Here is a 142,530-nt window from a genome sequence, read left to right on the forward strand (position 1 = left end):
ACATGACGTGACCTGACTCTTGTTTAAAGAGGATCACACTCTGGTTGCCGAGTGTGGGGGGAGCAGGCACTGGGACTAGTTAGGAGGCTACTGTAGTAACACAGTGGTGATCATGGCTTAGACCAGGTTGAGAGTACTGGAAATGGCAAGAAGTGGTTGGATTTGGATGCTTTTCTTAGTAGAGCTGACAGGATTTGCTGAGGGTTTAGATGTGGAATATGAAGAAACTGAGGAGTCGATGATGACTAAAGGATTTTGGACTTAGCAACTGAAAGAAAAGAATTACTCATTACTAAGCTGAAAAACACTGATGAACAAGCAGGTTTTGAGAGAGAAAGGATCAGTCAGGGTGTTCGTACATGTTATCATATACTGCTTAGACATCCAACTGGAGATGCTGAGCTGGCAATTGGATCTATAACTCTGCTCAGGAGAGCAGAATGGACTATAAACACATGTTCAGAAATTCCCAGCATTAATAGAGCATTTAAACCAATGCACTGGATGAAAATACTGAAGAAATGAGTATAGGTTGAGAAGGGGAAAGTCCTATAGATTGAAACCCTGGGGCACTCCAAAATTTAGAAATTAGAAAGGTAAGGTCAGCAAAGGAAACTGAGAAAGAGTAAATAGAAAGGGAAAGGGATACCAAGAAAGAGGAGTGCCCTTTGAGCCAAGTGGAGAATATGTTTCAAAGGAGAGCGAGTGCTCAGCTGGGTCAACTATTGTCTTTAGGTCATGCAAGAGGGGATGAGAACTGACCACAGACTTGGGAACATGGGAGTTATGGTGGCCTTGATGAGGGCTGTTTTAGAGGATCAGGAGAAGGAAAGGAGAGCAAGTGGAGAAGGTGGAAACTGAGGCTCCTGGGACAAATTGACATCTTTTAACAATTCGTTCACTAAACCACCTGCAACAAGCTCCAGTGGTTCTTATGAAACACATAGATTTGGGGTCCCCACTCCAGAATCTCAGTGGATGGCCCCCTCGGATCTTCACTTTTAGCAAGTCCCGCCGGTGATTCTGAGGCACATTGAAATTTGAGAACCCATGTCCTGTTCTGTGAACTTTTTCCTACATCTGATTAAGTTGCTATCAGATCTAAGATACTGTAAGTATATTCCATTTGTATAACCCAAATGGTTGTTTGTCCTGGAGGCATTCCTATGGATGGTCATTTGTCCAGGAGGCTTTCCTATATTTCCCTTTAGTGTTTTTATTTTTCTGAAGTTTTTTTTTTTTTTTTTTAAAGAAAACCTAGGCACAGAAATTCTATAACCCCAAAGAATAGCAGTAGATAAATAAATCTCCCTTCCATGTTGGTTCCTAGGAAACTCATGAATTTTGAAATCCTCCAAATCAACATGTTAGTTTCCCAAGGACTTTAGAAATAGAAAGACAAAATTCATGCAGATTCAGGAAGATTCAATATTTTGTGGATCACTGAAGTGCTTAATTTACTGAGCCTCTCCACTGAGAAGGATGGAAGAACTGTTGTAGTCAGGTCTTTGGGGAGGGCTGGGGGCCTCTGGGCTGCCTTATCACTAGAGCAAAGGCTGCACTGTTCAGCAGTATCTGGAGGTTGTTCTTTTCTGCCCTGACGACACTTTGGTCCTAGGATCAGATATGTTTCAAAAAGAACCATGCAGTGTAAGAAGAAAAGAGGCAGTGCCAATTTAAACTGAAGTTTTCTCCCTGTGTGCTACACAGAAGAAGGGGCTCAAAGAATTTAGATTTGGGGAAGAGCATATTCTAAATTGTCGGTCCTTCTCTCTTCAATCCCTCTTTTTCTTACAACCCCCTTCCAAGGCCTACAGACTTGTGCCCATGTCCCTTCCCTCTGGAATCTCCACTCTTCTCATAAGAGACGTTATTACCCTTTGGTTCTTTCTCATAACTTGTAAACCCAAGATACTTGATGCCAATTGAGTTGGCATTTTGGCTCCAGAGGGAATGGAATGTGGTGAAATCTAATCCTGTTGATGGCTCCAATTCCATCTCCCCTTTTGTGAGAGCCGCTACTGATCTCCTACCTAGTTTACTTAAGCAAGAGACAGTTGACAACATTTTTCTTAGAGGTAGACCAACATAGCTAGTAGAGGTATATAGAAATTATATTCCAGTTACTTCTCTGTGTATTTATGTGGCCAAGGCAGTTTAAAATATGGCAGAGACTAGGAGGTGGGTCATGGAGGATCCTGCTGTGATTTATGTCGGAGAGTGTTTTGCCTATGTTTTCCTCTAGGAGTTTTATTGTTTCTGGTCTTACGTTTAGATCTTTAATCCATTTTGAGTTTATTTTTGTGTATGGTGTTAGGAAGTGTTCTAGTTTCATTCTTTTACAAGTGGTTGACCAGTTTTCCCAGCACCACTTGTTAAAGAGGTTGTCTTTTCTCCATTGTATATTCTTGCCTCCTTTGTCGAAGATAAGGTGTCCATATGTGCGTGGGTTTATCTCTGGGCTTTCTATTTTGTTCCATTGATCTATATTTCTATCTTTGTGCCAGTACCATACTGTCTTGATGACTGTGGCTTTGTAGTAGAGTCTGAAGTCAGGCAGGTTGATTCCTCCAGTTCCATTCTTCTTCCTCAAGATTGCTTTGGCTATTCGAGGTTTCTTATATTTCCATACAAATTGTGAGATGATTTGTTCTAGTTCTGTGAAAAATACCATTGGTAGCTTGATAGGGATTGCATTGAATCTGTAGATTGCTTTGGGTAGAATACTCATTTTCACTATATTAATTCTTCCAATCCATGAACACGGTATATTTCTCCATCTGTTTGTGTCCTCTTTGATTTCTTTCATCAGTGTTTTATAGTTTTCTATATATAAGTCTTTTGTTTCTTTAGGTAGATATATTCCTAAGTATTTTATTCTTTTTGATGCAATGGTGAATGGTATTGTTTCCTTAATTTCTCTTTCTGTTTTCTCATTATTGGAGTATAGGAATGCAAGGGATTTCTGTGTGTTAATTTTATATCCTGCAACTTTACTATATTCATTGATCAACTCTAGTAATTTTCTAGTAGAGTCTTTAGGGTTTTCTATGTAGAGGATCATGTCATCTGCAAACAGTGAGAGTTTTACTTCTTCTTTTCCTATCTGTATTCCTTTTATTTCTTTTTCAGCTCTGATTGCTGTGGCCAAAACTTCCAAAACTATGTTGAATAGTAGTGGTGAAAGTGGGCATCCTTGCCTTGTTCCTGACTTTAGGGGAAATGCTTTCAATTAAAAGCTTTTGCACAACAAAGGAAACTATAAACAAGGTGAAAAGACAGCCTTCAGAATGGGAGAAAATAATAGCAAATGAAGCAACAGACAAACAATTAATCTCAAAAATATACAAGCAACTTCTGCAGCTGAATTCCCGAAAAATAAATGACCCAATCAAAAAATGGGCCAAAGAACTAAACAGACATTTCTCCAAAGAAGACATACAGATGGCTAACAAACACATGAAAAGATGCTCAACATCACTCATTATTAGAGAAATGCAAATCAAAACCACAATGAGGTATCATTTCACACCAGTCAGAATGGCTGCTATCCAAAAGTCTACAAGCAATAAATGCTGGAGAGGGTGTGGAGAAAAGGGAACCCTCTTACACTGTTGGTGGGAATGCAAACTAGTACAGCCACTATGGAGAACAGTGTGGAGATTCCTTAAAAAACTGGGAATAGAACTGCCATATGACCCAGCAATCCCACTGCTAGGCATATACACCGAGGAAACCAGAATTGAAAGAGACGCGTGTACCCCAATGTTCATCGCAGCACTGTTTACAATAGCCAGGACATGGAAGCAACCTAGATGTCCATCAGCAGATGAATGGATAAGGAAGCTGTGGTACATATACACAATGGAATATTACTCAGCCATTAAAAAAAATACATTTGAACCGGTTCTACTGAGATGGATGAAACTGGAGCCCATTATACAGAGTGAAGTAAGCCAGAAAGAAAAACAACAATACAGTATACTAATGCATATATATGGAATCTGAAAGATGGTAACGATAACCCTATATGCGGGACAGAATGAGAGACACAGATGCATAGAACAATTTTATGGACTCTGAGGGAGAAGGTGAGGGTGGGACGTTCTGGGAGAATGGCATTGAGACATGTGTATTGTCATATGTGAAACAGAGCACCATTCCATGTTCGATGCATGTGACAAGGGCTCGGGGCCGGGGCAGTGGGATGATCCAGAGGGATGGGAGGGGGAGGGAGGTGGGTGGGGGGTTCGGGAAGGGGAACACATGTAAACCCATGGCTGATTCTTGTCAATGTATGGCAAAAACTATTACAATATTGTAAAGTAATTAGCCCCCAAGTAAAATAAATAAATTTATAAAAAAAAAAAAATAAATAAAATAAAATATGGCAGAGACTAAAGAAAAACATCTTGAAAGTGGTGCTCATAACTCTAGTCATGGGTCTGTATTTAAATATAAGTTCCCCAAATGACTGAAATGGATCAAAGCCATGATGTAAACAGACAAAAAACAAACATGTAAATAAACATAACACAGAAGATCCCAACAAAACTGTGTTAACCCAGCAGCTCCTAGGCAAACAATAATAGTTTCCCAGCAAGCTAAAATATTATCTGTGAAAAAAGTGGAGGGAGAGGAAGGCTAGAGAGGATTGCAGGTGAGCTTGAAAATGCTCCATGAAGACAAAAGGACAAGCACCATCAAAATTCCAAGACTAGAAGATATAAGAATATGGACAAAAACTGGGCTCCCAAGGATGTCTCCACAAAAAAAGAAAGCTGCCAGTTGAGCAGAACACCTAATTTCAGCCCAATGTATAGAAAAACTGGTGGCCCCGGCATGCAGGCAATGAACAGTAGCTTCTAGAGTGGTAGTTACAAGTGAACAAGTGTGCATCACTCATCAGAAGGAGTACACAGATATATTTGGTGTCAACGTTCCTCAATTTGGGGACAGTTCTTTTTTACATAACACTTGTGGTTCTCCTGTTGAGGCAACATCTCCAGGAAGACCTGTGATCTTTGAGATCCATCTTATTAACGTATGATGCCACAGTGGATAATGCTAGTGGGTAGTGTGCAATATTAACTGCATTTTTCCTTTACATATTTGTACCACGTGCTTTTTTAACTCAAAATGCAAAACAGTGCACAAGTTAATATCATTTGGGTACTTAAAACTATTAGACAGAACTAGAGCATTGGTTGTAGTCAATGGAAAACTTTGATGTTTAGGCTGATTTCTTTGCTCAGTAGTCACTCACTGTGTTTTTATCAAATGGGGTCAAGTTAGTTTCTCTTAATAATATATGTAGCTAAAAAATATACAGAATTCTAACCTTTTCTTTCTTTGGTGAGTAGATTTGTTAAGTATTTCCCAAATGTACTTCTTTTTCTTAAAAGATGCAGCAGTGACACTAAATAGACAGTAATTGTCGCATAATTAATATGTAGCAGGTGGACCCAGCAATTTCAGTTTGGAGTCTCTGCTCCTTCATCCTTAACTGCCTTGCCCTGTCATACTCCCACCACTTCTCCCATCATGCCCCCAGACCTCCCCCAATGTTTGTAAATAGCACAGTGGACACAATTTAATTTGCCTTTGAGGGCAGCTCTTAAATTAACTGCAAAGGGGTGAAGACAGGCACTGTCAGCTAAATATATATGTGTGCACATGTGCAAGCACACACATTTGTTTTCCTCAAGCCTCATTCCTGAGGCTCTTTATTACTTGTTCAGTTCAATACATTGTCTCTAATGCCCTGCATCCCCATCTAACACCTGCTTGTTAATTTCATTCAATTTTCAGCTAGTCTTTTAGCAAGTGAAGGCAATCCACTCAAGAATTATAAAAGGGCTTTTTTTTTTCTTTGATCCTTTTACTAACACTAATCCCATACCTACCATATGCTTTCCAAGATACTGGTTCCCACCCTTTTGTTGACCGGGAGCAGACTGTGGCTCAGATCATGAACTGCTTATTGCCAAATTCAGACTTAAATTGAAGAAAGTAGGGAAAACCACTAGACCATTCAGGTATGACCTAGATCAAATCCCTTATGAGAATACAGTGGAAGTGACAAATAGATTTAAGGGACTAGACCTGATAGACAGAGTGCCTGATGAACTATGGACAGAGGTTCGTGACATTGTACAGGAGACAGGGATCAAGAAAATCCCCATGGAAAAGAAATGCAGAAAAGCAAAATGGCTGTCTGAGAGGGCCTTACAGATAGCTGGGAAGAGAAGAGAAGTGAAAAGCAAAGGAGAAAAGGAAAGATATTCCCATCTGAATGCAGAGTTCCAAAGAATAGCAAGGAGAGATAAGAAAGCCTTCCTCAGCGATCAGTGCAAAGAAATAGAGGAAAACAACAGATTGGGAAAGACTAGAGATCTCTTCAAGAAAATTAGATATACCAAAGGAACATTTCATGCAAAGATAGGCTCGATAAAGGACAGAAATGGTATGGACCTAACAGAGGCAGAAGATATTAAGAAGAGGTGGCAAGAATACACAGAAGAACTGTACAAAAAAGATCTTCACGACCCAGATAATCACGATGGTGTGATCACTCACCTAGAGCCAGACATCCTGGAATGTGAAGTCAAGTGGGCCTTAGAAAGCCTAACTACGAACAAAGCTAGTGGAAGTGATGGAATTCCAGTTGAGCTATTTCAAATTCTCAAAGGTGATGCTGTGAAAGTGCTGCACTCGATATGCCAGCAAATTTGGAAAACTCAGCAGTGGCCACAGGACTGGAAAAGGTCAATTTTCATTCCAATCCCAAAGAAAGGCAATGCCAAAGTATGCTCAAACTACTGCACAATTGCACTCATCTCACATGCTAGTAAAGTAATGCTCAAAATTCTCCAAGCCAGGCTTCAGCAATACGTGAACCGTGAACTTCCAGATGTTCAAGCTGGTTTTAGAAAAGGCAGAGGAACCAGAGATCAAATTGCCAATATCCGCTGGATCATCGAAAAAGCAAGAGTTCCAGAAAAACATCTATTTCTGCTTTATTGACTATGCCAAAGCCTTTGACTGTGTGGATCCCAATAAACTGTGGAAAATTCTGAAAGAGATGGGAATACCAGACCGTCTGACCTGTCTCTTGAGAAACCTGTATGCAGGTCAGGAAGCAGCAGTTAGAACTGGACATGGAACAACAGACTGGTTCCAAATAGAAAAAGGAGTACGTCAAGGCTGTATATTGTCCCCCTGCTTATTTAACTTATATGCACAGTACATCATGAGAAATGCTGGGCTGGAAGAAACACAAGCTGGAATCAAGATTGCCAGGAGAAATATCAATAACCTCAGATATGCAGATGACACCACCCTTATGGCAGAGAGTGAAGAACTAAAGAGCCTCTTGATGAAAGTGAAGGAGGAGAGTGAAAAAGTTGGCTTAAAGCTCAACGTTCAGAAAACTAAGATCATGGCATCTGGTCCCATCACTCCATGGGAAATAGATGGGGAAACAGTGGAAACGGTGTCAGACTTTACTTTTTTGGGCTCCAGAATCACTGCTGATGGTGACTGCAGCCATGAAATTAAAAGACGCTTACTCCTTGGAAGGAAGGTTATGGCCAACCTAGGTAGCATATTTAAAAGCAGAGACATTACTTTGCCAATAAAAATCCGTCTAGTCAAGGCTATGGTTTTTCCAGTGGTCATGTGTGGATGTGAGAGTTGGACGGTGAAGAAAGCTGAGCGCCGAAGAATTGGTTCTTTTGAACTGTGGTGTTGGAGAAGACTCTTGGGAGTCCCTTGGACTGCAAGGAGATCCAATCAATCCATCCTAAAAGAGATCAATGCTGGGTGTTCATTGGAAGGTCTGATGTTGAAACTGAAACTCCTATACTTTGGCCACCTCATGTGAAGGGTTGACTCATTGGAAAAGACCCTAATGCTGGGTGGGATTGGGGGCGGGAGGAGAAGGGGACGACAGAGGATGAGATGGTTGGATGGCATCACCGACTCGATGGACATGGGTTTGGGTAGACTCCGGGAGTTGGATGGACAGGGAGGCCTGGTGTGCTGCAATTCATGGGGTCTCAAAGAGTCGGACACGACTGAGCGACTGAACTGAACTGAACTGGTGTATCAACCAAGGTCGAGTTTCCTTTGTTCAGTACAGACTATACCATCAACAAGGGTGGGCTGATATGGGATGAATATCTGAAAGCAGTACTTCCTGTTGGCCAGGAAGCATCACCTCACCTGTGCATGCTGACAGTGGGGAGAGGCTTGGCCAGAGCATCATCAGTGGTCAAGGTTTTCTCAGGTATGGCAGGTCTTTTCCTGTGCCTTACGTTCTGGATTGAAGGGCTACATGAAGCTGTCACAATTTCACTCCTTAAGTTTTCTTCTTTTCTACCTCCTTCTAACAGCTTTGAAAAATTTTAAATTGCAAATTAAAGATCTGACTTTGCTCTCCTGGTAACTAGCTATAAACCCTTATGCAACATATGTGACTGCTCTGACCCTTAATTTTCTCATCTGTTGAATCCCTTGGACTGTAAGGAGATCCAACTAGTCAGTCCTAAAGGAAATCAACCCTGAATATTCATTGGAAGGACTGATGATGAAGCTGAAGCTCCAATACTTTGGCTACCTGATACGAAGTGCTGACTCATTGGAAAAGACCCTGATGTTGGGGAAAGATAGAAGACAGGAGAAGGGGATGAAAGAGGATGAGATGGTTGGAAGGCATCACCGACTCAATGGACATGAGTTTGAGCAAGCTCCAGGAGATGGTGAAGGACAGGGAAGCCTGGTGTGCTGCAGTCCGTGGGGTTGCAAAGAGACATGACTGAACAGTAACAACATTCTAATGTGCCTTTCAGCACTAATATTCTGAGCCAGAATATATGCCCAGTGCATATAAAAGTTATATTTATGCCATCTTGTAGTCTATTAAGTATAAGGAGGTAAAATGGCTTAGGGGAAAGATCTGGGCTGCCTCAGAGCTTGTCATCATTCAGCAGGATAAGAGGAACAGCTGCTCAAACAGCTCCCACTTATTGAGAACCTACTGTATGTTGGGCAATCAGATTCTTACACACACACTTTTTCATAGAATTCCCAGAGCAACTCCAAGAGGCAGACATTGTTATTACCATTACTGCACCTGTTTTATAGGAAAGGTTAGTAGCTCTTTCAAGATCATAAGATGTTTGGCATAGCTGGGGTCTGGCCACCAAGCACATGTTTTTAACCATTCTGCTACCCCACTGCCCAATTCACTTACTATTTGACATTGCCAGTTCATTTCTAAAAGCCAGTTCACAGCTTCGATCTTGGAATCAGGAGTTCTGAGATCCATTCTTGACTCCATTGTTTACTGAGTCTTCAGGCAAACTGTGTAACTTCTTCGAGCCTCAGATTCCTCAACTGTAAAAGAAGAAAACAAGATGTGTCTGCGGTTGCCTGCTTCCCTGTCTGGCTTCTTTCTACAAAGGCCATCATTTAACTACTACTAGCCCAGGCTCTGGGACCAACCCTTCCTCTACAGGAAGGGCTTTAAAGATTTCTTGTTCAATGCTGAAGGGGATTCAATACCAACCATGGTTCCTACGGTCCTGGTTAATCAGTTGTAGGAAGTGGGCCTCTACCCTAACTGCAACATGGTAGCGTTGTCAGGATAGGTCCTGGGACCATATTGCTTGTGTTTTAATTTCAGCTCTGCCCTTACTAATGATCTTGGTCAAGTCTCCTCATCTTTTTGTGACTCAATTTTCTATCTGTAAAATGGGGAGGATAATAGTAGTGATTTCAGAGGTTGTGAAGATTTAGTAAATTAAAAACTGTAAAGTACATATAGCAGTACCTGACAATTAGTGTTTGCTATTGTCATTATTATTAGAGCTTATGTGATTTATAGTTCATACTATTATACTATTATACATAAATGATATCAATTCTATATTTTTATTATCATTAACTTATTATTATTTATTAACTAAATCCCTGCTGGGTTGCCTCAAGTCCTTCCTGGATAACTTGCCCAGTCTCTCCAGGGCTGCAGCCCTCATCACAATCATGTGCTGGAGCAAGATTCTGCCACTGGACCCCTTCTCTGATGTGGGGTGTTGCAATCTGCTGAGGATCTCCTTAATGTTGGTTGTTCTCTCACATCTCTGAATACCACTTGCTCTAGTGTTACCCAAGATAGTGCCCTGGTGGCATGTGTGGTCCCTTGGTGACACAGACCACTTGCCAAGACCAGTTGTTGCCCCCTCCCTTGTTCCCTGGAGCCCATGTTCTGCCCTGTGCCACACCTTTCCACATTGCTGGTGCTGTGGGCATTTTGACTAGGCCCTGAGCCAGTACAAATATGTGTGTTCAGAAGTTACCACCTCAGCTTGATGCAGCCTCATAACATAACTGTAAAGCATGGTGTATGTAAAATGGGCATGAAATCAGACTTCTATACTTTTTTTTGGTAACAGCTTTATTGAGATATAACTCATATGCCATGTAATTCACCCTTTTTAAGTATAAAATTCAATTCTTGGGTATAGGCACAGAATTGTACATCTATCATCCCAATCAATTTTATGACATTTTCATCACACCTCTCCTCTCCCAAAAAAAAAAAAAAAAAAAATCACCTATTCTTCAGTATTTGGGTTTCATAGATGGCGCTAGTGGTAAAGAACTCGCCTGCCAATGCAGGAGACGTAAGAGACTCTGGTTCGATTGCTGGGTCAGAAAGATCCCCTGGAGGACTGTATGGCAACTCACTCCAGTTTTCTTGCCTGGAGAATCCCATGGACAGAGGAGCCTGGTGAGCTCTGGTTCATAGGGTTGCAAAGAGTTGGACATAACTGAAGCGACTTGCACGCACACACTCTTCAGTATTTACCCCTTAGTTCCCCAGCCTCAGGTAACCACTAACCAACTTTCTGTCTGTAGAGTTGCCTATTCTGGACCTTTCATATAAGTGAGATCATAAAATATGTGACCTTTTGTGACTGACTTCATTTAGCATAATGTTTTAAGGTTCATCCTTATTGTAGCATGTGTCACTGTGTTGTTCCTTTTTATTACCAAATAATATTCATACTTCTCTACTTTTAATTCAGTAGTTAACTTTGACCCTCTCCCCACAATCTGAAGGGCTAGTGAGGAATTCAACTCCTTGTTCCTGGGGTTTCCATTGGAGGCTGTGTCAAGGTTCCAAGCTCTCAAGCAGAGATGACACATCCTAGGGCCCAGAAAGGCATCGGCCATCTGGCCACACAGGTTCCTGGCAAGATGCCACTGTCTCTCCCTTTGCAGCCTTTAAGGGCCTCCCTTCTGCAATCTTTGTGCCATCTTTAGTGCATGGAGGCCATCGTTGTGGTTGGAGAAGCCTGGGCCAGTGGTCTGCCTCTTGGTACACTGATGTCTCTCTGAGGTCCTGCTGGGTCCTTGGGGCATTGGCAGGAAGTAAGGCAGGACACAGACGACCCGAGACTTTGACTCCCCCACCAAGCCAGAGAGACTCTCATTTTAGACAGATCCTCCCCAGATTTAACTATATTCTCCTTAATGCCTCTTAAAACCAAATTTAGATATTGCAACCTCAAACTTTCCCTGAGGCAAGGGAACAGAGAACCTGTACTCAGATGAATGAGGGCCTCAAAGTGGAAAAACAGAAGGGAAAACACAAATCTAAAAAAGTAATCTTGTATCAGAGTACATTTCTCATTGTTCAGATCTCCTCACTAGAAAGGCCCATAAAGCAATGGAGCATTTTATCCCATCATACCTTTTTTTATTCCCCAATCCAGTCATTGCTGCCTCTTCCTGTGCCACTAGCCCATCTGCCACTGCATACTAACAGCTTTTTAACCTCTCAAGCCACTGGTTACTGTGAGGACAAGGTGGGTGGTAACCTTGATTCTGCTGTGTGAATTTTTACTTTAACTGTATAAAAAAACTACCTCTTTTTTGCAGTAGAATGAAAATGATCTATGCTATTATAAATGTAGGATTTCTGCTATATATTTCTATTAAACATTTTTCTATTTCTATAACATAGTTCTATTATATATTACTAGCATAAATTTCTATTTTAACTACCTAATATAAGGAGTTTTGGCCTCAGGATTCCTTTATATTCTTAAAAATTGAGGATTCCAAAGAGTTTTTGTTTTTTGGGATTATAGCTATGAATATTAACTATACTAGAAATCAAAACTAAGATGTTAAAAAACACATATTATTAATTCATTTGAAAACAACAAACCCATTATAGGTAAATTAACATATTTTTATATGTACGTATTTATTTTCCAAAACAAAAAATCAGTGAGTAGCACAGCATTGTTTTATATTTTTTGCAAATATTTTTGATGTTTGACTTGATAGAACACAAACTGGATTTTTATACTGGCATCTGCATTCAATCTGGTAGATGTTTCTATTGAAGTATATGAAGAAAATCTGGTGTCATGGAGGTATGCATTTGGAAAAGGGAGGAATATTTTAGTAGCTTTTTTTGGATAGTTATAGATACGACCCCAAATCTCAGCAAGAGGTGGTTTCTTAAATGTTACTTGTCAACAAATATTGCCAGGTGTTTTCTTTGAAATAACAGGCTCATTTTGTTCATTTTCGAGAAAATGTCTGCCGAATTCCTAAATCTGAATAAGTTGCTTTTTCAAGTAAAAATGATGTTTCATGAAAAAAATGGTTAGTTCAGCTTGTAACTCTAACAATAACACAGGCATTTATCTGGCAATACCCATTCCACCTCAGAGCAGATGTGCCTCTGTGTCTGTCCCAGTTTGTCAGAGTATTACTAAGACCCATCCTGAAGTTTTGAGGTTTAATGAAATTAGTGACTTTTAATGTTTCATCAAGGACATTCTTAAGTAAAACTAGCTTTCTTTCCTTTCAATTTGTGAGTTTGTGCTGGTGAAGAAAATGGTGTCTTTTGGGTATAGTTTGGTGCTCCTGCTGCAACATGTATTAAGGGACTGTCAGTTTGAGCCAATATTACTTTTGCATCATCAATATAAATGTCCACATAGTGTAAAAGTCAAATTATTCTTCAAACATCATTATGAAAGTAGTTTTGATCTCTTGGATTCCCCAGCAGAGTTCCCCAGGACTTCATGGATCACACTTTGAGATGCAAAGGAAATGAAAGAAGCCAAGGGAAGAGAGTGTTCTTGCTTTGTGAGTGTTCCTTATTGCCACCTAGGACCTGGTGTTCTGTATGTGCCCTGACCTGTCCCAGCACCTGCTTCCCTCCTCTTCTGCTCTGGGTTGTCCATGACATAGCATGACAACACCTTTGGGAGCTCCAGGCATTGAGCCTTTTAACTTGTTCTGTTACCAGCCTCTGTAGTGGTGCCAGGAAGGGTGGTGGTATAAAACTCTTTCATTTTCCCTTTTCTTCCAACACTAACAATCTACTAATGAAAATACTGGAAAAATCCCCCCAAACTTCAAAATTATTGAAAAAAAAATCTAGAAATAAAACTGATCAGAAATGTATATCCTACTCCTCGTGGTTTTGAAAGCATTTGTCCCTTATAGAGGCCATATTGATTAACCTTGAACATTTTCCCTACGTGCTTTATTTTCACTGGATTGAAATCGAAGAGTTTGGGGAAAAAATCCCTGGCTTTCTATGCTGTCCATAGGAATAGTCAGAAGGACAGCCTTTCCCTCGTGCTACCACATGTAAATGGATCTGGAAGCTTTGAACTGTGAGTCTGTTGGGCCCCTTCCAAACTCCTAAGGGCTTGTTTTATGTAAAAACCTGACACTTGGCAACTTGTATGAGGGATCTAATCCCATATTATGTTACTACAACTAGGTTCAAGATTATATGTGGTAAGCAAAAATATTTAAACATGATAAAGGATAGTTAATAAGATTAAGTACATTCAGTTATTTCTAACTCATATGCTAGAGTGAACTTTTATTTAAATACAAAATTCTCTTCTGCTATTCAAGTGTTTAAACAAGAAAATTCATATGTTTCTAAACCATAAAATGTGGCAGTTTTCTAAGAGTCCAAGACTGTATGTTGGTTTTTTAAAAAATTCATCCATTTATTAAAAACAGTATTTATCAAGTGCCTACTGTGTGCCAAATATTGTTCTAGCTGTGGGGATGAAGCAGAGAATAAGAGACACAGTTTCTGCACTCATGAAGACTATAATCTAGAAGGAGACAAAAAATGACAAACAACTAAATAAGCAAGATAACTTCAGAAAATGATGAGCATGTGAAGGAAATAACACAGGGTGTATGGATAATGATCACAGGGTGGTCAGAGAAGGCCTCCGTAGGGAGGTGACATTTGAGCTGAGACCTGAATGATGAGAAGCCAATCATGGGAAGAGCCAGGTCAAAAAGTATTTGAAGCAGAGGGAACATCAGGTACAGAGGCCCTAAGATGGGAATGCATTTGATCCTTTTGAGGAATAAAGTGAAGGTGGTATAACTTGAGTATAGTAAGAAGGGCATGGGTACAAGATGAGGTCAGGTCATGGAGAGCCCTGTAAGCCATGGGCAGGCATATGGATATTATAAGAAAAACAGGAAGCAATTGGAAGGTTTTAAAATAGGGAGTGATGTAACCTATGTGTTTTCAAAAGACCACCCTGGGTGTGGTGTGGAAGATGGATTGTAGCAGGAAGTGCAGTGGGGAGCTATGGCAATGGGTTGGCTGTATGGCAGAAATGGAGAGAAGATGAGTTTGAAGAAATAATTTAGAGGTAGAATCAGAAGGAGGCATCAAGGATACCTAGATTTTTTTTACTTGGCTTGAGTTACTAGATGGATGGTGACATTAGAAATTGAGATGTGTATGACAGGGAAAGGTCTGAAAGCCCTTCTTTATCATATCTTTCATTTCCACTGATGTAACAGGTGTGCTGCAGCTCCAAGCATAGTGTAAGTACTCTGGATGGGAGAAGGAGGAAGCTGAAAGTAGGAAGAGGATGGTGTCCATGTCAGGAAAGAAAAAAATCTTGCAGAGATCCTCAGTAGACCCCTACTTTTTATCTCATTGATCAAAGTTATGTCAGGTGACCACCTCTAGCTGCAAGGGAGGCTGAGCTCTTTAGCTGGACACATTGTTTCTCTAAGTTCAAACAGGGTATTTTAATAAGGAGTAAGGGGTGAATGGATGTTATGGAAGCAGACAACTAGCAGTGTCACCAGGGATAAATTATGTTTAAGGTCCTTGTTGAATGTTCAGATGGGAAAGTCAAATAAGACTGGAAAGTAAAGTCTGATTTTCAAGGGAGGGCAGAGCTGATAACAGTTTGGGAGTCATTAGCATGTAGACCATATTGAAAGTTCACAAGGTAGATGAGATCAACTAGGGAGAGAGTCGAGTTGGAAGTTTGTTATCTTGTATTTGTTACTGTGACCTGCTCTAATTAATTTATTCAACAAAATTTTAATGTACATTTTCTGTGTGTCCACAACTGTTTCAGACTCTCAGGGCACAAAGGTGAAGCTTTCACAGAGCTTAGGGTTAGAACAGGAAGAAAATAAATCAGTTTTAATAAATGATACATGACAACATACACGAAAAATAAATTCATTTATATAGGTTGGTAACACCAATCTGAATTATGACAGTAGTTCTACGGCAGATCCATGTTTTAAGTGAGAATTTAATTCATCTTGAGTGATTTGAGATTCATCTGTCTGTATATGTCCATCTGCATATTTTAATTTAGAAATGCATTAAGAAAACCCTGAATTATTTAATATGACCAAATGCTAATCTTAGTAAATTATGCTAAGTAAATATGCTGATGTTAAAATTAATATAATGCATTATGGAATCTGAAATTAATTTTGAAGTTTAGGCTAGGATGATCAGGGAATTATTTGTCAGATGACCCTGATTTAGACTGGGGCTAAACAATAGTTTGTTGACTTAATTGCTACCTGTAATTTAATTTGGAAAGGTCATGGGTGTTTCAAGCTTATCATGTCCCAAACTGAGTTCTTTATCTTACCTACCTCTCATTCCTTCCTCTGTGTCATGTTTTTCTATAGTTCTTTTGAAGCAAGTGGCACTACTATTCTTTTGGCTTGAGCCAGAACTCTAGGTATCATTCTAAATAGCCATTTCCCTCACTCTACTCTATCAGTAAAACTTCTGATAGTTTTAACTTTAAATATATCTTGAATCTTTACATCTCCTCCACCTTGGATCATCATCATCTCACTCACACTCTGTAGTCATACTCCTTGGAAATCCATCTCTGTAGCTAGAGTGATTTTACTTAGCTATAGTGTCTAATTCACTATTCTGATTAAAACCCAGAAAAAGCTCAGTATCCTGTTAAAATGATGACTTGCAGTAAAATCAATTAAAAATAGCAGGCTAACCTGAGATAATGAGGCCCTTTTATTGCAGGACTTTTCAGAGCCTTCAGTATGCTGATATATATGTAAGCCTTCATATATGCATTATGAATCACTCAGCAGAGATAACCTTGAGGATATTTCCAGAAACAAGTTTCAGTAAAGCTATTATTTTGAGGAACATCTCGTGAAATAATTTTGTGAACACCAGTACTTTATATAACTTGGCTTAGGAAATTTTGTCTACAGAAAGAAATCTAGTTGTCTTAAGGTGGTGTGTAAGACTTCCCATAATTTGGTTCTCACCTTCCTTATGAAGCTCATTTTTGACCACTCCACATCTTGAACTTCCTGTCTAATAATAGAAAACCACATCCAGTTCTTGTGCACAATATGCTCCTTGTGACTTTGCTCAAGCTCTTCCCTCTGGAACACCTTTCTCCTTCATCTGGCTAACTCTAGTCATCTTTCAGCTCTCGGCTCAGAGACATTCCTCAAAGTACCGGTCCTCTAAGATCAGCACAACACAAAAAGAAAACTGTTTATGTGTCTTTTCCCCCAATTGGGGAAATAAAGATTAAGAGATCATGCTGTGATAACGATGATGGTGGTGATGATAGCAAAGTTCATTTCACTCACTAGATACCAGGCTCTGCATATGACTTATCTTATTTAATACTCAACTAGAGCCAGACATCTTGGAACGTAAAGTCAAGGAAGCATCACTACGAACAAAGCTAGTGGAGGTGATGGAATTCCAGTTGAGCTATTTCAAATCCTGAAAGATGACGCTGTGAAAGTGCTGCACTCAATATGCCAGCAAATATGGAAAGCTCAGCAGTGGCCACAGGACTGGAAAACGTCAGTTTTCTTTCCAATCCCAAAGAATGCTCTAACTACCACACAATTGCACTCATCTCACATGCTAGTAAAGTAATGCTCAAAATTCTCCAAGCCAGGCTTCAGCAATACGTGAACCGTGAACTTCCAGATGTTCAAGCTGGTGTTAGAAAAGGCAGAGGAACCAGAGATCAAATTGCCAACATCCGCTGGATCATCAAGAAAGCAAGAGAGTACCAGAAAAACATCTATTTCTGCTTTATTGACTATGCCGAAGACTTTGACTGTGTGGATCACAATAAACTGTGGAAAATCCTGAAAGAGATGGGCATACCAGACCACCTGACCTGCCTCTTGAGAAACCTGTATGCAGGTCAGGAAGCAACAGTTGGAACTTGTCATGGAACAACAGACTGGTTCCAAATAAGAAAAGGAGCACATCAAGGCTGTATATTGTCACCCTGCTTATTTAACTTATATGCAGAGTACATCATGAGAAACGCTGGGCTGGAAGAAGCACAAGCTGGAATCAAGATTGCCAGGAGAAATATCAATAACCTCAGATATGCAGATGACACCACCCTTATGGCAGAAAGTGAAGAAGAACTAAAGAGCCTCTTGATGAAAGTGAAAGAGGAGAGTGAAAAAGTTGACTTAAAACTCAACATTCAGAAAACTAAGATCATGGCATCCGGTCCCATCACTTCATGGCAGATAGATGGGGAAATAGTGGAAACAGTGGCTGACTTTATTTTTCTGGGCTCCAAAATCACTGCAGATAGTGACTGCAGCCATGAAATTCAAAGACACTTACTCCTTGGAAGGAAAGTTATGACCAGCCTAGATAACATATTAAAAAGCAGAGACATTACTTTGCCAACAAATGTCTGTCTAGTCAAGGCTATGGTTTTTCCAGTGGTAATGTATGGATGTGAGAGTTGGACTATAAAGAAAGCTGAGCACTGAAGAATTGATGCTTTTGAACTGTGATGTTGGAGAAGACTCTTGACAATCCCTTGAACTGCAAGGAGATCCAACCAGTCCATCTAAAGGAGATCAGTCCTGGGTGTTCATTGGAAGGACTGGTGTTGAAGCTGAAACTCCAGTACTTTGGCCACCTGATACGAAGAGCTGACTCACTGGAAAAGACCCTGATGCTGGGAAAGATTGAGCGCAGGAGGAGAAGGGGACGACAGAGGATGAGATGGCTGGATGGCATCATTGACTTGATGGACATGGGTTTGGGTGGACTCCGGGAGTTGGTGATGGACAGGGAGGCCTGGTGTGCTGCAGTTCATGGGGTCTCAAAGAGTCAGACACGACTGAGCGACTGAACTGAACTGAACTGAACTGACTATCCACAAAACTCCCATGAAGTAGGTATTATTAGTATTCTCATTTTTCAGATAAATAAGTTAAGGCTTAGAAAGACTGAGGAACTCGCCAGAGGATATATAGTTAGCAAATGATGACCTCAAGTGAGAATTAAGACAGCCAGAGGCTGCCACTTTTGGCATTGTGTCTACAATACCAGCTTGGCAACTGGCAGTAGATACTTGATAAATGCTTGTTGATCTAAACTAGTGTGTGTGTGTCCCACACATAAGGATGTTGGACACAATGTAGAAAACAGAAGCATTTGCTGTTAACTTTCATTTCTGGCAAAAGTGGCAGTGGAAAAGGAGGCATGGAACAAACAACAGCTCATGTATCAAATTATCATAAACTTGCTTATTGTCTTATCATCAGATGTACATTTCAGGAGTGGCCAATGCCTATTTTACATCTGTGTTAGTTTTTGCAGGGTAAAAAGCAAATTAATGCTTAATGGGGACTAATATTGTTGTCACCTAATTGAGTAATATCTAAGAGATCTTTTCAATCAAAACCCAGTGGGTATTTCTAGTTAGAAATGAGTGTGGGAAATATTTTATCTCAAAATATTTTCATACATGAAAAATATGTATGAGTTTGTGAGAGATGTTGACTAATTTTGAGAGTATGAGTCACTTATCCTGAGCCTGGAACTTGACAGTTGCTTTGGAGAGTTACAGGTTTATGATAGTTTCTGCACTTCAGAATTTTGCTATGTGCTTGGGAGTATCAGAAGTATCTTACAGTCTGTCTTTAAACTTTTTTTTATAATAAGAAAAAATTCAAATTATTATTTTGTTGTACTCTATGAGGATCAAGAGTCATCATAATGTGATTGTAATTTGAAATATGAGTAATAAATATATGGAATAGTGAGTGCTATAAGCTGATTCTTTGCTTCTTAACTAAATTTTGCAGATGATAAAAACATGGAAAACAAAGTAATAGCTTATAAATTATAAAAAGGATTGGTTATATGATTTTGTTTGAGGTATGTATTTTGTGTTAGATCAAGTTGGTCACTGTTTAGAATAAAGACCTGCATGACTTTCTATTCCAAATTAAACTATAAATGGAAATGCTTGTAAATGCTTGGGCTTTTTTTCCATTTCATATGTGGCATGTCACTTTGGAGAAATTATTTAATTTCTTTATGTCAGAATTCTTTCATTATGAAGGGCAAGGTTTCTTATTCCCCATTCCTTTTTTTTTTTTTTTTTTAGGATTAACCACTCACTATTCCCCTAAACTCACTGGGAGTTAATGCCAGGGGTTACTGGCATTCTCAGTGTGGGCATGTTCTTTCTTCATGTTCAGCTCTTGCCCTTACATACATGCATTTTTATGAATGTCTGCTAGTTTACCTGAAAAAGACCTCTCGACACCATCAGAGTCAGTAAATCTGGTTGTCTCATTCTTCAGTCTTAGCTATTATTGGGGTCATGTGTTAATGTTTGTATGTATCAGGAAAATATCTGTGTAGTGCGATTTCCTTATTCTTGTGTGAGACCATAGCACATAGCTCAAGACAATAGACTTAGGGAGCTCTTTGCTTGTGAAGAGGAAAGAGAGGGGTTTTAATTTTTTTTCTTTAGTTAAATGTTATAGAATCTTTAAAGCTTAAATTCAAATAATTGTTGGGTTAAATGAAATCCATCAACTCACAGTATTCTTCCTGTTTTTATTCACTAGTGGCAACAGAAGCCTAAAAAAAGAAGCTCCATAAAGTAAGATATAAGATTTGGGTTGGGGTTATCAGGTAATTGTTGCTTTTTGCCCTGCTCCCAAATTATTTTTAGCCCTGGGCCTCTGAACCCAAGGTAATCTGTGAGCAGCTTTATCATTTTGTCAGAAGTTAGTAGTCTTCCCTCTTCTTTGTCCTCCCTATCTTGTTGGCAAATATTTCTGTGATGACCCAATTCTGCTTCCTGTTAAACTGTACAAATGATTCATTTAATTCAACATTTAGCTTTTGATCCTGTTTGGAAATATATAGTTGAAAGCGATTCCATTCATTAGCTGATGCATTTTCCCTCTGCTAACCATTTTCAAGTCATTTCCCTGTTAATTTTGGCTGAGGGAAGAGAAACAGCTCTTTGAAACTCCTCCTAGTCATGATTTTATGGGTCTGATATGGAGGGCAAAAGCATGGCTTGGCTGATTTTCAGATCTCTCCACCCTTGCCTACCTCTACAATAGAGAATGGAGAAGCTGAATAGTCACTGTTCTTACCTCCCCTGAAGCAAGGGGTGGCCTTCGAACAGAGTTCCAGCCAGTGCAGCGTAAGTGGAATTCTGCTGAGGAGGGTTTTGGGAAGGGTCTTTTATTTCCTGAAAAAAGGAGCTAGAAGCTGATTTTTTTTTTTTTTAATTCTTCCACTTTATTTTTTGGTCTTAAACATCGTTATGATGTTTGGATCTCTAACAGTCATCTTGTGACTTTGAGACAATGAAGCAATGTACTGAAAACGGTAAAGCAGAATTACAGGAGAAAAACTTGATTTTTATTACGTCATGGAGCCCCACACTATACAGAAATGCTTCCCTTTAGACATTATATAGGGAAAACAAATCCTTTCATGGTGATTTTAAGACGCAGCTACAAATTCCTTGACACTCCTCCTATCAAAGATGTAGCCTAATTCGTCTTCTCTTGAATATAGGGCAGCCCTAATGACTTGCTTCCAATAAATAGAATGCAGTAGGAGTGATAATGATTGACTCCACAAGTCATAAAAGGTGATACAGTTTCTGCTTTGTTATCAGTCCCTCTCTCTCTTGTGCAATTGAGAACCTCCGGTTGACATGTCAGAAGTCAGTCTAGGGACTTCCCTGGTGGTCCTGTGGCTAAGACTTCACACTTCCAATGCAGGGGGCCTAAGTTCAACTCCTGGTCATGGAACTAGATCCTACACAGCACAACTAAAACCTGGTACAACCGGAAAAAAAAGAAGTAGTCTACACTGAAGCTGCCATGCTGGAGAAACCATTTCAGAAGACCACACAGAGATTGAGATACCCAAGGAGCTCCAACTGTCCCAGCCTGAGCTCTCTTTCCATCAAGAACTGACAAACACATGAGTGAATCAGCCGTCAAAGGATTCTAGCCCCTAGTCTTCAAGCTTCCTTAGCTGATGCCAAGGAGAGCAAACAAGCCCCCCCACCCCGAACCCCCACCCAACCAAAGTTCTTCTCAAATTGAAGATTCATGAGCAAATAGATGTTAAGCCACTAAATTTGGGGCAGGGTCAAACAACTGGAACACTCTATCTTTTTATACCATTGTTATTTGGATGTTCTGTTACCTGCAGCCAAAAGCATACATATTTGAAACAGTGGTATAGAAGATGAAAAGAAACAGCTAAAATGACCCTTTTAAATGACTAGATATTCCGATTATCCATTCTAGTTCTCTCTTAGCCTGGCCATGGGTATCAAATTAATTATAGTACCGATGTCAATAGCTTTCCATCGAAATAGATGCTAATTTAGTTATATAAAGGTTTTATTTGCAATAGGATTGGGGTAGTAGAAATGTAGAAAAGGAAAAATTTCAATTCAGGTTAGCATATTGCTGTTTTATGCTCTTCTGGTATTTTGCTAACAACAAAAAAAATATGAATAGCTGTCTCACTGGCAGATAAAGCTTGTCTGAGTCCCCAACTTCATCAAAATCCCATCCGTGTTTCTTAATGAAACACTCCTAGCATTTGACAGCTTTGTTCTTTCATTGACATTTGCAGCTTTTAAAATAGATGAATATTTAATGTCATGTTTAATAGACCAGATTCTTTGAAGCAAAATCCCATTAGTTAGTGCTCACTCTTTAGAGTGGATGGTCACTAATTATTATTAGAATTTATTTAAAAGTTTTAATATATGATTTTTATCAAACTCATGTATAAATCCACCATATAGAAACCAGTAGGATTGTTCTAGATTAATATTCATACATGGAAGCTGCAGTATAAATTAAAAAGTCTTTTATTCCAAAATAACATAATGCTATTTCTAATGATGGAAATTCCTAATCAGCTTTGCAATATAGTTTGAGCAATTTCTTATCCATTGCACTGAAATTTTAAACCTAAAGGAACAAAATGTAACTCTTGAAAGCTGGTTGCACAAAAGCCAATTTCACTGTTGTGTGTTTATTTACTCAATGTCCACATCCTTAGCCTGTTGGCAAATTCACAGTGGGGTGGAGCAGCACATGTATCGTTGTGCTGATGCTATGGGGTGGGATGGGTGTGGAAGCTGGGTTGGGGAAGCAGAGGAGTCCTTGCAAAAAGAAGTTACATAAGTGATATCATATGCAGAAGCAGCCTCTGGGGTTTAAAAATAACTGGGCAGGGAGTGTCGGCCTTTCTTGGATCTGACTCCCTGACTTACTATCCTTAAGGGTCAGACCTATATTCCTGGGTGGGCTGAGAATCTGTTTAAGTGTGCTCAGTTCCTAATAGCAACCCTACATAATACCTTAAAGAGCCTGGGAATGTTTTTGTCTCATGACAGCAAGGTGCTGCCTGCAAAAACCAAACCAATGTCTCAATGAAAAGCCAAAACAGTTTGGACAGATGTTTCATGCTGTGCTTCAAATGTGGTTGTTTCCAGCATGTTTCATTCAATGAATGGAAACATAGAAAAACAGGAAAGATGACTGCTTTTGCACGGCAGGTCTAAAGCAGATTTTAAAAAGCTCTAATTTCCTATCCTAACCTTCTTCTCCCTATCCATCTTTTTTTGGAAACTGAATTATTGATGTATGAGATGATGCCTTGTATTCACACTATCTGATATTTTTAGTTTTGTGACTTGTGAAAAATAAGTTGCTCCTGCATATATACCCTGGTGTCAGAGATTCTGTGGGGGCCAGTGTCATAATTTAATTGGCATTGAGCCCCCATCTAGCAGCTGAGAAAATAATTATATAGGGGACAGTTGTGAAAGACACCGGGAGCGGTGGAATAGGGGTGAAATTTTTGAAAGTTCAGAAAATAACCTAAATACATATTAGATATGCCATTTGCCTTTCATAACTCAGCCCTGAGCATCCTCATCTGTCAATCACTTGAGATCCTCAAGTCATGTGTGTGTGTGTGCTCAGTTGCTCAGTCATGTCTGACTCTTTGCAACCCCATGGTCTGTAGTCCACCAGGCTCCTCTGTCCACAGAATTTCCCAGGCAAGAACCTTGGAGTGGGTTGCCATTCCTCCTTCAGGGGATCTTCCCTACTCAGGGATCAAACCTAGGTATCTTGCGTCTCCTGCATTGGCAGGTGGATTCTTAACCACTGCACCACCTGGGAAGCCCCATGTCATAGGGAGAGGCAGGTACTTCTGCTCTATGGCATTGTGTGCTCTGAATCTCACTTGGTGGTGTCCTCTGCATCAGAACCCTTAGCTTTAGTCCCTGAGCTCCTTCAAGGCCTTCTCCTAGATAATGCCTTTCCTAGAGTTTCCCAGGTGCCTGCAACTTACCCCCATTTCTCCTGCTTCTTGGTTTAGCAGAGAGAGCCCATCAATTCCTCTCTAATGCTCTTGCCTCTTCCTGATGTCCTGTATACCATCAGAAACTAGGAAACAACCTCTCATATAAATGATCACTTTCAGAAGCATGACCTATTCAAGCTGACTCCTTCCAGAGGCCTGAGTTCTTTCATTCACTGAAGCAGTAGTTCTCAAAGTATTAGTCATCTTTTAAAATCAGATTCCCACTGAATGAAGCTCTTTCTGGTGGGGTAGGGAGCCTGCATGTGTAACAAGCTCCTTACTTAGGCAGCCAGTTCCATCTCAAGATAAAGGTGCAGAGTATATTTCATCCCTATACACATCAAGATTATAATTTCTTCTTAAGGATGAGAATGCCTTTTCACCCTCACAGGTTGGAAACCTCAGGAAAAGTCTGCCAATTTCAACAACCAGGACACACCCAACCCTTCAACTTGCAGCAGTCTCAAAACAACTGCACTTGTGCTCCATGGGGAAACTTGAAGCTGAGAACTCCACCTGACCTTTCATCCTTGGCCTTGGCCAGCCTTCCCATGCACCTTTGAGGAGCTCCCTCCTCACAGCGGCTGTGTCCTGTACTCTGGTCTTCTCACTGCTCTGTGCCTCCTCTCCCTAACCACCGCTGTCTTACCACACCACACACTCAGCCCAATTCCCCCTCCCTCTGGACTTCTACTCAACGGTAAATCCTCTTCCAGCAGTTCCTGCAGCCTCTGGCCTCAACTGAACTCTGGTTCTCCCTAAGGATGCTCTTTCCTCTCTGGTCTTCCTGAATGCTGGCTGCCCTCTTTCCTATTCCCATTATGAGCTGGTGGCAGTGAATGTGGGATAGAGTAGGGAAGAGATTGGCAAACTTCATCCGTAAAGGACCAGATAGCAAATATTTTTGTGGCCCATACAGTCTGTTATAACTACTCAAGTTTATCAGCCATTGTAGCACCAAAGCAATCACAGGCAGTAAGTAACAGGAAAAAAAATTTTTTTCAATTAAGTTTTATTTATGGACATTGAAATGTGAATTTCACGTAATTTTCACATCATAAAGTAGTATTATTACTTTGAAAAATTTTTCAACCATTTAAAAATGTAAAAGCCATTCTTAGCTCATGGGCTGTACAGAAACAGGGGATGGGCTGGGTTTGGCCCATGGATTTTTGTCTGTTGACTCCTGATCTAAACCAGTGCTTCTCAAACTTTAATACATATACGTCTCACTAGAAAGTCCGACTCTTTGCAACCCTGTGGACTATACAGTCCATGGAATTCTGTAGGCCAGAATACTGGAGTGGGTAGCCTTTCCCTTCTCCAGGGGATCTTCCCAACCCAGCAATCAAACTCAGGTCTCCTGCATTGCAAGCGGATTCTTTACCAACCGAGCAATCAGGGAACCCCAGATACACCTCACTAGGGGGTCATGTTAAATACAGACTCTGATTCAGTAGACCTGGGGTGTAAACTGAAATATGCATTTCTAACAAGTGACAAGGTGAGCACACCACCCTTTGAGTAGCAAGGTACTACAACCATGTGTAGAAACCTGTCCTTTATAAAGACATTAAATATAGTTTAAAGATATAGGAAAATGCTCATACTGTAATTCGTATTGGAAGGGCTGTGTGGAAAGTGTGGTAGCTGAGAAAGCAGGCTTTCAAACTAAACAGACTCCCACTTACCAGCTATGTGAATTTGGACACACTTAATCTTTCTCAGTTTCTGTTTCTATAAAACAAGGTAATGACAATCTCTACTTCAGATGGTTGCTTTGAATTTTAACATGTGCTAGCAAGTGCTTGATAAATATTAGCCATTATTATTTTTAACTTTAAAAAGCAAGACATGATTTAGATAACAAAATAATAAGAACTTTAATTTTAGTGCTTTGGGGGATTTCCTTGCTTTCTGTTTTTGGAAAACATTTGCAAGGGTCATGTCCATTCTTTCATTCAAGAAACGTTTGCTGAGGGGCTCCTTCTCCTGCCAGGCATTGTGCTTTGCTAGATCTGCTAAAGATGAGTGAAATGTAAGCTCATATAAGTGGCGGAGATGGAAACAGAAAGCAATTTCAGCCTAAAATAAGTGCTGTAGGAGAATGGATACAGAGGGCTTGGCGAACGGAGAGGAAAGAATGTTCTCCCTGCTATAAGGAGAGGTCAGAGGGATTCCACAGAGGAGGTGACCCTTCAGCTGGACTTCGAGGGATGAATATGGGTCTGCCTGAGGGAAGAGGATAAACAAAGGCAATGGAGCATTCAGAGGGAGTTTAGGGAAACTGGCCCCTAGGGATGTGTGGAGAAGGCCAGGGAGAGAGCCCTGACCAACCAGAACAGATGTAGGCCTTTATGTCATAGACGCTTGGACTGGCTGGGTTATCAGTTCTGGGTGGGTCATTATCCCTTTGTGGAAAACATCCAAATGATACCGTAATACATGACAGCAGGGACTTGGAGAAAAGACAGTGTCAGAAAATCCTTGACCACTTTGCTGGAGTCACAGAAAGACTGAGGAGGCCTCATGCTGAGTCAAGGAATCACAGCCTCCATGGCTTGTCCCTGAGGACTACAATAGACTGGGTAAAAATTCCCTACTACTTGGGTCCTACCATTTTAGGGCCAAGGAAAATGGCCTTTGTAAGTAGTCCCCTGGGAATGTACTTGGCTAATTATCTGCTGTCTGTTACAGAAGGGACTTTGTGTGGTGCTGTGAGGGCTACTGCTATAAAGTTTGGCATCTGTCACAGAGAGTTTAGGCCCTAGTGCTAGACTGTCATAGAAGTCAGTTTGGGAAATAAAAGCATAGAAGTCACTGCACCACAGGGCAAAGGGAGCAAACAGCCTTGTAGAACTTTATAGGAAGAAGAAAGTTTATAAGAAATTTGGATATGGAGTGGGAGCTCCAGGTGTGCTTCGTGGAGGAAGCAGCATTTGAATTGGCTTTGAGACTAATGTTTCTGTCTCTGGGAGTTTCCTTCAGAATCTCTGGCTTGTTGCAGGTAGGGAGGGGACTGAGGTCTATCTGTGTAAATAGCTAACTTCAGACAGTGGCATCAGAACTGATGGTGGTAGGGCCCCAAAGCTGCCATCTGAAAGGACACTGAACCTCTACAAAGTAAAGCTTGCAGTCAAAGAAAATTGGAGAAGGAAATGGCACCCTACTCCAGTACTCTTGCCTGGAAAATCCCATGGATGGAGGAGCCTGGTAGGCTGCAGTCCAAGGGGTCGCGAAGAGTCGGACACAACTGAGAGACTTCACTTTCATTTTTCACTTTCATGCATTGGAGAAGGAAATGGCAACCCATTCCAGTGTTCTTGCCTAGAGAATCCCAGGGACAGAGGAGCTTGATGGGCTGCCATCTATGGGGTCACACAGGGTCTGACACGACTGAAGCGCCTTAGCAGCAGCAGCAGCAAAGAAAATTTGGGTGATGGCCCAGAATTAAAATTTAGAGATGGTTCTTGGCAATATCTCTTCTGTCTTCACTTCCTGATTCCCTGAGACCTTCTGTTCTCCATAGCAGGGCTTCTAAACTAGAAGGTCATGTGTGAGAAGTAGCAGGCCCAGTGGCAAGGCAGGTAGGAAGGAGGGAGGGTATTTCCCCTGGGCTGGCCATTTGCATCCTGCTGCTCATTGTCCTAAGGGGCAGACTACTGATCCCAGCCCACTCTCCTCTCTGTTTATCCCTTCTTTCTCAGTGGTTCAGGATGGACTTTCTACCCTAATACTCTCCTAAACCATGTTGATCTTTTTGAATGGATTTTTCTCCATCTTACCTGTCTTGAATTGAGATTTAGCCACATCTGGGCCTACTTGGTGACCTTGAATGGCCCCAGCTGAGTTGCTTGGCCCAAGTGGGGATTTGTGCATGGTGCTTGGAGCTGACAAGAGGGCATTGAGGAGGCCACCACGGGGCTTCCCAGACCAGCCTGTGGACTAGGTTTATGCTCAGTGGAGAGGGGTCTACAAGCAGAAGATAAAGGTGTTTTTTTTTGTTGTTTTTTTTTTTTACAAGGAGCTCTTTGAGACAAATGGCGATCAACAATCTCACCTTCCAGGACCAGGTGAGAAAATGCTCCTCAGAGTGCACCCAGACATTGTTAATCACTTCCTGAGCTTCAGCTTCCAGAGTCCTGAACACTTAACATGGGCTCAGGTTGGGTCTTTTCATAGTGTGAAGGGAAAGGGACACTGTTCCTATTTTTCCTCTTCTGAAGAGAATTTTTCCACCTCAACAGTTGCTATTTGGGGATCTCTGAAAACTGCTCCTTGGGCAGGGAAGCAAAATTCTTATGGAGGGCTGCAATGAGATACTGCTGCAAGTGGATTTTTGTGTAGCATACAGCCCTGATGAGGCTGGGGTACAAGAATATAAAAAGCCTGCTTGTGAACACACACGAGGTGCCCTTGGATGCCCCCAAATAGAAGCTTGGAAGAAAAGACCACCGAAATCCCTCCTTAGTGGTCAGGAGAGCACATTATTAAAATGTGAGTTGCTACTGTAACTTCATTTGTGTCCACTGTCTGGGAAGACTGGAGGAATGAGTTACATCTGTAAATGTACATACATATATATGAAATTGATACTGAAAGCTCTGTTACTCAACTCAATTACAAAAAAACTGCAGCAGCATAGGTCTCTGCGAACAGGTGCCCCATTGGCATGGGTGTGAATCAGCAAACCTGCAGTTATTTCTGTTTCCTAAACCATTCTCACCAATAAGTATCAGGAGGGCACAAGGTTTATCACATAGGGAACACAGTTAGTCGGATTTGTATTTGCAGATGATCTGTCTTGCCTGCTAGAATGTATTATAACCAGGACTTTGTAATTTTGTTCAGTGCTTCAAACCATGCCTGACACCTTGTAGGTGCATTTGTGAATGAATGAACACTTGGGTTTTATGTATGAAATGCAAGCCATTGCTCTCTTTTCTATGTTGCTATAACTTCTGCCCAAAATACCTTGAGTCCCTGGAAGATGGACTATTTCACCCTCTCTGTGTAGAGATACTGGGTTGTTCCCAGGGCACTGGGTCAGCATGTGGGTGTGGATTCTTGTATGGACACAGGCTCTGGGCTTAGCAGATAGTCCCAAAGGCTCGGAGGAACTTTCAGGGAGAATACCATAAAGTTCATCTTCCTTTAAACATCTTATTTTTCCCATTAATGAAAATAACACATACTTGTTAAATACAGTTTGAAAATGGCAGAAAAATACAAAAGTGGAAAAATTATCCATAATCCCTCTACCTCAGTACAAAACCTTCCTTCTTTTTCTCCTAGATTAGGGAAATAGCTTTGAAACCTGCCCCTTTCCTTCCAGCTTTCCTCCAATCTAGTCATAGGGCCAGGGAGAAATCGTTCTAAAACACAGACCTTAAAACACTTCAAAGGCTTCCTGTTGCCCTCAGTGTCCAAACTCCTCTGCAGCATTGGCTCTGCTTGTCTCTTCAGCTTCCTATCCTCTGAGCCCTATCATGTTATACTAGTGCCAAATGGAATTTCCTTTAATTCTTTAAATAAGCCACATCTTCTCTTGCTGCCTCTGGTCTTTTTCACAAGCTGTTCACTCTGCTTGGGATCCTCTCCACCTTTCTTGGTCCTTTTCCTCTGTTTACTTGCCTGTATTTATCTTTCTCATCTTTTCTCTCTCTTGTGCAGAATTTAGATACTACCATCCCCCTAAACTATATAAAATGTAAAAATACTTCTGCTATATAAAACTACATAAAGTATAAAAATACTTCTGCTGTATACAAAACTATATAAAGTATAAAAAATACTTCTGCTTCATTGACTATGCTAAAGCCTTTGACTGTGTGGATCACAACAAACTGTGGAAAATTCTTAAAGAGCTGGGAATACAGACCACCTGACCTGCCTCCTGAGAAACCTGTATGCAGGCCAAGAAGCAACAGTTAGAACCAGACAAGGAACAATGGACTGGTTCCAAATTGGGAAAGGAGTACGTCAAGGTTGTATATTGTCACCCTGCTTATTTAACTTATATGCAGAGCACACCATGCAAAATGCTGGACTGGATGAAGCACAAGCCGGAATCAAGATTGCAGGAAGAAATATCAATAAACTCAGACACGCAGATGACACCACCCTTATGGCAGAAAGCGAAGAGGAACTAAAGAGCCTCTTGATGAAGACGAAAAAGGAGAGTGAAAAAGCTGGCTTAAAACTCAACATTCAGAAAACTAAGATCATGGCACCTGGTCCCATCACTTCATGGAAAATACATGGGGAAACAGTGGAAACAGTGACAGGCTTTATTTTTTTGGGCTCCAAAATCACTGCAGATGGTGACTGCAGCCATGAAATTCAAACACGCTTACTCCTTGGAAGAAAAGCTATGACAAACCTAGACAGCATATCAAAAAGCAGAGACATTATTTTGCCAACAAAGGTCCATCTACTCAAAGCTATGGTTTTTCCAGTGGTCATGTATGGATGTGAGAGTTGGACCATAAAGAAAGCTGAGTGCCAAAGAATTGATACTTTTAAACTGTGGTGTTGGAGAAGACTCTTGAGAGTCCCTTGGACTGCAAGGAGATCCAACCAGTCAATCCTAAAGGAAATCAGTCCTGAATATTCATTGGAAAGACTGATGCTGAAGCTGAAGCTCCAATACTTTGGCCACGTGATGTGAAGTACTGACTCATTAGAAAAGACCCTGACGCTGGGAAAGATTGAAGGCAGGAGGAGAAGGGGATGACAGAGGACAATATGGTTAGATGGCATCACTGACTCAGTGGACATGAGTTTGAGCAAGCTCCGGGAGATGGTGATGGACAGGGAAGCCTGGCGTGCTGCAGTCCATGGGTTGCAAAGAGTTGGACAGGACTGAGTGACTGAGCAACAACAAATATCCTGAAACACCCTCCCCTGTTTCCCTACTAAATCTGACTTTGGGGGTCCTCCCTAGAATCTTTCCCATTCTGAGGCTCCACACAATATTTAGCCTTTCTCTGTGAGGGCATCTCTTTATTCTCAAGCACAGACCAGAACTTTGTTCATGTCACACAGCTCAAGAAATATTTGTTGAAATAAATTTAAATTGAACCATTGTTTACTTTCTTAGAAACATTTCCCCTTAACCTTTGCTTTAATTACATTGCGCTTTCCATTTTCCATAATCATGTAAATTTTATGTTAGAGGCCACATCATATAAAGATTCTAATCTTACTTTTTAACATTTTATGAATTATATTCAGTTTTACTCAGGCTTCATAAACTTTATTTTTAATGACCACATACTATTTCATCAGGTGTATGTACTTTGATTAATTTCTGTTCTATTTTTGGACATTTGAGATTGTTTTTCCTGCTACAATTTGTTAATAATTTTGCTAAAGTATCTTTGTTTATCTTTGGGCTTAAAGCCTTTTTGTATTTTGAATTATTTCCTTAAAACATCCAATGTAAAATGTTAAGGTCAATAGGCATTTAAAGTTCTTAATTCATGTTACTTAACTGCTTTCCAAAATGTTGTTTTTCACTTCATATTCCTACCAGCAATTTATGTGAGCAGTCATTTCATTCATCCTCACCAAAGTCACTTCCTTTTCAATCATTAAAAGCTTTCAAAGAACGTGTACCTCCCAAAGGCAACCCTAAGGACACAGGGACAACATTTGTCCCTCTTTCACTCTCTTCCCTGGGCAGTGTCTCAGTTCAATTTTTGGAATACAGACTTGCCTAATTCTTACCCCACTAGGCTCTATAATCACTCTGAGCATCTGTTTACTCCTCTCAGGGAAGTGAGAGAGTTTTAAATTTTCTGTTTATTCTATTACAAATCCTTTAGACGGACTCAAGGCAACCTCTACCCTCATTTCCCACACTTCTACCAACACACACTCTCTGTCACACACACGCTCACTCATGAATAACCTATGGTCCACCTGAGGTCAATATCCACTGAGACCCCCTTCTACTCTGTTTGTCTTTTTCCTGGCTCTCTGATTCCTTTGCTTGTTCCTCTAGTTCCTACTTTTAACCTCATTTCCTCCTTTCCTCCCCTTTCCTTTCTTTCTTTACCCAGTTATTCAACAAATTTATCAAGCACCTACTACACCAACTATAAGTACTGGGATACATAGAAAATAAGGCAGTAGTAGTTCTTGCCTTCACAGAATTGTATTCTGTTGGGGAAGAGATTAAAAACAACAAGCAAAGATATACATTGAAAGTTACACAGCATGGTGGGCATTGTAAACAAAACAGACAAAGAACAAGTCAGAGAATATTGGGAAAAAAAATCTCTAGGTAGAGTAATCACCTTCCTTCTTACTTAGCCTTTATCTGTGCTTTCTTTTCTTCAGTTTCTGGTTTATTTACTTACTATCGGTCTCAAATGTAAGCTCCAGGAGGGCAAGGATTTTGCAGTTCACTGCTGAGCCTGGCCCACTGCAGATTGTCAATAAGTATTTACTGGACAACTTCTTAGCATATGTTAAACTGGGGCCTGAGGATGCGAAAGAGCCCTTGGTGAAGGCAGGTGGTGTCAGAGGCTCCAGGTGGAGGAAACAGCAGGTGCAGAGGGCTCTGAGGCAGGGAAAAGGGACAGAGAGCAGCCTAGAGGGGCTGGGTCAGGGTGAGCAAAGGGGCCAGTGACACCAAACAATGACATTTGGCTGGCAGGCAGGGCCCCTATCATGCCAGGCCTTGTAGGCTGTGGTCAGGAGTTTGGATATCATTCCAAGGGCAATGGGAAGCCACTAAAAGCTTTGCTTTGACATGATACTGGGATATGCCTCCCTGCATTAGCACAGTACAACTAAAATATTTGTGTGTGGTGGGGAGAGTGGGATGGGGATAATTCATGTGGTGAGTTGTTGTACAGATCTTTCCTCACTCTGTGACCCATATTCTCCCTGTTGGGTGTGGAGGACTAGACTCCTTCCAAGCCTATTGTTTTGGGACCCAGTCATTACCAGGCAACAAACATAAGACTACACTCCCCTCATTAACATATGTCCTTATGTTTTGATGTCCATATTTCCTCTAGTGAGAGGGGAAACCTCACTCCTGAAGTGGAGTCCAGAGCCGGCTGCCATTTTTAAGATGACAGTAGATCCCATACAGATTTGGTGACCTGAGGGAACATCCTTTATATTTCTGTGGTCTTAACATGAACGTGGAATCATGGCTTTCCCTTGAACTCTGCCATTTGGTCTGATGGAATGGAATTTTGCCCAGCTTGGTTCATTTCTACTAGACTTGTTTGAGGTCTAGTTTAGTCTTGCTATGAGGAGTCAGGCCCTGTAAGTGCAGGAGAGGCTCCCCACAAGGAGAGCTTCTGAGAGCTCTGCTAATGGAAAGGCCTGCTGCCTCCCAGCCCTTGTCATCGAATGACCTTCTTTGGGGGCACTTTCCTTCTGGCCTCTGAATCCTGTGACTTTGGTGCTCTCTCCCTTTAGCAATCCCTACACCTGACACAGCTTTTGGCTTCTTCCATTGGCAACTCTGCCTGTCACTGATCATTTCAGGGCAAACTACCTCCTCACCCACTTACTTGCTTGGATCCCGTTTGCCTTGCCCTTCCCATTAGGGAAGGCCCGCCATTCCCATGCAGCATTTGTCAGTTCCCCTCACAAAAGCCACGTTGTCAGCTGTCCCTGAGAGACCTATTTCCCTTTGCCCAAACCTGGGAATCCATGGAATCGACAGAGCTAGAAGGTACGTAAGTAGCACAGAATAAAACAAATGATGCAAGTGGACATTGGGCAACTGGCAGACTCAGGAGACTGTAACACAAGGCACATTAGAGATGCCATTTCCCTCACTTCCTGGAGCGGGCATGGAGATGGAGGGGATCCTTTTTCTCTTTTGATTGTGAGCAAAGGGCCCTGCATAAATCTGATTATTGTAATTGAGTTAAATTTGCAACAGACTCAGGCTGGCACATATTTAATAGGATACCTAATTGTTACTGGGTTGTATGGCACTTAGGCACACCCTACAAGCAGTTTGCTGCTGTATTATTTCTTTTATTTGGCTAGACCCCCTTTGTTTTTCTCATCTCATTTTACTTCTCTAGCATCTATAATTGGCATTGATGGTATTCCACCACGGTGCTATGTTAATTTCACATGAGCACATCACACTTTATAGCCTTTATTATCCTGCAGAGGAAATTAGACACAGAGTCCATACACATAATTAACAAGTGGAAGGGGCCAGTACGGTGTTCTGATCCTGGTGTTCTGACTTCAGCCCACGCTCTTTCAACATTATTGTGTGCTGTTGCATAATCACTCTCTCTCAGCGTACCTGAAAGTCTTAGGATCTCATCTGCCAGCAGCAGGAGGAGTGATCCAGGAAAAGTAAGGACATTCTTGCCCTTAATTGAAACAGAGCTTTGGATTCCAGGAGCTGGTGATGTTAGGGTAGGAGGGTGGGAGGGGTGAAGTAAGGTTTAATGGATATGGGATTGATAACACAACCCCAGTGTTCTATATTTTCCCTACTCTCACTCTATCCCTGCACCTAAAAATTGTAGAACAGGTCTTACCAGGGTCATTCTTGTGATATATCAGGAAGAAGAAATTCTCTGACCAGAGAATGGCTCCCCCCACTACTTGCTTATTGCTCAGTGAGATAGCATTTTCTTCCAAAACAAGAGTAAAAAGGTAGAGAGATGGGTACATAAACCTCTGGGTATGTGATTGTACGGGAATGCCTTAGGAGGGTGGTGGGCAGGTGGAGCAGCCCGTGGGAGGTGTGTGGTGGGGAGGGAGAATGAAAAGAAGGTGAATTTACCCATTCACCGATGTTGTAACATGGTCCTTAACATTACAGAAAGATTAATCTCCTTAATAGTCTTCTCTATTTTCAAGTGTCATGCCTAGTCCTTTGGGAATAGGAGTTTTCTCCACTTATTTCCTACCATGGAACTTCTTCCATTAATTGGCTTGCCAAGGACAGGGGTCACACTATCTCTGATGGCAATCAGAATTGCTTCACAGCCAGCGGAATAAGCTGCTTACTTCCGATGGATGGAACAGCAGTGGGAATTTGTACTCTAATTTGTGGCTGTCACGTGAATGCTTTATTTTTCTTGGTCACTGAACCTGTGTACAACTGCAGAGAAGGTGACAAGGAAGTGTGAAAAGATACTAAAGCCAGTTGAGCAATCTGTTTTTTGCAGGCTTGGGAGTCCTGAATAAAAAGCTAGTACTTCAGAATAGGTCAAATGGATAGCTGGCCAGTCATGGTTGCTATGGTAACCAACAAACATATCTGGCTTCCAGAGGCCCTGACCCTGAACAGGATGATGGCTTTTGTTATGATATTTGTGAACTCCACTTCATCTGTTTATCCACTATTTATTTTCAAAGTTGTTAGTAGTAACGAATTACTCATTACCTGCAGTTCATCTTTGCTTGGGTTTGGTGCTAACCCAGGCCCCCACCTCCTCCACTGCTGCGGTCAGTGTCTGGTGTGTGGTTCTGACCTCTCTCATAGCCTGCAGAGGTTTATGGAAACCATGGACAAGCATGAGGAGACCAGAGTTCTGCTGTGTGACTTTAAACCCTGGGGCCCCTCAGTTCTATTTATAAAGGAAATAAAAATACCTGCCCTACTGACCTTATGGGGTTCTTTGAAAATATATAAAGCTTTAGACGTAAAGATAATTTGAAAATGTTTAGCACATTATATTCACTTAAAAGGAGCGTAATATTTTAACATTTCAATCTTCACATGGAATGCTAATTATGGATGACTAATGTTTGCTCTGAAGTGTCAGTCCTAACTGAGTGATAGAGGGGCTGCCTCTGTGTTGAGGATTTCAAGGCTGCAGCTAAGCTCAGCTGGCAATAGTGGCAATCATTTACTGACGTCTGCTATGCGTGCAGGAGGGAGATTTGGTATCACAAGTGCTGTGTACTTGCTACCTTGGTTTAGGACATTCCTCCATTGCTCCTTGGGCTGCATCTGGAAGCTGAACATTCATTACTGCTCTGCAGCTTGTTTGGTGCTGGTCTGCCGGACTGATTCATAGGAGAGAAATACTAGTATTTCAGGCTGAAATCTATAATGATTTTGGTTTTCCAAAACAACAATTTGATTTATTGCTGGTAAAAGTGAAATGTGTTTATCATTGGAAAATTGACAAATAACAGAGTAGCAGACAGGTACAATAAGAACAGCTCATAATCTCATCATTCCTGGGCAACTTAATGTTTTGGTTATGGATTTCTTGCCTTTGATCCGATTTATAAATATTTTTAAATAACCATTGGGTGCTGTATGGAAAATGGATTGTAGGCAGACAGTGTGGATGCAGAGAGACCAGTTGGGAGCCTCTTACAAAAGTCTAGGGAATACATGCTGGTGTCCTGGGCTAAGAGCTGAGCATGGAGATAGTGAAAGGTTATTGGACTGAGCACATATGTTTTGAACATAGAGGCAAGGGAACTTGCTGATAGATTGGATGTAAGGAAGGAAGGCATGAAAAGGATGATGCTCAGATTTCTAGTCCCATTTCTGGTGCAATGATGATCCAGGTACAGAGGTGGAGAACAATAGAAGAGAAGTGTGTGTGGGGGAGGTGTGGTGGTGGAAATCAGGAGTTAAATTTTGGATATAAGAAGCCTGAATGGAAATTTCATACCCCAGTGGAGATTTCAAGTAGGCAATTGGATATATGGTGAGAGCTCTGGGAGAGAGGATGGGATTGGAGACTTTAACTTAAGGATCATCAGCCTAGAGAGGATGGAGAAGAGATGACTGGTCTGCTAAGTCGCTTCAGTCGTGTCCGACTCTGTGCGACCCCATAGACGGCAGCCCACCAGGCTCCGCCGTCCCTGGGATTCTCCAGGCAAGAATACTGGAGTGGGTTGCCATTTCCTTCTCCAGTGCATGAAAGGGAAAAGTGAAAGTGAAGTCGCTCAGTCGTGTCCGACTCTTAGCGACCCCATGGACTGTAGCCTACCAGGCTCCTCCGTCCAAGGGATTTTCCAGACAAGAGTACTGGAGTGGGGTGCCATTGCCTTCTCCGGATTGGTCTAGGGAAGTTAAATTGAGATGGAGAGGAAGACTGAGCACGGAGACCTGAGGGTGTCCAAAATGTATCTATTGGAAAGTAGGGGAGGATGCAGCATAGGAAATCAGCCAGTGACTAGTAGGAAGTCTAGGAGAGGGTGCAGTGGGTGGTACCAAGGATAGAAGGCAGTTCAAGAGAAAGAAAGTGCTCCCTCTCTCTTTGCGCATACAACACTTACATCCATATGTTACACGTATGTACATATGCATAGTTTTCACAGACTGTATCTTTTTACATAAATATAGGTTTTTTCCATTTATCATGAGCATTTCTTCATTCCTTTAAAAAATGCTCTAAAATATTACTTAAAGTATTCTATCCCTATGGTTGTAACTTTAAAAAGAAAAAAATCCTGTGTGTACATCTTGCGTTCCTTTAGATTCAATTCCCTGAAGTGGAATTACTGGTGGATATAAACATCTGTAAGGCTTTTCATCCATGCTGTCAAATTACCTTTCAGAAAGGTTGTACCAAGGCTGTACATTCCAACCACAAATAACTGAAACCAAGTAATTGGCAACAACTGTTACCATCAGTAAAAAAAGAAAAAATATACAATGCTATCTAGTTGTTTTTTCCCATACGTGTGACTTGATTAATGGAGGTTGAGCATACTTCAAGGTAAGGCTTCTTGTGTGCAGTCTGAGTGGTGAGCAAGTTGATCCTGTACCCAAACCTTGTTAAATGTGAAGAAAATGAATGTAAACCTCACCCAAGTCAGCCATTCAGGGCAGGAGGACTGGGGAGGAGGGGGAAAGCTGGTTCCGGGCCAGTTTCTCTGTTGAGGGGTGGAGATCTTGTTCAGCAGCACGGAGACTGTGTGGTTCCCACCGCTCACTTGCAGGGCCTCCTCCCCTCCCTGCCTGACTTCCTGTGGCCCAGTCTGGGAAAGGGCGTGGTCACCAACAGGCAGAAGTTACTCTCAGAAGCCCAGCAGTGAGAGCCCAGCTGTGGTAGGTGGTGGAGTCCCTGTTGCCCCGTGAACAACTGCCCAAATTGCCCAACTAAACAACAAACAGAGGGATGCAAGGCGGACTGCCCCACATGCAGTATCCCTTGCTGACTGGGTGGAGCCATTTCGGTTCTGACAGGCCTGGCCTCTGTGTAGAGATCTTACGTATCCTCCACCCAGCCTTTCTGGGCGTCTGTCCAGCTGAAGTGGAAAGACCCTCTGTGTTTTGAAACTGCAGCAGGGCTCGGCATCTTTCTGTTGGTCTGCTGCCTTGCAAAGGACAATTGCACCACACTGTTATGCTCTCGGTGTGGAAACTACAGATACTGAGGTGACAGGAATCTGAAGAATGTGTGGGACACAAAGATAGGTCGAAAATGGGAATATCGGCAATCCTGTGTGTACTATCTCACATTTCATAACCATGCCAATAAAAACAGGAAATATTAAAAAGAAAATGCAACCCTAAAGATAAAAAGAAAGCGTCACTGTCCTTTGCTTTCTGGATGGCACCGACACATGTAATGTCTTCTATAGTAGCCAGGAAAGAATTCCTGAGACAGAACTACCGTGGAAGTTAGCACACACTCCAAGTCCAAAGGAAACATTCTTTGAGAAGTTAAAAATGAAAATAGAAAGTTTTCAATGGAAATAAGGCTGATACTCAAGTTTCTTTGGATGTTTTCCTTTTGAAATTATAAAACACTACTACTGCTAACTCGCTTTAGTCGTGTCTGACTCTGTGCGACCCCATAGACGGCAGCCCACCAGGGTCCACCGTCCCTGGGATTCTCCAGGCAAGAACACTGGAGTGGGTTGCCATTTCCTTCTCCAATGCATGAAAGTGAAAAGTGAGTGAAGTCGCTCAGTCGTGTCTGACTCTTAGCGACCCCATGGACTGCAGCCTACCAGGCCCCTCTGTCCATGGGATTTTCCAGGCAAAAGTACTGGAGTGGGGTGCCACTGCCTTCTCTTTATAAAACACATCTCATTATAAACCAACTCAAGGAGAAATGTACAATGTGAAGCTTGTCTTCCCTTGCTCCCTCAGATGTCATTTCTAGTCTCCAATAGTTTGGTGTACATTTCTCAGAGGTTTGTTCATGCAATTGCAAACATTTGTATAAAAGTATATTATATGGTTGATGTAGATAGGATATGTTTATCAAACTGCCAACGTATAGTGCTCCATAATATATACCCAAACATATAATTTTGAAAATGAGATTATTCTATACAAATTCTGCAACTTGTTTAAAATTTGAACCCCACTTTCTCTCTGCCTCTTCACAGGTTGTTTACTTTGATCCATGCCTTATAAAAACAAAACCTTTGTGTGCCAAAGACTACCAGATTCACTCATTCAACTACTTGTTGCCTGCCAACTATGTCTCAGGCACTATCAAACTGATAACTTATTCCAGTGAATTCTTAGAGTGTTTGTTTTCTTTGGCGAGGTATTCTACACACTGGGAAGAGCAAAGTTTTGGATTCAGAAGAGCAGAGCTCTGAAATCACATTTACTGAAGTTTTAATGCAGGTGCTGCCTTTATCTATCTGGGTGATTTTAGGCAACTTTCTTCATCTCTAAGTCTGTAAGATGAAGTTAAAAGCAAGGCAGGATGATTAGGTGAAAAGCATATGTGAAGCATTGAGCACAATGTATAGGCATTTGATAAATGTTAGCTCCCCTTCCCCCATCACCTCCTAATTTGTCACTTTTAACATTCTGCCTTTTACAATTCCACCTTTTGAATTGTTAAATGTTCTATCTCTTGAATTAGACAATAAATTCTTATAGGTTAGAAGCCACAACTTATATTGCTTGACAAACCCAAAAGCATCCATCACGGTGCCCTGAACGTGGGAGATGATGAATAAATGTTTGCTGATAGATTGATTGACGGTTTCTTGACAAGGTTAAAGCTGAAGGACATACTGCTCTCTGGAGTCAGGCACATAGCAATGAGCTTCAAAGAAGAAAATGAGCCTCAGTTCTTGGAGGAAGGTCATTGCCTAGCGCCTTGGGGAGACATGGTGCTGATGGAGGAGCAGGACTCTGGACCAGCTCTGCTGTATGGGTTGCAGATCCTGTTGGCCATTACAGAACAGTTATGCAGTCTTACGAGGAATTCCTGATCACCCCATCATGACCAAATTCATTTAGCCAGGCATTTCAACAGGCTGTCACTGTGGCACGTGGATTGACGGATTGCACAGCTGTTATTGTATGCTTACAAGGGAAATTAGAAGTAATTAATGGGCTGGGGATCAGTAGAAGTACTATCTTGCAGGGAACGATTTAATTTTCTTTCTGCGTTAAGAGGGAAGTGCAAAGATTTCACATAGTTAGAATAGATGGATCCGAGTCATAGATATGAGCTGCTGAATTTCTTGGCTTATATAAAAGTTCAAACTTTTAGCTTCTATTTACTTTTTGAAAGGGTAATGAACACAGGCACATAGTGGTTGTTGTTCGGTTGCCCAGTGTGTCTTGATTCTTTGCGACCCGATGGACTGCAGCACACCAGGCCTCCCTGTCCCTCAGCATCTCCTAAAATTTGCCCAAGTTCATGTCCATTGCTTCAGTGATGCCATCCAGCCATCTCATCCTCTGATGCCCTCTTCTCCATCTGCTGTCAATCTTTCCCAGCATCAGGGGCTTTTCCAATGAGTCAGCTGTTCGCATCAGATTACCAAAATACTGGAGTTTCAGCTTCAGCGTCAGTCCTTCCAATGAGATTCAGAGTTGATTTCCCTTAAGATTTACTGGTTTGATCTCCTTACTGTCCAAGGATCTCTAAGATGTCTTCTCCAGCACCACAGTTCAAAGGCATCAATTCTTTGACGCTCCATCTTCTTTATGGTCCAGCTCTCACAACCGTACATGACCACTGAGAAGACCAAAGCACATGGCGTGTCAGTACAAAATGGTACAGAATGGTTGCTCCCTAGAAGCAACCACTATTGCTAGTATCTTGGGTGTTCTTCCAGAAAGGATGCCCTCTGTGTGTGTGTGTTTGTGTGCATGTCTGTCTGTGTGTGTATGTATGTATGTGTGTCCATATGTCTTAGCTAGAAAGAGTTTCAGGAACCCAAGAACTTCCTGGAGGTCTGCTATGTCTTTTTAGTTCATCTCTGTATCTCTGGTGGCTAACACAGAGGTCAGCTGGCATTGTCCAAAATTCATTGTCAATAATTGTCTGTTCATTGACTGACTAGATCTATTTTAATCTATGATTCATGAGATCTATTTTAATCAATGACTGACTAGGTCTATTTTAGCAGTTTTTAAAGTGATTTGCATTAGCTTGGTACACCTTTATTGTGAATTAACAAAAGTCATACAATTTGACATGTCTGGAGAATAGCGAGTGAGTAAAAATCACTCAGTCATGTCTGACTCTTTGCGACCCCATGGACTATACAGTCCATGGAATTCTCCAGCTCAGAATACTGGAGTGGGTAGCCTTTCCCTTATCCAGGAGATCTTCCCAACCCAGGGACTGAACCCAGGTCTCCTGCATTGTAGGCAGATTCTTTACCAGCTGAGCCACAAGGGAGGCCCTGGAGAATAGAGTATCTTAATTAATTTTAATATATTAGTACAACAGTTTAAAACCACTGATGCAGAAACTGCCTGTTTGAATGTTCTCTAATGACTGGGGGAGCTCTTTGGAAAATATGTACCACTTGAGTTTAAATAAGGATTGGCTAATAAGCAAAAAAGAACATTAAAAATATGTCAGAATACACATGCAAATTAGTGTGCTCTTACTCCTTGGAAGGAAAGTTATGACCAACCTAGACAGCATATCAAAGAGCAGAGACATTACTTTGTCAACAAAGGTCCGTGTAGTCAAGGCTATGGTTTTTCCAGTAGTCATGTGTGGATGTGAGAGTTGATCTATAAAGAAAGCTGAGCGCCAAAGAATTGATGCTTTTGAACTGTGGTGTTGGAGAAGACTCTTGAGAGTCCCTTGGACTGCAAGGGGATCCAACCAGTCCATCCTAAAGGAGATCAGTCCTGGGTGTTCATTGGAAGGACTGATGTTGAAGCTGAAACTCTAATACTTTGGCCACCTGATGCGAAGAACTGACTCATTTGAAAAGACCCTGATGCTGGGAAAGATTGAAGGCGGGAGGAGAAGGGGACGACAGGGGATGAGATGGCTGGATGGCATCACTGATTTGATGGACATGAGTTTGGGTAAGCTCCGGGAGTTGGTGATGGACAGGGAGGTCTGGTGTGCTTCGATTCATGGGGTTGCAAAGAGTTGGACACGACTGAACTGAACTCTGGGAGACTGTATACTTTAATTGTCTCTGGGTTCATAAACCACCTATTATTATGGCTGCTGCTACATTTATTATTACTATTGCCACTACTACCAATATTACTGTTTATTTAGTAAATAGTATGTATCAGCACCATGGAAATATTTTATGCACATTATCTCATCTCATAGCAACATTATCAAGTAGGTATCATCACCATCTGCTTTTATAGATGAGGAAACTGAGACACAAAATAATTTCATAACTTGCTTGTACTCACAAAGCTCATGCAATAGTGGAATGGGGGAGCAGGGGACTGGGGCCCAGCTTGATTTCAGAGCACATACATCTGATCAATAGTTCAGAGTCACATCTCATTTTTGACTAGAAATGGAGCATTCTTACTGATTAACCTCCTCTTTGCCAGATTTAGTTCCAAATGATGTTTGATTCTATCAACAAATGAAATCCATCTTCAAAAAGAATGATGCTTTGTTAGCACTGTGGCTTTTCAAAAGATATTGTGTCAGTTGCTAAAGTCAATTCAAAGAAAGGAACTCCCCAAATGGCTTGCATCATTAAAATGAGTGATCAGCTTCCTAAGTTTTCTATTTTGAAATGGGTAATACCCATTTATGTGTGTATACATGCATTTTTTTAATCCATCCTTACATTTATTGTCATGTCTCATGTATTCACTTAAATAACAGGGAATTTGGGGAGTTTCCTGTTAGAGTTTTATAATCAGAAAACACCAAATTGCTTGTATTTCTTCACATTTCATCACTGGGGCTTTATAATCCAGATAGTCCTAGGCAAATCTGCGAATTATGCAAAATGTATCTTGCCACATCCCTTTCTTTCAACACTTCCTTTTAATTATTTCTCCATCTACTCTCTCCTCTCCTCACTCAAAAACGTTCAGTGAGCATCAGCAATCACATGCAGAGCAAGTTCAAGGTCCCACTCTGTCCTGTCCTTTCTGCGTGCTCCTTTCATGTGCTGCAAAGTTATCCTTCGTTTTAGCTATTGGACCAAAATTCTATTCTTACAGGATCACTAATAGTAATTTTAAAAGAAAAGACAGCAGAGAAAAACTAATCCACAGCAAGGTGTGAATGACTGATAGCTAAATATAGAGGTCCTAGCAGTAGTACTGACATTCACAAAGAGAAATTTATTAGGCCAAAAGGAGTATATTCATTTTGGGCTGAATACCATTCTTGTCCTTCCTCAACTATAACAGATCGTACATGGGGACCTTTCTTGTCCTACCTCAACTAAAGCTTATCTTACATTTTTTGTTGGACATTAGTCTAGCCTAAGACGACCCTAGATACCTGCTTCCACTTTTGGAGTATTGTGGAGACACTTACTTTGGTTGGCAAAGGACAGGGATGGAGGGATGAAGGGAGGCAAGTCTTCCAAGGAGACCTGCAGATGAGCCCATGAGAAACACACTGACTTTATTATTCTGGACAAGACTGTTTGTTGCGGTGGTCGGGATTACTTGTTTTGGTTTTTAACAGGGAGAAACTGACAACCTTAAATTGTCTTTACTAAGTTGCCTCTAACAAGGCTTTTGACTTACTGGATGTCTGTGGTTCCCTGACACACCAACTTCTCTGCCAGTTTCAAAGTGAAATAGTATTTGGGGCATGCCACCTAGTGGTGATAGCTTTTGGTTTATTGCTCATTGGAAGAAAGGAAACCAAACCTTAGTCAGTCAGTCTCCTGGGCCTAAAGCCACATAGAGGCCATCTAGGTCATCCTTTAGCTTTTATGTAAGCAAGCAAGTACATCACCTTTTCTATGGACCTGAGACAGAAAAGATAGGCAGATCAAAGCTGCCGGGGCTCAGAAACCCACCGACTCCCAATTCCCTGGTGAAATTTAAACTTTGGCAGCCCGCCTGCCTGGGGACACAAATTTATATCCTCACAGGTTTTTTGGCAGTCCCAGAAACAAATGCTAGGGAGAAGACAAGGCTTTTTCTGAGTCTTAACCTCAACTTACTTCCTGTCCTCTCTCTGACCTCTTTTCCTTCCTCCCTCCCCTTACCCACCTTGGTTTGCTCCACATTCCCTTCTCTGTTTACTGCTTTACTTCTATGGACATGCTTTATGTCCCTAAGAATCACCATATAATACTTTTAAAAACTTGCCATAATTTCCTTTTTAAATTGCATGTTTACTTTTTCTCTCTTTATTACATATCTGTTATGTTCTGTGTTCCTGCATAAGGCAGTTTTCATATTCATTATCACATTTAACCTTGATGGGGTCCCTATGACCACCTATGAAGCACTGTGATGTTATTTTGCAGAAGAGGAAATCGAAGTCTGAGAAATTAAGCAGCTTGACCAAGGATTGACTTAAATTGAAGAAAGTAGGGAAAACCACTAGACCATTCAGGTATGACCCAGATCAAATCCCTTATGAGTATACAGTGGAAGTGACAAATAGATTTAAGGGACTAGACCTGATAGACAGAATGCCTGATGAACTATGGACAGAGGTTCGTGACATTGTACAGGAGACAGGGATCAAGAAAATCCCCATGGAAAAGAAATGCAAAAAAGCAAAATGGCTGTCTGAGGAGGCCTTACAGATAGCTGGGAAGAGAAGAGAAGCGAAAAGCAAAGGAGAAAAGGAAAGATATTCTCATCTGAATGCAGAGTTCCAAAGAATAGCAAGGAGAGATAAGAAAGCCTTCCTCAGCGATCAGTGCAAACAAATAGAGGAAAACAACAGATTGGGAAAGACTAGAGACCTCTCAAGAAAATTAGAGATACCAAGGGAACATTTCACGCAAAGATAGGCTCGATAAAGGACAGAAATGGTATGGATCTAACAGAAGCAGAAGATATTAAGAAGAGGTGGCAAGAATACACAGAAGAACTGTACAAAAAAGATCTTCACGACACAGATAATCATGATGGTGTGATCACTCACCTAGAGCCAGACATCCTGGAATGTGAAGTCAAGTGGGCCTTAGAAAGCATCACTACGAACAAAGCTAGTGGAGGTGATGGAATTCCAGTTGAGCTATTTCAAATCCTCAAAGGTGATGCTGTGAAAGTGCTGCACTCGATATGCCAGCAGATTTGGAAAACTCAGCAGTGGCCACAGGACTGGAAGAGGTCAGTCTTCGTTCCAATCCCAAAGAAAGGCATGCCAAAGAATGCTCAAACTACTGCACAATTGCACTCATCTCACATGCTAGTAAAGTAATGCTCAAAATTCTCCAAGCCAGGCTTCAGCAATATGTGAACCGTGAACTTCCAGATGTTCAAGCTGGTTTTAGAAAAGGCAGAGGAACCAGAGATCAAATTGCCAATATCCGCTGGATCATCGAAAAAGCAAGAGAGTTCCAGAAAAACATCTATTTCTGCTTTATTGACTATGCCAAAGCCTTTGACTGTGTGGATCCCAATAAACTGTGGAAAATTCTGAAAGAGATGGGCATACCAGATCATCTGACCTGTCTCTTGAGAAACCTGTATGCAGATCAGGAAGCAACAGTTAGAACTGGACATGGAACAACAGACTGGTTCCAAATAGGAAAAGGAGTACGTCAAGGCTATATATTGTCCCCCTGCTTATTTAACTTATATGCAGAGTACATCATGAGAAACGCTGGGCTGGAAGAAACACAAGCTGGAATCAAGATTGCCGGGAGAAATATCAATAACCTCAGATATGCGGATGACACCACCCTTATGGCAGAAAGTGAAGAAGAACTAAAGAGCCTCTTGATGAAAGTGAAGGAGGAGAGTGAAAAAGTTGGCTTAAAGCTCAACGTTCAGAAAACTAAGATCATGGCATCTGGTCCCATCACTCCATGGGAAATAGATGGGGAAACAGTGGAAACAGTGTCAGACTTTACTTTTTTGGGCTCCAGAATCACTGCTGATGGTGACTGCAGCCATGAAATTAAAAGACGCTTACTCCTTGGAAGGAAGGTTATGGCCAACCTAGATAGCATGTTTAAAAGCAGAGACATTAATTTGCCAACAAAAGTCCATCTAGTCAAGACTATGGTTTTTCCAGTGGTCATGTATGGATGTGAGAGTTGGACGGTGAAGAAAGCTGAGCGCCGCAGAATTGATGCTTTTGAACTGTGGTGTTGGAGAAGACTCTTGAGAGTTTCTTGGACTGCAAGGAGATCCAATCAATCCATCCTAAAAGAGATCAATCCTGGGTGTTCATTGGAAGGTCTGATGTTGAAGCTGAATCCAATACTTTGGCCACCTCATGTGAAAGGTTGACTCATTGGAAAAGACCCTAATGCTGGGTGGGATTGGGGGCGGGAGGAGAAGGGGACGACAGAGGATGAGATGGTTGGATGGCATCACCGACTCGATGAACATGGGTTTGGGTAAACTCCGGGAGTTGGTGATGGACAGAGAGGCCTGGCGTGCTGCAATTCATGGGGTCGCAGAGAGTCGGACACGACTGAGCGACTGAACTGAACTGACCAAGGATACACAATCTGTAAGGGGGGACACAGAGAAAGAAAACTTTGATCCTTGGATCTATAGCCTTGTGGCCACGTCCTGATGTCTTCATAGATCCCAAGCATGAACATAGCTTCTCTGAGCATTTTTCTTTGTCTTCAAGATATGAATAGAGAGAACCCTCCACAAGGAGGCTAGTATAAGCCTGAGAGCCAAGGTGAGGAATTTGAAATAGCGTATAAGAAAGTGGAAGGAGAACTAGCTAGAGAGGGGCTCTTGGATTTTCATAGCCCCAAGAATAATAATTGCTAACTGCTCTGTATGTGAAAGTGAAAGTCACTCAGTTGTGTCAAACTCTTTGAAACCCCATAGATTGTAGCCCTCTAGGCTCCTCTGTCCATGGAATTCTCCAGGCAAGTATACTCGGGGATCTTCCCGACCCAGGGGTTGGACCCAGGTCTCCTGCATTGCAGGCAGATTCTTTACCATCTGAGCTTGTATACATTCTCCATTTTATTCTCGTAAAATTCTGTGAAGTATATACTAATATCATCTTATTTTAAGGCCAGAGCAGTAGTTGGTCCAAGGTCATCCAGCTGGTAGATGGCTGGGGAAGAATTAGAATCCAGTTTGTCTGACTCCACAGTCTTCTCAACTGCTGTACAAACTTCCTTTCCATGTCAACTAGATCTAAGAATTTGATAGCGATACGGTCACAGGTCTTACCCCTGGTTTTGAAGGTATGTCTGCAGGGAGCCATGGGACAGATGAATGAAGAGGGAGAGAATGGGACAGAATAGAAGACTAAAGTGAAACAAAGCCCGGGGTGGGGGGTGGGGGTGGGGAAGCCTGAAAAAAATGCCAGTTGCAATGAAAGTAACCTCTGGGGAAGATGGACTGATACTCTTCAATGCAAAAAATTTTGAAGAAAATGTTGATCCATTGAAAAGATTAAAATTCGGAGTTTTCTTGTGTTGTTAGCAAAGGATAAATATATGACTTGCTGTTAGAAATGGCTTTTCCTCCATACAATGCTGGTACATTTTCCAAACATGATTAACTCAAAATACTCATATTACTTATCATAAAACCAATGGAATAGTCTTTCACACTAATTATTTCACAAGTTTATGCTGTAGAGTAAAAGATGAGTAGAAATATTAATTTTCAGGGACTGTGTCCATTTAGACTGCTCCTGTCTTGGTTTCTTAATCACTGAAATAAAATAGATAATACTCTCTACTTCACAGGCATTGTGAAAATTAATGAATAAATACTAAGAACTTGGGGAGGAATTAAAGGAGTATGTCAGTATATGCTATTATTATATCCTCATTCCTTTTCTGAAGTCATAATGCTCTGACGGTGACACCGATAGTCATCACCATGGAAACCAATGATATATGCTATCTTTTGCTCTGGGGCCTCTTTCCATCCTCCAGGCAGTTGCAGAGACTGCTGCAAAAATAAGATTAACTCCCTCTTCTTACTGTTTTTAAGTTCTTTCACTGGTTTACAAATGCCATCTCTACTAAACTTTTCCTTCAATGCTTCCCTATACCTCCACCACCATCTTTCTATTTTAGATTAGCCCCCACTCATTTCCGTGAGGGTGATTCTGGGCAGCACGCTTTTCTATTCTTTTGTTCTCTTCTATCTTAGTCTTCCTTTCCTCCTTGTAGGTGGGAACAACTTTAATGATTCACCAAGTTGTCCTTTATCCCTATTAATGTTTACATGGAGAAGCCAAGCCAACTTAAAGTTATGAACTTTGTTATTGTGGCCAGCTACTGAGATTTCAATGTCTGTGTGGTGTTTTGCTTCAGTTATTAACAAACTACCATAAATAAATGGTTCAAACTGTAATTCTTGAAGATGAGTGCAATCAAATTAATACTAGTTACTCCACCTATAGGGATATCCACCTAGATGGATATTAGGTTTTCTCCAGTAGTCCTGTATGGATGTGAGAGTCGAACTGTGAAGAAAGCTGAGTGCCAAAGAATTGATGCTTTTGAACTGTGGTGTCGGAGAAGACTCTTGAGAGTCCCTTGGACTGCAAGAAGATCCAACCAGTCCATCCTAAAGGAGATCAGTCCTGGGTGTTCATTGGAAGGACTGATGTTGAAGCTGAAACTCCAATACTTTGTCCACTTCATGTGAAGAGTTGACTCATTTGAAAAGACCCTGATGCTGGGAAGGATTGGGGACAGGAGGAGAAGGGGATGACAGAGGATGAGATGGCTGGATAGCATCATCAACTCAATGGACATGAGTTTGGGTAGACTCCGGGAGCTGGTTATGGACAGGGAGGCCTGGTGTGCTGCGATTCATGGGGTCACAAAGAGTCGGACATGACTGAGCGACTGAACTGAACTGAACTGATTAACATTTTGTAAATGAGTTTAATTAGATTTTTGAAAATCTGATATTCTTTGTTTTGAGAGATTATTTGGCACATTAAAGTATTCTTATTACAACATTTAATCTGGAGCAATGAAACGTGTGAATTCCCTAGTGAATATTTCCACGTATTTTTCAGTTATCAAACTGATACGGTGAGACCTGACCCTACAGTAACAGAAAATGGTATCTTGCTTTGAAGAGAACATCCTGAACCACTTCTATTGAAACTTGCTGCCAGTAGTCATTTTTTCAGTGTTAAATTGCACCCCCTCCTTTTCCCTTCCCTCCTTTTGAGTCACTTAAGATGAAAAACAGGAAAAGAAGGTACACTGATTTAGTAGTTTTCCCATCCTTCAAATAATCCCCTTTAAACCATTCTCTTTCACTTTAGTTTCTCCTTCCCAGCAGGAGGCTAGCATCTAAGCGGCTGATATCTTGCTATGGAGTAGCTGTGAGGATGTGAAAAGCACTACAAAACTGTAGGAGCCTCTAGGCCTCTTTGACAGGAAGGAAGGACTGGGCACTGGGCTGTGAAGTGTGTGCCCTGAGAACAAGTTTCCCTGTCTTTAAACTCTCTGTACCTGGTGTGGTTCTAACTCAAGCAGGCCCTGGTAAAGAGCAGGCCTGTATATTTCATGAAGTTCCAGGCAGCCCCCGGTTCAGGGAGCCAGTGGGGGTTGTCAGGCAGGATTTGAGGTGCCATCCTTCCCTTAGCTTGCCAATCTGGGACTGGAAGTGAAAGCCTTGAGTTGATGGTTATGTCTGGCTTAACCCCCTGTGCCCATAAGTACTTCCTCTCTCTCTCTGCCAGGTGACCTCCCTCTACTGCTGGTTCTCATGTCAAATGCTAAGCTGAAGGTAGAATAGGTCACTGCTTTGCTCTGCCATATCCCAGGATTTTCAGGGGGCAGGTGACCAGAGGCCAGGCTGGCTGAAGCCTCATTTAGTTCTTCTGGTTTTTGTGGGCACAAAGGAACTAGAATGAGTTGAACCTAAAGTTAAATTAAACCAGACTACAGAAAGACATTTGCTTGGTGGCCTCTATGGTAACCTGCTCTTTTAGAACAAGGAACAAGTGAGTGGAAGTAGGTCTCCTGGCTCACAGTGGCCCCAAGTTCTTCAGCATTTCCTGTGTTTCCCTTCCGTCTCCCTTACTGGAATGAACCCTGTGACACTCTGTGTCAGGCACTGTATTAAGTGCTTTACATACATTTCAATGGCATACCTACAATAATTACTGTCATCACTACTTTTAATAAGCACTATTATTATGTTGTAATTATTTCATTTTTACAGATGAAACTGAGCTTTACTAACCATTTTGTAGCTCAGAGCTTGATACATATTGAGGGCTCCAGGATGTTTATTTAACTGAAATTTGACCAATTCTAAGGAGTTAGTCCCATCATGGTGGAAATCCTTGACTGGGATGAAGGCAAGTGTTTTTTTAAGAGTGTGGAGGTAATGGCAATTCCCTGGCTTGGTGGTCCAGTGGTTAGGACTTGGCATTTTCACTGCAGGGGCCTAGCGGGGAACTAAGCTCCCACATGCTGTGCAGTGTGACAAAATTTTAAAAAAAATATTTAAAAAAAGAGTATGGAGCTATTGACTCATCACTAGTCTCTAGGAGTTTTGGTGAGGGGGTAGGGGGTACTTTTCCTTGATCCTTTTAGAGTCCTTGGCTAGGTCTGAAAATTAAACTGACAAAGACAGATGAACATACCAAAAAAAAAACCGTTACAAATTTATTGAATGTAAGTTTTGTGTGACATGGGAGCCTGTGATAACAAAAAAAAGATCTGAAGAAACAGACCTATGTAGTTTTATGCTGGGTTTTTGATGAAGCGTGGTCAATGTAGAAATATGATAGGTTAGGGAGTATGAAGAAGCATGTATAGTAAACTGGAGCAGACTTAGCAAGGTCTGTTTGTTGGGATACTTTAAGGGTCCATTTGTCGGGATTCTTTAAGGGTCCATTTGTCTTCAGAGATAATCATGCTTCTTTCCCCCAGGTATAAGGAAGGTACTTCTCACATAAGGGTTTTATGACTTTTCCAGGGAGAAGGCTATGGAAGGAGAATGTCAGAGTGACCTTCCTGTTTCTGTTTTCTCAAACTCCCTTCAGCTGAAAATGTTCAATATACCAAGGTGCCATATTTTGGGTTAGCAAGTCCTGAACCCCATCAGGGTCAGTCAGCCATTTTTGCTGCTACCTGATTATAGAGTATCTGGAAAAACCCCTTCCAATTACTTTATAATGCTCAGATTTGTTAGGTTCTATTTCAGCACATCCCAACGTGTTCATAGGTGCAGCTTGTAAAGATGTTTGTGTGGCCCAATACATTGGCTTCAATCAGGAAAGATGGTTTCTTCACTGCGGGGCGTCCTCCTACCTTTAATATGCTAACATGCATTGAAAATCTCCTAAAAGGGCACGTAAATATTTCATCGATTCTAAGCAGCACTTTCCTCTCACATTTTATCATCTCCAAAGCTAGGATGCTTCTCACGGACAGAGTCATCTTCCAGTGGCTGTTGGTCAAGCAGCAGTTATGTGGTGGTGGTCACTGCGTGGGCACGTGTGAACTTGTCACAGCTGTTGTTGTCGTACGTCAGTTGAGTTAGGAACATTCTTAGAACAACATATGTATGTTTAATTGCTCTTTAAAATGTCTTTATAAAGATCACATCATGATTTGGCACTGGAATGAAATGTTACTGTATATGCCAGGAGGTTTGAAAACAGAGCAGTGGGGGTGTATGTACGATGTTACAGCAGCCAAAATTCATCATGCAGGGTTAAGAGCAAAGCCATATTTTCTTGCAAAACAATAATCAAGTGCTTGATAGAACTTAAAGGAAAATACCAAGTGGCGGAGGATATATTTTGTTACTGTGTTGTCCTTGCTGTTGAGTCACTAAGTTGTGTCGGACTCTTTTGTAATCCCTTGGACTGTAGCCCACCAGGCTCTTCTGTCTATGGATTTTCCAGGAAGGAATACTGGAGTGGGTTGCCATTTCCTTCTCCAGGGGATCTTCCTGACCCAGGGATTGAACTCGTGTCTCCTGCATCACAGGCAGATTCTTTACCATTTAGCCACCAGGGACTGAGGTGTAGGGGTAAAAGGATTGCCCACCACATGCCAGAGAGCAATGCAACAAAATTCAGGAGAACTGCCAAATCCCTGGAAGAGCAGAATGGCTTGGTTTAATTAGCACTGCTTTTTCTTTTTTAGTGGTACATAAGCAATCCTTTATAGGTTTGATGAAATATGTTAATGTGAAACATTTCCAATCTTATTTGACCACAGATTCTTGTTTCCCCAGGAACATCTCTTGGAACTTGTGTTCTGTGAACTATAATTCTAATAATATCTACCACTTATGATTGGCCAGTCACTATTTAAATACTTCACCTACGTTAACAAAATGAATCCTCACTACCATCTCATGAGGCAGGCACTATTATCTCTATGTTGCAAATAGAGGAAAGCAAGGCATGGGGATACTGATAAACTTGCCTTAAATTACACAGCCAGTGTAGCAGAGCCAGGATTCAAACACAGGTAGGTGCCCAGTGTGTGAGTATTTGACTGCCACAGCATATAGTAGGGGAAACTGTCCTAGCCACAGACTGGAGGAGAAGAGTGCTGCCAGTCTCACCCATGGTTAAAAAATGAGTAAGTACCACGACTCCTACTGACTCTTAAAGTATTTATCAGGAATCTACAAGGGGAAAAAAAAGATTTCCTTGCTCTTTGTTGATACTGTGAATATATTATTTCCTTTTGTATATACCTAGACAATCTGCACTGCCCTCAGGTTATTAAGATTAAGAAAGAAAGTCACTCTCGGTGGAAGATGGAAGCATTACAAATTTAACCTGAATAAAACACCAGGAACAAGACATATAAATATCAGCCCCAATTCAGGTCATATATGAATGCTCTGAAAGGGTCCATTACCTTACAGGTTGCTGCTCCAATGAAGGGTAAGCTAGCGCTTCTTTTTAACAAAGTTGGATGGTAGGGCAGGACTTACAGAAATTAGACTATTTTGTGCCACTCTTCCCATCTTTTGACTAGCTACAATTGGTGAGATAAATTTCAGTGAACCAGATGGGCTTGCTGATAGGTGTTAACAATCTCCTATTAGCTTAGCCCCTAGGAAAGAGGCAGGTGACAGAAGGATTTACGCAGTGAAATGAAACTGAGAACAAAAGGTGGTGTCACTGCTTGGAGCAGCGATGCTCTTCAGGTCCAATCAGCTTAAGTTTCCCAGGCAGGTGACTGTGAGGATGATTCTGCATAATCCATCTCCTAAGAGATTTTGAACTCTGCAATGGGTTTTCTCCACATGTGTGTTGCTTCCTGAGATTAGTTTGGCCTTCCTGAGATCAGTCTGGCCTTTTAAAAGCAGCAAGTGAATATAGCAACTGCTACCTTATGGTAATTTAAGGAAATTATACTCTTCAGGAGATAAAATGCTATTCAGTTGCTATTTATCTGTGCCAGCTGGGTAAGAAAGGAAGATGATTCATAGCCAATCCAGTGGGACCAGTGAAAGGCTTGATTACACCTTGGTTCCAGGCTGTCTTGTGGAGCAAATGCTTTGGCATATGTGGGTTCCAGAAAGACCGGAATGATTACACACAGTCCAAGATTTAATGTGGGATTGAGTTTTCTGAGACAGAACACACAGGTGTTAGGCTAGTTGTAGACAGATCTTTTCTGTTCATCAACCAAGGAGATGAAAGATGGATTCTACTTTAATATGTGAATTGCAGCTCCAAAAGAAATCATATGGAGATGGCTATCTTTATGGCAGCTGGCTAAATGGCAGCTACCTAAATAAAAACAAAGGAGACATTACAATATCCGAGTTAAGAGAAAGCTTATATAAATGGAAAATTCTAGTGTATTACAATAACTCATCCTTGTGTACAAAAGCTGCTCCGTACATATATTATGATACAAATCAATTGGTAATAAAATTTTGACAGGGTTCATTACACTAAGTTTATAAATCAAGCTTCCGGGCTTAAGTGTTAGGGATACTCTTTGTTCTGGAAAGCTGCAAACTAGAAGGACTTGATAAGAAAGTACTAGAAAGTGTCCAGCTGTTAGCTATTATTATGTTTCCTTTGAACCTACTATACAAAGCGTGTATAGTTGCAGGGGGAGTATCTGAGGAGATTAAAAACCATGGTTACATTAACGCACACCTGTCTCAGGGAAACTGCATTCACCTTTCTCTCACAATGTATGCTCCCTGCAGCTTCTCTGCATCATCCGGCAGGCTGCTTTTGGAATCTGTAGTGCCTCAAGTCACTTTCAGCACTGTTGGAGAATAGAAGCCATTAAAGCCGAACTGATGCTAGAGGCAAGACAGTGAATAATCCATTTGAACGCCAGTCAAGAATGCGTGTGGCAGCTCAAACCTCCTCAAGCACAAATATTTTTCCGGAGGTAGAATGACATCTAGATAACTACTGTTTCACAGTGATGTTGTCTTCAATAAAATGAAATCTGAAATTTCCCACCCATATGGAAATCATCTGAGCTTAGCAAAAACATTTTCAAATACTAATGAGGTGGCATGAAATACTGATTATATTACAAGCTTTCTTAATTTTCATTTCATTTTTTTAACTTCCTATTGTAAGCAAAGATAACCATTTCAAGAACTTTTTAACCAGGTCTGCAAAACCTGTGTGACAACCAGCGCAGATCCTCTGAGTGGCCAGCCTCTTATGGGGCAGAGTTTTCTGAGGTAACAGGCCACTGCTTTTCCCTCCTCGAACAAAAAGCCAGGAGGTACAGACTCCTACTTAGGCCACTGAGCTGTTCAACTTTCAACTCACCACCTTAGTTGTGTGCTGGAAACAAGCTGCAGTCTTTCCTTCACACTGGAGATGACGAGGATTAGGGGAAGGGGAGAGCCTAGCTTCAGGAAATAGTGCTTTCAGTGTTAAGAGTAAGGGCTGTTCGGCCAGTCCTAGAGGGACCACTCAGCCCTGTTGTGCTCTTCTGGAGTGAAGACCTGGAATTCAGGTAGGTGTGGACGAGTTGTTATTCACGGGGAATACTTAAGTGATTTTCAAACAGACAAAGTTAATACAGCACTTCATTATTTGGATATAGCCAAACCGTTCCTCGTGGCAAGGTAAAGAAGAGAGTAAGTAACTTTCACAGCACACCATGGAACATGGATCTCGTTCTAGGGCAAGGCAGTTGCCAATTTACACAGATGCTTATTTCATAATGACTGATGGTTATGGCTGGGTGAGCTCTCAAAGCAATCCTAGTGACCTCACTTATAAAATGGGAGTGGGGAGGTGGAAGGTGGGATGAGATGTTTTTTAGGTGTCTTCTGTGATTCATTTAGAATCAGAGAAATAAAGAGAAGACAAATTGCATCTTTTTATTTAAGTGATCCCTTGTTTATTCCTTTCCCTTCACATCCCAGAAATGAAGTTTTTGGATAACTTAAGTGAGGATGAATCTTAGAATTTCTTTTCTTGGGTACTCAATATGTTTTCTATAATATAATCTTCCTAGATTATATTCTGCATTCTTTCACATATCTCCATATGTGAAGATTACTCTGGGTCAGCAATCAATCATGAGCATGTTCTTAATCCCTTTGTGCCTCAGTTTCTTTGGCTATAAAATGGTAATAATAATATTTCTACTTTATAAAGTTATTGTGAGGATTAAAAAAGTTAATAAATGTAAAAATCCTTAGATGAATACTTGTCATATAGTATAGTGTACATTATTATTATTACTATTATTTTATATTATCAGAGTTTTCTGAATCTTTACCATTTACTTATGACTTCCCTAGATGTGCAGTAGGGGATAGATGGAGCAGGAACGTTGCAGTTTAGGAAATATTACAACTTTCCAGGATCTTATAATCTAATACACACAAAAAATGACATATTTAAAACTACATGGTAACATGTAACATGCTACAATATGTAATCAGAATCAAACGCTGGTTTCAGTAGCAGCAATAAAGAATGAGATTAAATGGGTTTATGCTCTTCAGGGAGAAGGCTGAGTTTGAGCTGAGTGGAAGAACAGGTAGAATGAGTTGGATGAAGCAAAGTGAGGAGGGCATTCTGGGTGAGAACAGCATGCAAGAAAGCAGAGAGACCAGAAAGAGTGTGAGTTGGTCTTGGAGCAGTGGGAGACAGAGCTGGCAAAGCAGGTGAGTGGAACAGGATGGAGCTTCATTATGGTAGTTCCAGAAAGTCCTCTGTACTTAGAGGATTCTCTACCCTATGGAGTGGAAACAGAGGAGAACAGCAAATTTCTGAGTGAAGAACAGAACAACAGACAAAGACTTTGAGAAGATTTTCATAGTTCAGAGGTTGGAGGCTAAGTCCGTGGAGACCACTGAGGAGGTGGTTGCTCTGGCTGCGGCGGTGTGAGGAGATGGGCGTTAGTCTGGGGTATGGCAGAGGGACGAAGAGGAAAGAAAAAGCCTCAAGTGGCATTTTGAGGAAAAATTAGGCAAGTTAGCAAGGCCTATCTGTTAACTGACTGGACTGAGGAAATGAAGTAGAGGTAAGTCAAAGGTTATTACAAATATTCAAATCTCTAGATCTGGGAATTAGAGATCCCATAGAAAACTGGAGGAGAATTGATTAAAAGAGAAGAGAAGTAAATGAGGAGTCTGGTGTTGTATAAATATAGTTGGCAATGACAATATGACCTCCAATAATGATAGCTGATACTTGTCATTTACTATGTACCAGACACTATGTGTTTTACACTGTAAATTCATTTAATCCTCATGGAAACTGTTTGGGATAGGTACTTTCATTATTCCCCTTTTATGAAGGACAAGAGGTTGAATAGTTAATACAGTTTATGCAGTTAGACTGGGATTTAAACCCCAGCCATCTGATTCTAGTGCTTGCGCTAGACCACCACTGTGCTTAGTACTCTCAGGAAGTCCAAACTCTGACAGGCAATGAAGACTGAAAACAACAGTTGGGATTGTCAGCACAGAGGTGTTAATTGCAGTTATGAGAGTGGATTAGCTTTCTGAAGTAGAAGGCAGGCAGATAGGAGAGCAGATGGCCAAGAATGCATCCTGGGGGAGGCCCACACTGAGAAGTTGAGCACAGGAACGTGCAGAGCCCCCATTAGGGTGAACAGACCAGAAAACAGGCTGATGGCTTAGCCTTGAAAGGACTGGTTCAAGGTTGGGTCTGGGGATAGAAATTAGGGCTGAGGAGAAAAAGTTTCCTCAGAGACTAAATTGAGAAATGATAATTTTGTCAGGGAAATGAAGAAGAAAGGGCAGGATGGTCAAGTGAAGTGATTTCTTTTTTTTTTCCAAAATAAGAGAGACTAATAACAGAGACTTATACTTTAAGAGGGTTTCCCTGGCAGCTCAGCTGGTAAAGAATCCACCTGCCATGCAGGAGACCCCTGTTTGATTCCTGGGTTGGGAAGATCCCCTGGAGAAGGTAGGCTACTCTCTCCAGTACTCTTGGGCTTCCCTGGTGGCTCAGCTGGTACAGAATCTGCCTGCAATGTGGGAGACCTGGTTCAATCCCTGGGTTGGGAAGGTCTCCTGAAGAAGGGAAAGGCTACCCACCCCAGTATTCTGGCCTGGAGAATTCCTTGGACTGTATAGTCCATGGGGTTGCAAAGAGTCGGACACAACTAAGACGCTTTCACTTTCATACTTCAAGAAGCCAGAGGCAACAAGGAGAATGTAATGTGGAAAAGGAAGGGCATACATATGGGGAAGAAAAGATCCTACAGGAGTTTTAAAAGGAGAGAATCAATGGCTTTTACTTAAGTGTGAGGAGAGGACTATTGGATTGTCAAGTCTCAGGACTGGAAATGGTCCTTAAAATCTGGTCACTTGTCTAGTCCTTGAGATAGATGCAGGGTATTGAGGAAGATAAACTTGAACATGCCACACCCCTCCCTAAATTTATTTATTTAGCAAAGAAATATGTGTGCTATCTCCACTTATATGTCTCTTAGGCATCTTAATATTAATAAGTCCAAATGACCTCCAATTTCTCACCCTTGCATCTGGTCCTTGCATGTGCACCTTGCATCTAAGAATTTCCTCCTCCATTCTTTTAGTTGTTTAGGCCAAAACCTTTCTCCTCACTTTAGTGTTTCTGTTCCTCTCACATATGGCCTCCAATTCATCAGCAAGTCTTGTCCAATATATATTTAAGATTTCTCAATAATCGGATCATGTCTCACTATTTCCACTGATACTATCCTACTCTAAGCTACTGATAATGTTTGCCTGGACTAGCGTGGTCTCCTGGCTTCCACCCACCCTAGACCTTGCACAGTCTGTTTTCCTCACAGTAACATAGGTAGTTCTTTAACAATGTCAGTTGCATAATGATACTCTGATGTCTAGAACCCTACACTGGATGCTTGTCTGTCTCAGAATAAATGCACAGTCCCTGCCGGGCCTACAAGGTCACACCTGTCATTTCCCCGCAGGCTTCCTCTACTCCAGCTACACAAGCATTCCCGAAAAAACCAAGGATGTTCTCATCTCAAGGCCTTTGTATATGCTGCTCCTATGCCTTGATTCATTCATTCAGTTGTTTGCATTCCTATTATTCTATTCGAGGTAACTGGGACTTATCATAAACAAATGGAAAAAGAATCTTGCCCTTGCTCTGCTTACATTTCTAACATGTCTGCACTTATCACTCCTTTGGCACAGCTTTGCTGACCTCCTGATCTAAAACAGCAATCCCTTCCCACCACCCCATTGTTCCATAATCCTCTGTCCTCATTTTACTTAATAACGCCTATCCCCTTCTGACATATCATGTTATTGTTTCATTGTTTATTACCTATCTCCTCCCAGTAGGATGCAAGCCCCTTGGCAAGAACTTTGCTTGTTTGAGTCTTTGCTATAGTTCTAGAATATGACTAAGCTCATAATATATTTTCAAATATTTGCTAAATAATTAATACTTATGCACTTTTAATTTATAAACCCATATTTTCAATTCTGAAAATATTTCTAGCATTTTTTTCCCTCCACATTTCTTCTCCTTTTTTTCTAGTTTTCAACTCCTATATTATGTCAGGTTTTAGACCTCTTTGATGACTGTAGGTTTTTATGGCTTTTATGTCTTTTCATGGATTTATTTTTCTTTATGATCCAACTTCCAGGAGGTGTCCTCAATTTTATTTTCTAGCTCTTTATGTGGCATTTTACGATTCTGCTATAATGTCTTTAGTTTCTACGAGTTCCTTTATGTTCTCCCATTGTATTGGTACAAACTGGACTGAATAGGATAAAGCATAAATCAGGTTTATTCTTTCCCATTTCTTCCTGTTAAATCCTCTTTCTGGCCAGAATCTCATCTAGGTCCCAAACTGTTTTAGTCATTCAGAAAAAAATCCCTTGTTTGCTTTCAGTCATAAAACAGCCTCCAATTAGTGATTTTAAAGTTCTCACGAAGTACAAAACTCTGATTCACTTCCCTTTTCCCTTCCTCCTGCCTCTCTCCACCCAGAAATATGCCTGAATTAGGGAGAGATGCATAACTGATTTCTCTCCTTCAGTGTTTTACTTTCCTTCTCTTCCTTATGTTCTAGATGTTGTTTCTGACCTTTTCAGGGCCAGGCTCAAAAGGAGAGAGGATTAAATGAAAAAAAGACCTTTTGTAGCTTGTGCAGTTTGTAACCTGATGATTTCCTCTGACAGGGCAGGTGTTCAATTGCTGGCCATGTCCCTCAAGGGATGCACTGGAAGTGTGCCCAGCTCTGACCACAGCTCTCTTGGTGCAGGTGGGGCTGTATAGCAGTAGCCACCGCAATACCATCCTCAGCACCTGGACTTCTGGCCGTCCACTGTTGGGTCACATTTCCCCTCCAGTCTTAAGTAGGAATGAACATGATGACTGTCAGTTGGCTCCCTCTCATCTGTTCAACTTGGCTCGTTAGGAAACTCAAACAGTCTTGCCCTACTGTGGGCAGAAATGTAGTCTGTTCCTAACGCAGCCGCCTCTCATCATTCTGCCATTAAACCAGAAAACTTAGCTGTAATCTTTCACTATTTTGTGTGTCCCAGGCAGGAATGAGATAATAGCCTTTCTGTGTCACAGAGTCCAAAGAGGCTCTCCACGTCAGGATCTCCAAATGTTCCCTTGAAGCTCTTCTCACTCATCTTGAGGTAATGGAAAGCTTTGCCTCTCTCCAAAAGGAGGTTCAAGGTACACTGTTTAGAGCATAGTGTGTGGAGAAAACTGGAGAACTGAGTAGTGTAGATATTATTTTTTCTCCAATCAGAAGAAGAAAGGAAACTTTCTGACAATGTAGCTCTGGAAGCTGCCTAGCAGTTCACTTGATACTGCGGGCAGCAGAAATGTCCCATTAGCCGCAAGAAGACAGGCAGCCCTGACACATCACTTTAGTTCTAAGATCTGTATGTCTTACCCACAATGTTCTAGACTAGGCATAACATATGCCTCCGGTACTCACAGAGACAGGAAATAATATAAAAAGAAACATTATGACAGATAATCAGTATTTCTATTGATTTTTGAGGGGCCATTAGAGAAGAGTTATCAGAAGTATGATCATGGGCATCAAACAAACTTCCATTTGAGTTTTAGCTCTGCCCCTATTAGCATGTGACCTCAAGCAAATTACTAAGCATCTCAAAATCTTTTGCTGTTGTTGTTCAGTTGCTAAGTTGTGTTTGATTCTTTGTGACCCCAATTTTAACTGCCCCCAGATGTTAGCAGCAATGGGTCCTTTGTAGATAATAGAGTTGTCTGTGTGCCGCATTGCCTATTGGTAAGTTGGCACCACTGACATTTCTATCTAAGGCTGGGAACTACCTTTCCAAGAATCCCCCTTCCTAGTGGTTCCAGGTTAGAGTTTGTGAGACTTTGAGTTTGTGACTTGTGCAATACTTGGAAGGTATATGGAGGGAGTCCATTGTTTTGGGGATAATAGTTGCCGAGGTTCATCAGGGTTTCACCAGACACAGGGGCTCTCTCACTCTGTGGTTTTGGCAGCATTCTCAGAGCTCTCCCATGAGCTAAAATTCTCCACCCACCCTCCAGGGCTTCAGGCTGAAGTTACCAGTGACTGTCCATTCCTACAGCTGCCACCTTCTGGACCTTTACTTCCCCAGCTCCTCTCTATTTATGTAAGCTGTCATTTCTATATGAAGTTCCTTATTCTTATACCACTTATAGTGGCTCTGTTTTCCTGACAGAACCATTCTGATACAGTATATATATAGTTCTAAGACATGTATCAAGCACTCAATAAATATTAGACAATAATAATAACACTAATCATAATAGGTATTGTTTACAATAAATTTGAGATGAATAGATTAATGATGTTAGAAATGGGTGAAGGTGGTCAAAAGGTACAAACTTCTAGTTATAAAATAAGTCATGGGAATGTGGTGTACCATATGGCAACTATAATTAATAAAACTATATTGCAATTTCAAAGCTGATAAAAGAGTAGATCTTAAAAGATCTCATCATAAGATAAAAAGTGTTGCAATTATGCATGGGAATGGATGTTAACTTATTGTGGTGATCGTCTTGCAGTATATACAGTTATCACATCATTCCGCTGTGCACCTAAAACTAATGTAATGTTATATGGCAATTACACATCAATAAGAAAAAAGAAAAATTGTTAAACCATGTGAGTTCTACTGTTTAGGAACAGCAAACATGAGAAGTTGTATAAAAGGAGACCATCTTAATACCTAATAACAAAAACTGCTCATTTCTATAACACTTTTCAATTCAGGACGTGTTTGCACATACCTTACTGCATTTGTCTAAGATAAAGCATATATTTGTAACAAACACTTACTTTCTTAACAGTAAAAGCCCATGATCAAGAGAATAGTACAACTACAATAACAGAGTGATTTATATTGGAAAAAGAACACTTATTTGAAACATGGATTTGTTCCACAGAGTTCTCTCTCATCAGAAGAGAATGAAGCTGCCCTCTGGCTCATGTGTTCTCTAGTGCTATGGTGTGAGCCTTGGATCACAAGGAAGCAATAACAAACACTAACAACTGTCCACAGAGTTGCAGAGTTTAGCTTTCCAACTAATATATTGAACACACACTTTATGACATGTATATGTGCTATTGTGCTTCATGGTACTAAGTTGCTTCAGTCGTGTTCAACTCTTTGCAATGCTATGGACTGTAGCCCTCCAGGCTCCTCTGTTTATGGGATTCTCCAGGCAACAATACTGGTGTGGGTTGTCATGTCCTCTTCCAGGGGATCTTCCTGATCCAGGGACCAAACCCGCATCTCCTGTGGCTCCTGAATTGCAGGTGGATTCTTTACCACTGAGCCACTTGGAAATTAGGCATAAATGGTAGTACAAGTTTATAAATGACTTTAATTATAATTAATTTTAGGAAGCCAATATTTTTTCTCTTTTGGGCTCACTAATATTGATAATTTTCCTTAATGCTGTGTTTTAAACACCATTAGGTGTGTAGGTCGAAAGATGAGTTCTGGGCCCAGATCCTCAGATTATTTCTGTTTTCCTTGCTCCCCTCTAGAGTAGGGGTTCTGTGCTCTTCTCATGTCTAATTCCCATCCTTCTTCTGCCTTTTGTCCAATTCCCCTCATCATAATGTCCTGCTGGCCCCTGGATCTGGCTTTCCTAATTGCCTTGCATCAACTCTGCTTGAATCTCTGGAAATACAAGACTATGGATGATATTCTGTGGAGGCCAAGTATAATACCATGCCACATGGTAAGGCAGGGGAGATCAGCACAGGGAATGAAAAGGGCACAGCAAAATCCAGGCCTAGTGCCTGAACGAAGGGAGCCAAGTGCTGACAGGTACCCTTCTTCACTCCTGAAGGTTTGCGGTCTAAGACTCTAATAGCTGATTTGAGACTAGCTGTCAGTGGGAACAGACATTTTTTGGCCTATGGCTTTGAACATATGCTACTTGTTAGAACACTGACTATGTAATGGGAAGATGCTTACAGTGATGCACTGTCCATATCCTGCTGCTATTGGCTGTGTTGAGCCTGGCTCAACAAATATAAATAATATAATAATGTATAAAGTATAAATAATTATATTTTAATTTAAAATAAAATTGTATTTAAATATATAATTTATAAAATTATATTTTAAGTTAAATTATAAAGTATAAATAATATAATAATAAAATAATACAATAATATAGCTCATCAGGCTATATCCTGCTTTCAGCCCCTTTAGGAACTACCTTCACTGCAGACAGCCACCGTGTCCAAGGCCATACACTTCGTATGGAGGCCAATAGGGTCCAGTGCAGGACAACTCTGATGGGCCATGCTAGTTTTGGACTCCCTATGGAGTTGGCTGAGGCTGTGGTGAGGCTGGTTTTGCAGCTGGATTTCTGCTCACTCCTGCTCCCTTGCTCTCCCTTCACAGGTGTGGAACCCCAGGGCCCTCATTAATAAACATTTGGCATATGTAACTACATTTCAGAATCTGCTTCCCAGAGAACCCAGTCAGCCACAGACTGCTCTTCATATCACCAGTATTGTTGATATCTCTATTTTGCCATTGTTGCCTCTGCCTTTCTCTTTGACCTTATTAATTTATACCTGTTTTCCTCATTTACTGTCATTTTTTAAGACTTTTAACAGGGACTGGAGATAAATGAAAGTGTTGAATTCACCACTGTGCAAGTCGGACTTAAATTACAGAGAACATAATTGATTCTAGCAACTCAAAAGAGAAAATGTATTTTTAGTGCATTCAGTGTTGGGACAGATTTATTGTAATGATGGCCCCAATCTTTTCATTCCTCCTTTACAATGTGATTTTGTAACTCCTCACATCAAAGGATTGAGTCTGTTTCCTTCTCACTGAATCTTGCTTTGGCCTATGGAATGTGGTAGAAATGGTGTGCTGTTTCTAAGCCGAATCCTCAAGAGCCTTGCACACCTTGCTCTTCCTCTTGGAACTCCATGAGAACAATCCAGTCTAGGCTGCTAGAAGATGAGGGCCCACATGTGACAGTGATGAGTGTCCCAGCTGAGGCTATCTGAGACGAGTCAGCTTCTGGCTAGCCCATCAGCTAACCACAAACACATGAGCAACCTCAGTAAGATCAGCCAAGCTCAACCTGAACCAGTAGAACTGGCTAGCTGACCTATCAGTTCAGTTCAGTTGCTCAGTCATGTCTGACTCTTTGCACCCCATGAACCGCAGCACGCCAGGCCACCCTATCTATCACCAACTCCCGGAGTCCACCCAAACTCATGTCCATCGAGTCGGTGATGCCATCCAACCATCTGATTTTCTGTCATCCCCTTCTCCTCCTGCCCTCAATCTTTCCCACTCTTTTCAAATGAGTCAGCTCTTCGCATCAGGTGGCCACAGGATTGGAGTTTCAGCTTCAACATCAGTCCTTCCAATGAACACCAAGGACTGATCTCCTTTAGGCTGGACTGGTTGGATCTCTTTGCAGTCCAAGGGACTCTCAAGAGTCTTCTCCAACACCACAGTTCAAAAGCACCAATTCTTCAGTGCTCAGCTTTCTTTAGAGTCCAACTCTCACAGCTTTCTTTATAGTCCAACTCTCACATCCATACATGACCACTGGAAAAACCATAGCCTTGACTAGATGGAACTTTGTTGGCAAAGTGATGTCTCTGCTTTTCAATATGCTATCTAGGTTGGTCATAACTTTCCTTCCAAGGAGTCAGCGTCTTTTAATTTCATGGCTGCAATCACCATCTGCGGTGATTTTGGAGCCCAAGAAAATAAAGTCTGATACTGTTTCCACTGTTTGCCCATCTATCTGCCATGAAGTGATGAGACCAGATGCCATGATCTTAGTTTTCCGAATGTTGAGCTTTAAGTCAACTTTTTCACTCTCCTCTTTTATTTTCATCAAGAGGCTCTTTAGTTCCTCTTCACTTTCTGCCATAAGGCCAGTGTCATCTGCATATCTGAGGTTTTTGATATTTCTCCTGGCAATCTTGATTCCAGCTTGTGCTTCTTCCAGCCCAGCGTTTCTCATGATGTACTCTGCATATAAGTTAAATAAGCAGGGTGACAATATACAGACTTGACGGACTCCTTTTCCTATTTGGAACCAGTCTGTTGTTCCATGTCCAGTTCCAACTGTTGCTTCCTGACCTGCATACAGGTTTCTCAAGAGGCAGGTCAGGTGGTCTGGTATGCCCATCTCTTTCAGAATTTTCCACAGTTTATTGTGAGCCACACAGTCAAAGGCTTTGGCATAGTCAATAAAGCAGAGGTAGATGTTTTTCTGAAACTCGCTTGCTTTTTTGATGACCCAGCGGATGTTGGCAATTTGATCTCTGGTTCTTCTGCCTTTTCTAACACCAGCTTGAACATCTCGAAGTTCACGGTTCACATATTGCTGAAGCCTGGCTTGGAGAATCTTAAGCATTACTTTACTAGCATGTGAGATGAGTGCAATTGTGTGGTAGTTTGAGCATTCTTTGGCATTGCCTTTCTTTGGGGTTGGAATGAAGACTGACCTTTTCCAGTCCTGTGGTCACTGCTGAGTTTTCCATATTTGCTGGCATATTGAGTGCAGCACTTTCACAGCGTCATCTTTCAGGATTTGAAATAGCTCAACTGGAATTCCATCACCTCCACTAGCTTTGTTCATAGTGATGCTTCCTAAGGCCCACTTGACTTCACATTCCAGGATGTCTGGCTCTAGGGGAGTGATCACACCATCGTGATTATCTGGGTCGTGAAGATCTTTTTTGTACAGTTCTTCTGTGTATTCTTGCCACCTCTTCTTAGTATCTTCTGCTTCTATTAGGTCCATACCATTTCTGTCCTTTATTGAGCCCATCTTTGCATGAAATGTTCCCTTGGTATCTCTAATTTTCTTAAAGAGATCTCTAGTCTTTCCCATTCTGTTGTTTTCTTCTATTTCTTTGCACTGATTGCTGAGGAAGGCTTTCTTATCTCTCCTTGCTATTCTTTGGAACTCTGCATTCAAATGGGTGTATCTTTCCTTTTCTCCTTTGCCTTTCGCTTCCCATCTTTTCACAGCTATTTGTAAGCCCTCCTCAGACAGCCATTTTGCTTTTTTGCATTTCTTTTTCTTGGGGATGGTCTTGATTCCTGTCTCCTGTACAGTGTCACGAACCTCCATCCATAGTTCATCAGGCACTCTGTCTATCAGATCTAGTCCCTTAAATTTATTTCTCACTTCCACTGTGTAGTCATAAGGGATTTGATTTAGTTCATACCTGAATGGTCTAGTGGTTTTCCCTACTTTCTTCAATTTAAGTCTGAATTTGACCCACTTAAAGCAATTATTTGTACTTGAAGTGTAAATAGGCTACTCATTCTACTAAGAACAGGAAGTCAATCATCTTCACAAAGCTAGCAATCTCCCATCATTTTCTCGGTAACAATTGAAACATTAGAGAATTTGTATTTGCCTCTAACTATATTTTCATTTAACCAACAAATGTATTATCTATAAGCAAAACAAAAGACAAACAACAAAAGTTGAATAAAGAAGATAGAAAGATGAGTAAGAAACAGTAGGACAGACGTATACACAAAGAACACAAGAAATAATAGAGAAGGAAACTAGGAAGGGGCTAAATGTGAGCACCCTGGTATTCTGAAGATGCTTTATAAATCTAGAGCCAGAAACTTTGATCTAAGACTGGAAACTAAAGAGCAGACAGGCTAAGGAAGCTGCTTTTATAAGTGGTGCTGGGAAAACTGGTCAACCACTTGTAAAAGAATGAAACTAGAACACTTTCTAACACCATACACAAAAATAAACTCAAAATGGATTAAAGATCTAAATGTAAGACCAGAAACTATAAAACTCCTAGAGGAAAACATAGGCAAAACACTCTCCAACATAAATCACAGCTGGATCCTCTATGACCCACTTCCCAGAGTAATGGAAATAAAAGCAAAAATAAACAAATGGGACCTAATTAAAATTAAAAGCTTTTGCACAACAAAGGAAACTATAAGCAAGGTGAAAAGACAGCCTTCAGAATGGGATAAAATAATAGCAAATGAAGCAACTGAAAAAGAATTAATCTCAAAAATATACAAGCAACTCCTGCAGCTCAATTCCAGAAAAATAAACAACCCAATCAAAAAATGGGCCAAAGAACTAAACTGACATTTCTCCAAAGAAGACATACAGATGGCTAACAAACACATGAAAAGATGCCCAACATCACTCATTATCAGAGAAATGCAAATCAAAACCACAACAAGGTACCATCTCACGCCAGTCAGAATGGCTGCTATCCAAAAATCTACAAACAGTAAATGCTGGAGAGGGTGTGGAGAAAAGGGAACCCTCTTACACTGTTGGTGGGAATGCAAACTAGTACAGCCACTATGGAGAACAGTGTGGAGATTCCTCAAAAAACTGGAAATACAACTGCCATATGACCCAGCAATCCCACTGCTGGGCATACACACTGAGGAAACTAGAATTGAAAGAGACATGTGTACCTCAAAGTTTATCGCTGTTTATAATAAGTTCATCGCTGTATAAAACGTTCATCAGTGTTTATAATAGCCAGGACATGGAAGCAACCTAGATGTACATCAACAGATGAATGGATAAGAAAGCTGTGGTACATATACACAATGGAATGTTACTCAGCCATTAAGAAGAATACATTTGAATCAGTTCTAATGAGGTGGATGAAACTGGAGCCTATTATACAGAGTGAAGTAAGTTAGAAAGAAAAACACCAATACAGTACACTAACGCATATATATGGAATTTAGAAAGATAGTAATGATAACCCTATATGCAAGACAGCAAAAGAGACACAGATGTATAGAACAGTCTATTGGACTCTATAGGAGAAAGTGAGGGTGGGATGATTTGAGAGAATAGCATTGAAACATGTATATTATCATATGTGAAACAGATTGCCAGTCCAGGTTCAAGGCAGGAGACAGGGTGCTAAGGGCTGGTGCACTGGGTTGACCCAGAGGGATGGGATAGGGAGGGAGGTGGGAGGGGGGTTCAGGATGGGGAACACATGTACACCCCTGGCTGATTCATGTCAATGTATGGCAAAAACCACTACAATATTGTAAAGTAATTAGCCTCCAATTAAAATAAATAATTTTTAAAAAATGAAAAAGAAACCAAAAATAAAAAAATAAAAAAAAATTCTCTGCATGAGTCACAGTTGAAATATATTAAAACAATGTTTTTTTCAGCTGACCAGAATTTTAAAAATTTATAAATCCTTTTGTTATAAAATATCTGGAATTATAACTTAACAAGCAGCCATAGAATGTTTGCTCTTAAAACAGGTAGGTCTTGCTCAGAAGAATAAGGATTTTATTAAACAAGTGAATAAATCTGTGAACTTAATACTCATAAATAAATAAATTCCATCATGGGCAACACCTGATCTAAAGGACCTTTTGCTTTCTCTTTTGTTATGCCCTCAGGGAGCTGAATCCAGGCCAGAGATCAGGAAGATTTTAACTAACTTTTGCTCAAGATTCTTTCCCCAAAAGGTAAATTATGTGCTATCTGTTCTCTCTCTTTTATTCTCTTACTGCTTCAGGAATGAGAGTAAAGTTGGTTTAGAAATCACCATTTTAGCAACATAGTGAGACATCATCCTCACATATGTATATGTATAATTTTCTCTGAACTACCTTATAAGATAGCTGAAATTCCAGTTTCCAGGCTCAGCAATGCTCTGGCACTTGTAACTTCCCCTCAGGTCACACTTACATGGACTTCCCTTGGTAAATCTTGAGCTCAGCCTTTGCCAAAAAGCAATCAGTCTGACCACTGCTTTCTTTGGCATTTTTCCATAGGTATTAACTGCCTTTTCCTCATATGAATGAATTTCTGATTGCACAACTGAAAAAAAATAAAAAATATTAAGTCAATGGATTCTGCCTTAGAAGCAAAATTGCTGATACTTCACCATTTTTGTCAGCAAGAACCAAATAAACAGTCTGTGATTAAAGCTTACGACGGAGCCAAGTGCAATTTGCCCTCCAGACTTTTAGCCCCATATGCCTTTGTTGACAAAGAAGTGTCTAGCTTTTGAATCAGTGGGGCACCTTTTGGAGGGCCTCTAGTTTCTTCTGACAACACGGACTTTTTGTGTGTGAAAGCCTGAGGGACTCTTTGCCATACAAGGCTGTGGCTGAGTACAGTAATTCTCAGTAAGGCATAAACCACTGCAAGCCTTACATACCATAATAACATTGTGCCTCCACTGAACAAGGTACAGAGAACAAAATCGGGGGGGAGGGGGGATGAAATTCCTTCCATTTTAAAGCCTTCACAGTTTAAGATCCTGTTATCTAAGAATTACCTTCTCTTATCTTCACTGATTACTCATTGTCTTAAGTCACCATCCCTACAGATTTTTCTAGAGTTGCTAATTGAGCAGACTTGGAAGCTTTAATTTTCCGACCACTTAAAACCAGATGTCATGTCTTAAAGATCAGATCGAAGGATGCTACCCACTTGCCTTCCTTAGAATCTTGTAAATATCTAGTCTATGCCAAAATAAATTTTGAAATGTTCTTTTATCACATTGTTGTGTATATACCTTGATAATTGGAGATCAAGACCAAATATTGTTTCTGAAATCACTGTTCTATTAGCACTGCTATATCAAGTATCAATAAGGGATCAAGAATTTCTCAACACATAAATCAGTTTTCCTCCCTTTAGTGACTGATAGTTGTTGGTTCCCTTAAGAAATATGTGTTTGAATTTTGCTGAAGCAATGAGTTCATAAATTCTTGGTACTGTGTTGTTCATCCTTTACTCTTAACTTCTGTTAATTGAATTAATGGTGATTGACAGTGTAGTGAGTGATATGCCCAATTGTGAAATACATTCAATTTAAAGAAGTTGTTTTAGTATTATTGAGAACTATCTGCATTTAAAAGAAGTTGTTTCAGTATTATTGAGAACTACCTGTGAAGTAAGTTTTAGGTATAATGCTCACTTTAGTTAATCATACCTGTGGCAGATGCTGAGGAGGACTTACTCCAAGTCCATTCCAGCCTCCCTCTCATGTCCTGCAGAAACTAGAAAGCTAAAACTCCCTTTGACCTTAGATGGCTTGTCTGAAATGCAGGGAACCCAGATTCAACCCCTGAGTTGAGAAGATCCCCTGGAGAAGGGAATGGCTACCCACTCCAGTATTCTTGCCTGGAAAATCCCATGGGAAGAGGAGCCTGGCAGGTTACAGTCCATGGAGTCACAAAGAGTCAGACATGACTGAATGACTAACACTTTAGATGGCTTTGCAGCTGAAGTCCAGTTAAAACTTACATTCTGCTCATAAGAAGCACTTAATGAATTAGATGGAAGAAAATGAATTAAGCGAAGAAAGGGAAAACATAGGTATCTGGTATCATGGCATAAATAATGGCAGTAACAGCAGCAGCATGGTTCTGAGTTAACAGCTTCCTGATTACAGGAGAGGTGACAGGGCTCTGGAATCAGGGCTTGTAGCAGTGGCTTCTTAACTTAGCAGGGAGTATCCTGCTTCTACAACTTCATGACTTTAGTGAATCTGTCATGTGGCATGGATCCAGAGTCTACTTCTTCAGATGTCCCAGTGAATCTTTAAGCCACTTGTACGAACCATTTGTTACCATAATAATGTTGTATAGCAATTATTTCTAAATGCAGTAACTTAAAACAATAACCATTATTATTGCATGAATCTATCGGTCAGTCAAGAAACACCTGGAATAACAGGCAAATTTGGCCTTGGAGTACAGAATGAAGCAGGGCAAAGGCTAATAGAGTTTTGCCAAGAGAACACACTGGTCATAGCAAACACCCTATTCCAACAACACAAGAGAAGACTCCCTACACGTGGACATCACCAGATGGTTGACACCGAAATCAGATTGATTATATTCTTTGCAGCCAAAGATGAAGAAGCTCTATAGAGTCAGCAAATCAAGACTGGGAGCTGACAGTGGCTCAGATCATGAACTCCTTACTGCCAAATGCAGACTGAAATTGAAGAAAGTAGGGAAAACCACTAGACCATTCAGGTATGAACTAAATCAAATCCCTTATGACTACACAGTGGAAGTGAGAAATAAATTTAAGGGACTAGATCTGATAGACAGAGTGCCTGATGAACTATGGATGGAGGTTCGTGACACTGTACAGGAGACAGGAATCAAGACCATCCCCAAGAAAAAGAAATGCAAAAAAGCAAAATGGCTGTCTGAGGAGGGCTTACAAATAGCTGTGAAAAGACGGGAAGCGAAAGGCAAAGGAGAAAAGGAAAGATACACCCATTTGAATGCAGAGTTCCAAAGAATATCAAGGAGAGATAAGAAAGCCTTCCTCAGCAATCAGTGCAAAGAAATAGAAGAAAACAACAGAATGGGAAAGACTAGAGATCTCTTTAAGAAAATTAGAGATACCAAGGGAACATTTCATGCAAAGATGGGCTCAATAAAGGACAGAAATGGTATGGACCTAACAGAAGCAGAAGATATTAAGAAGAGGTGGCAAGAATACACAGAAGAACTGTACAAAAAAGATCTTCACGACCCAGATAATCACGATGGTGTGATCACTCCCCTAGAGCCAGACATCCTGGAATGTGAAGTCAAGTGGGCCTTAGGAAGCATCACTATGAACAAAGCTAGTGGAGGTGATGGAATTCCAGTTGAGCTATTTCAAATCCTGAAAGATGACGCTGTGAAAGTGCTGCACTCAATATGCCAGCAAATATGGAAAACTCAGCAGTGACCACAGGACTGGAAAAGGTCAGTCTTCATTCCAACCCCAAAGAAAGGCAATGCCAAAGAATGCTCAAACTACCACACAATTGCACTCATCTCACATGCTAGTAAAGTAATGCTTAAGATTCTCCAAGCCAGGCTTCAGCAATATGTGAACCGTGAACTTCGAGATGTTCAAGCTGGTGTTAGAAAAGGCAGAAGAACCAGAGATCAAATTGCCAACATCCGCTGGGTCATCAAAAAAGCAAGCGAGTTTCAGAAAAACATCTACCTCTGCTTTATTGACTATGCCAAAGCCTTTGACTGTGTGGCTCACAATAAACTGTGGAAAATTCTGAAAGAGATGGGCATACCAGACCACCTGACCTGCCTCTTGAGAAACCTGTATGCAGGTCAGGAAGCAACAGTTGGAACTGGACATGGAACAACAGACTGGTTCCAAATAGGAAAAGGAGTCCGTCAAGTCTGTATATTGTCACCCTGCTTATTTAACTTATATGCAGAGTACATCATGAGAAACGCTGGGCTGGAAGAAGCACAAGCTGGAATCAAGATTGCCAGGAGAAATATCAAAAACCTCAGATATGCAGATGACACTGGCCTTATGGCAGAAAGTGAAGAGGAACTAAAGAGCCTCTTGATGAAAATAAAAGAGGAGAGTGAAAAAGTTGACTTAAAGCTCAACATTCACGATAACCCTATATGCGAGACAGAATAAGAGACACAGATGCATAGAACAATTTTATGGACTCTGAGGGAGAAGGTGAGGGTGGGACGTTCTGGGAGAATAGCATTGAAACATGTATATTATCATATGTGAAACAGAACACCATTCCATGTTCGATGCATGAGACAAGGGCTCAGGGCCGGGGCAATGGGATGACCCAGAGGGATGGGATGGGGAGGGAGGTGGGTGGGGGGTCCAGGAAGGAGAACACATGTAAACCCATGGCTGATTCATGTCAATGTATGGCAAAAACTATTACAATATTGTAAAGTAATTAGCCCCCAACTAAAATAAATAAATTTATTAAAAAAAATAATAAAAATAAAAAAATAAAAAATAAAAAAAAATAGAAAAAAAAATAACAGCTCTATCAAAAAAAAAAAAAAGCTCAACATTCAGAAAACTAAGATCATGGCATCTGGTCTCATCACTTCATGGCAGATAGATGGGCAAACAGTGGAAACAGTGTCAGACTTTATTTTCTTGGGCTCCAACATCACTGCAGATGGTGATTGCAGCCATGAAATTAAAAGACGCTGACTCCTTGGAAGGAAAGTTATGACCAACCTAGATAGCATATTGAAAAGCAGAGACATCACTTTGCCAACAAAGTTCCATCTAGTCAAGGCTATGGTTTTTCTAGTGGTCATGTATGGATGTGAGAGTTGGACTATAAAGAAAGCTGTGAGAGTTGGACTCTAAAGAAAGCTGAGCACTGAAGAATTGGTGCTTTTGAACTGTGGTGTTGGAGAAGACTCTTGAGAGTCCCTTGGACTGCAAGGAGATCCAACCAGTCCAGCCTAAAGGAGATCAGTCCTTGGTGTTCATTGGAAGGACTGATGTTGAAGCTGAAACTCCAATCCTGTGGCCACCTGATGCGAAGAGCTGACTCATTTGAAAAGAGTGGGAAAGATTGAGGGCAGGAGGAGAAGGGGACAACAGAGGATAAGATAGCTGGATGGCATCACCGACTCGATGGACAGGAGTTTGGTGAATGGGAGTTGGTGATGGATTAGGAGGCCTGGCGTGCTGCGGTTCATGGGGTGGCAAAGAGTCGGACACAACTGAGCGACTGAACTGACTGACTGTCTCCAAATAATCAAGAGCCCTATTGGGATAGATATAAATCAAAGTGACTCTAGAAAGCCTCAATGGAAGGAGTCATTTTAAGTAGGAGGATAGCCCCTATGATCGCTATCAATACCATAAAATTTCCATATATTGGAAACTATGAATAAAACATTCATTTTCATAGCTGCTACTAATGGATTTAGACTCCTGAAGAAAAAAGTGTTTATGAATGATACCATCTTTCTTTCTTTCTTTTTTTGTCCTTCTTTTATCCCAATTAATAGGTATACCACACACACTCTTCTACAACTTGCCCTTTTTTGGTGAGGGGATGAGGGAGAATCATTCCAAGTCAGCTCAAAACAATGCTTATTTCTTTTTAAGTGTTGTATGGGGGCGTGTAAGTTAATAACTGTTGTCTCAATTCTAGTCTCACCCTTTGGAACCTATAGACTCTTTGGATTCTGCTAGCTCCCTGTTAGGTCTGCTAAGAGAGGACCCTAGAGAGATAGGAAAATTCTCTTTTGCTAGCTTTTCCTCTCTGCAGCTCCTTAACAATGACCTTTACCTCTGTGGTGGCAGTTAGTACAGTCTCCTTGTTTGCTTCCCTCTTTTTTTCTGGCAGCCTCATTTTGTCCCCTCAGAGGCACCAGTACCAGCTAGGCAATGACTCTTTTTCAGCGGTCTGACCAACTCCCATGAAATTTCTCCAGCCAACCTGGAGCTGTGCCCCAATGTGTGTGTGTGTGTGTGTGTGTGTGTTAAGTTGCTCAGTCATATCTGACTCTTTGAGACCACATGGACTGTAGCTCGCCAGACTCCTCTGTCTACGGGATTCTCCAGGGAAGAATTCTGGAGTGGGTTACCATTCCCTTCTCCAGGGGCATCTTCTGACCCAGGGATCCAACCCATGTCTCCCACATTCCAGGCAGATTCTGTACTGTCTGAGCCACCAGGGAAGCCTTGTGCTCCAGTAACCTCAACATTTTTCCTCTGTTCTTCCAGCTTCAGGATGTGAGGCACTTCCTGGAATTACCATGCTCTCTTTCTCTTTTTAGCTCTTTTAAGTTTTCCAATAACCCATAGCTTATATAAAGTTTTCTCTGTTGAAATGCTTCTGGTAGTTTCTGTTTTCCCTACCAGATCCTGACAGATATACATAATATGTACTTGACATCTGCTGAGTCAGAAAGCCAGAAGGAACAGAGCAGCCTGCACTGCTGTGCAGACCTGTTGCATGACCTGTTCCTGCTCTGGGCCCTGGAGGACCCATAATGTATGTAACTAGTACCCTGCAGATGGACATATAAGTTGCTTCCAACTTTTGTTACTATAAACTATGCAGTAAACAACATTAAATGAATTGGTTTTTCACATGTGGGTAAGTATATCTATAAGATAATTTATAAAAGTGGAATTGCTGGGTGAAAAGCATCACCAAGTTGCCTTTTTAGAGGTTGTATTGGTTTAGTTGCTCATAGGCAATAAACAGAAATCTATCTGCATGAGAAACAGAGAAATCAAGAAAGGAAAGAGGGAGCCAGTTGTGACACCCTTATCTTACAGAATGCGACCCATCAGTTAAAATAATTACTTTCTGGCCTCGATTCGAATTATGGACTTCACTTTGAGCCCTTTGGAGAGGAGGAAGGCTAAAACATTAAGTGGAAGAGCTCTGTAAGACACTTTGGTATTCCTTCAATAAGAGGGGTAACACAAAAAGTGTAAGGAGGCACTTTGCCACAGACTGCCAGCAGGGCTGAGCAGGCCAAGGAGGCTCCATGCTGTCTGTGCCCAGTAGTGACTCAGTCCCCAGTAAATGTTAGTGTCAACAGGAAGAGTGACACCTAGAGATGTGTGACTATTGTAAGAAGTGAAAGTGCTGCTGGGCAAACTATATGTGGTAGCTGTAAGCACATGTGAGACACTTCCTAAGGACTCCCCAGAGCATATGGGTGGAACTTTGTAGGGTACTGGGTCTGCTGCCTGCAGCAGTGAAGAGTGTTAAAAGCTGGTAAAACACAGGCTACAAAACTCTCATTTACTAAGGTGGTCCTTTTTTTCATGTCTATATCTTTGGCTCATAAACTGAAGTAGCTGTGCTGTGTGTGCTGTGCTTAGTCGCTTAGCGACTCTTCCCTTCTGACTCAGGAATCAAACCTGGGTCTCCTGCATTGCAGGTGGATTCTTTACCAGCTGAACTACCAGGGAAACCCCTAACTGAAGTAGGCTTTTCTTAAAAATAACGAAATAAAACATTCTTCTTCCCTGGGTCCTTATAACACATCTCAGCAAACTCAGGTTGTGACTAAGTAATTTTTTTTACCACCTGCTTTTTGGTTTTCTTGTCATTTGTTTTCTGCTCAGCAGAGTCAGATTAGTTATCACTGTCCTTGTTTGGCAGATAGGCTACATTCTACATACACACTGATTTCACCTTAGCATTACATGGTAACAAAGCTTTGTGTACAATCAGAGCTGTATCTTTCCTATCCTATAAGATCTGGGCTGCCTTCCTGCAGAGGATTTTTGTTTTGTTTCATTGCATCTTGTTTGTGTCATTCTTAATTTACACGACAGAGATGCTGTCATTGCCAATTAACATTTATCAAGGGCCCCTTGGATGCATGGCTGTACAGGGACTAATTTAATATTCTCTTTGTTTCAGATATCAGGTGGCTTCTTCAAATGAATTTGTAAGTATCTCAGATGATGAAGAAGAATAGAGACATCAATTAGGATTCAGAAGACAAGCCTCTGCAGAAAATGTTTAAAGGAGGGCATCAAGGATTAATATTAATATTTGAAAGTTTATAAGAGGGTATCCTTTTCTTCAGTTAACAAGTGATGAAAGTAAAATGAGACTGTATTTGTTGTTCCTGGAAGAAGCCTGGTAGCATTTCATTCAGACATCTACCCTTTAACTGTTCCATTTTCTTTACTTATTTTAGTTCTTCTAATCTTCAAGGCTGAGTCTGAATCTTTCTTCCTGAACTTTATTCTATCCATCACTTTTAGGAATGACTCCTTCCTCCAATTCCTATGTTGTTAATACCACTTATTTGGCAATTTAGCACATGATACATTGTACTATTACTGACCAAACTCTCCCCAAGCATCTGAGAGAACTATCTGGACATTTTAGTTCTTTTCCATTGTTAGGGTCAGCATGGCATTCTCTCAAAGGTAGAATCTCGAGAAATATTTATTGATGATGGCAATAATTCATAAAAATCAAGCGAAATTTCATTTTTTAAAAAGAATGAAAGGAGAAACAAAGCTGAGGCTCTGAGAGTTAAAATTACAACCATCATTAATGAACGTGTCCTAATCTAGAAGCTATATGTACATCTTCTAGGGGAAGGGGTTGTGAGAGGCAAGAACATTACCGGAAGTCAGCAGTTTGCCTTTCAAGATGCAATAAAAAAATGGTTTTGGCCTGCCTAAGCTATATTTATTTTCTGGCCTCTTTCTTTTGATGTGCTAGTAAACAGTGTAACATGGTTGTCCATGGCAGGAACTGATATTCTAAAGAACAGACATGGATATTTTCACTTCATAAAAAAAAACATTCGACTCTGAGGGAGAAGGTGAGGGTGGGACGTTCTGGGAGAATAGCATTGAAACATGTATATTATCATATGTGAAACAGAACACCATTCCATGTTCGATGCATGAGACAAGGGCTCAGGGCCGGGGCAATGGGAAGACCCAGAGGGATGGGATGGGGAGGGAGGTGGGTGGGGGGTCCAGGAAGGGGAACACATGTAAACCCATGGCTGATTCATGTCAATGTATGGCAAAAACTATTACAATATTGTAAAGTAATTAGCCCCCAACTAAAATAAATAAATTTATAAAAAAAAAAAAAATTGGGACTACCCTTGGAAAAAAAAAAAAACATTCGGTTCTGTCATACACGTTGGAATTAAAAACACACCGTCCTGTTTATGACGTCAAGAACCGGGGCCCAGCGAGGTCGGTGACTCAAAGACTCCCAGTAGTTAGACCCATTGTTGCACAGCGGCCCACGAACCAGACGCCATCAAGATCTCCTCAGGACGAAGCTCCCGCGGGGCCCCGCCCACTCCGGGTCCGGGAGCCTCATTGGCCGGCCTTCCGCCCGCCACTTCTACCAGCCCGCGGGATTTAGCTCGGGAGGCGGGCGTTCTCCTTTCCGACACTAATTGGTCGAATCTTAATGACGGCATGGGGTTTTCCGAGTCTCTATTGGTTCTTAGCCTTCAGAATGGGCGGGGAAAGGCCGAGCGACAGGGCTCAAGGAGGGAATCGCGGAGTGCGCCGGCGCGTAGTCGAGGACGCTGGGCAGAAGCTTTTGCTAGGGAACCTACTGTTGTCGCCCCGCCCCCTCGGAGCTTTTTGTCCCGTTAACTGTCGGGGTGGCGGGGGCTCCAGCTCAGGCCGACATGCCGGTGCGCTTCAAGGTGAGAACGGGTCCCCGGGCCCGAGGCCTGATGGGGGGAATTAGGGCGGGGCGGGTGCGGCGTGCCGGAGCCTCACTGGCCTTCTGGGCCGCTCCCCTCGGCCCCGTAGAACCTGTCAGCTCCCGAGCCTGTCTGTCACTATCCCGGAGGATGCTCATCTCCTCTTAACCTAGCCCCCTCTCCGCTCACACTCAGTTCTGAGTTGTCAAGTGGAAGAGTTAGATGGTTTGAGATGGATTTATTTGGGGGGTGGTGCTCAGAGGCGTGTGTAGATGGAGGGCACTTTATAATGGGAACTGTGGCGGCTTCAGATTGGGGCACCTGTGGACCACATCACAGCTTAGCATTTAACACCCCTTCCCTTTAAAACTTCAGAGTGCTTTATGTCTTTTAACGGCTGAGAAATGGGACCCTGACAAGATTAAAGACAGGATATAAGAAACACATTATTCATAATCATGCATTTCTTTAAGGTTTGTTGATAGTTCCAGGTAATTGGTAGCTGTCATGCTCAAGCACCTTGCAACATAACAGTTGACCACAGTGCTCTACAAGCACTGCAGTCTTCTTTTATCTTGAGGGTTTGCATTCAGAATGGAAGGGGAATTTATCTTTTCTTGGTTGACTTTGCAAAACTTCACAAGGAACTAGGTGTAATATTGCAAAATAATATTATGTACTCAGTGAGAACTTCATTAGTTAGGATAATTATAGTGATGAGGATTTAGATTGCCACCCGTTTTCAGACTAAAGCTCAAGCTTTTGAATCCAACATCCAGCAAAAGGGTAGCCGGTCTGAGGCTCAGATTCCTAGTAGCATCTGCCTCAAGTGGTTGTGGGGATTAAGGTTATAACACTGAACTGCTTAGCGCAGGGCTGGGTAAATATTAGGAGCTATTATTAAGGAGCTCTTCTGTGTTCAATTAGTCTTAAGTATTTCCACTCTTTTTTGAGGTTCAGAAATGATTTTTACTGATATATAACTTTAAAACGACTTTCATTAATTACATTGTACTGAAATTGTACTTTGCATTACAGGGGTTGAGTGAATACCAGAGAAATTTTCTGTGGAAAAAGTCGTATTTGTCAGAGTCCTGTAATTCTTCAGTGGGGAGAAGACACCCGTGGGCTGGACTTAGATCAGATCAATTAGGTAAGTTGAACAATTAGTTGTCATTATAACTTGAATAAACCTTGGGCAAAATGATTAAAAATCTGTGAAGCATTGTTCAGTTGGCCTCATTGACTTATTCATTTCTTTAACAAATATTTATTGAGAATTTACCGTAGGCAAGGACTATATTCCCGGCTTTTAGGGATATAGCTTTGAACCAGACAAACAGTAAATAAGTAACTCAGTAAATAAACATGGAAATTTCAGATTGTCATATAAAATTGTAGGCTGGCGTGATAGATAACGGAGGAGAGGTGGGTTGGAGGGAATACACTTCAGAATCAGAGGTCAGGAAAGGCTTTTATGAGGTGATATTTGAGGTGAGACATGAAAACTGAGAGTGGACAAGCATGGGGAGGAGTTCTCCCAAGGTCTTAAAAAGTGGAAATTGAGCAATTAAGCAATTTGCCCAAGGTTCACAGCTCGTGACAGAACCATGATTTGAAATCAGATCTGTCTTGTTCAAAGCATGTGAGTTCAGGGACCCCGTTCTTCTCATCACACATGCGTCCTCCCTGTATTCCAGGAAGTCAGAACCCTCGGCCAAGGTTTCCCAGAGTGTGATAGAGGGAGAGAGAGACAGACTGACTTGATTCAACCTGCTTGCTTAATTCTCCCTCACTAGAATATAAGATCTCTGAGAACAGAGCTCTGTCTTCACCACCATGTTCCTGCCCAGTACCTGACATAGGTACATTGGCACATTCTAAAGCTTATTAAAACTTTTTTTTTTTTTAAATGAATGCATAAACCTGGGTTTGAATCCACATTTGCTGTGTGACTTTGGACAAATTGGGCTTGTTTCACCAAGTGGAACTTGGAAAGCCCCTTGCACAGGATTGTTGGGAGTTATGAATGAGATGTTCCTGTTAAAGGCTAGGTGCTTATACATAGATGAGTGCTAGGTGCTCCTCCTGTGACCCCTGTGAGAGTGCAGATGTGTAGGATATAATTTCCTCCAATCTTAGATGTTTGAAGCCAGGAAAAGACTTAAGAGTGGGGTGCCAAATCTGGAAACTAGTAAGAAGAGCATATTTCCAGGATTAGGTTTGGAGAACAAAGGGAAGAGTGGACTAGAGTGGGTGGTTCTTTTAATATTCCTCTGAATTGTCAGGCTCCTTTGCCCAGAGCCCGGCTTCAAAGCCTGAGTGTCCCTGCGTCTTAGGCAGGGTGATGTTCATAATCCTCTCCAGATGACCAGAATTCCACAAATTTGAGGCTCTGTTAGACTAAGTATCCCAACATAAATCTCTCAAATGTAGCTGAGCTAAGCCCATCAAGGGCCTTAAGGGATATTATGACACTAGGGAATTGGTTAGCCACATAACATTTTAGCTTAGATCAGCTACATTTGAAAGAGTGTTGATGAAATGAGGCTGTAGGAACAGAGCCACTTTGGAGTATGGTACCTTAATGAGAAAGGAATGTTTACGGGGAGGGGCAGAGCGGGAACTCCAGGTTGTTCAAAAAGGAGGCGGAAAGCTAGCAAGGAACAGCAGCAGTGTTACCTAAAACTGGCTAGACATTCTCTGTGTCTTTTTCCTCCTAGTGTGTGCTGGGAGACAAGGGTGGACCACTTGAGGAGCTTCCCTTTTCATTTTGCTCTTCTTCCACCAACCCTGCTCTGTTAAAGAGGGAAGTCTAGGGCAGTGGTCTTCAAGTTTTTTTGGTTTCATACCTGCTAAAAGAATTTAGAAAGTCTATTTCTCTTCACATTTTAAAGTTGATATTTAATTTTTGTAATCAAAAGTGTAATGAACAGTTTCAAAGGATATGATTTCTGGCTTATTGTGCATACACAAATATTGTACACATTTTACATGTATTTTGTTAACTTTGAAGCTGCTAGTTTAGCTCAGTTTATGGTAAATGTTCATCATTTAATTGGTAAAGTCAGTCCTCATTGGAAAACTGATCTGGTAAAATTAGAATTCTTTTCCATGAGAAAAAAGTCTAACTTTATTTTTTGGTTCACATAAATGCATTAATATGCAGATACGCATTTCACATAATGTCCCTCTTACACTTGAATTTTAGTTTAAGATAGGTAGATGGAAAAGGCATGGAGCTAGATAAAATAAGGTACTGTTCCTTTGTTACTTCTAATCTCTGCCTTCTTTGCTTTGCTGTCAAATATTCCCCGTCAGGAGTTGTGCTTTCTTGAATGGTTCCTTTGTTTGTCCTCCCCACCTATGACAATTGTTTTTTATTCCATAGGGTGGTTGAGAGGTGTGTCTTTCTTTTGTAAAGTGGGTGAAGGGTGATTATGAAAGGAGCAGTGAGAAAGGAAACTACAGATGCCAGATGAAGCCCTTAGGCAGATCAGTGTCAGGAAGTGGCACATATGGAAGTGAGGATCTGGAAAGTGATTCCCTTAAGCTGCTGTTTCTGCACCCCTCCCCCAGATGCCTTTCTATGCCTCCAGACACATATGCATCCAGTGTGAAGACCGTGGTCTGGGGGAGATGTGCACCAGTGGAGACTTTGGGTCCGATGGCAAAACATCCATAACAGAAGCTAAAGAGCTCTGGTTTTAGCTAATGCCAGATTGTCTGTCCACCTTCCCTCCTCTTCTAGTCTTAATCTTTCTTCTCCATCCTACACCGTCTTTTCTATTTAAAGAATGGCTCCAAACTAGGGCAGTATCTCAGTGGCTGTCATTCTGCAGAGCTCCTCTTACGTGGGTAGAAGGTTAAGTTTTTTGGGCATTTGCTTTCCAGAGAGAAATATAGAGAAATAGTATCTTAGCTCTGGTTCAAAGGGTTCATTCTCTTTAACTTCTCAGGAACTCAAGGCAGATATAGAGCCAAGATCCAGCATAATGACATCTCATCCCTTCTCATCTTGGTCTGCATTGCATAAGAGAAGCTTTGTGAAAAGTTCCAAATTTTGACAGTACCAGGGCCCATTGTTCTGCTAAGTAGCACAGGAAAGTAATTAGAAACGGAGGCAACACATTCCACCTGGCTTGCCAGGTCCATCACGTTGCAATTCTAGTGACTTGTGTTAGGATAACTTGAACATCATGACCCCAATTTAAAATTATGGTCAAACTTTTAGTATTTCTTTAAAGCAAAATTAGAGATTTTACGTTGAAAAACTGTACTTTTTTTTAAATCCTGTAACTGGAAGGATATTGTGTATCTCAAGTGAATTTTAAATTCCATTTCTTCTCTCATCCATGTGATTCAAAGTTGTCTTTGTGGCTTTATGCTTTGGTTTCTGCTAATTTTGCATATTATATTTTGTAGGAATCACAAGAGAGCCAAGTTTTATTTCAAAAAGAAGAGTCCCTCATCATGACCCACAGATTTCAAAATCTCTTGAGTGGAATGGAGCTACCTCAGAGAATAATGTGGTCCTATCACCAGAACCTGAAGCCCCTAGAACACCAGAATCACAGGAGGCAGAACAAACAGAAGATGTTAACCAAGAAAGACTTCTTGCAGTAGAAGCCTCCAGGGGTCCCAAGAGAACCAGATCTCACTCTGCAGACTCCAGAACTGAGGGGGCTTCAGATATTGTAGAAAATAAGGAGGATGTAAAAACAAACCATGTACCAGCTAATGAAAATATGGAGCTGAAACATTCTACCAAGCCTCTTTCAGAAAATGTAGATGATAGGGTATGTGTATTCACTGTATTTCTTTTCAGAAGTGTAGAATTCTCTATGAATTTTATCATCATTTCAGTAATATTACATTTTGTGCTTAATTTTTTTCTGCTGTTTTCTTATTCAAAGTCTGTAGAATAGACTATAAGGTGATAGTTGACTTTAGTTATTATGAATTAGTTCTATTCTTAACAGTTGCCATTTTGTACTGGTTATTTTCAGATACCCCTTCATTGGGAAGACAGTCTGCCTCTGGATTTCATTTATCATATATCAGCACCTGAGTCCTAAGGGAGAGATCAAGTTGAGACAGTGAAGGGGAGTAGGCTATTACTTCTGGCAGGGATGGTGAGCTGACTTATACCTAGGCCCTTTTCAATTTCTTATTGTATACCAGAGGAAAAAAAACAGAGCCTCAGTTGGCAACATGCAAAAGAAAGGAGAGGTCTGGCTGGATCTCAAAAGATCTTGCAGTTCTGCTCTCTTATGTCACAGCTGGCCTGTGGAAGGCCCCTGGAAGCACATAAGCAGAGGCTGCAGGGCCCTGTGCAGACACCTCACTGCCTTCCACAGTTTTCTCCACTCTGCTTCCTCCCCATTTCATGTCCACCACTGACTGGAACCACGGAGAGGCGTTTAGAAGTGTTGGAAAACCAGGGGACACAAGGGAATCAAGGGAGGTGACATGTAAGTCTGATGGGCAGGGGAAGAGGTATCCCAAAAGCAAGGTGTGGATGAGGTGATGTGCTGTTGTTTCTTACTAATAGATCCATTTATGAATAATTGGTAGGAAGGAACTGAGAAATGTTACCTTTTTCTGGGATGCACAGTAATTCCTTGACAGTATTAAGAAAGGAGTTTTAAAGAGTCACAATTTAAAAGGAACATTATCGATTGGAAAAAGTTTGCTCTATAACAATGTGCATATGGTTAACAATACTATACTATACACTTAAATTTGTTAGGAGTGTAGATTTTTATATTGTATTTTTTTTTTAAATCACAGTTTAAAAAAAGTTTGAATAGAAACTTTTAATAACTTTGAATGTTTTGTTTTTTTTTCTCCTCCAACAGTTGGATAGACTTCTGAGGAAGAAAGCTGGATTGACGGTTGTTCCTTCACATAATGTCTTGAGGAATTCTGAATATCAAAGGCAGTTTGTTTGGAAGACCCCTAAACAACCTACTCCAACTTTTGCAGCCAGTCAGGTAGTTTAATGGATGCAATGCATTTTTGAGTGCCATTATCTAATCTAGTGTTGCAGTTTACATAGAAAGAAATTAGATAATAGATCTGGAGGTAGGTTCTAGAAAAGTGAAAATGAGAGTTTTGCTAAAATCATCCTATTACTTCTGATTTATAGCAGTAATATTATACTGTCCTAGGCTACTGATGATCATTGTTGCCAGATCCATCACATATACTAAATATGAGACAGGGTAATGAAAACTTGAGGACTGGTAAGTTTTTGCATGCTGTGAATTTTTTTTACTTATTAAAAAATTATTAAATTGGTTTTATTCTGAAGTGTTGTGTTTCATTGACTAATATATTGCATGTTTTCTGTCTAAGAAAGGCATAACTGCTTTGGATATTTACTTTAACAAGTAAAAAGTAGGTTGAGGTGTTGCAAGATATATAATTTTGTCTTTATATCAAATGAGCAGTGATAGGAATTGTCAATTTACGTTTATAAAATTCAAAAGCTAAAATGGTAACTAGAAGTGGTATTAAGTTTCATTGTATTCTCACACAGTTTTAGTATTGGGCTACCATTACTAAAATATACGTTTTTTTTTACTACTATAATTCTCTAGAAAGTTCTTAGCTCTTAACTCTCATTTATGTTCTTAACCATATTCCTAGGTTTAAGTAGGAAATATTTCCATTTAGAATATCCCCAAAGGTTCATGGCAGCTTAGTCTTTTATTTCTCACTCACCTGTGTACTTTATACATCCCTGAAGACTGAGAGGATAATTAGATTCAGAAAGACAATAACATGTCATCTTACACTAAGATAGCAGCAAAGACTGAGAGGATAATTAGATTCAGAAAGACAGTAACATGTCATCTTACACTAAGATAATATTTTCACTGCTATAAATTGTAGCAGATTTAGGCTTACTTGTTATTCAGTTTTTAAAAACCTGAAATATATATAACATTTTAGGAATACAGAAAATAATACATTCCCTTTATAAATCTAGTGAACAGAATCAATACTTCTTTTGCTGGCTCACGAGTGTTCTTAGATAGAAAATGTACCTACAAAATACGGCCTGAAAATTGTGATTGTTTAGTTTTTATGGAATGTAAGCTACAGGTAATTCAAATCAAAGCCCTACTGACAACTTTTACATAGTTCAGTGAAAAGCATTGTGTAGAAATGTTCTTTTTTTATAGTATCAGAAGTATAAATCACTAGCAAATACCTTTACTACTAGCTTTATTGCTTTCATTAGTGAAGATTTCAGAGAATTTTTTGTAAAGAAATGCTCTGTTAGTTAAAGCGTATCAGCAGTTTCAGGTCTGTGGATTGGAGAGTTGTGTGACAGAAACTTTTTCCATGCTTGTTGAGGGGAAACTCCTAAAGGAGCTATTCAGTTCTGTTTTATCAGACACTTGTTTTCTGAAAGGATGTCTTATATATAAAGGAGTAAGAACAATTTATGGCAGAAAAGTTCTTGAGATTATTCTGTACTTAGATATACTTTTTGGTTGTGAAGTGTAGGTGTATTATTCAGCATTATGAAGCAATTATACACCTTATTTGAACTCCATATCTTTTCCATTACTTTATTTGTAATCATTGGCAATATACCATAAAATGGAAACCATATCATGGAATAATAAGGATAAAAGGAAACATTTATAAATAGAAACATGATAATTACCTGATTTTTTTCCTTGCTTCAGGCTAAAAGTAAATAAGCAAAGGAAAAAAAAAATGAACAAATGCATGTCAGATATTAAAAATGTTAAGAATATTTTATTGTTGCAGGAAGACAAAAGTTGATGTCAAGGAGGAAAAAACCTGTAGAGCTGACAAAGTTGCCTTGTAACGCTAATGTGTATTTTCATGTGATTAAAATCTGCCTATTTTACTTATCCTATTGCCAAACTAATGGAGTGGTAGGGAACTGTGGGGAGAAAAGATAGGATTCATTATTTCTTTTGACTTAAGTGTTATTTTGATTATAATAACTATTACTGAGAACATAATAATGAGCATCAAAAGTTGACCTTTGGATTTTCCTTCCAGTTTTATTGAGGTATAATTGATAAAAATTATGTAATTTTGATGTACAATATAAAATTTTGATATATGCATTCATTCTGAAATGATTACTATAGTCAAGCAAATTAACACATCTGTTGCCTCACATAGTTACCATTTTTTTGTGTGTGTGAGTGTACAACACTTAAAAATACTTGTGATCTACCCTCTTAGCAAATTCTAAGTATACAGTACAGTATTACTGAGTTCTTCCCTGGTGGCTCAGATGGGTGAGTCTGCCTGCAATGCAGGAGACCTAGATTTGATCCCTGGGTTGGGAAGATCCACTGGAGAAGGGAATGGCTACCAACTCCAGTACTCTTGCCTGGAGATTTCCATGGACAGAGGAGTCTGGTGGGCTATAGTCTATGGGGTTGCAAAGAGTTGGACACGACTGAGCGACTAACACTTTCACCTTTTTTGCAGTATTTTAACTGTAGTCATGCCATACTTTAGCTCTCCATAACTTATTTATCCTGCATAGATGAAACTTTGCACCCTTTGACCAACATATCTCCATTTACCCCATCTCCTAGTCCCTGGCAACCACTATTCTATGAATTCTTTTAGATTCCACATATAAGTGGGATCAAACCATGTAGTATTTTTGTCTTTCTGTGCCTGGCTTATTTCACTTAACATATGTTCTCCAGGTTCATCCATGTTGTAGCAAATGAAAGGATTTGCTTTTTAAATAATATTCCAAATAATATTCCATTTTCTTTATCCATTCATCTGTCCATGGACACTTAGATTGATTCTGTATCTTGGCTATTGTGAATACTATAATGAGCATGGCCGTGTAGATTATCTAGAGATACTGATTTCATTTCCCTTGGGTATATACCTGGAATAGGGTTGCTGGATCATATGATAATTATATTTTAAATTTTTTGAGGACCCTTCATTACTGCTTTCCATATGAATTTACATTCCCACAAATAGTGGACAGGGGTTCCCTTTTCTCTACATCCTCACCAACATTTGTTATCTTTTATATTTTGTTAATGCCCATTCTAACGTATGTGAGGTAAAGTCTCATTGATGTTGATTTACTCGTTGATGATTAGTGATGTGTTCATGTACCTGTTGCCCATTTATGTCTTCTTTGGAAAAAAGTTGTTTTGCCTATTCTTAATCAGCTTGTTTTTTTTCTATTCAGTTTTATGAGTTCTTTATTATCTTGAATATTAACTGTTTATCACATATGATTTGCAAAATTTCCCGTTCCATAAGTTATGTTTTAATTTTGTTGATGGTTTCCCTTCTTGTGTGAAATGTTTTAGTTTGATGTAGTCCCACTTGTTAATGATTGCTTTTGTTGCCTTTGTTTTTGGTGTCAAATCCAAAAAGTCATTAAGACCCATGTCAAGGAGCCTAGCCTATGTTTTCTTTTAGGAGTTTTATGGTTTCAGGGCTTACATTCAAATCTGTAATCCATTTTGACTTAATTTTTATATATGGCATAAGATAGTGGTCTAGATTCATTCTTTTGCATGTGGCTATCCAGTTTTCTTAGCAGCTTTTATTGAAGAAACCCTTTCCCCATTTTATGTTCTTGACTCCTTTGTCATAAATTAATTGACTTCCATTGATCTCTGTGCCTGTTTTTATGCCTCTTTGCCCATTTTTTAATCAGGTTGTTTCTTGCTATTGAATTGAGTTCCTTAAGTTCTTTAAATATTTTAGAAATTGACCCCTTACGAGATGTATGCAGGTATTTTCTTGTACTCAATAGTTTGTCTCTTCACTCTGTTGATTGTTTTCTGTACAGAAGTTTTTTTTAAGTTGGGACACAATCCCATTTACCTATTTTTGCTTTTGTTGCAATGGCTATTAATTAGCCATGTGAAATGAAATTATAGTCGTATATAATTTTCCCTTTTTTGTATCCTGATGATTCAACTTTATATGTGAAATGCTTTAAGCAATTGAAGTTCTAAGTTCTATATATTTAACAAAAAAAACTAAACTAAAGTAATTTTTGTTTTAAGGTTTTCCACAATAAAAGCAAATTTGTTCCACAATTCAAAGGTAACTCAGTCATCCATGAAACTGAATACAAAAGAAATTTTAAAGGCTTATCCCCAGTGAAAGAACCAAAATTAAGAAGTCATTTGAAGGAAAACGGAAATTTTGAAACAATATCTCCTGAAAAGAAGGTATTTGTCAATTCTTTAAACAAAATCCTCATGATTTGAAACTCTTCACATTTTCTTTTACTTACCACCACTTGCAACTTTGTAAGTTTCCTTTTACTTATCACCACTTGAGATTTTTGTTTTTAGCTAGTTCATTAATTTGTTTGTTCACTAAGTGTCAAATGTTCATTGAGCTCTTGGTAGAAGCCAGGCACTGGTAGGTACTGAGAATACAGTGATAACCACACTAAGCCTTAAGCAGCTCTTGGGCCACGAGCTCTTGTTGCATGGGGTAGACAGAGATGTAAGTAATTAAGTATAATACAGTGCAACGAATGCTTAATATAGCAGGTAAGTCTGCTATGCCTAATATCAAATGATTGGCCTTACAGTAATGTGAACTTCAGGGGTTTACAGTGGTGATAGAAACACATACTTTAAATTAAATAATGGAAATTAAGACAGAAATACACATACACACATGTATTTTAAACTAGGGCTTTAGTATACCAAATTATAGCCAGTATAATTCACATGACTTACCTCAGTACATACAAACACCTACTTTTGTAAAAAATTACAGCTGTTTGAGTTGCATCATCAGGTTAAAACTATTGTAAATTATAGGTAAATCAGGGGTAGGTCCTATTTTTGAATCTCCTGGAATGTCATACCTGATATTTTATGGATTCTGAGAGTGAAAACTATATGATTAAAAGTAAAATGATTTATATATATATATAATAAACATAGTTATATATGGATTATAAAAATCATACATATATATTATATACAGTGTATGTGTATAATAATGTCTAATACTTTTTTATTTGGACTTAACGATATTCTTAAAGAGAAGAAGAATTGTTAAGTTATTCAGTAAAGCAATGTGCTAACTTACTTTTTGGGACCTTCCATTTAATTATTGTAACAATTAAGTGTAGATTTAGAATATCAAGGGAAGATGTAAGACCAATGTTCAAAAGGTAGTTGAACATCTAAATAAGTAAATAAAACATTTTTCCTAGCCAAGTATGTAAAATTTTTATTGTTGGAAAATGAAACCATATCCTGAGCTATATACTTCAAGAAACTAACCAGATATACTAGTTTCAAAACTTGCTTGTTGACTTGTGATTTCTGCATTATTTTAGTAGTAAAAGCTTACTTTTAAAAACAATTATAATTCAGTATCCAAGTATACTTTATGACATCTGTATTTTTACCTTAATGTATAACATAAATTGAGCATGAAAAGTTCAAATTATTTTCATTTTAGTGTAATAAAACAGATGATCCTTTAAAATCAGAAGCAGAGATGGAATCAAAAGACTCAAACCAGCCTAAAAAGAAACTTACTCCTTGGAGACATCAAAGGCTTGGGTATGTATTTTGTGAGAAAAATATCATAGTATTTAGCTGATTAGCATGGTGAAATATTTACTCTCATTTCATTTCTGTTAGGAAGGTGAATTCTGAATATAGAGCAAAATTTCTGAGCCCAGCCCAGTATTTATATAAAGCTGGGGCTTGGACACGTGTGAAGGAAAACATACCAAATCAGGTGAGTACATAAGCTCAGTAAACCCACATTTTCTTTGATACTACTTCAGTTTAATTTCAATACTTTTACCTAGTAGTAGAGACTACAATTCGAAGATATATGATGTGGTAGTAGCACCAGAAGTATCAGTTGGATATTATTTATCAATGTATTTACTTTTTTTTTTAATGCCAACTAGTTCCTTAGAGATTAATTATAAGGTCTTTAAAGTTAAAAATGTTTTTAAAATCAACTATTTATGTTAATGAAGTCAGTTTATAGAATTGTAGCATTATAGACTTGATTATTTTATAACCTGCAGACCTCCACTCTCTTAAGTGAAGACTGATTAATTTTTCAAGATTAGTTTGTCTGACTGCACCCACTGTTAGCTCCTTGTTTTGGAAAGATTATCTTTTGGCCTGAGACTTTTTAAAATTAAGAAGAGTTGGTAGTTAGGGTTTCAGTCAGTTCAGTAGCTCAGTAATGTCCAACTCTTTGCAACCCCATGGACTGCAGCACGCCAGGCTTCCCTGTCCATCACCAACTCCTGGAGCTTACTCAAACTCATGTGCACTGAATCAGTGATACCATCCAACCTTCTCATCCTCTGTCGTTTGCTTCACCTCCCACCTTCAATCTTTCCCAGCATCAGGGTCTTTTCCAATAAGTCAGTTCTTCGCATCAGGTGGCCAGAGTATTGCAGTTTCAGTTTCACATTTGGTCCTTCCAGTGAATATTCAGGACTGATCTCCTTTAGGATTGACTGGTTGGATCTCCTTGCAGTCTGAGGGACTCTCAAAAGTCTTCTCCAACACCACAGTTCAAAAGCATCAATTCTTTGGCACTCAGATTTCTTTATGGTCGAACTTGCACATCCATACATGACTACTGGAAAAACCTTAGCTTTGACTACACGGACCTTTGTTGACAGAGTAATGTCTCTGCTTATTAATATGCTGTCTAGGTTGGTCATAACTTTTCTTCCAAGGAGCAAGCACCTTTTAATTTCATGGCTGCAGTCACAATCTGCAGTGATTTTGGAGCCTGTCACTGTTTCCACTGTTTCCCCATCTATTTGCCATGAAGTGATGGGACCAGATGCCATGATCTTAGTTTTCTGAATGTTGAGCTTTAAGCCAACTTTTTCACTCTCCTCTTTCACTTTCATCAAGAGGCTCTTTAGTTCTTCTTCGCTTTCTGCCATAAGGGTGGTTTCATCTGCATATCTGAGGTTATTGATGTTTCTCCTGGCAGTCTTGATTCCAGCTTGTGCTTCATCCAGTCCAGCATTTCTCATGATGTACTCTGCATATAAGTTAAATAAACAGGGTGACAATATATAGCCTTGACGTACTCCTTTCCCAATTTGGAACCAGTCTGTTGTTCCATTTCCAGCTCTAACTGTTGCTTCTTGACCTGCATACAGATTTCTCAGGAGGCAGTTAAGGTGGTCTGGTATTCCTATCTCTTTAAGAATTTTCCACAATTTGTTGTGATCCACACAGTCAAAGTCTTTAGCGTAGTTAAGGTTTAGATGTAAACATTTAATGGACTCCAAGGATTGTTACCGAAGTCATGATAAGGTAACAATCCTTATTCTTGCCCTCATGGAAGAGGACATTTTTGTTTTTGTTGTTAATTTAAGATCTTTAAGATTTCCTATGTAAGATTTCTCTCTTTAACATTCCTATGGTAATGTGACTTTTCTTGGGCATTTGGTTTGTTAATTACTACTGGTGGTTGAATGTGTTTAAATTATTAGAATAATTTGCCTTAACTTCATGGTCAAAATCATTCAAAAAGCAAATTGGAGTTAGAAAAGAATAAGAATTTTTAGTTATGAGATTAGTGATCACTGATGGTGATAACAGTTTTAGTTGACCAGGTCATAGACATTTAATATTTTACTTAAATCTTATATACATTTTTTTCCCTGGAAGATACTTTATGTGGCTGCTTTTGATGTACCAACAATTAAGGTATACTCTCATTATCCTACTCCTAACATTTCATGGAATATTATTCACACTCTTCAAATGCACTTGGACATCAGTGACTTTACTATTTGAGTATTAACTCACTTGAAGTCATTTTATGGTTTTCTAGTCCATGTGTCATCTTCATTTCCCTCTTTCTTCTTTGAGATATGTACTTTTTGAATCTATAAATAATCTAGTCACTAGGTGTCTTAAACCAAGTCCCAAGTTCATATTCACATAACATCAAGGTAGTTGATTTTTTTGGTCCAGTAGTTGTTTGTTACCTCCAAACTATAACCAGTGACACCATTCCTCTTTAAAATGCTCACTTCAAGGGTTTTTTTTTTTTTTTTTCTTTTTTCAAGGGTTGTTTTTTAATAATAACCAACAATTGCAATTGTTAAGTCCCATCCTCAGATTAACTACTGATCTGTGTTAAATGCCTTTTTTTCCTTGATTTTTAGGTAGTCTTCTAATCATCCCAACTACATTGGTTGAGATCATTTTTTTCTAATGTGCTTCCACACATTGGACTTTGTTTCAAGATGAAGTGCCACTTTTGAGAGACGTTCTATAATTTGACAGACTTTTAGGTATAAGATGACTTCATTTTCAGGGGATGACTTTTGGGAAAAAGAAGTATTTTATTCCCCAATTTTCTGAGTTTGAATTTTTACATTTAAATTTTAAACAAATTTAGTTGTGTTCTTAATTTAGAAAGAGAAATTCAGAAAGGGAGACATTTTATTTATAGCATTTATGTCATGTAATCTGATTGTATTACTTACCTGGGAAGGGGTGTGTATATTGCTTTAATTGTTTGGCATGGTTTATTCATATCTTTTTTAGTGACTCTGGTTTTTGGCTGTGGAGATTGTTTTTAACACTGAGTTCAAGCCATTGATTTTTTTACGCTTTCTAGTGGAACAAACACCTTACTTTGAAAATATCAGCCTCCTATTTTTTCATATTAGTTTAGGATTGCAAAAGTTTAAAATTATGTATTTGCAAAATATCGCAACATTAGCATGAAGATTATTAACAAAGATTGCTGATAAAGTCAATTTAAAGCATTGGGTTTTAAATGTCAGTAACAGACAAAGCTAAATAAAGTTTTTACAGAATTTCTGTATCTCCACTCCCTTCTTTAAAAAGAATCAGTGTCAAATAAAACTGGGTCACTGTGTACATGGAGGGGATGCTTGTCCATCCTGTCCTTCATCAATCAGTGATGTCCTCCCCCATGGATAGAACACAGCCTTCTCCGTGGCTCCTTCTTGCTCAACCCTCACTCAGCACAGGACTGGTAGGACCCCCTTTTGAAACCCTCCATCAGTTTATATCTCATTTGTTTGTTATGGCATAGATCATACCAGTGTTATGATAATGATTTACCATATAGGAGGAAGTCGGCCTCCTCTACCAGATTGTGAGTTCACTCTTCTTGCTTGGCTTTGCTACCAGCCGTGTAGCTCAGGCCTAGCACTTAGTCTACACTCAGGACAGGTTGTGGACTCAGTGTTGAAAGGCTACATTCTTCCTTACCTCAAGGGATTTGTAGGTTAATAGGGGAGAATGACACAAGCAATAATTCCAGAAAAATGAAATAAGTACTAATGAGGATATGCACGAAGAGCTTTGAGAGAGCAGAGGAGGAAGTGATCCTAAGATGTGAAGATTTTATCATTCAGATGATGGGGTGACCATGATACATTTGAAGCATGCAGGGACTTATTAGAAGTAAAATCTGGATTCTATCAAGGCACTTTATTACAAGGTCCCTGTACATTCAGAATACCCTGATTATGAGTTCAGACTCAATCCATGTGTCTCAATTCTACCTGTTAAATGAAAAAAAACCCTTAACTAGTAATTTTCTGTAAGTTAAAAAAAAATGGTAAATGAATATGGCTCAATTTTTTTTTGACAGTGAAGAAAACAATATTTTGAATTATTCTTTGGGAATGTTTCAGGTTTGGTTCATTAGAGCAACAAGATTCTATTGGGATTTTGTGGGGGTTTTTTGCCCTGGCAGGTGCTGTCCTTTGCTTTGGCTGATTCATTAGATGTAGCACTTGCCTCCTTCTGCATCAGTAGTATCCTTAAGGAGCTGAGGATATGTTTCTCCAGTTGCTTTCACAGTGCTAATTTCATTATATGCTTTTTTTGTCTTCAGGTGAGAGAAGAGCAGCTTTAGCAGATAGTATCCAGATAGCCTTTTCAGGCTAATACTCTGTCTTTATGATAGGAAAAAATTACACAGTTTTTTTGAGAATAAGTCAAACAAATTATTGAAAACAATTTTAATCTGCAAAAACTAACAATTTTAGTTTTTTTACATTGTGGAATTGTATTTAAGGAAGCCAGAAGGTGGCAGTATAATGTATAAAATGAAAGAGTTTCAGTGAATATAACAGACTCCTTTTCATGTGAAAGTATATTATTTGCATATGAGGGAATTAATATGTGAGTCACCTCATATATAGTTCATCAGAATATTTTTGGGGGTATCTTGTTACTTTGTTGAATTTATTACATCTATTATTGTGATAGTCTTTTAAATTATGTGTTTAATACTAATTTGGTTGATTACAAGGGAATGTTGAGGAATTTGGAGAGGGAAGTCATGAGACTGTCTCAGTGGCGCTTCTGTGGTACTAGCAGCTGTACATAAGGCAAGAAGTAAAGACTGAGGCTAGGGCTTTCTGGCATGTCAGTACTCATCCAGAGGTGGGGAAATAGTCATTAGGTTACCTTGTGGACAGCATTCCACTCATACAAGAATGTTGTTGGTTTTCAAGGCAATGTTAAGGTATATTGATTAGCAAATTAAATGTTAGAAGTACTATAAAAAATATTGATTGACAAGTTTTGGTATATATTTAGAAGGAAGAATAGTAAGATATTTCAGTGATTCCCATTAATATTCACTTATGGCATTAACCTGTCATTAAGTATGTTTCTGTATTCCTCCCCTAGGCTTCTCTAAATGCCATGTGGTATGCGGAGGTTGGTCGCTTTCATGTTTTTAAAAATTGTAATAATGCATAGAGTACTTGTGTAATTTCAGTTGAAGAAAGAAGTAGGTGTCAGTGTTTTTCTTAGCTGCTGCAAATTTCTCCCTGCCTGCTGGCCTGAAATAAAATAATTGCATTGTGCTTAAGCTTGACTATTTTAATTTCTGCTTAAAAATGCACATAGTCTTATGAATGTATGTTGCTATTTTTGCCTTTCTTTCTCCTTGGTCTCTGGCTATATTTGTGTAGTGTCTTGGATATGCTACTTGGTGGTATTTGCAACGAGCATTTAAAATAATACATGGTATCTCAATTCTCTTGAATAGGTTAAAGAACTCCGAGAGAAGGCTGAGTTTTATAGGAAACGAGTTCAGGGAACCCATTTTTCTCGGGACCATCTGAATCAGATTCTGTCTGAAAACAACCGCTGTTGGGATGTATCCTCAACCACGAGCTCAGAAGGAACCATTAGCAGCAACATCAGAGCGCTAGATCTTGCTGGGTGAGATGTTCTTAGTGGATGGTGGAAAAGTATGTTACAGAGTAATGTGTATCATTGAATTACGTAGGAAAATGATATGAAGACTCAAAACTTGTACAGTCAAATGGAAATATATCAGCCACTTATTACTTTTAGTTTATTTTTTGTGAAAAGTAAAGCTATACATACTTGCTTTACACACCTGTGTAAAAATAATGCATAATTTAAATCTGGAAGTTTGGATTTTATCATATTCCTTGTTAGCAATTAAGAGTAAAATGGGGATGACTAGCATACACATAAAACTTTAAAAAGTAAAACAAAAAGACAATGATAATAAAAACTTGAATATTAGCTATTAGTACATATCCATTATCATTCATTAATGGATTTTTGTGATTAATATGGAACTTTGGCGCTGATTCTGTGGAACAGTTCTCTTCTATTTTAGGTTATAAAGTGAACACAAACTATTAAGAGGAATAGCACATTGATTTGTATCAAATAAAATAGTTTTCTGTTTTCATAGAGTTAGTATGATATACATACCAAATTGAACTATAAATTCTAACTATGTGACATCTGATTTTAAAAGTCCACAAAATTTGTTCTTTAACAGTGACTCAAAAAGATTAACCTAATCTAAAATACAAAATTTGAATTAGCTTATTTGATCTGTAAGTACACATGAGTTTGTGCACAAACCCTAATTGAGTAACTGAACAAGTTAAACCATTTAGGGGGTCCTAGTTTATGTATGCAATTATCAATTGAGAGATACATAGGAGTTTTGTCAGCAGTAGTACAGACATATATGTGTGATGGTAGGAGTAAAAGGACATAAATTTATTTTGGAGTATTTTAAAGATTATAACTTTAACTTCTATAAAATGAACTCTTAGTTTGATTTTTTTCTTCAATATCTGGGCAAAGCAATATCAGTGGGAAACATAGTTGTGGATCATGGAAGGGAATGATGGACTTAATAAGTATCAACTAGAAACCTCAAGCTACTAAATTTAAAATAAAACTTATTTTGTTATGCAGAGATCCTACAATCCATAAGACTTTGCAGAAATGTCCTTCTACACAGCTAGAAGAAAAAAGACCTATCTTGGAAGAACAGCCCCAGAAAACTACCACAGAGAAATTGGGTGTGTCAAATACTCCCATACCTGTTAGAAGGCGTCTGGCTTGGGATGCTGAGGACACCACTGAAGACATACAGAAACAACCAAGAGAGGAGGAGGAGGAGGAAGAGGAGAAAAGGGACAAGCAGGTTAATGTGGAAGAGCTGGAGAAGTTAGAAGTACAGGAAAAATCTAAAGCAGACAAGATAAAAGAAGAGTAAGTGTTTTAAATTGATCAGTATGTAGATGCATTATTGTTCACAGATAATAAGTATTTCATTTTGTCACTAATGATAGTGGTTTACATTTTTGGTTTCATGACTAATAAGCCGGTTTTACTTTAATGTCATGAAATAGGCATTTCTATATGGTTTATATAATTTGATTCACTCAGAGATTTGAGTCACCACTAATTGGGAATTGAACACTAAATTACTTGGGGAGGAAGTAGTTAGTGTTCTTTTTATTTGTATCTTGCTAATTATGATTTTCAAGATATGATTAGCTAGATATCTCTGAAAGAATGACTTCCTTTATGACTTAAGGAAAAATAACTAATATTCTTTACTATCAGATGGTTATACCGAAAAAGAAAGAAGTTTTGTAATGTTAAAATAAGTGATTTGTGCAAATAGCTAATTTTTGTTGATTTATATGCAAATTGTTTTGGGAAGTGGTTCTCTACCATTTGTTATAGTGTTTTTTGTCGATAGTCCAACCCCCTTATTATTCATTCACGATTTTTGCAGCTAATGGAACCTAGGCTCTGATTCAGGGGAAGAATTCTCCAGTGTGTTGCTGACTTGCAGTGATCTCCCCTCTTTTCCAGTAGTCAGTTTCTCTTAACTGCATGTGTATTTGTTTCTTATTTTTTCAGAAGCAAGATGGCCTTCTCTTACAGGTTTATACTTTAATTGCATGATGATGGCAAAGTATTTTTTTTGTCATATTTTCTAGAGGACTTGTTTCATAATTGTCTTAATTTGCAGGTCGGAGTCGTCTTCTGTGTCTTCAGGGAAAGGAGGCAGGCTTCCTACTCCAAAGCTGAGAGAACTGGGTGGAGTCCAGAGGACTCATCATGATCTTACCACTCCAGCTGTTGGTAATAGGCAGACACCATAGAGTTCTTATTTCACCTGCTTCCTCTATGTGATAATTTAGTTTAAATTGAAACAGTGGCATCTTCTATATTTTTCCAGGTGGTGCTGTTTTAGTGTCTCCATCTAAAGTGAAGCCTCCAGTCCTAGAACAGAGGAAAAGAATATCCTCTCAGGATGGCTTAGAAACTTTGAAGAATGACTTTAGGAAGGTAAATATGTACACTTTGGAGAAAAACATCTCTTTAGGAAGTGATAATTTTAGTCACATGCAATAAATACATGAGAGGTTCAGATTTTAGAAAATTCTGTCATATGTGGAAATGATGTTATTAACCTTTCAGAAGGCAAAGGCATTGAATTGTTTTGGGGGGTAGTGCCATTGTATTTTGACTGCATACTTTCAAATATTGTCAGTTATGACAACAGAGAAAGAGAGAAGAAAAACAATACTATTGATTGTGCATCTACTCTGGCAGTTTTGTCCAGGCACTGATTTAACTGGAGATGTAGCAGTGAAAGATGCAGGTAGAAATCCTGGCCCTCACTGAACTCACATTCTAGGGGAGGAGGGAAACAGTAAACAGGATAATTAGGTAATACACAGTATTTTAGATAGTGATAAGGGCTAAGGAGAAGGATAAAGCAGGGGAAGTGAGTGGAAATTGGCTAGGGAAGTTCTCACTGAGAGGGTGGCATTTGAGCAGAATCTGAAGCAGGTAAGGGACTGACCCATATGCATATCTAGGAAGGCGTTTTACAAAAAGAGCAGCAGGTGCAAAGTCCTCCAGTTGAGAAGGTGCCTGATTCCTTGAGGAACAAGCAGGGAGTCAGCATGGCTGGAGATGAGAGCAAGAGAGAGAGTAGAATGGGCAGTGAGGTCAGAGGCATAATGAGAGATTAAATTGTGTATGGCCTTAGTGGTCATATCAAAGACTTTGCATTTTATTCTGAATGAAATGCAGTCTTTGGAGGAGCAGAGGAATGATACGATTTGACTTAGGTTTTTCCAAGGTCACTCTGGCTACTATATTGGAAATGGACAACAGAGGTGCAAGAGCAAGTAATTGAAACTAGTTAGTCAGTTACAGTATCCAGGAAAGAGGTGACAATCATTTGGATCATAATAGTAGCCATACCAGGAGCTAGATTTGTTTTTTTTCCCATTGTTTACCCCTTGGTTGCTGGTAGGCAGAGGAGTCATTAAATTTGCTATACACAATCATTTTCCCCCCTTTGTTTTCTTAAAAAAGCTACTATCATAACATTAAATCCCAAGTCATTGAATTATCAATAAATTAATATCAATAATTCATTTAGCAATTGAATTAGCAATGCATTCAGTTATCAATAAATTATCCCTGTCATTCAGTTGCCATTGTTTAATACCATTCTATCTTTTTTACCGTAGGAGTTAACAAGAATTACTATCATACTATCCAGAAATATATTTTGCTGGTAACTTTTAATGACATACCTTGAATTGTGGGAGTATTATGGGGCAGCAGCAATTTGGGAAAGTTACATGGAGATGATCATAATAGCTAGCATTTACTGAACACTTTCTATGTTCTAGGCTCTGTGCTAAGTACTTTACATGTATTAATTTGTTCAGTCTTCATAATGACTGTGAGGTAAATATTGTTAATATTCTCATTTAGGTGAAACTGAGGTCATGCAGCTGCCGAACAGTGAAGCAGAATTTGTCCCCAAGTAGTCTCTTCTCAGAGCCCACATTTTTAACCCTTAAACAGCACTGTTTCATAAGACTTGAGAGTAGAATTTTCATGGTATTGGTTTGTCAAGTACCATCTGTACATTTTATAAATGATACTAAAAACCCAAGTGTTTGTTAGCTCACTTCATTCAGCAGATGTTTCTTATCCATTTACTTACATGCTAGATTCTGTGCTTTTGATAATAAGCTAAAGTAGACATGGTACATTGGGCTTCCCATGTAGCTCAGCTGTTAAAGAATCCACCTGCAATGCAGGAGACCCCGGTTTGATTCCTGGGTCGGGAAGATCCACTGGAGAAGGGATAGGCTACCCACTCCAGTATTCTTGGGCTTCCCTGGTGGCTCAGCTGGTAAAGAACCTGCCTGCAGTACAGGAGACCTCGGTTCGATCCCTGGGGTGGGAAGATCCCCTGGAGAAGGAAAAGGCTACCCACTCCAGTGTTCTGGCCTGGAGAATTTTATGGACTTTATAGTTCATGGGGTTGCAAAGAGTCGACACGACTGAGTGACTTTCACTTTCATACATGGTACATGATTTTACTGAACTTACAGTCCTGTGAGAATCACACCCCCCAAAAAGTAAAATTAAAACTAGTAATTGTTTCAGAGAAGTATATAATGCTATTATGGAAGAAATTGACCCCCTAATGGAGATCAGGAAACTTCTTGAAAGTCAAGGATGCTTCTTTGAAGAAGTCATAATTGAGCTGAGATACAGAGGAAGAAGAGCTAACTAGGTAAAAAGAGTGGGGAGAAGCATAGCATATGCCAGGGTCTTGTGGAGAGAAAGGACATAGAGTTTTAAGAAACAAAAGCCAGTCCTGTGTGTGGCAGGAAGCAGATGCAAGATGAGGTTGGAAAAGAGAGAAATACTGAGAATTTCTTTCATCTCAAGTAAAATAGAAAGGCATTGAAATATTTTAAGTATGGGAGTGTTGTGATTGATTCATGTTTTGCAAGATCTTTCTGGCTACTGTGGAAGGCAAGAATCGACTGTGGATACCTCTGAAGGCCCATTGCAATAGTCCAGGTAGGAGCTGTGATAGCTTGGACTAGGAAGGTGGGCACAGACATGAGTGAAATTAAAGAATTGTGTGAGGGGAACAACATCAAGGCCTGGTTCTTGGTTGGATAATGACTCCTAGGTTTCTGACGTAACCAGCAGGATTGATGGAGAGTGCCATGCACCGAGTAAGAGAACTCTGCACCACAGCCATCTTTGGAGGGGAATATGGGGAGTTTCATTTTCATTCATTCAGTTCACAATTTACTGTGCTCTTACAATGTGCCAAGCACTGTTAGGATCTGGGGATTCATTGGTAATCAAGATAAAATCTCTGCCGTCATGAAACTTACATTTTCATTGGCAGAATAGACAAATGATTTTTTTTTAAAAGAATTTCAGATAGTAGTGAGTGCTGTGAATTAAATGAAACTGCAGACGACCTCCAAGGGGTGGGTGAGACTGTTTTTGAGTCATCAGAACAGGCACCTCTGAGGAGGTGACATCTTAACAAGACCTGGCTAATGAGGGAGGTGCCCGGTGCAGAGATGTGGGCCAGAGATTGTTTTCCAAATGGAAAGAACAGCAAGGGCATATGTACAACGGTGACAGTTTCACAGAGAGTGAAAAGGCCTGTGGAGCCTGGAGGAAGGAGGCGGAGGAGAGGTGGGGAATGAAGGTGGGAAGGGAGGCTGGGTAAGGAGTGGGGATGTTACTCTAATGTCAGTGGGAAGCTCTTGGAGGATTTCAAGCTATTAAAGAAATATAAATCTCTGGTACACTTGATAAATAAAATCACTGGCTACTCAGTGGAGAGCACGTCATACTGGGGGAGAGTAGAAGCAGTGAGGCCAGTAAGGAGGCTTTTAGGTTCAAGAACACATCATGAAGTCAGTTAAATTAAACCTGGGAACCCCATGTACTACAAGTATTCTACAGATTTAATTCAAGTTTTAACAATAATAAAACCAATTTGACAGAAATTCCAAATTCTGCATATATATGTACAAAAAGAAAAAAAATCAATTTTCATAAGACATCTTCGTAATTAAAAAGGGAAGCAAGTGGAAGATTTGTGTTTTTATCTTATTAATAGATCTTGATTTTTAAAAATTTGTTTTTTTGGGTGAGACCTCAGGCTATCTCCCCTTTGAAGCAATAAGCCAAGCCGTCTAATTGCAGAAAATGATGCTTAAGATCAGAAAGTAGTGTTTTGAACATTGCATTGATAAACTTGAAGTTAATAACTAAAGGCAACAATTACAAGGAATAATCAGGAAAATTTGGAGCTATATTTGATTTTACTGGTTTATATTATCCTAAAAGTGAAGTTATACAGGGATTTTGACCCTCGTGATGCATAATCATTGTGGAAAAACAGAAAATACTGACCAAACGAAAAAAGTTAAAGTCATACCTACTGTAGAAACATCCATTGTTGAGTTTGAGTTACTTAGATATACAGTGTATTTGTTTATTATATTGTAGATAAGTTTTCATAATATATTTCTTCTCACCTAGCAATGTATTATAAATGTACACCCATGTCATTAATTTATAATTTGATTTTTAATTGTGATATGATATCTGTAGTTCAGTTCAGCTCAGTTCAGTCGCTTAGTCGTGTCCGACTCTTTGCGACCCCATGAATCGCAGCACGCCAGGCCGCCCTGTCCGTCACCAATTCTCAGAGTCTACCCAAACCCATGTCCATCTAGTCAATGATGCCATCCAACCGTCTCATCCTCTGTCGTCCCCTTCTCCTCCTGCCCCCAATCCTACCCAGCATTAGGGTCTTTTCCAATGAGTCAGCTCTTCGCATGAGGTGGCCAAAGTATTGGAGTTTCAGCTTCAACATCAGTCCTTCCAGTGAACACCCAGGACTGATCTCACTCAGGATGGACTGGTTGGATCTCCTTGCAGTCCAAGGGACTCTCAAGAGTCTTCTCCAACACCACAGTTCAAAAGCATCAATTCTTCAGCACTCAGCTTTCTTCACCGTCCAACTCGCACATCCATACATGACTACTGGAAAAACCATAGCCTTGACTAGACAGACCTTTGTTGGCAAAGTAATGTCTCTGCTTTTAAATATGCTATCTAGGTTGGTCATAACCTTCCTTCCAAGGAGTAAGTGTCTTTTAATTTCATGGCTGCAATCACCATCAGCAGTGATTTTGGAGCCCAAAAAATAAAGTCTGACACTGTTTCCACTGTTTCCCCATCTATTTGCCATGAAGTGATGGGACCAGATGCCATGATCTTAGTTTTCTGAACGTTGAACTTTAAGCCAACATTTTCACTCTCCTCTTTCACTTTCATCAAGAGGTTGTTTAGTTCTTCTTCACTTTCTGCCATAAGGGTGGTGTCATCTGCATATCTGAGGTTATTGATATTTCTCCCAGGAATCTTGATTCCAGCTTGTGCTTCATCCAGCCCAGCGTTTCTCATGATGTACTCTGCATATAAGTTAAATAAGCAGGGTGATAATATACAGCCTTGATGTATTCCTTTTCCTATTTGTAGTTATACTGTAGTTTTTTTTAAAGGCTAGATGCTTATTGTTGAAACATTTTTTAAAACTAGATGCCTATTGTTATATCTTAATTTTCTTGTTTTGAAAAAATGCTGTAAAGAAATCATCCACCCTTTACCTACATTTTTGTTCTTATTGTTGTTACCTCTTTTTATGTAAATACTCCTTAAGTATTAATTTTGTGGTCAAAGAACCACAGTATTAAGGCTTTTGATTTGCCAGCTTCCCTGTAAGGTTGTGCTACCAGTAACACTGATGAGAGTGCCAGTTTTTCTACATCTTTGTCAGCTCAGGGTATTTTAGTTTGTTTCTTAAAATTTATTTTTGTAATTTGTTAAGTGGAAAATTAGTACTTATATTAATACTGGTATTTTGAAATTATTTGATGAGTGAGGTATAGAATGTGTTTGCTATTTGTAATTTGTATATGAATTGTTGATATATATCCTTATTTTACCTTTAAATTAGGTTTATCTTGCTACTTTTAAAGAAATATTTATGTAACAATGGTAATTCACTGTCAATCCAATAAGTTGTGTATTTTCCCCAAGTTTGTCATTTTTCTTTTTTTTTAAAAAGTATTTACATTTTGTTTTTATTTAGCTAAATATCTTTGTATTGGTTGTTAGTCTTATAAAATCTTCCCCACACGAAGGTTTCATAAATTTTCCCCGTATTTTTCCCTATTGCATTCATGGTTATTTGTGTATCTAAATGTTTGTTTTATTTTTGTATGTGTAGCCACATATATCCTTTTTTTTTTTTTTGTCATTTAGAAAGAAAGTCGTGCTGTATCCCTCCTGACTTCTCCAGCTGCTGGTGTTAAAACAGTTGATCCCTTGCCTTTGAGGGAAGATTCTGAACCCAATATCCCCAAATTTGTTGAGACAACTCTTCCAGTTTCAAAAATGCCAGAATACCCACCTAACACGCCTGGGAAGTCTGCTTCTCCACCCTGCGCCCCATCCTACTGGCATCCTTCTCGTCGAATTCAGGGCTCCCTGAGAGATCCAGAATTCCAGCATAATGGTAATTATTTAGTTTTTAATTTTTTCTCTATTAAAATGAAAGTGCTATACTGATAGATACAAAGGCTGTAAGTGTACCATGTTATTTAGTTTTAGTTAACATAGTTCAGTTCAGTTCAGTCGCTCAGTCGTGTCCGACTCTTTGCAACCCCATGAATCGCAGCACGCCAGGCCTCCCTGTCCATCACCAACTCCCGGAGTCTACCCAAACCCATGTCCATCGAGTCAGTGATGCCATCCAACCATCTCATCCTCTGTCGTCCCCTTCTCCTCCTGCCCCCAACCCTTCCCAGCATTAGGGTCTTTTCCATAGTAGATTTCTTTAAATAGAAAAAAAACCTCATCTTTGATACACTAAGTTGTGCTGTACCCAAGTTCACTTTTGTCTAAGTGTGAGATGTCTCTCACATTCTTTTGCAAAAATGTATAGGCAACCCATTTAGATGCCATAGCACCTCTTCCCCAGGTATGACAACCAAAGATGTCTTCAGATATTACCAAATGTTACCTGGATATAGAATTCAAAGTCGTAAAATATTTTCCTTCAGTTTTATTAGCTATTGCTCTGCTCTTTTTTGACATCCATTATTATTGCTGAGAAATCTGATGAACTTTTTATTTTTGATCTTTTGTGTGTGACTTTTTTTTTTTCCCTGACAGCTCTTAGCATCTTCTCTTTATACCCAGTGCTCTGAAATTTTATGGTGGGTCCCTTTTCATTCATTTTTCTAGTACTCAGTAGAGCTCTTCAATCTGAAAAGTCATGTTCCTCAGTTCTGGGAAATTTTCTTAAGTTATTTAGTCAGTAATTTCTTCCCCTCCAATCTCTCTTGCTCCCTTCTGGCACTGTTATTTTTCAGATGTTGGACATGTTGAAGATGCTATTTTCTTATCCTGGCTGTCATATTTTCCATCTCTGTCTTTTTGTTTTAATTTGAAAGGGTTACTAATTTTTATCTTCTACTTGAGTTTTAAAATATGTTGCTACATTTTCAATTTCTAAGTTTTTTTTAAACATTGCATATTCCTTTTATATAAGCATTCTGTTATTATTTCATGGATGGCATGTTTTACCTGGTTGAGGAGATAAATGATACATATATATAATGCCCCTGTTTGGAATATGGTATCACCTTCCCCCCAGTTGAATCTGGTGTCTTTCAGTCAAAGTAGCTGTGATAAACCTTCTTTAGCAATAAGACCTCAATTTCTCTTTTGGGAGATGGGCAGTTACCCTGCTGTGTAAAATTAAAGATAGATCCGGTAGACTATTTTGTAGACAGACAGTTAGATTCCTAATTCAGTTTTCCCTTCACTTCATCTTTCAGTGGTACTCAGTACTCCCAACCACCCAGCCATCAGGGGAGCAAATCGATTGCTTCTTGGTTTCCCTTCTCTGCTGCCTTAGGATTCAGCTCCATTGGCTATGATAACCACACACTCACTGCCTTCCATTTGCTTTCCACTTTTCAAACTTTTGTTTCTGTTTTCTTGTTTCCCATTTTCTTTGTCCTAGGTTTATATTGCTTTTGTAGATGTGTATAGTCCAACTATCATCTTATATAGAAGCTTATTGTATTTCTGTTAAGTTAGATTAGTATTGTCATTGAGAAGAATCCCAGGAAGTTATCCCTTGTTTGTTTACATATTTGCTAAGCATATTATGAATTAATGAATGGCCCTTTGGCAGGAATTTCTATTAAAGGTATAAAATTAAACTTTTTGACATCTACCTTCTCTTCAAGTTGACTGTGAGATATATTGTTGGGTGGCTTTAAAGGATAATTTCTAATTTTTTTTTTTTAAGTGGGAAAATCAAGGATGAACAATTTCCAGTTACCTCAGCATGAAGCCTTTAATGATGAAGGTATTTCAATAGTCAAATAACACAAGATAAAAGTATATTTAATTAGATAGTAGTTTATAATAGTATAATGATTTTACATTCGGTTATCACTTTATAGTTTACAGAGTACTTCCGTGGATGTCTTTTCATTAGATCCTTAAAACTCTGTGAAGGGAGTAAACTATCCCCATTTTATACATGAGTAAACTAGGCACTAAGCCTTGAAGAATCTGTTTTAAAGCAAATGGATGGCAAGAGATGCATCACACCCACGGTCAGTACTCTGTTTTCCACCCTGACTGGCTGGTGGCTCAGGAATTCGGCCTAGCATTACATCCATCATTTTCTTCAAATGTCCGTATATTTTCAAAAAATACATGATTAGGGAAAATGAGTGTTTTTCTTGTGTAGTTTTTATTCTGAAAAATTCGGTTACTTCTAATGGTGGCAGGAGGAATTTTTAATTCTTGATGTTGAACAATTGAAATCACTATTTTAATGCAACCTAAGAAGTATAAAGTTACTGTTTATAAATTTTGAGTTTGAAAGTAAATTTGAATACTTTAGGTATTATGGCTCCACATACATTGAAGATTTCTTTCCTCTTAGCAAGTTTGAGACTTCTTTCAGAATTCAATGAGCTAGAAATCAAGTTGTTATGTTTTGAAATGCCAGTATCTGGACACTGAATTCTGTCTTGTTTTCTTTTTAATGGAAGAACAGTGTTTACAAATAACTTGATAATTGATTTGCTTACTCAGAATGAGGAATTTCGGTAATAATGAAGGGTAGCATATTAAAGTCAGACATCATTTCTATGTTAAGTGAAATTACTTTAGAAATGTGATGTGGATACCATGTGAAGGTATGACATTTTGTTTTTAAAATGTGAAGGTTTCTTTTGCTCAAACAGCTGTGCTTTTTAAAGTAGGACAAGACAGTATGATGATGAATTGTTTCCAAGTAATACCAAAATCACAGGCCATGTGTTTGTGTAATGACATAGTGGGATTTCAGGAAAAAACCAGAATACTCATTTAATATTGAAATGTTTGATTTCTAAATATGATAAACTTGGAAAATTACTGTGAACAATCCTAAAAATACTAATCTTATATTTTAATAGATCATGTGTTTCTGATAGTCAATATTGACATTATAGAGCTTGATGCTTTTAATTTTCTCTTGATGTTTTAAAACATAGTATTTTTATAAGAGATTTTTTGCACTGAATACAATTCTTTCATTGCAGATGAGGACAGATTATCTGAAATTTCTGCTCGCTCTGCAGCTTCTAGTCTCCAGGCTTTTCAAACTCTGGCACGAGCTCAGAAAAGGAAGGAAAATTTCTGGGGCAAAACATAACTAGGCAGACACCTAGTTGAATTGCTTTTATCTGGGGGGACCACTGGCATACTTTTTCATTATTACTTTACTATGTTAAGACTTCAAGTATCTGGATTTTTTGCTTTCCCACTTAGAAAGAATTGTTTGTTTGTTTTTTTTTTAAATACTCAATTCAATCTACTGGAAAATTTTTAACACAGGTTCATGAAATTTTAACTTTTGAAGGATTCTTTTTGCATCTGTTCCCAAAGTATAAAGACATAGATTATATAGTTCTTCACATGTTCTAACTTGTATAAAGTGTCAGGGCTAGCTGGTAGAATTGTGAATTTCCCCTATCCAGAGAATATTCTTAAATATGAATAAAGTAAAGTAAAAATTAAGATTTAAGTGTGAAGTATAGATTACCTGAAGATTGGCTTTATGTGTCTTTACAATTGTAGATGTCATAAAATGAATTTGTTGTTCCTTTAACTTTTGCTGCGGTGTTTATTTTAGTACCTTCTGTTTGTGGTTACAGTGTTAAAATAATTGTACTTTAGATTGAAAATATTAGCTTTTGTATATACTTTTCTTATTTATGTAACAAAGTTTGCTGAGAGAATATGTATATTTTTGATCTTTGTGTGTATTCTGTTTGTATAAGGACTTTGGCTTACATTTGAATAATGTCTGAATTTTGGAAAATTTGTATAATGGAAAATTAAAACTTTGCAGATATTTTGAAATAAAATGATCAACTGTTTCAGTTCTGTTTGTTTCAAGCGTTTCAAGCATTTGGCTTTGCTAGAGAGTTATTACATGGAACAAATGATTATCTTTTAAAAACATTTTACTCACAACAGCTTAAGCACATCATACTTCTTTTGCATTTATCCAAATGCAGCAAAACTGAGTCCACAATACTTTTGCACAAATATAGGAAAAAATCTAGAATTTCCAAGGCAGACTCATTTTTTTAAAATTTGACACAAACTTTTTGATTATACTTCTTTACTCTTAGGACATGTTCTGTGGTCTTACTCTTTATCTTGCAAATCATGATAAGCTTAACTTTCTAAAAAATATGGATTTCATAAAATATAATACATAAATATTTGCAATATAGAAGTTACTGAAGATAATACACAGAATATTGATGCCTGCTGGTTAGAAAACAAGTGTATAGTCTGTTCTAAAGTGCTTAATTTGGTCAAGAGTGCTTTTGCAAATCACTGGTTCACAATAAGGGCCTTAAAGATCTTATGTTATCGTGAGGTTATAAACTGTAGGCACACAAACTATTTGCTTACATTCCACAGACCTTTTAAAACTGTTGATTTAAAAAGTTACTAAGCCCCAGCAATCTCACTACTGGGCATATACCCTGAGAAAATCAGAATTCAAAAAGACTCATGCACAATGATGTATAATAACTGCAGTTCTTAAACATTTTACAGTCCAGGGACTTCCCTGGTGGTCCAGTGGTTAAGACTTTGTCTACCAATGCAGGAGGTGCACGTACAGTCTTTGTTTGGGGAGCTGAGATCCTACCTGCCTTGTGGCCAAAAAACCAAAAACATAAAACAGAAATGATACTGTAAAAAATTCAAAACAGACTTTAAAAATGGTCCACAAAAAAAATTTTTTAAAAAGTATGTAAAAATTTTACAGCTCAGTGAGTTTGGAAAGAATGTATACGTCTGTGAAACCAACACCACAACCAAGATACACTGCATTTCCGTCATCAAAAGTTTCCCCATTTCACTTTGCAGTTCAATCCATCCCTCCCACCCCAGTCCTCAAGGATCTCACTAATCTGCTTTCTGTCAGTATTAGTTTATAATAATTTTATATACATGGAACCATCTTTTTTATTTGGCTTTCACTCAGCATGTTTTTGAAAGTCATCTATGTGTTAGGCACCTATGTTCCCTTTAATCCACTCACTTATGGTGGACTTTTTGGTTATTTGCAGCTTTGGACTACAGTGAATAATTAAAATCTATTGTGCAAATCTTTGTGCAGACATAAACTTTCATTTCTCTTGAAAATCCTAGGTAATTCCATTTTTTTTTATCTTTAATATAACTTCAAGTATATGGTACACAGTATTATAAACTTGATTTGGTCTTTTTGTTGAAATTGGTATCTCAAACTAGACAGGAACAAACATCAGGATCACAATGGAAGTGGCACACCGATTGCCTGTGTTCTTTGCCCCCATCTTCACCCCAGGTGCTGAGATGCTCATGTGTCCCTGGTTGAGAACCCAGATAAAAATGCACATAGATACAATTCAAATTTTGTACACATGTATGGGAATGGATATTCATGTTGGATCTCATCTCAATCTCTGTGGGAGTCTGAACTCCAAGTTAAGAACTCTTCAAGGATGCTTTTGAGGATTAAGGGTAAAACCCATGATAAACATGCTTAGTGGGGCTTCCCAGGTGGCTCAGTGGTAAAGAATCTGCCTGCCAAGCAGGAGACCTGGGTTTGATCCCTGGGTTGGGAAGATCCCATGGAGGAGGAGATGGCAATCCACTCCAGTATTCTTGTCTGAGAAATCCCGTGGAGAAAGGAGCCTGGTGAGCTACAGTCCATGGAGTCAAAAAAAGTTGGACATGACTTAGTGACTAAACAACAACAACAGCAACAAAACATGCTTAGTACTTGGTGGAATGTGACCTTGAGATTTAAGTATACATATTATCATTTTACAGATGGGAAAACCCTCTTAAATGACTGGACTAAGACCTGATAGCTGGTGGGTTCGATCTAGGTCTTATTCAATCTATCCACACTGCCTACTCCGGAGTGTTTATACTAAAATTGTGAGTCCTACTGTGATTCAATTCTCCCTGGTTGATTCATTTGAAAGTTAATTTTTTTTTTTTTTACTTCATCATCTTAGAAGATAAACATTTTTCTTTCTAGTCAGGTAAAAACAGTATATGGGAAACAAGTTATCGTACTAGTAGAGTCAATCAGCATAAAAGTGAGTTAACATTCAGAACAAATTTGTTCTCATATAAGTAGTGTTGCAGCTGGCTACCCAGGGAGCTCAAGATGGATTATGTACCTTTGTTGCAGTTGCAGACACCCCCAAAATGTTTATCACAACTTCTAGAAGTTTACCAAGGGAACAAATACTCTAAAATGGTAAATGATCCTAGAATCATTTATGTTTGGTCTTGGAATATGTTTTAGGACCTTTTACATGTGGTGGCATTAGTCATGATGGCATGCTCAGGGCACAGTCTTTGTCAAACTGCCATCATCGCTCTTTCAAGAAGAGTCAGTGGTGCAAAGGCTACCACAGGCAAAAGAACAGTCCCTGTCATTGGATGAGCTAGGGTTGTGCCCTGCCTGAGAAAAGAGCCTGCAGTCTAGCCAATCATGAATAAAAAGCAAGCCAGTGGTATCTTCACTAATGGTGATCCTGCAATCTGAGTTGACCTTACGCATCTTTCTCCTATGGTGAGGGGAGACAACAGAAAGCTTTAGCCTTTTTGGTTCCTTTCAGATTCAGAGTCAAACTGTCTTACAGTCTGTTTCATATTTCATTCCCACCTGGTTCTACAAGACCTGCTAAGGGTAGCAGCCTCTCTCAAACAGAGGACGGCTCTCCTGCTATTCTACACATGCTATCATGCAAGTAAGAAGAAAGAGAAGTCATCTTAAATGGCATCTGTTCCCTGGTGGTGCAGTAGATAAGAATCTGCCTGTCAATGCAGGGGTCACAGTTTTCCATCCCTGGTCCAGGGATGTGGACCTGGTCCACATTCTGGGAAGCACCTAAGCTCCACAACTACTGAGCCCACACTTCAGAGCCCTAGAACTGCAACTATTGAGCCTGCGTGCTGCAGCTACTAAAACCTGAGTGCCTAGAGCCTCTGCTCCACAACAAGAGAAGCCATTGCAATGAGAAGCCCATGCACTGCAACCAAAAGTGGGCCCTGCTCACGGAGACTAGCGAAAGCCCATGCAAACAACGAAGACCCAGCACAGTCCTATATTAACTAAATAAGAATTATTTTTAAAAATCATTATATATAAAAATGGAATCTGCTTCTCTTCCACTAAATGCTCCTTACCCATTACTCCCCAGGACCATATTGGAATGTGTTCTTGGAAATTGAGTGAGAGATGCGTGAGGCCACCTAGGTCCCTTTGGAAGTCAGAGCAGGAAGCTAACAGACATAATGATGTTTGGGGAATTTGAACCACTCAACCAATTCGAGCCATATAATGGACAATTTCGATAATGTTGGGAAAATGTTCAGTTTCTAACTGTGTATTTTACACCCAGTAGTATAGTGAAACTGACTTTTGGGTCAATTGCTAAATAGTCAGAACTTTTGTGAGCAGGTTGTTAAATCATCAGTAGCTTAAAATTGACCATTTGAAAATGGAGGGCTAGGGTTTCCTCCCAATTACCCCCAAAGGCAGTTTATAAACTTACCACAGCAGCATATAATTTGCCTAATAGAGAAAACAATCCACTTGAAGGAGAAAAGAGCAGCTCAAGATAGGCTGCTGTAAGATTTACCAAACCATTCACATCTTTCTTGGCTTATAAAAATAAAGTATTTTAGTTTCCTTTCTTGGCTGAAGTCTACTTAGAAAATAAAAATAAGCCACGAATAGCAGATACTAGAATGTAAAGGGACACTATCCACGATCCACCCATAGCACCCAGAGATGGGGCCTAGGAATCTCTGTATGTCTTCCTCGGGTGATTTTGATATTCAAGTAGTTTGGGAACCACTGGTTTTGAGGTCACAGTGGAATCCCAACTCAACCTTGAACAAGCTGGTTGAACTCCTTTGAGTCTGTTTCTCACCTGCAAGACCTAACAATTAAATGACTTAAAGTCTGTATCGACATTCCATGTATGTGACCCAAATGTCATTCTGCAACCAAGCAGAAGCCCCTCTCCCCCCACGTACAAAACCGAGCAGTTAATGATTAGGACAACAGAGTCTACCCACAGCAGCCCCCTAAGCTATTCTTCAGGCAGATCACCCAGGCAAGACATCTGAAGATAGAGTCAGCCAGTCTGTACTCAACAGAGAAGGAGGCAGAACTCAACCTCTTGCCTCAGTGATTCCCTGAGATTCTCTCCCCACCCCCATCTACCATTTTTCCCTTTAAAAACTGTCATGGCTGAGCAGATTCTTTGGAGTTGGTCTCAGGACATGAGTCTACCTTCTCCCCAGACTGCCAGCTTTTCTGATTAAAGTGACTTTCCTTTCTACTACACTTGCCTCTCGAATTATTGGTTTATGAGCAGCGAGCCCCCAAACCTGGGTTTGGTTACAATTCAATTGAAAATGTTACGTCTGTTATTTTGAAGGCAATTTTTCATTAAAACAATGGGAGAATGGGGGGCTTCTCTGGTGGCTCAGTGGTAAAGAATCCACTCTCCAAGGCAGGAGACACAGGTTCGATCCCTACTCAGGGACGATCCCACATGTCTCAGAGCAACTAAAGCCTGTGCTCCACAACTACTGAGCCTGTGCAATTGAGGCCGAGAAGCACAATGACTGAGCCCATGTGCGGCAGCTACTGAAGCCCAAACACTCTAGAGCCTGTGCTCAGCAACAAGAGAAGCCACCGCAGTGAGAGGCCTGCACATGACAATTAGAGGGTAGTCCCCGCTAGCCTCAACTAGAGAAAAGCCCACGCAGCAATATGTATATATATGTATTATACATATATACTTAATATACATAATATATATATATATAAAACAATGGGAAGGGAGAGGCTGAATTTAAATGTAAAAGCCGGAGACAGTGTATCCTGACTTCGTGGCCTCTCCTATTGCAGCACTGTCTGCCATGACCTACATTCAGCTCACACAGAGGCAGTTTGGGGCAAGGGGGCTGAAATGATTTGTCTATTTCCGTTATGTGGTGAAGCAAAGAAGACTGTGACTCTAATGTTGTGACTCAGCGATTCTAGAAGGTGGAATCAATTACCTGATACATGCAAAATGTATTAGAGGAACCATGAATTGGAGATGTTATCAGGTATGAGTCAGACAATGCAGAGATAGAGGACTCACGATAATTACTGATGAAAGGAAAGATAGGCAAACTTGGTCCCTGAATGAATGCACAGTCAATAAAGATTTTCTACATTTGCTACAAGCTATTTTTTTTTTTTTAGCAATGAATTAACTAAAAACTCAGAGTTTTGTTAACTTTAAGAAGGAAATATAAGCTAACCTAAATGCCACACACAGCGGGAAAATGTAGAAGCACAACACTCATAAACTCAATTGCAGTCAGAGGCTGAACATATCACCCAGGAAAATTTTGCCCACAGTGAATACCTTAGCAGTTAAGGTTCCCGTTAAAAATTACTGTATTCAGGTCAAAACATCTAAGGTTCTGGAAAAAATCAAAGAAAATTGAAAATAGGTTTGTATGACAATGCTCACACTTTTGTTCCGTAAAGAACCAGTAATAATTTTAACTTGTAATTTTGCAAAGATGAAACATCCAAAGTACTGTACTAATTGGAAAGTATAACTTAGCATTAAACACTGCAGCCTGATCACTTAATTACAGTGAATTGTAGCTGCCAAGACTTTAAAAGCATCACAGGTCAAGACTTTAAGAACATACCAGTATTTTTCATCATTCGGAATGAAGCTGTGGGGACCAAGAAAAAATTTTGTAATTTTTTAAATTTGGATTTGTGTTTATAGTTTGAATATTTAAAAGATTAGTAAAGACTAATATAGCAACATGTACAGTTCTTTAATTACTTAAATAATATGTTAAAAAAAACCTTAGAGGCCGAACACTTTTGATTAGAGAAGCTCCTAAAAATCTGACAATCCTTATAAGTTTAGTGATTATGTTCATTTATTTATTCATTAAACAGCATGCAAAAATTCCACAGATATTTTCTGCCATGCACAATGTTAATCCTGGTGTCTCTTTAGATTAAACAAGTCACTGTTGCAAATTACAGAATAATTTGCTATTCATTTAGTTTTTTTTCTTAATTCCATATTTGGAGAAAAATCACTTTTCACTCATGATTTATGGATTTTCAAATTTTCTGTAACAACTAATTTCCATTGCCTTCTCTTTGAAAGGCATTGTAGCCGGCCAGCTAGTCTTCCTTTTTTCTGCATCAGGTTCCCTTTGTTAAACTCTGTTTCCTAGTCACTAATAACAAATTTGGGTCTACATGGTTGTGTGTGTGTGCATGGATGTTTGCATGTGTGTTACTGATGATACTAGAACACTACTGTTCCTTTATGTGCACTAAATAAGTAAGAATTATGAACAAATCTTGTATGCTTTTTCTCTACCAAATCAAGCTGCTTTAAAGAACATTTGCCCTGTCTCTGCCTTCTGGTTTTCCTGGGCTCCAAGATGCTGGTTTCTCTAGAACTCACATTTCCTTTGGACTTTGAGGCCATCTCAAATCGAGAATTGACAAGGATTCAAGGTCAGATGTGTTAGAGTATATTACCATATTTTTCTCTGGGTGAATGGTACAATCTCCATAAGTCTTCCTACAATAGATTTTCTTTAACAATACTAAGACTACCATGAAGCTGGAAAAAAACACCCCCAAATATTCATTTTAAGCAGAGCTTATGCTCTTGGGTTAGATAAAAGGATGTTTAAATCTTGGTTCTGCCTCTTGTTTGCTGTGTGATCCTGGCAAATTACCTATCTTCTGAGCTCCAGTCAATGAGTATATTAAGTAGGGTTAAGAAGCATAAGTTGTTTTTAATGGTTATTGTGAGAATTAAAGAATTCCATGCACTTAATGCTTAGAAATAAAAAATTTTAACTATTTTCTATTTTATTTCCTAAAATTACTCAATTTTTTTGGAAATGAGGGAAGTTGGGTGAAATGAAAGTTATTTCAATTCAGCATTTAGAACATTTCTAATTAGCAAGTGAGAAAGGAAGTTAGAGCAGTGGCCTAAGGGCCAACAAGGGTCAATCCTAAGAGGTACGCTACACTTATGGGCCTCTTTTTTGTCTGAACCCTGAATATGGTCTCTCCTCTGACTCCTTTCTACCACTCACCCAAATGGAACTAGAAAGAGAAGTTTAAGAGAAGAGAGAGGATGCTGTTCACATTGAAGCCTGCCACTACAGCAATGCACCTACCCTGGAGATTCAGAGAAACATCCAGTAAACGAATGTGTTGCTAAACCAGCTACTGTGCTAGATAACTGGAGCTCAGCACAGCTGGGAAAACTCTGGGAGCTCATATCTGAGCACTGAGAGTTGAGGGAGCTCCCATTAGTCACTGACTGAAGGATGCAGGATGGAGAGAAAGCGAATAAGCATCAGTAGCATCAACATCGGAGAAGGCAATGGCACCCCACTCCAGTACTCTTGCCTGGAAAATCCCATGGATGGAGGAGCCTGGTAGGCTACAGTCCATGGGGTCGCTAAGAGTCGGACACGACTGAGCGACTTCACTTTCACTTTTCCCTTTCATGCACTGGAGAAGGAAATGGCAACCCACTCCAGTATTCTTGCCTGGAGAATCCCAGGGATGGCAGAGCCTGGTGGGCTGCCGTCTATGGGGTCGCACAGAGTCGGACACGACTGAAGCGACTTAGCAGCAGCAGCATCAACATTCTGGTGACTCCTGCATGGACAAGAAAGCCTTCAGGCCAAGGAGAGCAGGTGCTGCAGTTGGAAGGCAGCAGGTGTACACCAAAGAGATGGAGAGGCAGGTACACAGGAGAGCCTAGTGTTTGCTGCAATGCTGTGTTCTTCTGTCCTCTTGTTTTGCTGAAAGTTTTACTTTTGTTTTAGGTTTGAAGGATTTGTTAAAAAAAGAAACCACTGGTTACACACAATTTCAATTTTTTATGTAAGATTATTGGACTTAATTTCAATATGTAGTCATTAAAAGTAAAGGATTAACTGAGTAGATCTGTTACCAAAACTGGGGTCTGGCTGCTCACTGCTCAGAAGACTTGAAAGACAGTAGGTTGGCGGAAATGAAAGGTTGCTTTATTTTGGATGTTGGAAACCGAGGGAGAAGGCAGATGTCTGTCCAAAGGTCAACTTACCCAGCTGACAAGCAGAGGGTAAGAGCTTTTATAGACAGAGGGACAGAGCTATATGCAAAAACAGCACAGTCAGCTCTGACAGTTATCTTTAAAATTGGTCATCGGTGGTCTGACCAGCAATATCTTGATTGTTTTAGGTACAGTGAATCTTCAGTTCCAAAGTCAGTTTGTTTTCATTTCTTGAGGCCAGTTCTCAGAATTGTGGAAGCTTATGTCATGGCTACAGTCTGGTTATCATGTAGTTAACTTCTTTACCTGGGTTTTCAATATCTGTAAGACAGCTCAGAGAGTATAGCTCAGAATATTATCTATGGCCCTTGAGAAGGAACTAAAGGTCCTTGACTATGCTTAATGACTATATTATTATTATTCTGTCTCCTTTGATTCTTTTCCTTTGTTTCTACATTTTCTCACTTCTCAGATTAAACTTACTCTTTGACTAAAGTTTTCCACAGACAAAAGGCAGGCTGAGAACATGGTGGGGGATAAGGACCATAGGGTCCTGCTCTGTTTCAGGTCCATAGAGGAGTCCTACACAGCACTTTGTACACAGAAAACAGACAGTAAATGCTAGCCATTGCTAGAAGGGAAATGACAGAATTAGTCACCAAGTCCAAACTCTTGTGCTCACCGCACAACAGACAGGCCAATGAGTCCGAGAGACAAGGTGTTGATGTGAAGTTACCAGAGGGTAACCCTGGTCAGAGTGCCTCAGTTCCACAACCTCTTGCTTGTTCACGGAGAAGAAACAAGAAAACATAGAGGAAGCCTTAGAGGAAACAGTACCAGACATCTGCCTGTTATCAAAGTAACCAGAATAAACCAAAACCTAGCCAGCTGGTAAGTCACATTAATGTGACTTCCCAGTCCCATTAAACTGGTGACCTTTCTCCAAAAGGTTGGAGTTTTTCTTCTATGGGAAGCTTCCCAAACTGGAGCTGAAGCTTCCCACTATGAAAGTTACCCAGGGCTCTTGTAGGAATATTTAGAATCAGATGCCTCAAGTTCAAGGGAGTCACCAGGCTTCTTCATTATCAGTGTTCCTCTCCTTTGCAAAGTGATTCTAACTGCCAGCTTATTTAATTGTGAGCCATTCAGGGGCCATTGCTCTTCTTATCTTAACATATCTAATATATGCCCCAAAGAGCTTTCCTTTGCGATAGATGAAATATCTCCCATTTTTATAAGTTTGATAACACCAAAACATAAAAGACATAGGCAAGTTCTAACACAAATGACGTAAATTCCAGCATGGATGCGTAGATGAACTGATTCCCAAATCAGGTAAATAAATTTACCCTATAAAACAAACTAATTCCAACCAGGGTAGGCTTGCCCCACAGGAACTAATTCCCCAATGAACCAGCTCAAGGTAGAGTCTAACAACACTTCCTCTCTCCAGCAGGGTACCCCGACCAAATTGGCTTGTCTTGTAAAGGAAAAACCCAAATTAAGGGGGAAATATATTTCCTGTGTACACCAGAGCAATTTACTCTCCAAAATTGAGTCCATCAACCCATCACAGAAAAGGTGACACAAAAACACAAACGAACTGGCTGAACTGGCTAGAGTTGGATAGATTTATCCTACAAATGAAATCAAATCCATTGACTCAGGAGGGAGATGGGAGGGAGGTTCAAAAGGGAGGGGATATATGTATACCTATGGCTGATTCACACTGAGGTTTGACAGAAAACAACAAAATTCTGTAAAGTAATTATCCTTCAATAAAAATAAATAAATAAATTAAAAAAAAAATCCATTGACTCGAAGTTTGTCAGTTCCTTGTTTCAATTGCCAAGCGCTGGGGACAGTCGGTGCTGCTTCAGGGAATCTTGAAGGAAAGATTCTCAGGACAAATGGTCCCAGCAGCTGCTAAGGCCTTGCTCCAATATTCCCTGACTGGGGCTGGCTAGTCACAAGCAGCAAGGCTCCCGGCTGGCTAAGCCAAATTTGTTACCAACTCAAGCTTGCTCTGCTTGCCACATGACAGGCCAGTAAATCTGAGAGACAAGGTGTTGAGGCAAGAAATATCACTTCATTTGGAAAGCTGGTTGACTGAGGCAGACTAATGCCTCAGAGGAAACATCTTGCAAGGTCCGGATGCCAGATTCTTTTATAGAGTCAGAGAGAGAGAAGCAATGAGGAAATAATGTCTAGAGGCAGAATAGAGAGGGAGAGGCAGTGGGGAAGGAAAGTAAAAGGGTCTTCAGTCTCTCAAAACCTCTCTGGGAATGGCCAGCCTTTGGATGAGGTGTGTTTATCTGTTTTTGTTGTAGTTATCCACAGGTAGGCAGGGTCAGATTATCTCTCTATGAGTGGAACAAAAGCACTTTTGTTTACAATCAGGTAGAGGATGCTGAAACTGAATCTCCAATACATTGACCACCTGATGGGAATAGATGAATCATTAGAAACGACCTTGATGCTGGGAGAAGATTGAAGCCAGGAGGAGAAGGGGACGACAGAGGACAAGATGGTTGGATGGCATCACTGACTCAATGGACATGAATTTGAGTAAGCTCCAGGAGATGGTGAAGGACAGGAAAGCCTGGCATGCTGCAGTCCATGTGGTCACAAAGAATCGGACATGACTGAGCGACTGAACAACAACAGAGGGTCTGAGTCCTCTGTGGCAGGTTATTATGTATGATTATAGCAACAAAAGCAAGGAAAAGAAAGTCAAAGAAACAGTTTCTAACATGGAGTCAGAATTGGCTTCTCTGCAACATAATCAATGGGTTTTATGTGACTTGTTCTTTGTTTATATTATTTAATTAAATATTCAGAATGATCTTATGACTTTACCTACCATCTGCCTTTAAGAAAATGGAGGTTAAGTTGGAGTCTGAACCCAGCTCTTAACTCTAAAGCCTGTATGTTCCTCTTCACTGCCATGGAGCAATGGAAAAGGGCACCTACAGCCTTCCCTCAGATCAGTGGCATTTCAACTGAGAGTTAACTGACTGCAGTAGATTTCTGAGGTCCTCAGAGCTAGTCGAGGGTAGAGGAGGAATTTAAAGTGAGGTTGATCCAGTTCTGGGCTTCAGCGTGAAACCTTGAAGTTACTCTTTCAACTCCGTTGCTTTTTCCACTCCGCTTCTCCAGATAAAAGCAGCCTCCCCCTCTTCTGCTACTTCAGTCTCATTGAGGACTTGATAAACATCCTAGTAGGCACACTGATTGCGAATGCTGATGTTTTTTGGAAATGCACCATTGCCAAACTGCTTTTGAAAGTAGGCCAGTCAAGTGCATTGATTCCAATAAAGGTCTTACTAAATTTGATTCCCCTTTGAAAAATTGCAAAATTGTCGTAAAAATACCATTGGAATTAAGTAGGCTGGATTTCCCTAAATGAGATTCCCAGATAAGCATCAGCCTCTTAGAACTTGAGATGTCTCAGCAGGTATCGGATAAACACCCCTGCACCAAGGTGCCAATGCAGTGATTTCTCTGGGCAGTGACTCAGTTCTTAGTCACCAAGTATAGCATTTACTGTGTCTCCTCTAGGGTACAGATATTACTGTTACTGTGAACAAGGGAATGAGAGAGTGCAACCAAGAGGATTATGCAGCAGCTAGAGCCAAACTGCTTACACCTGTCAAAGAGCACTTATCAAGTGTGGCCAGGGTGTGGAGAACAGGGAATCCTCCTGCTCTCTTGGTGGGAATGCAAATTGGTGCAGTTGTTATGGAAAAAAAGCAAGGAGGTTCCTCCAAAAGTTAAAAATAGAACTACTGTATGGTCTGCAGGACTTTCCTGGTGGCTCAGCGGTAAAGAATTGCAGAGTCGGACACAACTGAGCACACACACATAGGACAATCCAGCAGTTCTACTGAGACCGGAAGACAAGAGTACAGCCATCTTGGAAAAGGACTGGGGAACAGCCTTGAACAAACCAGGTCTTGCAAGCTAAAACAGGCCCGGGGGCCAGAGTCCCAGAGGGGGAAACAAAAAAGCTGGCAGGAATTAAAAGATTAACTTTGTTTCACTAACAAGTATACCTAGTTAACACAAGACAACAAGCTCAATTATTTTAATCTTATCTATTCTGGTGCATTCCTGAATAGAATTTTCATGCATTCCTTTTTCTTCACAAAAACACTACCTGTTTCTGATAGTGACCTGCTGCTGATCAAAGATGTTTAATTTCTGGAAATCGGTGGTCTTGAGACAAACTCTACCTTTCGTTAGAAAAGTGACTCACCCCTTCCCACTCGGGGAGCTGGCATTTTCCTTCCTTCTCTCTCATGCACAACCTCTTTAAATAAAAAGATTTGCTTGCCTAAGAGTCTTGTAGAAGCGGTATTCATGTCTATGGTATTGCTGTCAAAATTCTGGAAAGAGCCCAGTAATGCTGCTTCTGGGTATTTATCTGACTGAAACAAAAGCACTGTCTTGAAGAGGTATCTGCATTTCCATGTTCATAGTGACATCAGTCACAATAGCCAAGACATGGAAGCAAGCTAAGTGTCTGTGGGGGAATGAATACATAAAGAACATATGGTATATACACACAATGGAATATTCAGTTCAGTTCAGTTGCTCAGTTGTGTCTGACTCTTTGCAACCTCATGGACTGCAGCACACAAGGCTTCCCTGTCCATCAACAACTCCCGGAGCTTACTCAAACTCATGTGCATTGAATCGGTGATACCATCCAACTATCTCATCCTCTGTTGTCCCCTTCTCTCCCTGCCTTCAATCTTTCCCAGCATCAGGGTCTTTTCCAATGAGTCAATTCTTTGCATTAGGTGGCCAAAGTATGGGAGTTTCAGCTTCAGCATCAGTCCTTCCAATGAATATTCAGGACTGATTTCCTTTAGGATTGACTGGTTGGATCTCCTTGCAGTCTGAGGGACTCTCAAGAGTCTTCCCCACCACCACAGTTCAAACGCATCAATTCTTCAGTGCTCAGCTTTCTTTATAGTCCAACTCTCACATCCACACATGACTACTGGAAAAACCATAGCTTTGACTACATGGACTTTTGTTGGCAAAGTGAAGTCTCTGCTTTTTAATATGCTCTCTAGGTTGGTCATAGCTTTTCTTCCAAGGAGAAAGTGTCTTTTAATTTCATGGCTGCAGTCACCATCTGCAGTGATTTTGAAGCCCCAAAAAATAAAGTCAGCCACTGTTTCCATTGTTTCTCCATCTATTTGGTATGAAGTGATGGAACCAGATGCCATGATCTTAGTTTTCTGAATGCTGAGTTTTAAGCCAGCTTTTTCACTCTCCTCTTTCACTTTCATCAAGACGTTCTTTAGTTCTTCTTCGCTTTCTGCCATGAGGGTAGTGTTATCTGCATATCTGAGGTTATTGATATTTCCCCTGGCAATCTTGATTCCAGTCTGATCCCATTGTTGATTGAATCTTATTTAGCCATGAAAAGAAAATCTTGCCTTTTGTGATAGCATAATGCCCTTAAGGTCCATCCATGTTAAGTGAAATCAGAAAAATACATGCTATATGATCTCAATTGCATGTGGATTTTTTAAAAGCTGAACATTAGAAATAGAAAGTAGAGTGGTGGTTACCAAGGGCAGAGGGGAGTAGGAGAAACGGGGAGATGTTGACTAAAGGGGCCACACTTTTAGCTACAAGATGAATAAGTTCTGGTCAACATAATGTACAGCAGGAGATACCGAATCAGGTTTGTCTTGTCCTGAAACATGGCAAGGAAAAAAGGGCTAACAAGCTGAGGTCTGAAGCAAAGAGAGAGTTGAGAGAAGACAGGAGAACAAGCCCTCCACCCAACACGCTCAAGATGAGGAGCTAGGGGATTTATAAGATGAGGAGTAAAAGCAGCAGGATGGTCTGAGGCATGGGGAATAAGGGGAAAGGAGATTTGAAAGCTGTTAAGAAAATAGATCTTAAATGTTCTCATCCCACACAAAAAAGGCAATTACATAAGGGAAAGGAGGTTAGGGTTAGGGAAGCATCACCACGAACAAAGCTAGTGGAGGTGATGGAATTCCAGTTGAGCTATTTCAAATCCTGAAAAACGATGCTGTGAAAGTGCTGCACTCAATATGCCAGCAACTTTGGAAAACTCAGCAGTGGTCACAGGACTGGAAAAGGTCAGTTTTCATTCCAATCCCAAAGAAAGGCAAAGCCAAAGAATGCTCAAACTACAGCACAATTGCACCCATCTCACATGCTAGTAAAGTAATGCTCAAAATTCTCCAAGCCAGGCTTCAGCAATACGTGAACCATGAACTTCCAGATGTTCAAGCTGGTTTTAGAAAAGGTAGAGGAACCAGAGATCAAATTGCCAGCATCCGCTGGATCATCGAAAAACCAAGAGAGTTCCAGAAAAACATCTATTTCTGCTTTATTGACTATGCCAAAGCCTTTGACTGTGTGGATCCCAATAAACTGTGGAAAATTCTGAAAGAGATGGGAATACCAGACCACCTGATCTGTCTCTTGAGAAATCTGAATGCAGGTCAGGAAGCAACAGTTGGAAATGGACACGGAACAACAGACTGGTTCCAAATAGGAAAAGGAGTATACCAAGGCTGTATACTGTCACCCTGCTTATTTAACTTATATGCAGAGTACATCATGAGAAACGCTGGGCTGGGTGAAGCACAACCTGGAATCAAGATTGCCGGGAGAAATATCAATAACCTCAGATATGCAGATGACATCACCCTTATGGCAGAAAGTGAAGAAGAACTAAAGAGCCTCTTGATGAAAGTGAAAGAGGAGAGTGAAAAAGTTGGCTTAAAGCTCAACATTCAGAAAACTAAGATCATGGCATCCGGTTCCATCACTTCATGCTAAATAGATGGGGAAACAGTGGAAACAGTGGCTGACTTTATTTTTTTGGGTTCCAAAATCATTGCAGATGATGACTGCATCCATGAAATTAAAGGACACTTACTTCTTGGAAGGAAAGTTATGACCAACCTAGACAACGTATTAAAAAGCAGAGACTTCATTTTGTCAAAAAGGTCCATCTAGTCAAGGCTATGGTTTTTCCAGTAGTCATGTATGGATGTGAGAGTTGGACTATAAAGAAAGCTGAGCACCGAAGAATTGATGCTTTTGAACTGTGGTGTTGGAGAAGACTCTTGGACTGCAAAGAGATCCAACCAGTCCATCCTAAAGGAGATCAGTCCTGGTTGTTCATTGGAAGGACTGATGCTGAAGCTGAAACTCCAGTACTTTGGCCACTTGATGCAAAGAGCTGACTCACTGGAAAAGACCCTGATGCTGGGAAAGATGGAAGGCAGGAGGAGAAGGGGGCGACAGAGGATGAGATGGTTGGGTGGTATCACCGACTCAATGGACGCGAGTTTGAGTAAGCTCCGGGAGTTGGTGATGGACAGGAAGGGCTGGAGTGCTATGGTCCATGGGGTCACAGAGAGTCAGACACGACTGAGTGTCTGAACTGAACTGAAGGAGATTGTTAACTAATCTTGTTATGGTCATCATTCATAATATGTACATGTAATGGGTGCATTACATTGCACATCTTAAACTTGTGTTACAATCAAATAATATCTCAATAAATCTGGAAACAAAACTACGATTTGCACTTGGATTGAAAAGATTTTTCTGAAGCCAAATAATTTAACTACTTTTAAAGGATTTGCAAAGTTCCATCAAAGGTGTCCAGCTTTAGCTGCAATTTTCTCCCACATGTAGTCATGGTCATCAAATTTCTATAAGCAGCCTGTCTCCTGCTGTCAGGGGTGGTTCTGTGCCAATGCAGCATAAAGAGTAGGTTTCTCTGGAGGACTTGTCACACACACACACACATGTACACACACACACCTTCACACATGTAGCTCCGATAGGAGTTGGGCAAATCAGGGCTTTACTCTCTTTGATTTAAATCAGTTGAAATGAAAAATAAAATGAGGGGGAGATAGTAGAGACATTTGGTATCCCTCCTTCAAAACTCCAAAGCCCCCGCATGACCTTTAGCCTGCTGAGACACAGAACAACAGGTCTCCTGTAGCACAGGCTGAATAACAAGAAGGGTCACTGGTGACTAAGCCCTTTCTATGTGCCACACATTGTGCTAAGGGCCCATAGTGCATAATCTTCCTATTAACACCTGTGTTTTGTAGCTGGAGAAACTGAGGTTTACAGAAATGGAGTAACTTTGCCAAGTTCAGATCCCATATACATGGTGACTTTGGAAGTCTCAGCCTTGAACAATGTTACATTGCCTCTTTAAGAGAACGTAACCAAAAGGCATCCAGACTGAGTTCAGAAGTGGCATCCTGCTTGGTTTAGCTCTTCTGTAGAAGACTGCTTAGATTTCTTCTCTTGGGTGAGGAATTGTAGTGGTTGTTGATCCTCAATCACACACCCAATACTCTCATTTCCTGTCTTCTCTTCAAATACAGAGTCTTCATTTGGTTACATTCCTTTGCCTGAGGATACTTGAATAAGCCCATCTTGCAAGTAACAGACTCTTATTCATCTGTCATATGATAACCTTTCCATCAGTGAGAAAAAGAGGTTATGTACACCTTGGGCAGAGTTTTATTGGAGCATGTGAATTACATGTTACAGTAAGGGGAGGAGACAGATAGATGTAGGGTGTTTTTCAGTCTTTATATTTTGTTCTGTGCCAATGGTACTTTGAGGTTTTGATTTATTAAGTTATATATTCACATGGCTCAAAATCAAAACATTGTAAAACATATAAGCACACATATATACTTTTTATTTCCACACTTGTCTGCATCTACCTGCATTGTCCTCCAAATTAGTTTAACACTTTTATTAGTTTCTTGTGTGTTCATCCTGTACACTTTAAATGCAAATATAGGCAAATACAAATGTGTTTGTATTTTACTTTATTACACAAGATCTTCATTCTCTTCCTTTTTAACTTAACAATATATTTCAGAAATACTGTCATCTGTTTATACCCACAGAACACTTCTGACACCAAATGTATGCATTTTCCCCCCTCATATTAAATAATTTTGATACCGACTACCCAGAGTTAGCATAGATCCCATGGGTTAAGGACTCAGTCCTGCAAGGCTGTCCCTTGACTTCAGATGCCAGTTGCAAGTAGCAGGGCCCCAGGTTATCCACTGCTGTCTCAGTTGTCTACAGATTTAGGGTTCCCATGATGCTCTCCTTAGGTTCAATAATTTGCTTTTATGGCTCACAGACCTGAGGAAAACACTTTACTTATTACCTGACTGTTATAAAGGATATCATAGAAGATACAAATGAACACCCCGATGAAGAGGTATGTAGAGTGAGGTCTGGAAGAGTCTTATACACAGGAGCTTCTGTCTGTGTGGAGTTTGAGATATGCCACTCCTGGCATGTACGTTCATCCACCAACTGGGAAGTTCTCTTAACCCATTTGCTTAGAGTTTTTAAGGAAGCATCATTACACAGACCTGATTGGTTAAATCGTTGGCCAGTGGTGATTAACTTGATCTCCAGCCCCTCCCCACTTCCTGGAATTCCTGAGGATGGGGCTGAAAATCCCAACCCGAAAATCCTGTCTTGATTTGGTTTCTCTGGTAACCAGCTTCCTTCCCAACACTATCTGACACTATCTAGGGCCCCCTGAGAGGCACTTTGTTGTTGATCGTTGTTTAGTGGCTAAGTCATGTCCTACTCTTTTGTACCCCCATGGACTGTAGCTCACCAGACTCCTCTGTCCAGAAGAATACTGGAGTGGGTTGGCATTTCTTTCTCCAGGGGATTTTCCTGACCCAAGTTTTGAACCCAAGGTAGAACCCGAGGTAGAACCCTTCTGCATTAGCTGGTGGATTCTTTACCACGGAGCCACCAGGGAAGCCAAGAGGCACTTCATCAGCTTATAAAAATAACTCGTCACTCTGAGATCTCAAGGATCTTAAAAGCCCTTGTGTTAAGAACCTGGGACAGAAAAAAAAAATATAACAAAAGGTGTTCCTGTCACCCTTACTACCCAGGAAATTATAAGGGTTTTAGGAGCTCTGTACCAGGAAGCAGGAACCAAACATATTTCTTTTTATGTAACAATATCAGAATTGGTGATCTTTCCATATTAACATGTAGAAGTCATTCACTTTTTACTATTTACATCTGTGTAGCTTCCCTGGTGGCTCAGATGGTGAAGAATCCGCTTGCAGTGTGGGAGACCTGGGTTCGATCCCTGGGTGGAAGAGATCCCCTGGAGAAGGGAGTGACTACCCATTCCAGTATTGTTGCCTGGAGAATTCCATGGACAGAGGAGCCTGGTGGGCTACAGTCCACAGGGTCACAAAGAGTTGGACACGACTGAGTAACTAAGCACAGCCCAGTACAGTATTCTACTGTGTGGCTATACCATAGTTTATCTAACTAGTCCCCATTAATTTGCATGTAGGGCATTAAGATAAACTTAATGGACATTCAGATTGTTTGAAATCTTGTAATTATAAACAACCTTGCAATGAATAAACCTGCATGAATGACCTTTTCTCTTACACATCTATGTCTGTAGAATAAATTTCCAGAAGTAGGATTACTAGGTTGATGGGTAAATACCCTTTTGATGGTTATTGTCAAATTATCCTTCAAAGGATTCTCCCACAAGCATTAGATAAGAGCCTCTCTCTCCTCTGCCCTGCCAATAGAATGTGTTGTCATACTCGTGGATTTTTGCCAATCTGGAAAGCAAGAAATGTTTCCTACTACAGTTTTGATTTACAGTTGTATTTTTATGACTGAAATTGAGAATCTTTTCATATGCTTAAAGACACTTATATTCCTTTTTTGTGAAAAGGGAGTGAGGGATTACATTGCCTGAAATGAGTTACAAGTATCTTTCCCTGTTTCACTTATCTTTTGACTTTGCTCTTGGTATATTATTACCGTAAATTATTACAAGTTATTGAGTATAGTTCCCTGTGCTATACAGTAGGTCCTTGTTGTTTGCCTATTATATATATATCAGCGTGTATATGCTAATCCCAAACTCCTAATTTATCTCCCCCATCCCCTTTGATAACAGTATGTTTTTTTTCTCTGTCTGTGAATCTGTTTTATAAATAAATTCATTTGCATCATATTTTAGATTCCACTTATAAGTGGTATCATATGATATATGTCTTTTTTTCTTTCTGACTTTTTTCACTTAGTATGATAATCTTTAGATCCATCCATGTTGTTTCAAATGGCATTACTCTTTTTTATGGCCTAATAGTATTCCATTATACATATATACAACATTTTATTAATTTATAATATTTCTATTATATTAATTAATATAAATATTAATTTATATTTCTTTTAGGGGGTGAGAGAAAGACCTTCTCTTAGTGCTTCAAATGAGAAAGTCACTCCTGTTAATTATATTGAGTCTGAAAGTCTTACCTTTTTACAGGTCAATATACTTTAGCACCAGAGGTGCTTCCATCACTAACCTCCTAGCAAGGGAAGCAGCAGTGGGCAGTTATGTAAGAGCTAGATAATGGATGATGCTCATGATTTGCAGAGGGGCATGAGAAGTGTGAGGGGTTAAGGGTAAGAGGGGAGGTGGTCTCTTGTTCTATTTGGATGTTTGAAACAATTCCAGCTATGGAACTTCATTGGAGGAGTTCTGAGAAACTAATACAGGAAATATCTAATTACTACCAAACAGAATCTAGGTTGAAAGTGTTATGCTTGAGGCATGTCTCTCAGAGTTCTAAATCTTTTGCTCACTGACTTTCAAAAATATCCTGTTACTTTAGAGCCTGGAAAAGAAAAAGGGAATGCTCCCTTGAACTTCGGCAAATAAGACTCCTAAATCATTTCTTGTCCACTATGTTCTAAAAAAAAAAGGGAGGGGGGAACCACCATATGGGAGAGTCTCCAGCACCATCTTTATGTAGGACCTGTGTACACCCAGCACTTCCCACTTCCAGACAAAGCTGTAGAACAGTATTTTCTTAAGAGAAAATGTACCTGTAGCATAAAACAAATCCTGTGAGTTTCCCCAAGGTATATGCAATATGAGGATCGCTTGTCATTCAGCCGCTGTGAAAATAGCTTATTATGGGTCTGCTGCTGCGCTTTTCTCTTTGCACACATCACTGCATTGGATCCTCCGATAGCTCAGATGAAGTTAGCTCTGAGGGGTTTAGTAACTTACGAGCTGTGCTGAAACAGGAGCCTGACAGAGTTACTGTGTGTGCATGGGTGAATGTGAGCTGGCTGAGGAGGTGGGAGTGGGAGTGGGCAGGAAACCCTCTGCTCTCAATGCTGCCAACTTCTGAGTCATTGTCTCAGTAGGTGCCCATGGTATCAATCCCTAGATTATTTGTGGTTTGTCTCAGGGTAACTTCACCACACCCCATAGTGGGAATGCCCCCCTATTTCTCCCCACACTGTCTCTTTCTCCCACTTTGCAGTAGTAATTTTGTCATCTCTCCTTCTCCTTCTAGATCCCTCTGGGGTTTGAAGAAAACTTCAGTGGTTGTTTCAGGCTGTGGTTGGTATCTTCCCAAAACTTGCTCTGTGTTTTGACCAAAGATCCACTCATCTACTTAGACAACATTTAACCATTGTTAACAATGGTGGACTTTTCTCTACAGGCATTAAACATTTTTTTTTTTAGTTTTCTCTTCACTAAAGTAATATGTACTCTTAGAAATATCCAAACACTGCAGAAATACGTACTGTGAAAAGTGAAAGTCCTTTGTAATGCCACTTTATAGAGGAAACCAATTGTTTTCAAAGGTATGCTGGCTGCTGCTGCTGCTGCTAAGTCGCTTCAAGTCGTGCCCGACTCTGTACGACTCCATAGATAGCAGCCCACCAGGCTCCTCTGTCCCTGGGATTCTCCAGGCAAGAAGACTGGAGTGGGTTGCCATTTCCTTCTCCAATGCATGCATGCATGCTAAGTCGCTTCAGTCGTGTCTGACTCTGTGCGACCCTGTGGACAGCAGCCCACCAGGCCCCTCTGTCCATGGGATTCTCTAGGCAAGAAGACTGGAGTGGGTTGCCATTTCCTTCTCCGGTATGCTGGCTAGATTGTTTTTATTTTATTAATCTAAAGTAGTAGGGTCATGTTATGCACACTGTTACGCAGTTTGCTTTCTTCACTTAGGAAGTCCTCCCAGCCTCTTCATTTGCTGAAATCTCTGTTGTGGTGATGATACAGAATACTCACCCCACTCCTCTAATCTGGGGCTGCATGCTGTGGGAAAAAAGTACACTGAAGAGTGAGGAGTCTTGGGTTTCTAGTCATAGTTCTTCCACTAGCTTGCTGGGGGACCACTGAAAAATTATTAGGCCTCTTTGGTCTCAGTTTTCTTCTTTGTAAAGTTAGGGGGGTGGGCACATGATCTCAGCTCTATCAGACCAGCCCTCTTGGGAACAGAGATGCAATGAGCATCTATCCATGCCCCAGACTCTGTCCCAGGTGCTGAGGATGCAGCCATGAACACAAGAAAACCCCTACCTTCAGAAAGCTTCCATTTCAGTGTTGAATGTCACTCCCCTCTGAAGAGCACACCCAAGCTTCCTCAAACAATTCTATCTCCACTCTCTCCATTTCTTCACCCTCCAATTATTCTCCAACCCTTGGCAACCACGTTCTTGCTTCAACCACTCCCAAGAAAGAACTCTAACAAACGCCAGCAATTACCGTACGTTCACACCATCAAATAGATTTTTATTCGGTCTTCATTTTACCCGAGCCCTATGTGGAAAGTAACACCTTTATGATTTTCTTCTTTTATCACAGCATACTTTCTTTTGAAAATGACTACTTCTTTTTCTGAATATATAGTCAATCCTCATAATTTGAAGATTCCATACCTGTGAATTCACCTACTGTAAAATTTATTTGTAACCCCTAAACCAAAATACATGGTGCTTTCGAAGTCATTTGCAAACATGTGCAGAATAGTGAAAAATATGAGTTGCCCCACTTGCTTCTTCTCAGTCAGTGTAGAACAAGGTGATGCTCTGCTCCCTTGTTTAAGCTCTCGTGGTATATACTTGTTTCCTTTTCCTATTTAGTACCACTTTTTTGTTTTGAATTTTTGTGCTTTACACTAACGACTTTGCAGTTTAAAATGCCTGCCCTGCCACACACCCCTCGCTCCCCCAGCATAGTGCTAAAGTCCTGTCTAGGGATCCTAAGTGCAAGACACCTTACAGACCTTATAGATAAAGGTTGATGTGATGTGCCTTACAGAGAAAATACATGTGATGTGAAATATGTGTGTTAGATAAGTTTCATTCAAGCATGAGTTATAGTGTTATTGGTTCCAAGTTCAATGCTAATGAATTAACTATATATATATATATATGAAAAAAGGCGTTTTTAAACAGAAACAAAGATTTAAAAAATGGTTATAATTGATATGTTGATAAAAATGCTGTGACCAGAGACTTACAGGAACCTAACTCTATATTTTCCCTGAGAACAATTGTTCAGTATTTGCTAATTCAGTGTTCATGGAGACTTTATGGAACATAACCACCAACCATTATGGAAAAAGCATGGAGGTTCCTCAAAAGATTAAAAATGGAACTACCACATCATCCAGCAATCTCACTTCTGGGTATATCTGAAGGAAATGAAATCACTCTCTTGAAGAGATATCTGTACCCCTGTGTTCACTGCAGCATTATTCACAACAGTCAAGACATGGAAACAACCTAAGTATTCTTCAACAGATAAATGCAAAAGAACATGTGTTATACATGTATAGAAATATACACCATTGGATATTATTCAGCTACAAAAAGAATGAAATCCTGCCTTTTGTGACCACATGAATGGACCTGAGGGCATTATGCTAAGTGAAATAAGAGAAAAGTAAATATCATATGGGTCTCACTTGTATCTAATCTAAAAAAAAGTGAACTCCTGGAAACCGAGAGGAGAATGGTGGTTGCTAGGGGCTGGGGTGTGAGTGGGGGGTGTGGGAAATTTGGTCAAAGGGTACAAGCTTCCAGTTATAAGATGAATAAATTTTAAAGATCTAATTACGGCATGGTGACTGTAATTAATAATACTGTGTTATATACTTGGAAGTTGTTAAGAGAGTAGATCTTAAATCTTATCAGCACACACAAAAAAATAGTCATTATGTAAAGTGATAAAAGTGTCAATTAACCTTGTTTTAGTAATCATTTCACAATATATACCTGTGTGTATCAAATCATCATGTGTATACCTTAAACTTACATATGTTATATCAATTACATCTCAATAAACTTGGGGGAGAAATAGTGTAACTACCTTGAAGAGTGAGAATCAATTGTATTTTTAAATCCAGCTCCTCTTTCTCTATCATTCCTTAAATATTGGCATTATTTAGGACTTCTTTTGGCGCCACTGCTCTTCTCATTCTGTAAATGCTCCAAAACAACCCCTTTCTCTTCTAGAAAAGACTCTAAATCTTCTCTTAAATGCTATACCTGTATATCCATCTGCTTAACTGTACTCCACAGGCTTCCCCAATTCAGAATCCTGAGCTGTACTCACTACCTCATTGCCGTTTCTCCCCAGAATGGTCCCCAGTTTCACAAACAGTGCCACCCAGGGAGGTAAACCTGTGTTTCTTGACTTCTCTGATTCCCTACCCCCATCTCCAGCCCCCAGGTGGTTGATTCTACACCTGATAACTCTCAGCTCATCCTCCTTCACTTTGCTCCCCCTGAGAGCTAGACTCTTGTTGCTTACCTACAGGGTTTCACTGGTTTCTCGATTCTCCTGCCTGTTTTCAGTGTTGTACCCCTATTCTCTTGCCTTCAATCTATCTTCCAGGCTACAGCCAGAGTGAGAGTTCTATCAAAGCAAAGCTGGCATTGACTTCATGCCTCTGTGTCCCAGGCGCTGTGCTAGAGACCTGATACACATTATATATAATTCTCACAGTGTACACAGTTACACCCACTTGCCATCAAAGGAAACTGAGTTCCACAGGTAATGATATCCCAACTCCTGAGCACTAGAACAAGACCCTTTATGACTTAATCTCTTTCACTTCTATTAGCTCCTTTTCTTGACAAATTTTTCTTACCCCTCTGTGCATCCTACTCTCCAGCAATTGCAAACTATCCTTGGTTTCCCAAATGCTTGTGCTGCTCCACATTTCCATGCCATTCTTTAGCTATGCCCTCAGCTTGCTGTGATCTTTCTTTCCTTGTCCATGTGTGAGAGATTACTCGACTTACCACACTCAGTTTAAGCTTTCCAAGTAGAGTTGACCACACCCTTTCTGTTCTCACTATACTCTGCAGAAATCTCAATTTCAGCCTCACTTTACCATATTTACTGATTAAATGTCTTTACTTCTCTATGGAAACTCTTCATATTCTACATCCTTTCTCTGGGTGAGTTCATCCCTGCCCATGACTTCAGGAACTATCAATAAGATGATGAGTTTCTAATCAATAATAATCTAATAAGCTGATCAGGTATTTCTGCTCAGATTCTTATCCTTCTATCCAATAGCTTACTTGGACCTCTGTAGTAAGGTGGTCCAAAGCAAACTGACTAATCATTTTCTCTCCCCAATCTGCTCTTCTTTTAGACACCCAGTGAATGAAACCCCATTTGTTTGCAATTCAAGGTAGAAAATTCAGAATAGTCAAATTTTTCTCCTCCCTCTGTCTTAATATGCCATCAATCTGTAAATTCTAGTTATCCTAGGTCCGTCCTATTCATGTGTTTTGCGCCCATCACTTTTCTCTCCACCCAAATCAGCCACTCCATCTCACTATCTTCCCATTTCTGCATCAGCCTCCTAACTTGCTTCTCTACCTTCAGTCTTACCAAAACTGTTCTTTTCAGTCTCATCAGAATGCTCTTTCTAAAGAACAAGTAGGAGCTCATTGGTTTCTGGCACTGTAACCTTTCTGTACCTTGACATTGTGTTACTAAATCTAACTTGGGTCCACTCACCTGAGCGCAGTAAAACCCATCTGTGACACTGAGTTTGGTGAAGGAAAGTGCAGCACTTACTATAGGGTGCCAAACAAGGAATGTGAATGGCTAATGCTCGAAAGGCCTGAACTCTCTAGTGTTTTTCAGGAAAAGATTTCTAAAGACAGGGTGAGGGAAAGGGTTGTAGTGTGAATTATTAGCTTGTGGACATCCTTCTGATTGATTGGTGGTGAGGTAATCGGGAGTCAGCTGTATTCTGGTTCCAGCCAGTCTGGGATCTACGTGCTTATGAGCAGCATACAGGTAACTTCTTCCACTGGTGGGGGTTTCAATATCTGCAAAACAGCTCAAAATATGTGGCTCAGAATATTATCTATAGTCCTTTGAGTCAGTTCTAATGATATGTATGGAGCCTATTGTAGAGTGAAGTAAGTCAGAAAGAGAAACACAAATATTGTATATTAATGGCATATATATGGAATTTAGGAAGAAGGTAACAATGATCCTATATGCAAGGCAGCAAAAGAGACACAGATGTAAAGAACAGACTTTTGGACTCTGTGGGAGAAGGCAAGTGTGGGATGATTTGAGAGAATAGCATTGAAACATGTATATTATCATATATAAAATAGATGACCAGTGCAAGTTTAATGCATGAAGCAGGGCACGCAAAGCCGGTGCACCCAGAGGGATGAGGTAGGGAGGGAGGTGAAAGGGGGCTCAGGATCGGGGAACACATGTGCACCCATGGCTGATTCATGTCGATGTATGGCAAAAACCATCACAATATTGTAAAGTAATTATCCTCCAATTAAAATAAATTATTTAATTTAAAAAAAAAAGAACTAAATGTCTTTGACTTTATTTAATGGTTAAACTATCATTATTTTGTCTGGCTTGATTGTTCTCCCTTTTTTCCTACATTTTCTCACTTCTCTGATTAAATTTATTGTTTGGAACTTGGAAAAGGCCTAGGAAGCTAATGGTTTTCTACAAACAAGAGGAGGTAGGGGACATGGGTGGGTGAGTGGGTGGGTGGGGGGAAGGTCTGTCCCAGGAGGGCCCCACAGGGTCCTGCTCAGGTACAGCTGCCCTAAGGATAAAGTACAAACTTGCAAGAATTAAGATCTTTTAATATCCCTTGCATTTCTCTCCAGCCTCAGCTCTCTCTAGTTCTCCCTTTCACATAAGCCTTTCATCCTCACATATTTGCACACAGTTACTCAAAGGTGAATTTGTGCATGGCTCTTGGGCTGCATAAGTTGCATTTCTCCTCACAAGTCAGCTCAGAGGGTTTCTAGTTTGGAGGGTTTCTCTATGTTCAGAAAACTCTGCCTCTGACTTTGTATACTTGAAATCCACTGAAGAAAAGAATCCATCCTCCGAACATAGCCCAGATGCCAGCATGGAGGAGGTAAGGTACAGCTTTGCTGAGTGAAGGAATGAACTTTCAGTTTTGAAGGGTACGATGTCTTGGTATATATTTAATTGACCAATTCATTGTACCCTTCAAAATTGAAAGTTCATTCCTTCATGTGAGTAAATAGTTCCCCTGACCACATCAGAGACTGCCTTTTTTTGGGGAAAAAGGAAGTTAACCCCCTCATCCCACGTTTCTGGAATCTTTTAACATTCTACTTTTCTTATGCCTTCAGAAATGCATCTAAGCTTGGCTCTGCTTCCTCTCTTTCCCTGCGTTTCAGCAACAACAACCATTTCCAGCACTGAAGAAGATTCCAGCTTTAAAGTAGGCAACAGGTTACCTTTTGCATAATGTTTGCACAATGCAATATGTTTCTATGTCATCGATTATTTTCATGGAAAAATGATGGGCTTACAGATAGAATTGTTGTATCATACTGACGTGCCCATATTTACATTTTGATTTATTCATCTTTCCTCCTGATGAAGATCACCATAGAGCTGAGGGACTCAAACACCCTATTTGTTGGATGATAATCTGTAGCCACCAAGGAAAGAAAATATTCTTTCCTGTGGTATAATTTTTTAGACATGGTTATAAACAGGTTTAAGCAGGACTTTTTAAGAAAAATATATATTGACTTAAGCAGAACCTTAAAAAATAAAACACAAAAATAAAAATACAAAACTGTGTATGCCATGACCTCACTTTTGTAAAATGATTGAGTTAGCATACTTATAGCAAAAATATGGAGGACTATACACCAGGCTGTTAAAGAGGATTTTTCTGGAGGGCAGGATCACAAGAGAGCTTCATTTTTCACATCACAGATTTCTGTTTTTGCTATGCAAAAATGTGCAGAAAATCCTAGGAATATTTTTACTTATAGCTTTATCCTGGGGGCTATTTTGCTTTTCTTCATCCTCAGAATGGAAGTGCTGTCTAAAACATCATTTAAAATTTTGGCTCATCATTGTTATTGCTGCCATTATTCTGATTTCCCATGATGCTGGGGAAAATGTTTTCTTGCTTAGTCCCTTCTGTAAGCAATTGTTCCCGATTTTTAGAAATGGAATGGGATATCATCCTGAGATCATAGCTCAGCCTAGTATGTCTCTTTTGTTTATGTATTTTGGAACATGTTATTCTTTTTTAAAAAGTTTTTTTTCTTAATATTTATTTTGGGGCTGCAGTGGGTCTTTGTTACTGTGTGGGGGCTTTCTCTACTTGTAGCAAGTAGGGGCTACTTTCTAGCTGTGCACAGGCTGCTAATTGTGATGACTTCTCTTGTTGCAGAGCACGGGCTCTAGAGTACAGTCTCAGTAGTTGTGGCACATGGGCTTACTTGCCCTGTGGAACTTTCCTGGACCAGGGTTTGAGCCTGTGTCCCACGCATTGGCACGTGGATTTCCAACCACTGGACCATCAGAGAAGTCCTGGGACATTTGTTCTTCAATGATGTGATGAAAAGTCTGAGACTTTCACGAGTCAGTGAATCATAATTTCCCCCACAGCTAAAATTTATCAATTGCTTACAGCAAATAATTTCCAAATTGTAAGACTACATCATCAGAAGGTGGAACTCCGGACCATGCCTCCAGCAGTGGAGCTGATGAGGCTTGTGCCATGACGATATGAACCACACTCTGAGTCAGAAAGTTCGTTAGAGGACTGGGGTTCAAATACAGCAATTGATAGAAGAATCCCTCTGTGACATCCATGATGTGTCAGATTCTTTAATTCAAGGACTCTTAGCAGCAGTCATGGAAAAGCACCTTCAGATGACTGCAGCCCTGGTCATCTCGAGGACAAAATCCTCGTGATTTTTAGAGCCAGAATTTTAGAAATTATATGAGATAACATATGTTTGTTGTTTTAAGCTGCTAAGTTTTGGGACAATTTGTTACACTGAACCCAGGTCTCCTGCATTGCAGGTGGATTCTTTACCATCTGAACCACCAGGGTAGCCCTTGTTGCATAGCAATAAAAAAAGAAAATAGTGTATTTATATGGTGAGTGGTGTCTGCAGTTGCCAGGGTGGGTGGGGGAGGCTTCTCTGAGAAGGAGTTTTATAGCAAACATCTGAGGGATTTGGGGTGATAATAATGTGTTAATGATGAAAGTGAAAGAGGAGAGTGAAAAAGTTGGCTTAAAGCTCAACATTCAGAAAACTAAGATCATGGCATCTGGTCCCATCACTTCATGGCAGATAGATGGGCAAACAGTGGAAACAGTGGCTGACTTTATTTTGGGGGGCTCCAAAATCACTGCAGATGGTGACTGCAGCCATGAAATTAAAAGACGCTTACTCCTTGAAAGGAAACTTATGACCAACCTAGACAGCATATTAAAAAGCAGAGACATTACTTTGCCAACAAAGGTCTGTCTAGTCAAGGCTATGGTTTTTCCAGTGGTCATGTATGGATGTGAGAGTTGGACGATGAAGAAAGCTGAGTGCCGAAAAATTGATGCTTTTGAACTGTAGTGTTGGAGAAGACTCTTGAGAGTCCCTTGGACTGCAAGGAGATCCAACAAGTCCATCCTAAAGGAGATCAGTCCTGGGTGTTCATTGGAAGGACTGATGTTGAAGCTGAAACTCCAATCCTTTGGCCACCTGTTGCGAAGAGCTGACTCATTTGAAAAGACCCCGGTGCTGGGAAAGATTGAGGGCAGGAGGAGAAGGGGACGATAGAGGATGAGATGGTTGGATGGCATCATCGACTCGATGGACATGGGTTTAGGTGGACTCTGGGAGTTGATGATGAACAGGGAGGCCTGGCGTGCTGCGGTTCATGGGGTTGCAGAGAGTCGGACAAGACTAAGTGACTGAACTGAACTGAACTGAATGTGTCAATGGGGGTTTCCCTGATGGCCTGGGCAGTAAAAACTCTGCTTGCAATGCAGGAGACCTGGGTTCAATCCCTGGGTTGGGAAGATCCCCTGGAGAAGGGAATGGCTACCTACTCCAGTGTTCTGGCCTGGAGAATTCCATGGACTATACAGTCCATGGGGTGGCAAAGAGTCGAACGTGACTGATTGACTTTCACTTTCAATGCGTCAATGAAGGTTCATCAGTGGTAACAAATGAGCCATTCCAGTGTGGAATGTTGATAATGGGGAAGCTAAGCATGGGGTTGGAAGGTATATGGAAAATCCCTGGGAACTAAAAACTGATCCTAAAGAGGAGGAGAGAGAAAGAAACCCTGAAGGAGGTGACAGAGTGAGTCATGTGCATATCTGGGGAAGATTTCTTGTTAATCTTCCTATAGCACTGAAGTCATACGGAACTTACTTCAGTTACTTGAGTGCACTATTTTCCTTTTTAACTCCTGGTCTTCCCATGTGTTATTTCCTTCACCCATAACTAAACCCTCACCCCCCTCCCTGGCACCCCAGCCCACCTCACTCCCACTGAAACCTCCTTATTAACTCCTCATTTAGTCATCAGATCTTAGCTTAGATGCCACTTCTTCATATTTCCCTAGTCTGGGGGTAAGTACACCTTCCTTGTGCTTCCTGTGTCCCTCACTCCCCACTCCAACACACTTGATACACTGTAAGTGCTTGACACTCTGTAAGATGATGGCCTTTTAGGGTGATTGTTGTTCATTAGGTAGATTGTACTCTCTGTGAAGATAGAGCCAGATCCATGACAGTGACAAACATGTCCAACAGAGCAATGGACACTTGTTTGGAATCAATGCGTATCTACCCAACACATGAAGAAATTCTGCTCCATCACCAAATAGCAGTCACATCAGTCCTCTGGGTCTCTGTTTCCTCATCTATAAAATACCTCTCTTGGAGGATTATGGTAAGGATCACAAATGCGCCATGCCAACCACCTAGCAGAGTAAGTTCTATATAAGTATGGGTCACAGTCTAGTGATAGGAATTTGTTCCTTTACAAGACAGTCCATTCTATTCTATCATCGAGCAGTTTTATTCAGGAGAAAACTGTTGCCTTGAAACTGGCAAAACTGGGCATTAATACCTTCTATGGGTAAGCCCCATTTTAATTTTTCAATCCCAGTTAGATTTTAGAATACAAGAGTCAAATATTGGCCAAATTCTTCTTTTCTGGCTCCCTCCCTCTGTTCCTTCCCTCTTTCCTTCTTTCCCTTCTTTTATCAGGTTTATTGAGATATAATTTATGTGTAGTAAATCGCATCCTTTTTCAAAGCACTTTTCTATGAATTTTGACAAATGTATGCATTCTTACTACCTCCCCCACACGCCAGTCAAGAGATTTTAACTTTCTATTAATTATCTGTTGATGACAACTCAAAGCAGTGTACAGTGCTTGTGATGCTTCCACTTCTGCTAAAACGCGATTCCCTAATTTCAAATGATTCTGGCTTATTTTCTCAGTGTTTGGGACATGGACATCCAAAGGGGTACCTGTGGTTTGGACTGAGTCTATGCTAATCTAAAAGGTTGATATTCCAAAGTCATGTTATCCTGCATTTGGATTCCTTTATGAATGTCTCAGAGCAGAAACTGTGAACAGTCAAGGATAACTCTTTAGCTTCACTTGGGGCCGTGAAGGTCAAATTCCTTTCTTTTCTCTAATAGAAATAGAAAAAGGAAGATAGCAAGATTTATAAAAAGAGAGATTTTTAACAAGAAATTTACACGTTTTTCACTATGATCCTGCCATTTAAGATGGTTGTTCTCTTGCTCTCTGCACACCCCCTGCTCAACCAGTGCCACTTCACTTACACCCTACTTACCTGACTAAATTTCTGTCTTAATTATAGAGCTGAATCAGGAAATGCCTACATACTTTCCCCCGGCACCAGTTTATGATTGTTCTAAACTTTAGATCAGAAAGGGTCCACTATGATAGCTTATCAAAGGGGCAGTGAAGGGTCTGCTCTTCTCCTGGTTTCCGTGGTAACCAATGTGTCAACCTGACATCAATCTATAACTGGAAACCTACCCCTTGCTCCCCATAGCAAAGACTTCGGAACACGGTGGGGCGTTGCTCCAGGACCCTGTTTCAGACAAGTAAGATTCCCATCCATTCAACCATCTACATCTCTGTTGATGACTCAGGGCTCTTTCTTCGGTCTTGAGGCTGATCAAGCACAGGGCTTGTAGACCTACAGGGTACAGTCCGACACTCACCCTGCTCTAAATTTTTATCATATTTAATGTCAGCACCATCTGTTATTTTAATGTTTCCAATTTGCTGCTTCTTTGTGTTTGTCTCATTGATTCAAATATAAGATGGGGAGTTTTTCCTTGTGTTTCTTTCCTCCTGCATAATGAGGACTAGCCCAGCGTCAGGCATACAGAAGTCACTCAATAAATGCTCTTGTGAGAGACTGACTTGTGGGAGGAAGTGACTTTTAGTGAATTCATGGAAAGGTTGTAAGTGCCCAGATCAGGATTTCAGGACAGAACCTTTATCAGAATGTCAGAACTTTTGGTTTATTTCAAATTAATTCAATTAATTTAAATCATTATGATGAATGATGCTTCTGCCAGCACCTAGCAACATCGTGTGACAAATATAGACATCTAGGAAAGTGGATTATCTCAAAAGATCAAGGTAGAGTTTTGGTTCTGTTTGTGGGTGTGAAAAAATGAAAGAAGGAAGCATTTGTGGCTCTTGAGGTAAAGTGATGCTGGCTTCCAGTTCTTTCCCTCAATCCCCTTCATTGTGTATGTCATTGTCGAGAATGCTAAACCACCAGGGTGATGCAGGGGAATCCCATAGGCAAACATGATATTAGAACATGTTCTCAGAAGGGTCTCTGGAAGAGATTTTCTGGACATCCTGGCTACCTAGTAGTGTGTGAAAGTTGCTCAGTTGTGTCTGACTCTTTGTGACCCCATGGACTATACAGTCCATGGAATTCTCCAGACCAGAATACTAGAGCGGGCAGTCATTCCCTTCTCCAGGGGATCTTTCCAATCTAGGGATTGAACCCAGGTCTCCCACCTTGCAGGCAGATTCTTTACCATCTGAACCACCAGGAAAGCCTAGTAGTGTGCATGCTATAAAGTCCCCCAAATCAATCTGGTGCCAAATAATGCAGTCATACATTCTGGGATCTTATGTGAGAATATTAAAAAAAAAATCCTCTACTCTTTCTCAACTACAGTGAATGTAGCCAACCACAAATATTTCCAAAGAAGTCACAGAAATTTTAATGTTATAAGAAAGTCAGAAGGTCAGGGTAGGGCCTATACCAACACATGCATAAGAGGCAAAGAAAATTGCCCAGAGACATGTATCTAAAATCTTTCCTCTACAAGCTGATCTTTTTGTATCAGCTTCCCACCAGTCATTCCTTTGAGCTAAAATATTAAAGACTTATGCAAAAATGCCTATTGTTGTTTAGAATTTCTTAGTTATTAGTGCTTAGGTGTGGATTAGTTAGCCATTATTGTCTCAGTTGCTTCCCTTGTGGCTCAGTGGTAAAGAATTCACCTGTCCATGCAGGAGAGGCAGGTTTGATCTCTGGTTTGGGAAGATCCACTGGTGAAGGAAATGGCAATCCATTCCAATATTCTTGCTTGGGAGATCCCATGGACAGAGGAACCCGGTGGGCTACAGTCCACAGAGTCAAGAAGAGTCAGACACAACTTAGTGACTAAAAACCACCACCAACAACAAATTGTTTCAAATAATTACCTGGTGCCACAGTGGGTAGTGGAAACAAAGGTCAGAACAATTTTCAATAAGGTTTGGGCCAGGAGGTAAGGTCCAGGGCATGGCACGTTTCTGCTGAGGCTGTGCCTCTATGGGGGAAACGCTGGAAACCCTGAGAAGTCTGGGTTTGACATAAGGGGGAAGAGAACAGGTCTAGTAAAGAAGGTGAGTTGTGGCTGCCTTTGTGGGTTTGTTACCCAGCCAGGTTTGTTTGTCTGAGCACAGCAAGACAAAATCCTGAGGTGCCAGGGTTTGGAGCAAAGGCAGGGTTTATTCCCAAGGCAGTCAAGAGAGGAGATGGGAGAACAAGTATCAGATCCCCCTCCCTGAAAGTGAGGGGCTCAGGGTATTTATGGGATGGGGAATGAAGCTGCAGAGTGGTTTGAGGTACGGGAAGCCTGGGGAAAGGTGATTGAAAAACTGTGCAGTGGTTGTGGTTCTGGGCAGGTGTAATTAGGCTCCAGGCCTCTGCACATTCAAATGTAGAGGTGCTTAGCATCATCTGAGGGTGGAGTTTTGGGCTCCTCTGAGGTCAGAAGATCATGAGTGGATCCTCACACATGTCCAGTTGGAGAGTCCGTGGTCCTAACTAGTCCCAACCAGTTCAGTTCTGACTAGACACAGCTGATTCCACGTTCCTGAAAAACCACTTGTGCAAATATTGTTTAGGCTACAAGACACTTGGAGGAATTGCAAGTCTTAAAATGAGCTTGAGTAGTGAAGGCAGGTGAAATGGATTTGACTAATAATTACCCACAGCTTCAGTTTTTCATCTAGAGTGCCCTCAAGATGGCCTTGTAACTGTGTAGAGAGTGGAAAAGCTGTGAACCTGGGTGGTCTTTGCAGTTGGGTCACTCTGGGGGCATGTGTGTCTGCACATGGTGGTAAGAACTGGATAACTTTTGTGATACATGAAGACAGCATCCTTTTTGAGAGGACTTCTTTGAGTGAAATTCCAGGTCTGATCTTAGCTCAGAGAATGAACCACAGTGAGGCTGGGATCACATAGGTGCAGACTTTATCCTTCACAAAATAAGGAAGGGGGTGGTTTGTTCCTTATCTCTTTTTGATATACATGGCACTCTTCTATTTCCTTGTCATTCTCTCTCAATCTCTGCTCCTAATGTAGAGGGAGACTTCCTATTAAAAATACTCTCTAGGTTCAGTTTGAGTAATCATGTCATTTGTTGGATGTTATGTAGAATAGCCATCACCTCACTTCTTGTTCTTTTCATTTTACTCCAGGCCATTCCTATAAAATGTTGGAGAGTATGTGTGTGTGTGTGTGAGAGAGACAGACAGACAGACTCAGATAGACCACAATATTTAATGGAATTACAGGGA

At 40.1% G+C, this 142,530-nt stretch overlaps 1 protein-coding gene and 2 long non-coding RNA genes across 5 annotated transcripts in view; 1 reads left to right on the forward strand and 2 right to left on the reverse strand.

The window, feature by feature from the left end:
• Positions 1-5,915, reverse strand: part of LOC145545415 (uncharacterized) — a 7,206-nt gene extending 1,291 nt beyond the window's left edge. Inside the window, exons 1-2 of the long non-coding RNA XR_014082064.1 lie at positions 4,399-5,915; positions 1-2,174 (exon numbers count right to left, since the gene is read on the reverse strand). The exon at positions 1-2,174 is cut by the window's left edge and continues 1,291 nt beyond it. This is a non-coding gene — a long non-coding RNA (uncharacterized LOC145545415). The remainder of the gene's footprint in view (positions 2,175-4,398) is intronic.
• Positions 5,916-50,936: 45,021 nt separating this feature from the next.
• Positions 50,937-78,003, reverse strand: LOC145545403 (uncharacterized). Its single transcript, XR_014082050.1, has 3 exons — positions 77,735-78,003; positions 68,986-69,117; positions 50,937-54,060 (listed from the first exon to the last, which is right to left on the reverse strand). It is a non-coding gene; the product is annotated as an uncharacterized LOC145545403 (long non-coding RNA).
• Positions 78,004-78,088: 85 nt separating this feature from the next.
• SAXO6 (stabilizer of axonemal microtubules 6) lies at positions 78,089-107,940 on the forward strand. Of its 3 annotated transcripts, XM_081589838.1 has the most exons (15): positions 78,089-78,239; positions 79,278-79,392; positions 82,665-83,038; positions 84,101-84,235; positions 88,301-88,468; positions 89,727-89,830; positions 89,912-90,011; positions 94,952-94,981; positions 95,316-95,491; positions 96,518-96,817; positions 97,590-97,702; positions 97,800-97,909; positions 103,751-104,003; positions 105,810-105,869; positions 107,101-107,940. In XM_081589838.1, the coding sequence occupies exons 1-15, from the start codon at positions 78,222-78,224 to the stop codon at positions 107,211-107,213; spliced, it is 2,169 nt and encodes a 722-aa protein (XP_081445964.1). In that variant the 5' UTR covers positions 78,089-78,221; the 3' UTR covers positions 107,214-107,940. The 3 variants fall into 3 exon arrangements, with proteins under 3 accessions (XP_081445964.1, XP_081445965.1, XP_081445966.1); XM_081589839.1 differs by lacking the exon at positions 94,952-94,981; XM_081589840.1 differs by lacking the exons at positions 82,665-83,038; positions 84,101-84,235; positions 88,301-88,468; ... (8 more) ...; positions 105,810-105,869; positions 107,101-107,940 and adding an exon at positions 82,199-82,346.
• The last annotated feature ends 34,590 nt before the right edge of the window (positions 107,941-142,530 follow it).

The sequence above is a fragment of the Giraffa tippelskirchi genome, chromosome 4 (genome assembly GCF_054371585.1).
Source record: "Giraffa tippelskirchi isolate mGirTip1 chromosome 4, T2T-mGirTip1v1.2.pri, whole genome shotgun sequence".
Classification (NCBI taxonomy): domain Eukaryota; kingdom Metazoa; phylum Chordata; class Mammalia; order Artiodactyla; family Giraffidae; genus Giraffa; species Giraffa tippelskirchi.

What these genes read in the sequence shown, in the direction of transcription:
- SAXO6 (XM_081589838.1), top strand. An exon ending in CAGAAAATGTAGATGATAGG is followed by an intron (nt 83,039 to 84,100) that starts GTATGTGTATTC and finishes CTCCTCCAACAG; the next exon opens with TTGGATAGACTTCTGAGGAA. An exon ending in CAACTTTTGCAGCCAGTCAG is followed by an intron (nt 84,236 to 88,300) that starts GTAGTTTAATGG and finishes TTTTGTTTTAAG; the next exon opens with GTTTTCCACAATAAAAGCAA.